Raw genomic sequence first — 117592 nt, 5'->3', positions numbered from 1 at the left:
AGGCTGGGCAGTTCCTGGGGAGGGGCTGCAGGCCTGGGCCATCCCGCTTGGGTCCACTGTCATTAACTCTTTTTCTGCCTCATCGGGAAAGGCAAGGCAGGGCAGGGATACAGCTGGAGATTGGCTAATGTGAATGACTGCCAATTTGATGTATGAAGGCTTACGTAAGATGGCTGGGGGTACAGGTACCTCCTGCTTTTCAAGTTTTTGTTACGCCACTTGGCTTTTACCGAAGGCCTACCTTAGTACCTGTGAAGAGGATTTTCACTTTTATGAAGAAAGGTGAAAAGGGAAAATAGTGCTCAGCGTTTGTTTTGCAGTGAGCCCTCATGCAGGCAGCACTCACCTGAGTAATGAGAGTGGCCCCGCCAAGCTCCTTCCCCCGAACCACTCGGTGTCTCAGCATCAAGCCGCCATAGCCTTGACCGGTGTCTGTGAGCATCTGTGCTTTGTCTCCATTACATTCTGTATCCCTTAGCGAGATGTATCCTAAGGTATCAGAGAAGCCTGAGAGAGCTCCTAAGGGTGTTAGGCTTAGTGTAAAACGACATAATTAAGCATTTCGATAATTGTGAACAAAGTAAAGACACGGTGTGTGCGTTGAATTTTGGGTGTGGGAACACTCAAAAAATTTTCCATATAAATTAATGATAGTTGCTTTTTCCCTTTATGCCATTTCAACCTACAAAAGTTTTCATAGAAATGCTCTACTTTTCAATGGGGGTAGTGGAAGGGGAAGGGACCTGTAATGGGCTCAGGTTTGGTTGGTTTGCATATAAAAATGAGCTTCCAAGTAAGATGTTTTACTATCTTTAGGAATTAGCTAGTCCTGGGAGAGACAGTATCTCCCAGGGTCTATAAGACCACAAATGCCAGAGCTTCAAGAATACAGAAAATAAGAAAATATAATTAATATAATTGGCCCTGTGATGAACGGACGCTAAAAAGTCAAATACAGAATGTAAGACAACACAGAGCTCTCATCTTTCACATGTGGATTTTCAGGTAATCATCTTAGCAAGGCACCTCTCTCCTGAGTTTAGGATCTCATTCAATTTCTCAAGAAGTGATCAGAGGGGAAGTAGTAGCTGCCTAGCTGTGCAAGCCAGGGGAGGGCTTTTGGGAAGGGGGTCTAATCATTCCTCATCCAGATTCTCCGTCAAACCTCCTGTTTTAGCAACCTCTGACACACTCCACCCTTTTCAGAGGAACTAAAGCCCCAAGAAACCCAAGTGTCTTAACTTTCCTGCCTTGGAAGATGATGCCATTTCTTTTTTTAATCCTTATAACACTCCTTGCTTTCATCACTCATTTGATACCTAGTACATGCTACCTTTATCTTTTAGTGACCATGTGGCATTGCCAACCTTTTTGTAATTTCTTTTGTCAGGGGCCAGTTTCTACTTCTGTATATTCTCTTACAACTATTACAGAGCCATACGCATGACAGCTATTAGCTTTCTTTTAATTTAAGAATTTATTATAAATGTGAAATATTTATTATGGAAAACAGAGTAAAGAAAAAAGCATATGAGGAAAAAATGTCACCCACGGTCACTCTTCTTAGAAATAACCATTACCATTTTTATAGAGCCAAGGTATTTTACCTTCATTTCATGAAGTCAGATGTTTCCCCCACTGGTGGGGGTATAAGTGAGCTAGGTCTCAGTCATGAGTCTTTGCTTAGCTTTGTACCCCTTTTATAGCACTCTTCATAGAATAACCTTCTCCATTTATTAAAAAAAAAAAAAGTAGCAAATGATGCCACTATCAGCTGCTTCTAATTAACCTCCCCTGGCTGTTTCAGTAAATGACTCAGCACCTGGACTTCTTAAAGCGGTCAGGTTTTTTTGAATCACAACCACATAAAATCACTCAACACTACTCTGGAAGTTCAACATCAACATTTCTTCCTGTAGCCTCGTTTCTAGAGTCCAAAATGATCATGTTAGAACATTTGCTATTACCCTTTAAAAAAATGACTGGGCCAGAAGGTGTGAGCCAGTCAGTCTAGGAAAGTGGTTCATAATATTTTCCAGTATGAAGCCCTTTTTAATAGAAAAAAAATTTGTGGAACCCCAGATGATTGTGGTTGGATATTTAATATTCGTCGAATGAACGAACACACACACACACACATTGTTGAGGATTTGAAATGGGAATATTAAATGGAAATGGTGAACTATATTGGGATATCCATCTTAAAATCCCAAATTCTTATTCAAAGATAGTATTTCACTCCCCTTTATTTTCCGGGCTAGGTTCTATTAGTTTTCCCATAATATATCCTGCTTCAGAAAGTGTTCCTCTTATACCGGGGGTGCCCAAAAAATGTATACACATGACTTGTATTCATCTTTTGTTATTGGTGTATATTATTACAATTTTAACAGTTTGTTTCCTTTCTTAAAATGTATATACATTTTTTTCGGCACTCTCTGTATATCACATAGGTAGGAATGGTTAAAGTATCCTGGTTTTTATCTAAACTCCAGAGCCAAACCTGGGGTAACATAATAGGTATCAAGATGACAGGCACACCTTGATATACCGTTTCCCCGAAAATAAGACTGTGGGGACAGAGCCAGGAGTGCAGTTTCCAGGCTCTCGCCCTCACATGGAAAGGTGCTGGGTCAGGTAGTAAATGGCCATCAACTGTGATTGGATGGCCGTCAGCTGTGGCTAGTTGGCCGTCATCTGTAACCAGTGAGCCATTGGCCACTACTATAACTGCCGTGGCTATGCTAGCAATAAATGGGGGCTAGCAGGAAGATGGTGGCTGAGCCTGCAAGCGGCGGAGTGAGGGTTGCGGATCGTGTGGCTCCTGTTTCCTGTTTCTCCAACCCAGCCGCCAGCGAGACTATAGTGGTATGACTTCCCTATCTATGGCTCCGTGGATGTTCCTTTTTGGCCTCACCATGTCCTGTGTTCTTATGTGGGGAGCGGGACCAGAGACCCCGCATGACACCCTGCATGACACATGGTGCAGTGAGCAGGGTACAGTGCCAGCCAAAGCTCCCTGAAGGGCAGTGAAGCAGTTTGTGCATATGAATACTCAGTCTCAGGAAGACCAGGAAGAGCAGCTGCTGGAGAGCTGGACCCCCGTGGAGGGGTGGGAAGAGGTGGACGGTTCCCCAACCAGCATAGGCCTGGGAAAGAGAACGTCATTGCGACCCTGTGGGCTGGGAAGTGCTTGATAAGGCAGCCTGGATGCAGGACTTGTACTCCAGGGAGGAAACGCTTGTTGAGTCCTCCGTGGGAGATGAGGGTGAGGTCAAGGTCGTCCCTCACCCCCAGGATAGCCCTGGCGAATGACTATGGACTATGGGGAATTGCCTTCTATCCCTAATTTAATGGACCGCTTGACTGTTTGTTTGGGAACATACCACCATGTAGTGGAACTGGCGGATGTTTGCTTTTGTGTCTTGACCAGCTGCCATCGAGAATATGTAAGTACTTTGACTGTGAGCCGCTGTTGTTCCAGCACAGTACCCTGAGAGGCCTGGAGAGAGTGGCAGTGCTCTGAGAGGCCCTGGCTGTGCCCAGGAAATTGGGCTGTGGCCAGAAAGTGGCGGTGCCCTGAGACACCCTGGCTGTGCCCAGGAGGTCTGTGTCGAGATAGTGGCAGTGCCCTGAGAGGCCCTGGCTGTACCTAGGGAGACTGGTGGTACCCTAAGAAGCCCAGGAAATCTGGCTGTGCCCAGAAGCACTGGTGGTGCCCTGAGAAACCCTGGCTGTGCCGAGAGCCTGGCTGTGTCCAGGATATTGCATTCACCTCCAGGCTCTTCGCACAGCGCCCCTCGTGGAAGACACTTGTCGCGTAGATTGTGAGGCGAGACTCTGTAGGGGTGGAGTGTGGGGACAGAGCAGTTTCCAGGCTCTCGGCCTCACATGGAAAGGTGCTGGCTCAACTGTGATTGGATGGCCATCAGCTGTGGCTAGTGGGCCGTCAGCTGTAACCAGTGAGCCATTGGCCACTAATATAACTACTGTGGCTACGCTAGCAGCAAATGGGGGCTAGCAAGAAGATGGTGGGGGGCTAGCAAGAAGATGGTGGCTGGCAAGCACGGATTGCAGTTAGGACGGCTGGTTGCGGATAGTGTGGCTCCTGCTTCCTGTGTCTCCACCCCAGCTGCCAGCAAGACTATAGTGGTTGACTCCCCTACCTATGGCTCTGTGGGTGTTCCTTTTTGGCTTAGCCACATCCTGTGTTCTTATGTGGGGAGCAGTAGCTGAGACGCCGCCTGACACCCTGCACAACAAAGACCTAGCCAGACAATCAGCTCTAATGCATGTTTTGGAGCAAAAATTAACGTTAAGACCCGGTATTATATTAAGACCCAGTCTCATATTATAGTAAAATAAGACTGGGTCTGATATTAATTTTTGCTCCAAAAGATGCATTAGAGCTGTCTGGTTAGGTCTTATTTTCAGGGAAACAGGGTGTCACGCAGGATGTCATGCGGGGTCTCTGGTCCCGCTCCCCACATAAGAACGCAGGACATGGTGAGGCCAAAAAGGAACATCCACGGAGCCAACAGATAGGGGAGTCACACCACTATACTCTCGCTGGCGGCTGGGTTGGAGAAACAGGAAACAGGAGCCACACGATCCACAACCCTCACTGTGCCGCTTGCAGGCTCAGCCACCATCTTCTTGCTAGCCCCCATTTCCTGCTAGCGTAGCCACGGCAGTTATAGTAGTGGCCAATGGCTCACTGGTTACAGATGACGGCCAACTAGCCACAGCTGATGGCCATCCAATCACAGTTGATGGCCATTTACTACCTGAGCCAGCACCTTTCCATGTGAGACTGAGAGCCTGGAAACTGCCCTCCTGGCTCTGTCCCCACACATGGTATCTGGGATCTTTTAAACCCTCTCAGATTTCTGAATGAAATCTTCAATACCACTTTCTCTGAGTTGGAGGTAAGGGTTCTTTGGCAGACTCATCCCTCCTATTTGTTAATGGTGTTTTGCGTGAGGAAGAGGCAGACGGCAGGACACCTGCAGTCAACGTCTGCTAAGATTATGTGGACAAGTTTGATTTTGGAGTGGTCTATAATCGCAGGGCCCCAGGACGTCACAGCTTCAAAGGAAAAAAAGGATTTTGGTAGTGGTTAATAGGTATACGATATTGAGAAACTTGAAATAATTCCATATTCTCCCAGTTATTATGAAGAGGTTGGAAAGCAATGACCCAGGGTTTTGTAAAGATTATATACACATGTGAAGACATCTTAGTTATTGTGGCAGGTGAATGGAATGATGGGGAAAGGAATAGGTCAAAGACACCAAATGCATTTCAGATTGCTCTGTGGGCTTGGGGTTTAAAATATTTGTGGGGTAAGTCCAGGATGGGGTGAGATCTCTGATGCAGCTGTATACATGACCAGGTCCTATATTTGCTCAAAATCAAGCACCAGGGCAATCTTACTAGAGCCCCATAGATTTCAATGAGGGATACACACACAGATGTTCTCCTTGGTACAGGCAATTTGGAGAGAGATACATCATTAGCTGTTCACAACACAGCTTGAGGCGCTAGTGTACAACTCTCAGGAGAACCAGCCCTACAGAACATTTGGCAAAGTATTTAAAATTCCAGAGCGTCTAAATCTTAATGAAAAAAAAATTTTTGTAGGTTGGAAACCAAAGTGAGCTGTTATACAATAATTACAATAAAATATGAGTTATTTTATCTGTAATAAATAACCACCTAGTTTTCATTACACTCGTGTAAGAAAGAACTAGCAATTAACCAAGGAAACATTAAATTAAGACGGTAGAAAGAAGCTCTTTAAAAAATAACTTATACTGACTGGCCTGGTTTAAACTTAAAGTCAACTAAGAGTCATTTCTTACAGTTATAGTCTAAGTAAAAATGAACCAAAATGAACTAATTTGTTTAGACAGCCTATCTTCTTTATCACTGTGGTATAATCCATCAGTAGTTGCCTCTGGCTTACGTTAGAGGTTAGTTGTCTGGGGCTTATTTCCTTTATATACTGTCTCAAAAATAGAGATTTCTTAAAACAGTATTAGAAAGCTCTTACTTGAGATGGTTGCAGAGATTAATCTTAATTTCGACCAGAGTCTAATCTTCTCTGGATTTGGCTCAATGATAGGACAACAGCTGTGTTTATAAAAAAAGATCAAAGTTTTGTGTTTAACCACCATTAGAAGCAAAGATACCAGCAGCATTTATTGCCTGTTACTACAAAGGAAGGAAACAGGCACAAGACTCAATATAGCACTAAAAATACAGTTGGTAGAAATGCTTATTTCATGTATGTTTAGACCTATTGGGTTACTCAAATTGTTTGCAAAGGCTGAGAAACCTGGTGGCCACCCCTTTAACTTACCATTGTTCATATGGATTTTATAAGTTTTTGTATAAGTGTTACGAGTTGTCCCAAGGTAGAGTATTCTGTTAAGAATTAGTTGAGAAGGCAAATAGCTATATAACAAAGACAAGTTAAACAGAAATAAGCTGATCCGAAGAAATTTCCAGGCAAATGTAACTTGATCTTACATAAGGGCAACAATTGTTTTTACTAAGGTAGTTCAAAGAACAGCTGAAAAGGTCAGAAAGTAGATTCAATGCTTTTGGATTTCTCATGAAGGCTGTGTCCATGCATGCAAAAGAAATTGGTTATGTTGAGTTTGAGTAATGGATAGGGCATCCAGTGTGCATTCATTTTTCCTTTTGTGAAATGCGAGCCTCAAAGCTGATATCCTAATGATTTTGTTGTTACTGTGTTTAGTTAACAAATGGTTGCTATACATTAAAGTCATGTTAATAATAACAAAACTACCTATGTTTTAAAGGGCATATTTCTTTAAATATATAATTAGAAACGAATGTTAGCTGTTTTGAAAGCCTTTTCCAATGCCTGTTAAAATAAATGTTTTTGAATCAGCAAGGTGTTAGATTAAAGAAACAGAGTGTTCTCTCCTGTCCCCGATCCTGAGCATACCGACAGCTTGATAATGATACACTGGAACAGAATGCTGCTTTGGGGACTTGACCAAGCTCTCAGTTGGAGTATGTGGAAATGGACCATCATAATGATAATTTTTACTCTGCAAATATTATTTGGGTTCAGAACTAAGGCTGTTACCGGTATGGCATAAAGTTGGGTTAAATTGAGTATAACTTTTTGAGCTACAGAAAAACATGGGGAATAATCTGGAGCAAATACTTTCCCTCTCCTCAGAAATCAGTCCTGGGCACAATACTGTCTCATAACTTCCCAATCAGCATTTCTGGGATAATGTCAGATTTTGGACAATTACAAAAAACCAGACACAAATGTGCAAACCAGATTTCAATTTCTTCTCCACTGACATGAGATTTAAAACAGCAACAGGAACATTTCTAGGTCAGTGTCAATATGCAGTTGCAAATTACCAAAGTAAGAAACAAATTGGAGTGCATGGGTGTGTGATTTTGTGTTTTGGCATGGGAGAAACATTAAAATATTCACAGTGTACAAGCCAAATCATAAAAATAAAATAAGACTTATGATCCCATCATTTTGAAAGAGTAGGATTTAGCTCTGACATCTTGCAGATTTGTGATATCCTGACTTTTGCTTCAACAGTCCTAAATAATACACATTTTAGAACATAAGTACAACTTTTTTTTTCTTTTCACAATGTTTGTAAGTGAAGCAATCCTGAGGAAAACTTAATTTCAACAAAAGAAAAACCATCTTAGACATATTTATAAACAAACATGGAAAAACTAAAACTAACTGGAACGCGCACACACACACACACACACACACACACCTCATGTTATTTATCAGGAATTAGAAGTGCTGACCAATAATTAATTCCCCATTAAACATTTCCTCCTGCTTTAGTCTAATTTAAACAGTTTACTAAGAACAAAGTTTACTAAGGAAAAAGAATATCATTACACCACTTAAAGTAACTGAATACACTAAAGTTTAATAACAAAGGAGAAATTGGAAAATGGTTGCATAGCCTATATGTAAGATTGAAAGAAAGACAAGGTTACAGCTCTCAATGCTTACTCAGAATAAAATTTATACCACTCTTGAAACTAAGAAGTAAAGACATCCCTCTCACCTCACAGCCACCATATTAATTTACACACAGAACCATTTTCTCTCTGAGGGTAACACTACCTGCCTCTCTTTGGCATCTGTATTGACACGACCACCGTGAGTTATCTTTCTTTTCCCAAGGCAGCTGCCCCAACAGATAGTTCTATTGGGTAATTTCAACAGACAACTTTTATATTTGGATAAGCCCTTATTCTGGAAGATCCATATCCTAGATACCCAAATACGCAAACCTTTCCAATCTCCATCCCTAAACATAAGCCATTCAATTCATAAGTCAATTTTTCTAAGTATAAGACAATTTTCAAAAACATTGGTTCAATCTGTCATTTCAGGTTGTATCCCTTATTTTTGGGATACATCCTGAAATGACAAATTCTTTGGCCTATCCTCATACTTTTAACGTCTGTTCCATCACAGAGACTATTAAAGGCAACCATGTCAAAATTTTCTGTCCTTTGCTTTTTTAAGTTCAAAATCTGCTTATGAAGGGGTAAAGGAAAATATTTCTATTATTTGGTATTAATATTTTACTGTATTAAATAACTGACATGGAAATTGCTGTGCTATGTAATTTTTCATCTGTACTTTAAAGCATATAACAATTTATACCAAACATCTACATGATTACAAAACTTACTAAAAAATTTTTAATTACCTGCAACATTTTCTCTCTCTTAAAGATAATTTTCTTGATTCCATTAGATACTTACAAGACATCTTATAAATAGGAAACTTAGTAAACTAAGTAAAAAATATTTACTGGTATTATTAGAAATAAGAACTATACATCTCTGAAATAAATTAATAATACCTACAAATCCCTGAACTGTATGGCAGGCACTTGTTAGTCACCTTTTTCTTAATAATTTTCAGTCACCTTTTTCAGTTAATTTTCAGTCACCTTAATACTACGTGAGACATTAATTCCTATATCTCTATTTTATAAGAGGAAATGCAGCTTCAGAGATGGCATTAACTCACAGCATTGCAGAGTTTGTAGGCATTTATTTAACTCTATACGTTACTGACAAGCAGAACCCTAAGTTTATGCTCTTTTGATTATATTACGATGTGCCATTAAAAATATGATATGGCTGCCTTACATAATCCTGATTTCAATAAGCTTTGAGATGGTGAATCAAGTTCTATTGCCACTAGGTGTCATCCCCCAAACATTCAAATTTCTTGATAAGAATAGTAAAAATTCATAAAAGGCAGAGGCTGTAAAAAGTATTAAATGATGTCATTTTTCACGGTAAGCTTTATCCTATATACCAGATGTTCTAAGAATGCTGAGATGTCCAGTCAAAAGGAATTTGCATACAGAGGGTTGAACAACATAATCAGCCACATTTTTAAGAAACTGGAAGTCATTTTTATATTAAATTTAATGAGGCTTTATAATACCTGAAGAAGTTGTAAGACCCCCTACACATAACAGATTGCTAAAAAAATACATACATCCACACAAATACATTCAACCACTTCTAGAGTAACGCTGAAAGGAGAGACATGTTTTCTCTTTTGTAAATGTTTGTGTCCCTGAGAATTAGGAAAATAGCATATACATAAAGAATAGAAGATAGTATATACTTTGGAAAAATCCTGTAACAAAAATCAAAAGCATTATGTTTCCCTAGTCATCTCTTTTTCTGGAGCTGCTGTGTCAATTACAGCCTTAAGAGATGATTTAAACACATACACACACACACCACACACACACACACACACGCACACACCAGAGTAGGAAAATAATTTTTCAAACCATCAACATTTTATTAAACAAAAACAACAACTGAGATATTTCTAGAGCTTACAGTATATTTGGTATAAAAATAAGGAATTCTCCAAAATATGTACTAAAAATACAAAGTTTATGGATCTAAGGTATCCAGAAAATTTATTTTACATTTCAGTCACCCAAAATAACAGCTTGTGGTCTCCTCCAATTGCACATAGTGGGAGAGTTCTATGCCAGGAAAGGCCAGATCCAACGGCTACAGAACCTGTGAGGATGGGCTATAAAATATGTGAAGAATTAAAGAAGCTCAATAAATCATCAAAGTTGATAAACAAAAACTACCCTTCAAAAATAAGAAATGCGTTGATACAATGTCTATTTATAGCAGAAACAGAATTAAAAATGTGCTTCCTCATAGGTGAAATATGCATTATTTGTTTGTAGCTGGCTAGAATGAAGGATACAAATAATCTATGAATAAATGGTGTAGTCCAGATTCAAGTATTTTTGCAGTCTAAACCAACCAAGCAAGCAAAATCATTATATTTAAATGAAGGAGGAAATATAATACAAGAAATAAAATGCCTTTTACATGAATATTGACAAAAGTCTATTACAACGGGTGATTTAAACATCAAAAAAAAATGCCTTCTCTTTCTAACTCATGCAAATAACAGACATTTATAAATAGCTTTAGTTATACATTACAAATTTGGGGGCTATGAGTAGAAAAGTAGAAAACGTAAATTTAAAAATATATATGCCACAAAATATTTCCAAATTACCTGAGGGTGTCCTAAATGATGAATTTGAAATTGGCTTGCCATTTTGCCAGGATAACCAGTAGTAGCAAACAAGTATTCATTAACTGTGGACCACCTGAGAAAAGCAAAAGGTAAAAATCAGAACAGTATCTTACTGATAACTACAAGCTTCTCTGAACCAGGTTATTCCTTTTTGCACAAAAACAATTTTAAACCCTAAATTTGATAATCTGGCTTTACAATTAGACTGGGAATTCCAGGGAAGTTAATTATATTTTCTTATTCTTTGAATATTCATTACATGCTTATTGTGTGCCACTTTGTTAAGTTCCAAAGGTACACAAGGTTAGCAGTTCCTTTCTTACAACCAAAGGCTGACAGTGTGGTAGGAGACACAAACAAGGCATCAGATAGATACAAAATATTTCACAGTACAACACATTAAAAAAACACACCTAATGTTGTTACTGACATTTGTTATACGTTAGTGATAAAACTCATGTGTTTAAACTCCTTAGGGTAATGCAAACACCCAGAATATTTAGATAGTTAAATACTGAGGGTGCCGAAAAAATGTACACATTTTAAGAGACATTATCTATGTACATTACGTTTCAAAGTTGGATTGAATGACAGTAGCAATGTGTAGTATGATGTTTGTTCAAAAGATGGCGTTAATCAAATGAAAGCTAGTAGCGTCATTCATTGTATTACAATTTTAATACTGTTTTTTCCTTTCTTAAGATGTGTATACATTTTTTTTGCACCCTCTGTATTTAAGTTTCAAGACAACCTAGACATTGGAATACAATGAGTCAATGAATTAACAAGTGTTAATGGAGCTCCAGTGACAGGCCCAGCACTAGTATAAGTGCAGCAGAGGAGATACAAGAAAAAGAAAGGATTCCTTGCCGCCCCCCCCCAAAAAAAATGTGGCTGATATTATTAGTTGTTTGTCCAACAGTCATCCTGCCCTTGTCCATGCTAACTGAACTCCAACTGCATTCTAGCACAGAGAGTCCAACTCCAAGGGATGACACACAACTGGTTTAAGACAATGGCAGCAATCCCCAGTGAACAGGGAGTGCTGCTTCCTCTCCTCTTCCTTTGGTCAATGTGGTACGAGGCTATGATGCCTGGAACTCTGGTAGTCGTTCTGTGGCTGTAGCAACAAGTCCAAAACCTTGCCATTGAGGATGCCGCAGGGAAAGGTCTCAACTCTTGATAGCGCTGATAAGCTACGAAACCAATCCTGAGACTGCCTCCTCCAGACTTCTTGCTAACTACCACAGCTCACTGATTTTAAAATGTATATTTGTTCACAGCTCTGAAATCAGAATGCATTTTTATAATCCATGGCATTCTTATATTTAGTTGAATACAAGGTGTGATCAACAAATACGGTGAATGTTTTAATAAAAATAGTTATTACAGTAAAAGATACACTGCCATTAACCCTCCTCTCTTCGAACACACTTATCCCATCGTTCTTGCCACTTTCTGAAGCAGTTCTGGAAGTGCTCTTTCTTGAGTGTCTTTAGTTGCACTATTGTGGCTGCCTCGATGTCCTGAATCCTTTCAAAACGTTTACGTTTCATGGTCATTTTGACTTTGGGGAAGAGCCAGAAGTCGCACGGTGCCAGATCTGGTGAATAAGGTGAATGAGGACACACCGTAATGTTTTTAATTGACAGAAATTGCCGTACCAGAAGCGATGTGTGATAGAGACTTTCCATTGTGATCACAAAATACAGTGAATGCTGCTGCCAACTGCCATCCAACGGAAAGGCAGGGATCTTCAATACGGGCAGCACATCGAACCTTAGTAACAGTGTGTGCCAAGTTTCAACTTGTTTGGTGCAGTCAGTCAGGTGTGAGCTATGGTTGAGAGAAGGTGTGTTTTACAGTTTGCTATAAATCATCCTCCATCACGACAATGCTCTGTGTCATACATCACTTCTGGTATGGCAATTTCTGTCAAATAAAAACATTACGGTGTGTCCTTATCCACCTTATTCACCAGATCTGGCACCGTGCAACTTCTGGCTCTTCCCCAAAGTCAACATGATTCAGGACCTTGAGGCAGCCATGACAGTGCAACTAAAGACTCACGAAAGAGGACTTCCAGAACTGCTTCAGAGAGTGGCAAGAACAATGGGATAAGTATGTTTGAAGCAAAGGGGAGTATTTTGAAGGGAATTAATGGCAATGTGTCTTTTACTGTAATAATTTTTTTAAATTTAAATAGTCACAGTATTTTTTTTATCACACCTCACATATTTTTTTCTTAGGAGTACATAAAATAGTGTTTTCTTCAAGTTCTACAATTTTATTGGGGATATTTTAGATTTGATGTAACATAGCCTGTAATAAATGTCCTACTGGTTTTATTCTCTTAGTAAGTTGTCCTGTTACTTGAAGCTGGAAGCACCCTAAAGACTACATTATACAATAGACTATAATGCAAAAATGAATGATAAAGAACAAGGTAGACATGTATGTTAATTTTAGCAAAGAAAGAACAAGGTGGAGAAATATAATAGCTAGCATGTTCTCATTTAAAGTACAAAAATGAAGTTTATATGTATATATTTGGGTCCACCTACATTTCATATTTTTATCAGCACTAAAAATAAGGAGGTATACGCTCCAAATTATTGGGGTGGTATTGGAGTGGCAACATGTTTTGTGTTTTAAAAACTTTTCAAAAAAGAATATTGAAAAACAAATCATTCCCTTGCCTAAACCAAAAGACAAAAGCAAAAACTTATTTAGGAAAGGAAAAATAGCCATTTATAAAACGATCAGAAAAAAACAGCCACAAACAACACCCCCGCCACCTCCCCGCAAAAGAGAGGACTGGGAAAGTACTCCAGAGAGGTATAAACATGAACAAAAGAACCAAACTCAGAAAATCAAATGATAACTGCAACTAAATAGTATATTACCTGAATAAGCAGGCTCGATCTATGTGGACAGGTCTCTTTTCTCGAGGGTAACTAAAAGATAATATTTTCGATTTTATGAATTATGTGCTGGTCTCAAGTAGAGGAACTTAAATTAAGGTTTCAAAGGTATTTTCTTTTTAAAGGACACAAGGTCCAACATATTTCAACTGTGACAAAATTCCAAATGAGCACTGGATTAAAATAGACGAAATATGATATAGACATAACGTGAATTAGAACCATTACAGAATACCATCAGTCAACAGAGTTAGTGTTTTTCTTCTTCTTCTTTTTTTTTAAACATAAGTAAACATTGCTCAGATCAAAGATTTCCTCCCTGTACACTGTTCTTTCTGGGTTACAATCAAAATAAACCTGCAAAGCACGTGCCTGTTTCTGTTATGTAAAACCCATAGTGGCTGGCCCTTCCACAGGAGGGACTTGTTTTTGCTCTCCAATGAGGAACAGGTATTCAAGAATGGCTCAACGGATCATTCATCATTAGTGATTATTTTTTTGGTAAGCAGTAGATAAACATACTGAGGTAGTACCTGGACTGAGTAATATCCCAAATTATCCAATCATTCCCTGCAACAGCTCCGACTTTCAAGGTGTTTTTGAAGCACCAGTGTGCTGACATTAATGGCATCTGTTCCGATTCAAGAGATAAAATAGCCTGATTGGCTGTAAGATCATAAAATCGGATTGTTCCATTCTTTTCTGCAACCATCAGCTGTAAGACAGAAAAATAAAGAAAATTTAACTATCTAATTCACTAGCCAAATCTGCGAAGTAGGCAGATTCAATTTATATAGTAACATGCAAACATTTGTCTGTATTATAAATGGAAGATCAAATAGAAAGGAAGAAACGACTATGTAAAAAACTCTATCAAATATAAACAAAAACCTTACAGAAAACTGGCAAAAAAGTCAAAAAAATTGGGTACAATTTTAAATGTTGTATAGTCACCAGAAATAAATGAGCCTAAGGATTTATTCTGGGAAGTTACCTTTAAGTTATGTTGCCTAGAAAGTATAGCTAAGTGTGTATTTCGCAAAAGAGATATGTTTATATGTTACACATCCTTACACAAGATAAGTGTGTTTCCAGAAGGGAAGGCAACATGGCATAGTTCAAGGGCACAGACAGGCCTGGGGAGCAAGGCTGTCTCCTTCACTTAAAAGCTGAATGACTTGCCAAATTACAAGGCTTTGATTGGCAGTTTCCTCATTTCTAAAATGGATGTGTGAGGAGAAGAACAGCTATAGCACTGCCGTGATGACTGAGTAATGCAGGTACCGCACCTAGTACGATGCTTGACATAGGAGCCCCTCACTAGTAGTTACTATTACTTTAATATCCCCTTTATTTTAAATACTGCTGATTTAAGATGTTCAATAAATTAGTATCTTTCCTCCCTCCCTATCCAAGAAATACTTTATTAAATGCACAAAATAATTATAAGATAAATTCCAATTTTACAAAACATTAAAATGTGAAAAAATTTGTTTTTTAGACTCAAAGAAGTATGGCACTAGCATATGCATTTGTGGGATCTAAGATATAGAGACAGCTCTGAATATTTAAGTGCATGAGTAATTGTTTACTGCACAAAAGGGTTTGAAAAACTGTATTTTCTGTACAGTTCTTACTTTTAAAGAATGTTCTTTTAATTCTGATTAAGTTAAAGTGAAAACATTCCTGAAGGTGTGGGAAGTAGGCGTGGTAGCCTGGGAAGAATGTGAAACTAGAGTCACAATACTGGGTTCTACTACTAAGTCTGTTGAGTGACCTGGTATTTTCTTTTTTCTTTTCTGTAAAATGGGGAATTATTGTATCAGACTCAAAAAGTTCCTGTGTGGCTAAAATGTGAGATTTTATATAAAAGTACTGTCCCAAACACATAAAACATCATAAAAGTATTCCGATATTTCTAATATGCTAGATCAAGTCTTAGGACTTGGGCAGTTATTCTGTCATTCATCTAAGGGAACTTTACTGAGCATCTACTATAAGTGTGCGCGCGCGCGCGCGCGCGCGCACACACACACACACACAATCTCATTATTTACGGTCGTTAGGTTCTATAAAGGTGCTGAATTAGTGAATATTGAACCATTGATCCTAGAGGAAATGAAGGGTTGGGTTTCTGAGTCACATTTTTGTCAACTGACCAATACATAACCATGTTTTATGTGTTTCTGTTTAAAGACACCTTATATTATACAGTTGACCCTTGAACGACCCAAGTGTGAACCGCATGAGTCTATTTACATGTGGCCTTTTTTCAATAAGTATACAGTTGGCCCAGGGTTCACATCCATGATTCCACCAACTACAGATCTAATAACAGTATTTTCAATCCAAGGCTGGTACTCTGGATGCGGAGGGCCGACTGTATGCATTGTTCCATTTTATATAAGGCACTTGAGCATCTGAGGATTTTGGTACCTGCGGAGGGTCCTGGAACCAATCCTCTGTGAATATAGAGGGATGATTGGAGCTAACATTTTGGGGAGTCCTAAGTCATATGATTTTCCAACTGTGCGTATGTGGGGTGGCTGGTGCCTCCAACCCCCCTTATATGTTCAAGGATCAACTATATATTGATGTATTAGCAGCACAGACTCATGGCCAACAGCACTGCGACTTATGTCTGAACAAAGCTTAGGTAACACATGTGTTTTCTCCACTTTAGCACTATGCTTGGGGGCCATTTTACACAGTGAAGTCAACCAAAAAAAAACACCAAAATGTGGCACTAACCAGACCACGCATAGGACACTTGTTTACAGTAAGGGAGCTGAAAGGAGAAGGCAGAGCACCGCCTAGTTCGTCCTTAGGTGGGAATGTGCACTTTCGCTCACTCACATTTTTTGTTGTTTTGCACGTGTCAGTGACTGAAAGTGACACAGTACTGAATTGGGGGTTACAAATAAATTTTATCGAGTAGGCAAATTTGAAAATATGAAATCCATGAATAATAAAGATCAACTGTATACACACACATATATGCAAAATAGTATGCTAATTTCAACAGAAGACAAATGCAAAAGACATAATCCTTGATCTCAAGAAAACTTCCATCTAGAGAGGAGAATTATGAAAAAACACTGGCCATAATTGAAGGCCACATACCCTGGGATGTAAAAGAAGGAGGGATTATTTAGAATATGGGTAGTCTTTGGAATTATGAGATTCTTAAAAGAAAAGGGGGAATTTAAAACTATTCTTTAAGAATAGACAGCAGTTTTAAATACTACCACTACTAACATTAACATGAAGTCAATGATGAATACACAACAAAAACAAGAGCAACACTGAGCTCTACGTGCCCCGCCATATTTAATCCTCATAATCACTGTAGGAGGAACTTATCATTAATCTTGTTTTTCAGAAGAAGACACTGAGGCTCAGAGTGATTAAAGGAACTTGTGGAGGTCTCACTGGTAGCTTGTGGCACAGCCTGGATTTGAACTTAGGTCTTGAACCCAGGTCTGTCTAACTACAGAGCACATGTGTTCCATACTACAAGGCTAGATTGTGAAGACTGCTGAGTGGTCTGATGTGCTATACATGCGTAGTTGAGGGTGGGAAAGGACTGGAAATGGAGGAGACCAAAGACTTACCAGGACCTAGTAAAACTAATTGAGATTGTGAACATGACTGAAAATCCTAAGGATTCCAAGTATAACTTATGGACCATGGAAGGGCCAAGACTATCTGGGCCCAGTTCCTAAAGTAGGAGGGGCGATACAGGATGGCAGGTTAAAGTATGCAACCTGGTTAGCCAGCCAGCCTGGGTGGGTCCCAGCTCTGCCCTCAGTAGCAAATGATCTGGAGCAAGTGACATCTCTGTGCCTCGGGTCCTCATTAATAAGAAAAGGGCTAATAACAGTAGCTACTTCATAGGACTTTTGGGAGGATGGTATGAGTTAATACGTGTAAAGCACTTAGAACTTAACAGCACAGAGTAAGCACTCAAAAAACATCAACTATTATTATAGGTTGAAGTCAGATTGAAAACTAAGCTCTAGGAAAAAAATGTTTTTTTTATTTATTATTTCTAAAAACTGTGCTCAACTGTGACAATAGATTTTTTGTTGTCAAAAGAGCAGAGAGTAAAAAAGTTAAGTTTGGGAACTGCTGGATCTAAAAATGTTACAGGGGAATTTTTCTTTTAGGACTGCTCAGAACCATAATATGCACTATCTTAAGTAGTACAGAACCAGATTGAGGTCAAATCTGTGACTGTGTGACCTTGGGCACACAAACTTCTGGTGCTTCAGTTTTCTTAGCTACCAAATGGATAGAATAATGCTACCAACCTCAGAGTGTTCTGTTAGAATTCCAGGAGAGAATATGTGTACAGTACTGAGCACAGTTCCTGGCACCGAGAAAGCATTTAACAACTGCTGATTATTACACCTCATTTCATTCAGCAGCTCTGTAACCTCTTTTTTCTTTGGGTCAGAGACTGAAATGTCCTCAATCCCAATTCTCTGATCCCATGACATCCTAAACTCTTCATTCAGTTGTTAACCACCTTCTGAAATTGTAGTTCCAACTGTGGTTTATTGGATTTAAGAGCTCAATTTCTGACTTTTGTATCTTTTACTATTAAATGCTAGCATTTGCTTTGTGCTTTCTAGATTACATGACTCTTTTGCATAGTTTATATCTCATATAATCGTCATAAGAAGTCTATGAGATAGGTAATCATGGCCCCATCTCTTGCTGTCTTCTCTGGCTACCTCATTGTCATCAAGACCAAGAACACCAGAACAAAAATTCTGGGCCTGATCTGATACGGCAGACCACTGAGAACCACCAGATTGTGTCAGTAATAGTAATAACTCTACTACGACAAGCAGCTGAAATTGATTCAGTGCTTATTATGTGTCAGGTTCTCGTTTAAGGATTTTATCCGTGTTCAGTCATTTCATCTTCATGAGCTTCCATTTTACAGGATGAGGAAGTGAAAGTAGTGACTGAGAGAGCTTTTGTAACTTGCCAGAAATCAATCACACAGCTCATCAGTGGTGAACTGGGATGTGTCTCCAGGCAGTTAGTTAACTCAAGAATCCATACTCTTAACCACTTCTCTGGGTCGTCGCTCTGTACTTTAGGTTTTTGAGTTTAGCAGTGACATGCTGAAACTGGTATTTTAAGGTTAGTCTATCTAATGTAGGCAAGAAGAATCAGAGTAGAGAGCCAAAGACTTTTGAAACAAGTTAAGGCTTAGAAAGAGCAACATGTGAGAACAGAAATGTGCAGAATGCACTTTATGACACAGAGGAATGTGTTCTAGTGATAGTGAAGGAAAAATTAAAAGATTTTAAAAAGTCTGTGTTGTAGGGAAGTAAGATATCAAAGGTAACTTTATGATTCTGAGTTTATACGATTTAGAGCAGGGACTTCCAAACATTCTGAAGTCATGGAAATAAAAAAATAAAAAATAAAAAAAATAACAGATGGGATGGGGTGGAATTTTAATGATACATAAAAGAAAAACAGAAATTATCTTAAAGCATATAGAAGAAACGGATCTGAAATAACCACCAATTAAGTATTAAGATAAATGTTTTGGGATAGAGTTTGTAATAAACATTCTCATTTCTTCTCTAGGTCACAGTTTTTAAAAAGTAGCCTATTGTATTTATACATGGTGATATGAGTATTTTGGTACTAGTAACATCAAAAATATTTAGTAGGATCCCTGATTATGTTTCAAGAAGACTCACTGCTACAGGGGAGAAATCTAGGTATAAAATAAAATTTAGGACCTGGATTCAGAAATTATACTTATACATGGAAACAACCCCATATATATAAAATGAAAAATTAGAAAATGTCACTCACGCACATATACAGAGTATAACTCTACTAATGAAAGATCCAATAGGCCTGAAACAAGTCTTCAGGGAATTCCAGGGCTCAGAGAACTTATAAAGTCTGGGCCATCTCAGCTCACGATTACCTCCTCTCCTCTGTGAAGGCTGTAAACAGATCTGTCCTTCTTTATGTCATCAATCTACTCACTAGATGTTTTGATTCTAACACTTAAAATGTGTTGCTGTCTTCACATGTTTTTCTTTCTTATGAGTCAGTATATAATAAGGGCAAGGTCTTTATTCGTTCTTTTATCCTCTATTACAACAAAGGGTACAGTGCAGTTGAGAACTACCCCTTGCGACAATTCACAAATACATGGTGAAAGACGAGTTGACAGTGGAGAGCGAGAGGATACATGGAAAGATGCTCAAAAGGACAGAATAATGCAGCTTCAAAGATCAAGCGACCAGGGTTTCAAGACAGAAGTGAACAACAGAGCAAAATGCTGCCTTGAGATTAAGAGTGGATTTGTTAAAAATAGCACTGATGGGGCCGGCCCGGTGGCTCAGGCGGTTGGAGCTCCATGCTCCTAACTCCGAAGGCTGCCAGTTCGATTCCCATATGGGTCAGTGGGCTCTCAACCACAAGGTTGCCAGTTCGATTCCTCAACTCTTGCAAGGGATGGTGGGCAGCGCCCCCTGCAACTAACATTGAACACGGGCATCTTGAGCTGAGCTGCCTCCCGGATGGCTCAGTTGGTTAGAGCGCGTCCTCTCAACCATAAGTTTGCCAGTTCGACTCCTGCAAGGGATGGTGGGCTGCGCCCCCTGCAACTAGCAACGGCAACTGGACCTGTAGCTGAGCTGCGCCCTCCACAACTAAGACTGAAAGGACAACAGCTTGAAGCTGAACGTGATTGAAAGGACAACTTGACTTGGGAAAAAAAAAAAAAAAGGCCTGGAAGTACACACTATTCCCCAATAAAGTACTGTTCCCCTTAAAAAAAAAAAAAAAAGCACTGATGACTTCTGGGAGAGTAGTGGAGACTGAATGAGATCATAGAGTTAGACCAAGGAATGGGGAAAGAGGAAATGAAGAGTTCAAACATTTAGAAATAGAATGTGTGAAGAAGGCAGATTAAAATTAAAAGGGGAGACAGAAGAATGTGATGGATAAGAGCAAGAACTATGGAGTAGGCTGCTTAGGTTCAAATGCCAATCTTCCAGTTAGCAGCTGAGTGACTTGGGCAAGCTATTTAACTTGTCTAAGCTTTGGTTTTCCTCACCTGTAAAATGAGGATCATCACAGCACCTAGCTCATAAAGTCGTCATGAGGATGAAATGAGCTAACATACATGAAATGCTGACAATGGGCCAAGCATATGTAAGTAAGTAGTATGTGTTTGCTGTGATCAAGCAAGCTTACCTTTTTGTGCAAATATGAGGACAGAAAAGAGTCATTGGAGAAGCAGGAAGACATTAGAGGGCTATGAACACAGGATGCCTAAGGAACTGGCACCAGCTCTATACAACTGAAAGATTAACTTTATTTAAGAAGATGAATGTGGTAACTTTTCAGATTCTAGGGAAAGATAAAGTGAGTGATGCCCAAGAGAAGATACTGGCAAGTGAGAGAACTCGTTGAACGGTTCCCATCTTCTCAGTGAAATAAGAGTTAAGGCCAATTGGCATTTTTAGAATTTTAGAAAGCTCTACTTTGAATAGGAGTCAAACACCACTGCAGCAAGGTAAAATGTGCCTTATGCCACTGATGCTTTCTGTTCATACAGGATGGCTCACAAGCATGGATTTAACTTTTTTTTGAAACAACAAATTCTGCTGCTAGGTCGCCTGGGCATCAGTTTTTACATTGTAATTTTAGCAAAGAGCAGAGAAAATGTACTCTGAATAAATGCCATTTATGGGTGATGGTTATTAAATTAAAAATTATATAGAACTTTTAAGGTACAAATTTCTAGACTAATCTAAACACATTTGTGACAATTAGAGTGTTTGAGGTAGGAAAAGTCATTGATTCCCCCCCCGCCTTATGTATACATGCATTACACATGTATGTCTTTTCAGCTTGATAAAAAAAAAGCTAAGTTATAAATAACAACCTTAGAAGTTTCCTCCGGATGCCAGCACACACTCATTCCAGGGGAATTAAGAACAAACTGAGCTGTCTGGATTCCTTCCAAGCTCCAAATCCTAAGAAAAGAATAGGAGTATAATTTTAAATATTTTTGACACGTTACTACTAAAAAAAGAAAATTTCCATGAATCTATTCAAAGATAATAACTACAGATTATACGGTAGACATGTGTACTTAATAAAGTATACATTTTAAAGAAAACTATAACATAATTATAATTATTTTAGAAGACGTGAAAGTAGTATGAAGAATTTAACTTATACCATAATCTTGGAAACACAGTCACATACATTTTCTCTCTAGTTAATTTAACAGAGCAACATAGTAACCAAATTAAATTATTCATATAATCATTTTATGGGCAAAATCTTAACCTAGTCAGGCTGCAATCCCACATTATTTCAATTAATTTCTACCAGGGGTGCCACACATACACACCCACCCCCACCCACCAGTGCTTACATTTTCAAAATAACATTAAAGAAGCTAGTATGGGGTGATACAAATTTAGGGAGATAGTAATTTTCCATAGTTGCTTATTCCTTCTGCCTTTCGGTTTCCATGCCAGGGGCTATTCCTTATCTTACATCTTTTTGATTTAGCTTACTTCCCCAATTCTCTTTCTCAAAGGTGGCCTTGATTGATAGCTATCAGATTAAAGGTGGGTTGAAGGAAAAGACACTTGGTTCCACCCACTCTCCTTCTCCTCAATACCTACAAATCCACAGAACAAGAACCAAGCTAATCACTGACATGGCTTTCTATCTCAGTTTCTTTCCCACCCCCGGTGGACATCAAGACTCGGAAATCTCGGTAATTGCACCTGTTGCGAGAAGTGCTATCCACCAATCAAAATAGTAGTTTTCCAGCTCATTCTTTACACGTAGGCACTGTTACATCTCACCAATACAGTGTGGCACAGCGTTAGCATGGCAGGACACAGAAGTTGGTGGGTGGTTGGCAGAGTGCCTACACAATTCTGGTCCTTAAGCATTGAACTCATTCATTAGAATGCCTTGGACTTTTTCTTCTGGGTTTTATAGTTCATACCTCTTAGGGACCATAACAAATTTCAACAAACTTAAAGAATATATTTTTAAAGTCTAGGCAAAAATTTACTTCAAAGAAAGTAGACGTGTTTATTGAACATACTACTATCCTGTACCAAACCCCATTTTTCCAAATATTTTTTCTTCCTTAGGGAAATTATAGGGTCTCCAATATTGAAATATCATAACATATACACCAACATCAATGTTTTCCAAATGATTATATACTTGATTAATTTAGAACCACACACTTTCTTCTTATCAAATCAACACTTTTCATCCATATTTACTACACAAGGGAGAGAATTACAATTTAATTGAAGAGGGGAATTGCATCTACCAAGGGTTTATGCAGTTGTTTCACTCCACACAATGAATAAGATCATTAACTATGGCAACTGAGTATTTCTTTCCTCTCTATTGCCTTTTGCAGAATAAAGGATTTGGCTAATATTATTATCACAAATGAAATAGTGGGAATTTGTCTTGCAAATTCAGTGAGTTCCATGAGAAAATGGCTTAAAGGCTCCATTCTTTTGATCTTATTCTAATATGTATTTGATTTTTATATGCTATTATATGAATTGAATAAATAGATACCAGACAGAATATTTTTCCCTTTCAAATGAAGGAAACCAAAGAGGCAGAAAATATGAATATTCTATCAAAAAAAAGGCCAATTAAATGTATTTCTGTCCAATGAACCAATTTTTTTCTAATCTTGAAAGTTATTTTATCCTGAACAGAACTTGATACTTTTTAAATAAAAACTGACTTGAAAATGAGGAGGATGATCCAGATTACTTTGTAGGAGTAGGATAAAATGATTTATGGTTTACAATTATATGCTTATTAAATAATTCTTAGTGGTTGCATAATCTAAGTACTAAGTATGCAAAATACAACAAATTGGGCTGAAAAATAGTTATCATAACTAGATTAGCTACAGATGGTATACTTTAAGTTGTTAAATCTTATTTCCCTTTGTGATAAGATTCCATAATCAAGCTCTTCTTGAATCCTTTTTGTGGAGCTCAACGCATTTTCCTGCGTCTTTACTACATGGCTTCTCTAGTTAATATTAATTCAGCAGATAAAGTCACATTTTTTTGATACATCTTTTACATAATAAAAATACACAAATCTTAAGCATACAGCTCAAAGAAAACACGGTCAAGGAGAACAGCACCTAAATTAAGAAATATTTCCAGAACTCCAAAAGCTGTCTTGTGCTTCCTTCCAGTCATATTTCCTTGCCCTGTGACAAAAAGGTGCCCATTGTCTTGACTTTTAAAACCTTAGCTTACTTTTGCATGTTTGAAGATGAGAAAAATGGAATCAGATGGTATATACTCATATTTTCTTGGTCTGGCATTATTTCACTCATCATTAGAGTTTGTGAAACTTCCAAACATTGCTGCATGTTGTGGAACTTTGTTCATTCTCATTGTTGTATACAGTATTCCATTAATTAAGTAAACTGCAATGTATTTATCCATTCTACGGCTGACAGACATTTAAGATGTTTCCAAATTTTGGTCATTATCAATAATGCTGCTATAAACCTTGCATGTATCTTTTAGTGAATACAGACACCCACACACCCACTCACCCCTACACACACACACCCTTGCTGGGTACATATCCAGGCGTGGAACTGCTGGGTCATAGCTTACAAATATGTTCAACTCTAGCAGGTATTGTCAAATAGTTTTCCAACTTTGCTGTACCTCATTTTTCTTTTGTGTCTCATATTTCTTTTTCATTACCAACTGAAAAAGACTAACCTTTGTCTAACACATTTTCTGACAAAAGCAATCTTAAAACAATCATTTGTCTAAAGGGCAAAAGATAGAACTTTTCAGTTGGTCTTACTTGTAAGGTAGATTTCTCAAATCATCCCTTCTTCTTGAGTTTTATGTTATTTTCATGTATGGATGTATGGATAAATGTGCATCGGTTTTAAAACGTAGTGAACGCAATGTAGATAGTAAAAGCTCTCTTAATTGACCTCCTTCTGACAGACTTCCTTTTTCTCTCTGTAGAACTGATAAGAACAAGAAGGCCATTTTCTAATATTCTTACATAAGCATTTGTTGTAGGCTCAACAAGAGGGAATATGGGTTCTTTACTAACAGACCACTGTTTGTGATAGAAACCCATGTTTATTCATGTACATAATTAAATAATTAATGTTATATGAGCTTACAGAATCTGAATGTGAAAGAGTTGTTTTTGTGAAACTAAGTTGATGACAACTAAAGGCAAGTATCTAAATTTAAAAAAAAAACTCTTAAATTAGGCACATGTAACAATTACAAAAGATTAAGTAATAAAAATCATAAAAATCTAGTTATATTTCAATTAAAACTGCTTAGCAAGTGTAGTTTTCTTTGTAGAGATTGTATTATGGGTGTGGCTCATGAAAAAAAGAGGTCCAATGTTAATCAACAGACTCGTAAGGAAAGAAAACCTGGCCTAATGTCAAAAACTTGGCAAATGGCCAGTTGATAGATTTTCATATACATGTTGTATATGAAAACAAGGTTGTAGGCATTCCTTTAAAATGACTTTCTGAGTTTACTGACTTTTTGCTTATCTAAGCAACTACAGGTTTAGACCATGTTAGATAAGAAGAATTTCTATTGTAATGGGAAAAAAATTCATAAATTTGGAAATCCATATTTTAATATTTTTAAATTTATTAATACATTTGTTTATAATAAATAAAATTACCTAAAAGTTAATTATAACCACAGAAACGTACTTTTCAGATAAGTGTACATCAGAGAAAGAAAAGCTGTAAGGGTTCATACACAGCCTTCTTAATACACATAATCGAACATATAGCAAGATAACAGACCATTTATAAAAGTATAAAAATATAACATTATCAAGTTAAACTAACTTGACCAAAAATCAGGAGCTAAATGAAATATATGTGTATACCTATTTAAATGTTTACAAGGGAAATTTCAAAGAAAAAGCTTTTAAAGTAATCTGCTGACATACTATGAAGCCAGTAATACAGACTGAATCAAAAGGCATTGGAGTATAGATAGCATCACTCTTTAAGTAAAATAAATTGACAGTTTTGACCCAATTTGATTACAATTGTAACAAACATTTTCAACTCCTCCCAACTCTGTGGTCCTATTTAGAACACCTAGATGTAGCTGTAAAACATATGGATGAAAAGCTTTCCAGATCTAAGGTTATGAATTACACTTTACTTTTACTAGTTTACAGTTAAAATTATTTGGCAGTTTACTGCTAAATCATTTCAGCCTGAGTGCTTTTCAGCAGAGCATTAAGTATTCCTACCATATATTATTTAAATGTAGTTGTCCCATTTAATTAATAAAAAGATTCCATAAATTGGGTGTTGGCATACTGAAGATATCCTAGATATTCTCAAGGGCCTTTTAAATTGACAGTTAGTAGACAGAGATGGGAGATGTTCTGAGAATTTAAAATAAAATCTCCTAGGTAATACTCTGTTCTTTTTATTTGCTTATACTCCACTTTTAATTGGCGCGCATTGTCTGTTAGGGAGTTCATTGTAGAAGGAAATTTCTGCTACCAAATACTTTTGACAACATGGACAAAGAAGAAATGGATGACATTAAAAGACACATCTGTATTCATTTGGCCTTCTGTAACTGGTAAAGCACAAAACACAAACCACAATCTGAAAGACATGCCTGGATCACATGAATTACTTACTGTATTAGTTAAATATGAAAACAAGAACAAAAGTAATACTGAGATGTAGTTATAAGGATGAGAAGGCACTTTATTTACAATATTACTGGGTGGAGGAAAGGGACCTCCAACATTGTTATTTATTTTTTTTTTTACACATCTGTGATTTGCAAATATCTTCTCTAAGTATGCAGTTTATCTTAATTCTCTGAAGAGACTCTTAAAAAGAGCAGAAATTCTTAATTTTGATGAAGTTGAATTTAGCAGTTTTGTTTTTTAATTTATAGATTGTGCTTTGGGTATTATAGCTAAAATCTTTGATTAAGCCAAGGTAAAAATTATCTCCTTTATTTTCTTCTAATTTATAATTTTAGATTTTTGTCTATGACCTCCAGCATTTTTAGACAAGAAACATTTTTCAATGAATTTGTGATAGCAAAATGAAGATTCCCCCCTCACATTTCCAAATAATCAATCACTAAATTACTCATCATGCTATGGATGATTCAAAACAGGGATAGACATGGTATATTTCCTCAGTAAGTGAACAAACAATTAGGAAGCAAAGGGAAACAAATTACAAAATAATTTAATGCTAAAATATCTGGTTTTAAGTGCAAAAGGAGTTTAGCGGTGTGGAGCCATATAACTGAAAGCACAAATCTAGGGATTAGATGGACAAATCTTGACAGTAGGTATGGTAGATAAGAATGGTGAATAAAGAACTGTTGCCCTGTGGTTTACACTATGGACAACTTTCGTAGCTAGGCAAAAAGCCTCAACAGTGGAGGCCAGCAAAATGCCATAATAGTATAAAATAAGAATTTTGTGAAGAGTACTTTCAGTATGTGTCAGTGTTTCAAATATATTCAGAAAAAAGATTAGACTAATTCTGCTTTCTTTTTTTATTTTTATTTTTAAATTAAATTTATTGGGGGTGACAATGGTTAGTAAAATCACATGGGTTTCAAGTGTACGATTCTAAAATACATCATCTATATATCACATAATTCTGCTTTCTTTTAATACTTGAGACTACAAAGCAAATAATATTAATGTGCTAGTAGTATTAATGATAAAAGAAATGGATTACCAGAAATTTTACTGATTTGAGATTAAGAAGACTTGTAAGTGTGAAAAATGAGAGATAACTGCATGTTTATTATTTTACCCTTCCATAATTAAAAATGAGTCAAAAATACAGTCAATAATCAAAGACTGTGTGTTTTGGAAAGGGGAGGAAGTGGCCTGTTTCAAACATAACACTAATAAACCAACTATGCCATACTAAAAATAATCTACTACTACACACATCCTCACAAAGCCTTGGAGAGGTTAAAAAACTTCCTATGAGCTTACATGTCGTTGCTTCATTTTGTTTTCTTGAAATTATAAATATTTTCAGCAGAAGCTACAAGTGTATCATTACAGAGGTGAGAAAACTACCTGGGGCCACCCCAGAGGAGAATGAAAATACGAATATTATTTAACTTACATAGATAAATAGATTTTTGAAGGACAGGAATTGTGAGAAATTTTGTCAAATTTAAAAATAAACCGCAAAATTAAACTCTCAACTACAAACAACACACCATATGGTAGTTTTCAAACAGATCATATATGATTTTGTCTTCAAGGAATTCAGAGTAAAAAGATTTTTCTTAGATATATATACACGAGTAATACTACCCAGGAAATATCAGCACTTCATTATTTCCAAGAAATATTTTGATATAACTTAAAATTTGACTATACGCTGTAAATGAGGGAAAGTACTCCTATTAGTCACGTAAGTGGACTTTCAAAATAAACCTGAAAATGTTTATGGAGATGATTCTCATTCATACAATTCACTTGCTGCAACCACACGAGGGCCACATAAAGCAGGCTTACGGCACTGCAATCACTGATACGGTAATACACTTTATGAAATACTGGTTTTGTATTTCATCCACAAGGGCACATGAGAGAACAAAGAATTGACTACTACAGAGTGGGGTTACCAGTACAAGATCATATAAAATTTCAGAAAATTCTTTCATCACTATATAACTTTTACTCAGTTATAATCTTTCATTAACATATTATTTCATTGCATTGAATTAAAAAAGTTTGCAAATGTGATCAACAGGTTTTAGTATAATTTTTGGATAGTTCTTATAAAGACACATTCTTGTGTTCCATTTGCTGGAGGTAAACTATTACCAAACTCAATACAAACTGCTTACTTTTAATTATTCTTAAAATAAAGCTCTTGTTACACCTATGCAGTAACTGATCTGGATTCAAAATGTTACTAAAAATTAGAGGGAATTTTAGAAGACAAGTTGAGAACTTTATTTCTGGCGTTATTTAACCATGACATTATAAGGAATCAATCATATAAATTCTCCTGATCTCACTTTGTACCTAGAATTATTTACGCAGTTTATTTGCTCCTCAATGGGGATTAACCTCCCATGGAATGCTTCATTGCCCTACCTTCAGAAGGCCCACCCCTTCTTTCCGTTTCCAACAAGGAGTGTTTTCAAATAGGTCACATATTTTGTGATCCCAATTGGGGTGATGGTGGGGGAGGAACAATCATCTTATCTATGGCTCTTGAAGACTCTCAAATATACACAAACAGAGGCACTCAGCTAGCATGGGGTGCAGAGAAAATATTTGATAAACATTCTTTTTCCTCTCATAAAATTTTTCAAGAAACGGTACTATTGGTTTAGTGAATATCTTAGGTTATTTAGTATTCCCTTATCCAGTGATTTGGTTATATTCCTAAAACAAAATAAAACAAAAAAAACCACCTTACTCTTTTTTTTTTTTAAATACCCCACTCCTTCTCCTAGTCTTTAAGAAAATGATGACAGCCACAACATGACAACTACTAATATGCCATATTTTGCAGTCAAAGTGAACGGCACATTTCATGCCTCTATTATCTTCTTCTTAAACTAAGAATTCTTTGGTCTCTAGAAGCCAATTTTCCTTCACCATAAATTTTATCTAATATTTTAAAAGATATTTGCAGGGGAGGAGGAGGAGGACAGGACTTACTTCGGACATCCTTTGTAGTTACAGTGAGTACTGAGTCTTCTATTTCATTTGTATTTCCCAAAGTACTAAATGTTGGCTATACTAAACGTGTTTAATAAATACTTGTTGATCTGACTTGTTCTTACAGAACGGTACTGTTTTTAATATACAAGAACATCTGTTATTTGGCACTGACTGGGAATGAGATGTTCTGTATTAGTGAGTTTTTAAAATAATAAGCTTAACCCATTAAATACTTAAACACCATTTTTACCTTGTTTTGGAGGTAGGGGATAATAAATCTTTCGAAATGAGTATGCACTTATTTACCTCTCAAATATTACAATAATTTTAACCTTTTACTGATGCTGGGTCATAATTATGAATATTAGTATTTCCATTTTCCTGTGCTTATGTATGTAGATATGTGTACATGTATGTATGTTTATGTGTATATTTGCATATGGTATAATAGATCTGATGACAGGCCATAAAGGACATGGTATAGAACATGAGGCTGAAGGGTTTGCAATCCCATGAATTACTTGGGAATTTCTTTCTTAAACACATCTCCTGTCAGATGCTTTGTTTGGTAATGGCATCTTTTTTCTAAAGACGTGGTGACAGATAGTTTTATTCATTCCTTCACCCATTCACTCACTGAGGACCTGCCACAAGAGCACTCTTCTAGGTGCTGGGATGACGCTAAGGCAGTAAAGCATGGCTGACTCCGCAAAATACCTCTGTAGTGAAAGAGGCAGGGCAGTTTACTCTAGAATAATTCTCCTCGTCCTTGAGAAAAGTGTGTTTCTTTTTCCTCTTCTTCCACATCCGAAAACTGAGTTAAAGAAGTATGAAGAAGGAACATGACATCTGCATTTCAAGAACTGGTACTACTGTTTTAGCAAAGGTACTTTCAAAAATTATAAATTCTTCACAAGCAGAAGGTAACACTTCTGTAAACATGCCTCTAAGTACAATTCTATTGATTTTATTAAGCACTACACAATGCCTGATTTTGATTAAAACACAGGTAATATGAACAGCTGCTTTTTCAATAATGTAAAAAGATTAAAACTTCTTAAAGAACCTTAAGTTAGAAACAGGATAGTGTAGTGCTTCAGAACCAGATCGCCTGGGATCCTCATCTGTAAAAAGGGAATAATAAGAGAATGTACCACAAGGTTTTTGAGGATTGAATTAATTCATACAAATCACTTAGAATAGTGCCTGGTCACATATTATTATCTAAATCAATGATTCTCAAGACGTGGTGGTTCTAACACATTGGGGGCATTTTTGATTGTCCTAATAATTGGGGACCTACAGGCATTTGGTGAATGAGAAACAGGGATGGTAGACATTCTACATGACTTTCGAACGTCAGAGTGAAATTTAGAAATACTTCAAAAAGTGGGCACATTTCAAGATAGGAGATGTTTTTTTTTTTTACAATCTTTGTTAGTTCTCTACCCATGGGGTAACAGTGAATTACTTTAATACCATCCATATAAAAAACTGGCTGATTTGCAAGATCATCCTCCCTTATTTTTTCAACTTGACATCCTATACTTCGTATTACCATTTCTACTTTGATTAACATTGTTTCCCTTTTTCACTTACCACATTTAGTTTTTTTCTGTTACCACACACAGGAGTTTTACCTTAGGATAAAAACTAGTTGTGCTCAGGGCTATGACACTGCAGGACTCCAGATGGCACTATTTACATTGTACGCTATGCAAACCAAATCCCTGGAATTGTGTGGCTTGGCAGCCTTGTCTCTGCTTTACATTTTCCTGTTATCTTATTTTTCTGATATTCAAATTTATTTATTGTATAAAGGGACAAAGACTACCTCACTATGTCTTCTTAGATAGTCACATCTCAGTATATGTACACTGTGCTGTCTTGTTTTCTTTCTATAGCAATGTATAATACAATTAAGTACTATAATAATTTTTGTAATTATGTATTTTGATAGGTGATATTTTCTATGAGTTTCATTTCAGATTGTATAGTAGGCATTATAAAATGTTAAAAAAAAGGGGGTACTGAGATTACGAAAGAACCACTGACTTAAATGAGAATTCAATTTTCTTATAAATTTGCAGATTACAGAATACTAAAATCAGATGGAATCTTATATAAAATTTAATCTATCTTCTTCTCTAAGTACATTTAATATTATGAGTTGCACCTTGGTTCATAGTTTGAATAGCTGTATTACAGAATGTAGAGAAGTAAGAAAGATCTAAAATATTCTTAGAGACAAACACCATCTCAGAATAAAGTTGAAGATTGTCCCTAAAGAGTGAGTGATTTAAGGCTAAAGAGTGAGTGATGCCTGATGAGCCAGATGAGCCAGATGCCTGATACTCTTGGTCCTCTACTTAACAGCTGTGTCCTCACAAGTTACTTAGCCTCTCTATGCCTTGTATCCTCATCTTGTACAATGAGGATAAAAACAGTACTTATTGCAGAGTTGCAAAAATTAAGTAAATTTATATAGTGGTGAGCATACAGTAAAGCACTCAATATTTAGTCATATTTACTTATTAATATTGCAATTCATATGTAGAAAATAAATACCTTTGTCAGTCTTAGAGAAGCCTGAAATGGTTCTGAAACTATTATTTACAGGTTTAAAAATAAATCAGTGATTACCAAGTACCTAGCACAGTGACTGGCATGTGGCAGACACTTGATATTTGCTGACTGAATGACCTAATTTATACATTAATTTACTGCCTATACATTTATTTGTTTTCTATAACAAGAGATAAACAAGTGACAGCTTTTTAATGGATAGACAACATACTAGTGCAAATGAGAACGATCTTCATTCTGTCGGATTCAGAATTTGGCAATTTGCAATAAAATACATAAACATTATGAACCCGTTCAAGGGATAGATTATATTGAAACAGTGTCCCTAAGGCCACAAATGTCCTACCTGATTATAATACTGTGTCTCTCTTAGAAATGCCTAAGTCAAACATCATAAAATATGAATAGATCAAAATACTCAATATATCAAACAATTTTTTTTTTAATTGGCACTGATTCAGAGAAACAACTTTTGGAGTCATTGATTCTCTACATTGTTTTCTATTTTGTTTATCTCTGTTCTAATCTTTATTTTTTCCTTCTTTCTGCTAGCTTTGGGTTTCCTTTGTTCTTTTCTAGCTCATTAAGGTATAAAATCAGGTTACTGATTTGAGTTCTTTCTTCTCTTCTAATACAGGTGTTTGCAGCTATAACTTCCTCAGCCCTGTTTTTACGGCATCCCATATTTTGTATATTGTGCTTTCATTTTCACTTATTGCAAAGTATTTTCTAATTTCCCTTATGATTTCTTCTTTGACCCACTGGCTGCTTAATAGTGTGATGTTTACTTTTTATGTATTTGTAGATTTTCCAGTTTTCCTCAGTTACTGATCTCTAGTTCATTCTATTATGGTCAAAGAAGATGCTTTCTACAATTTCAATCTTTTAAAATTTATTTAGATTTTTTTGAGGCCTAACATGGTTTTTTCTGGAGAATGTCCTGTGTGCACTTGAGAAGAATGTGTATTCTGTTGATGTTGGGAGTGTTTGCAGTGTTTCATACATCTGTTGAGCTAGTTGGTTTATAATGTTGTTCAGATCCTCTACTTCCTTACTCACCTTCAGTCTAGGTATTCTCTTTTTTAAGCATGGAGTCACCTGCATATAAAACTACTCTCAGGATGACACAGGCTTTGACTAGGATTGGACAAGGATTTCACCAATGTACATTCCCCATGCAGACTGAGATTATAGGAAGCACTACTTTAGTACAGTAATAGGAATGATTCCTGGGATGTAAATAGCTATCTCCCGTGCTCAAATTACACAGTTGCCATTTGGCTGATGTCTTTATTTGTAACTTGGCAATTCTAGACTGTGAGTTAATAAATAAAGATAGTTGAAACATTTTTCTATTGCAGTCTGTCTCCTCAGAATTCCTTCTTTCCTTTGTTCCTGTGAGACTGTATGATACTTACTACTCTTCCTTACTTGAAACTTCTAGGTTGACTTGAATCTTCTGTTTCTTTTAAACATCTTATCTATATTGCTTACCTTTTGGCCCGAGAGGTGTGACTTTAATAGCCAATCAGAGCTGTCCTTTACTTCTGGTTGGCAAACTAAGCTGATGAATTCTAAATTTAGCTCCCCAGCTATTGCTACATACATTTTATCAACTCCAAAATCTCACTGGCTTACAAAAATAAGCATAAATGTCTTGCTCACGGGCCTGTGGGAAGCTCTATGTCACACTGCCAGATGGGGCCATATCTCCTCCATGTGTTTCTCATTCTGGGACCAGTAGCTATCTAGCACATGCTCACCTTATAGCAGACAGGACACAGTAGGTCAAGACAAACCAAGTAAAACATTTCAAGCGTCTGCTTGTGTCAGACCTGCTAACATTACACGGGCCTAAAAAACTCACACGGGTCAACCCAAGGGAGTGGGGAAAACTCTCTTCCTTCTGTGGGGGGGGGCAGGGAGAACAAGTATTTGCTGAACAACACTATCAACCACAGTCTAACAAAATAAGACAATTAGGGGCAACATAGTGAGTTTTTCAAAAAGTTAAATTTATTTAACTTAAAGGACTTACTTTGAAGTTAAGCCTTTTGTCCTTTTTAGAGTACTAATGTTCTCTCTTTTATAGTTACTGTAATAACAGAAGGCAGTAGAACTTGAAGAATTCTTATTACTTAACAAAATAAAAAGTTGGCAACTCTCTGTTGGTTCCCCAAATTTCAGGACAATTTTACTAGTCTACAAAAATCCCAAAGTCTACTACAAGTAAGAAAATAATCATAGACCACTGAATGTAATCCCAGGTCTCTCTGGCTCTTGATCAGTATTCAGAGGCCATTCTTTCAGTATTCAGAGGCTTGCAAAGACATTCATTTCCCCCTCCTCAGGTTTCATTTTTCCAAATGCTTGTGATGAGGAAAATCCATGTGTGAGAGAACTACAATGTCATTATTTATTTTTAGTGATCTAATCTTTTATCTTAAAAATGGCCCCTTTCACTCTTCAGGTCTATATATAAACTTGGTTTTGTAATACTTGGGGCCCTAGAATCTTAATGTCGTGTAAATCTTTCATGTCCCTGACATGAAAATTTTAACAGGCAGTACATAAAGAATAATGGCCTATGACTCTATAACTTTAAAAAGATGAGCTCTTATGAAGATTAAAATTTAAAAAGCAGCTAGTGGCTTTACTTCCAATGTGAAAGGACATGTATTTAATAGCTATGTATGTGTACAAGTGTTTATAAATACTAATGATTTCGTCATTGCCTTGTCAAACATTAACACTAAATGCAAAATTGCAGAGCAGTTTTTTTCCCCCCCTCACACTACTGTTAAAGCGAATGAAGCAACTGGCCTTCCTATAATGACTGATTCACTGACTTCACTCCTGACTCCATAGCTTATTTTCACCTCCCACTCTGGCTCTTCATCTTGTTTTTTACTTGTGATATTCTCTAGCCTCAGGCACTATTAAAATGTTATAGTTACCTCATCTGCTCCAATTGTGGGTGAGGTGGAAGAATGTGATACTGAAATATATTATATACACAGAAAACCTTATAGAGACTTTCGAATTTGTCAAAATACTAAGTTTCCCATGAGTCTTGAAGTAAATAAGATTCACAATTCATTATTAAACACTAACTTATCAGACAGGATCTGTTAAATAACTTCACAATATAGCAACTGGCTTTTATTATCCTATTGCTCTTGCCCAATATTGGAGAATTTGACTCGATATACATATTTAGATTTCATAAATGTACAAATCTACAGTAAGAGGCAGAGCGGTACCCATGAATCAGCAAGGGAAGTTTCCAAAACTGGGATGAGAACTTAACTCACTGGTTTTGAAATTCATGCTTGTGTCATACTTACAATTTAAATGAAGTATGCTTCTTTTACAACAGCTTGTGGAGTATATATAGAAAGTACATTTTCCTCTAATTTTTAAAACGTAATTCTTATTAAAGATGAAAATTTAAAAATGTGCTTGTATCATAAGCAATATACCTGCAGGTATGATCATCACTCACGCTTGCAATTGATTGGCCTTCTCTGGGATCAAACACCAAACCATTGATGAAATCTGAATGGCCCTCTAAAACCTGAAATAAGGGGAAAAGTTAATAAGAACGCAGGAAAAAAAATCTACAATATTCCTACCTAGTATTTTTTACTTCACTGCCTTAAAAGCTTTCACTGCATGCTTCTCTTTTCCATAAATATTTCTTAAGCAATCTGCTATTTTTAAAGCATGATTTATACACCCACTTTTCTGGAAGGTTTATCTTGGAAAGAAGCTGATTATTCAACACACTGCTATTAGCTTGATCTTTCTTTTCTAGTATGCATTTCTTACAAAAACACACACACTTTTTTACTGTACCTGTCCTCATATCACCTCCGTTCTTACTTATTACATAAAGCTTAAATAAAAATTAAAGCTAGGAGAACTGTCTAGGGGCACTGAGAGAGAGCCCTCCTCAACTATTTACCTCATACCTGCTGCTCTGCACATTCAATGCTACCTAATAAACACAGTATGAATATCACCTTCTAAGGCCTTTATTCACTTGTTCAACGTGACTGCCAGCCGTGGGGATAGTGAGTATTATAAGCCCACAATCAAGACAACCCAGAAATCCTCTTCTGGCCACAGAAGGAACGAAGGGGAAGATATAAGGTGGAAGGCTACGTGAGCAAGCAAGGTTCAAGTAGTTTAAATCTTTATAATCGAAATCTTTAAACAGATCTGAAAAACATCAGATTTTTAAACATTTTAATGGATATTGTTTTTGCTTCCTTCGTTCCTTCCAAAAATTTGATTTCAGTATTAAGATTAATAGAGTGGTCCTATTTGAAACTGCTGACTATTTAGAAATATATCAAGAGGAAAAAAAAAGAATTTGATTTAAACATTCTTGTGTAACTTTAATAAATCTAAGCCCTCCAAATCATTCTTTAAAACTTATGCCACAGCCTACAAGACAAACTAAATTAATATTAAATGTTTAATGTCTATTGTAACTAGCACATTAACTTTTGATGGAGTAAAAAAAAATTAATTTTATGTGGCATTTGTACACTTGGCTACCACTGGTACTCTTAAATTAGCGAATATATAGTACACTGTACTATTGTACAATTGTATATAGCCCATTATATATAGCTTAGAGCATATTTTTTACTATTTTCTAAATTATTGGACAGGTTTATAGTTTTTTTTTTTAAGTTTATTGGGGTGATAACTGTTAGTAAAGTTACATGTATTTCATAGATTTCAAGTGTACAATTCTGTAATACATCACCTGTATATCACATTATAGTTTATGTTTCATAACATTATTCGTTTTTTATTAAAAAGCCAAGAAGGCAATACTGTTCTTATAAAAAACATGCAATTTCAATTCAAACTGAGAGTTATTTCTTTTTCCAGCTTTAAGATATAATTGACACAAGTAACAATGTTAAGTTTTAGATGTACATTCATGTTTTGATACACATATATATTACAAAATGATTACCACCATAGGGTTAGTTAATACCTCCATCACCATTTTGTTTTGTGTTGAGAACACTTAAGATCTATTCTCCTAACACCTTTCAAGTATATAATCCGCATTATTAACTATATTCATCATGCTGTACATTAGATCTCCAGAACGTGTTCATCTTACGACTTGAAGTTTGTATCCTTTGATCAACATCTCCCCATTGCCCCCACCCCCATCCCCTGGTAACCACTACTCTACTCCGTATTTAACTTTTAAAAATTCCACATAGAAGTGAGATCATACAGTACAGTTGACCCTTGAACAACATGGAGGTTAGGGGTGCTGATTCCCTGCACCGTCAAAAATCCAGGTATAATTTTTGATTCCCCCAAAACTTAACTACCCTCAGTATCTGCTGGGGGTTCGTTCTAGGACCCCCCACACCCCATGCCGCGGATACCAAACTCCATGAATGCTCAAGTCTTCTATATAAAATGGCATAGATCAATGCATTGACCCACATCTGTGGACTCCCAACAGTGGATCAAAAACAGTACAGGTATTTACTGAAAGAAATGTGTGTATAACAGTGGACCCATGCAAACCTGTATTGTTCAAGGGTCAACTCTATTTGTCCTTCTCTGTCTTATTTTACAGGGCTATTTCTTATACCAATAAAAAACACATATCTAAGGCTTACTATATACCAAACATCGTTCTAAGTGTTTTATACAAATTAGCTCAGTCAATGCTCATAATCCTATGAGACAGATGCTATGATTATCCCATTTTACAGATAAGGAAATGAGCATAAAGAGATTGGGAAGGTGACCAAAGTCCCACTGTTACTAAAGTGGTAGAGCCGGGCTTCAAACCCACGTTGTTGGCACCCATGTGTCCTGGCTCCTAACCAGTTTGTAACCCTGCCTTGTGCTGTGCTGTACTGATGGTTTGTTCCTTGAAGTTTGACTCATATTCAAAGTGTGCTCATGTCTATTATAGTCCTACTATACCAACTATGACTTCCTATTTCTCCCTCATTTGCTGTACCTCCCTAATCCTTGAATTTCATCAAGTGCTATCAGATTTATAATCCATAATCCTTACTAAGAAGCTAGATACTACAGCCTAAAATAGAGTCAATGAGACCGTGAATTACATACTTTAAAGATAACCATAAGTTATTCTAAGTTGGGGTAAATCCAATTAAAAAAGCAAAAACTAATAAACATATGTTTTAAAATAAACTATAAATTTATAAATTATACTGTTCAACATACCTTGTATTCATTTTTATCTTGAAGATCTGAAGTAAACACTCTAATTTTCATATCAGCAGCCGAAGTACAAAATCTGGAAGCAAAAGAAACAAAAACAAACCCACTTTCAGCCTCTGTAAGTCAAAGCTCTCCAGCTCCTCTCCTGTCTATCCCCACTCCAGTCACTAAAGCTATTTTCATAACTCATAATCATGCTTTCTTTTGGGCAGAAGGGGTATGTGTGGCTGTTGTAAAATATGTTATATAGCCATTACTGAAAGTAAAAGGTACTTAAATTATTTTTTGTGAAAACACACAAAAATTAGTATATTCTGGATATGTCTCTTCAATAACAAAAGTGTACAATTTTATTACAAATTATGAATTCAATTTTTAACTTTTTCTTAAAAGTATAAAAAAACATTAAAAAAGTACCTTCATTTTAGCTAGGTCAATATTAGATATTAAAAATACATCTGCCTGAGTCTTTGGCTTCTTCAGTTATCCATTAGCCTTTTTCTATTCCTCTAAATAAATTAGATGAAAGAAGATAACGTTTTTATACCTATAAAAGGTGATATTTTTATATCTACCAAAAGCTGGAGTATTATTTGTACTGACCCTAAACTTTGAGATATTTGCTAGTACTTCATCAATTAAAAAATAAAATGTAAGCAATAAACAACTATTTTTTTAACTTCTTTAACTTAAATCCTAAAATTTTTAGATTCTCAGCATATCGGATTATGGATGGGGAAGAAATAAACATTGTATTTACAAGTTGAAAAGTAACGTTTATTTCCAGTTGTTTTAGGTAAATGAGTATCATATAGATCTAAATTTCTTTAGTTTTGACTACATTAAAGTTAGCCATTTTTTCCTCAACTAATTAATCTAATAAAATTTAAATAACAAGTCTCCTAATCTATAGACCTGGATGTGTTGGTAGAGCTCTGCTACCACAGCTCTTTCCAGTGACGGGAAGGGTATGCGGAGAACCTCAGTGATATATATATATCTCTTTTGGGCATGTATGCTATATTTCACACATACAAATAAAGGTAAGAAAAACTGAAAAACAAAACTTATTCTACCTAATTGCTTTCCTTTGAATTTGTTCCATTATTGTTTTGGGTATTCATTACTTCCCCACTCAGCGGAGACTCCAGAACAAATGTGCTATATAACATTACTAATGAGAGGGTCTACTAAAGCAGGTTTCCTCACAGTTATGTTCTAAAGAAATCACTTCAAAATCTCCGTTTAAAATCTCATCTCTAAAATAGACAAAGGCTATTTTAACAGGTGTTAAGAGAAATATCTCAAGCAAAAGGGTTTGTAAAGAAGGTATTAGTAGAAAATGAGGCTAACTTCAGTAAAAACACCAGAGAACAAAGAAATTAGAGGGGTCAAAGTATCCTTACTTAAAAAGAAAACTAATGAAAGAATTTTATTAGGATAAAAAAAACAAACCACAAAACTTTATGGGCAATGCTCTGTTGTTCCACTTTTCTCTAAATGTTTGCTGCTTTAGTTTATACATGTTAAGGGTAATTAAGTTATCCGTAAATTAAACCAGAGAATTTCAGAGAGCTGAAGTAAGGTGAACAGTTTATTCTCCAATAAGTGGGTATGAAAAAAGAGTAGCAAGTTTTGGGGGGTGGGGAAAGAGGGAGGAAGGTAGGGAGAGAGAAAGAACAGAGTTTAAGGCAACTAAATGCTAGAGATAAAACATTAGAAAGGATTTCTTTCTAATTGTAAGATAAAAGTTAATGATGGTAAGAGAGATACAAAGTTACACCTCAGTCATCTTGATTGACCACTATTCCGTATTGAAAAAAGTAACATTTACTGTGAAATACTACGAAAAAAAGTAAAGCAAAATAAGAAGTATAAATATTTACATATAATTTAATCAAAATTGTATAAAATTATTTATGAAAAAAATGGAAAGGGTATTTGATATAGTAAGCACATATTAGTTTTATAATAAAAATACATAAATTATTTGAAAAGAAAACTGTGCTGTCAGCTTGTTCTCAAACTATTGTTTTTAAAATTAATAGCTGGTTAATGTTTTGAATTTGTTATTTATATTGGTATAATCCCAAAAAGGATTTGAGGCAGCTTATCAAAAGCAACAAAAAAGATGAAACACTACAGCAAATCCATTAAGAGGACAGGAAAACAGGCGCCAAGCAAAATGTGGGAAGAACACGGTTTCTATAGCTTTCAAAATCTGCTAGAGAATGCATACTGCTGACTGACTCTTCTTTAGCTCCAGAGTCTGTGAACACTTCCTTTTAATTTAAAAGGAAATGAACAGCACACTGGCTATTAACAATGACATATATATTTTGACTGCTGTGTAGATATTCAAAATTCAGTTAGCTAAAACCTGTTAAAGCTTCTAGAACAAAACATAGCACATCTTCACAATCTCACTGTAGGCAAAAATTCCTTACATAGGAAATAGAATGCACATGAAAAAATGCTCATTTCACATCATTTCACATCGGGGAGATGTCACTGTGGTACCAAACAGGATGGTTAAAATTAAACACTGACAACAATAAATGCTGGAGAGTAGGTAAAGTGGGTATCCTTACATTATTGGTGGGAATATAAAATGGTAGAACCACTATGGAAATTGGTACTTTTTAAAAATTTTAAACATACATCTACCCTCTGATTCAGTAATTCTACTAAGAGAAATGAAACCATATATTATCCACTAAAAGCCGTATACAGAGATGTTCATAGCAGTGTTAATCATAATAGCTGAAAACTGCAAATTGCCCAGCGTCCATTTATAGGAGAATAGATAAACAAAACGGGGTGTATTTATACAATGTAAAGGAATATTCAAAAATAAAAAGAAATGAACCACTGGTATACACAACATGGATGAATCTCAAAAACATTAAGCGGACACAAAAAATATATTCTGTGTCATTCCATTTACATGAAGTGGTAGAATAGGCAAAACTCATTGCTGGTAATATAATAGAAACTGAATCAATGGTGGCTTTAGGGAAGGCAGTGCAGGGATTGACTAGGAAGGAGCACAAAGAAATCTTTCGGGGTGCAAGAAATGCTGTGTATTACCAGTGAGTGGGTTACCCCACAAGTGTATGCATTTGTCAACACTGATCAAACTGTATTCTTAAGAGCTGAGAATTTCACTCTATGTAAATTATCCATTAATTAAAAAAAAAATTAGGTTAGCTCAATAAGAGCTAACAATGGTTGGCTAACGACTATTTATTAAAAGAAGATACCTTTTAAATGTAACATTTGTGGAAACAAGGCTAGTGTTCTGTAACAGACTTTAAATAATCTGACATATTATTGCCCCCGTGAAGACGGCTTTAGCAGGTAGAGTTTTTTCTCAAAAAAGCAATCATTCTTTTCAAATGTTTTCACAAAAACTGAAGCCCAAGGTTTACCAGAACTACAGTTTTATGTACTGTTAAACATAAAAATGTAAGACTGATTGATAACTCAACCAAATTTATTTTAAGAGTTGTACTTTCAATAAGTGGTAAACTCAGTGAAAAATCTGTGAAGACTTAAAATGATTCAGATGAATCTCAGGTAAAGAGCTTTGTAGTTAGGCCGAAACATGTGCTCAAGGCATCACTGCCATGGCTACATATTTAAAATACAAATTTAGAATTTAATTAGGAATAATAGCAAATATTAAAGTATCTTCCACTATCTAGAGTTGGGGAAAAGGCAAACAGAGGAAAAAAGTCTCTAACGATAAAAGGCTTTAGATCACTTAAAACTGAGGACATTAACAAATACTGCATTTAATAATTTTAAACTTTACTTGATTACTGGGGGCAACGAATCAAGTCTCGTCTCTGGGCTCCAAGCTATGACGTCGACTCTGACTCCATGGTGAAAGGTTCGTAGTGTTCTATACTGAATTCCTTCAATGTCTGCTTCTTCTTCCTAAGCACACATAGTAAATGTTATAATAAGTTAGGAGAACAAACACTACTGTGTATTTCATTATAATGAAGACTTTATCAGGAGGCCATGTAAGTCCTCACTGAATGTCATTGATAGGTTCTTGAAAACTGTGACTTTAAGGAGAACAATGTGTAATGAGCCCAATTTCACCAGAGGCCAATTGATATAAATAAGAGTTAAGTTCCTATGGCATATTTCTGGTACAAAAACATCACCAATCTCCTAAAGAAGACCCTAAACACTTCTAATATTAAACAATGAAATAAATGTAAGCTATACATACATGTAAGAAAGATTAATAACAAGTAAGACAATGATTTTTGAACCCTGCTTATTCCAGTTAAGGGTCCTGGGTGGCCAGAGCCTCTCCCCGCAGCTCAGGGTACAAGATGGGAGCCCACCCTGGACAGGACGCCCTCCCCTCACAGGCAGCCACTCACACCATACTCACTCAGACTGGGACAGTGTATAATATAGGACATGGAGGAATCTAACAAATATAATGTCAATAGCAACAAACTATAGAAGAACACAATACAGAATAATTTCATTGACAAAGTTTTAAAACATGGAAAACATTGATTTGCAACACCTACAGATATGGTTAAATCTATAAAGAAAAGCAAGGAATCACCAACACAGAATTTCAGACGGTTACCTCTTGGGGATGAGAAGGAAAGGCAGTAAGGGAAGAATATCCAAGGTATTCTTCAAAAAAAATTGCTAATGTTCCATTTCTTAAGCTAAGTAGTAGGTACACAGGGATCTATTTAATTATTCTAATAATACACATTTTAAAATACATTTTATAAATTTAAAATATTGTGATTTTTAAAAACAAATAAATCATGGTTTTGTTATTTAAATCAATACTGTAACTGGGTCTAGAGACTAAAGCAAAGATTATGTGACAAATTTCCCCAAGTAACCTTTTGTATTAAGTGACTATAGTTATCCTTTACAAAAATTTATAGGAATACAAAATATCAGGGGGAAAAAAATCTAGAGCAGCTGAAACTTGATATTTAATGGAATAGAATACCTACATGGAATGGAATTATCTGATGGACGGTTCTAAGAATTCCATTCATCTTGAATCTAAATGCAAAGTTTTATACCATATACTTTAATCGAATCTAGTGGATGTGTTGATTTTTCCAGGATAGCCTTTGAGATCTTAGCGAAGTCTCTTCACAAACGTATTACATGTCTTTCTCTACATAATTCAGATAACCCTTGAAAATAAATTTACATTTCAGGTGAACTTAAGAGTTAACAGCAAAAAATTTTTCCATAAGTGAAAACAGGATAAAAATGCATTTATCAAGAAAAGAAAAACACTGTCAAATTTTATTACTTCATAATTTGTGTGTATAATAACCGTATGGCTAACAGCCAGATGTGCCAAGGCAACAACCACTAAGCAATTTTAAAATAATGTTAGAAGCCTAATCACAGTTGACTTCATAGTTTGGGTTACATCTATTTTTCCACACTTGACAAATCAATCTTCTAAATATGAAGTTTTTAACCATCAAAACACACATTATTTTGCTACTGTAACAATGGTGTTGACAATTAGGTCCTGTGATTTGTTATCCAAAGTATATATGGAGTTATTGGGTGGTCGTGGGATGAAGAAAACCAGGGACGGTATAGCCTGAGCTTTATGTATTACCAGTGAAACCTTTTTTCCTGGCAGCAATGTCTTGCATTGAGCCAACTAAAAGGCCAGGGTGTGTGTGTGGTATCGGCAGACAAATGCTATTTTGGGTTTAGTTTGGGTGTAGGCAGTATTGTATAGGCAGGAAATTAAGATACTTTGGAAAACTTGCTATAATACAAATCATTATACGAGGCTCCAGCATATTTGAGGTTGGGGTAAAGCCAGGTTGATGAAAGGGCTATTCTAAGGATTTGAAATTGGCAGTCCTTCCCACCCCACCCATTTAAAGCCAAATACAGAATTTTAGTTAGACAAGACTGTAAAGTTTACCCAGTCCACTTCTTTCATCGAATGCCTGAATCTCTAATACAACATGTGAAAAAGGACATTGCACTACCCTCCTCTGAGCACTTTCTGTGAGAGGGAACTGGCTGCTTCTTGGGGGAGCTTATTCCATCTGAGGGTAGTTCTCTTTAACATTAAACCAAGATCTTTTTCAATGTAAATTCTACTCATGGCTCTAAATTTTGCTCTCTGGAACCATACAGAGTAAGTCTATTTCAGTGATGTCAAATACTCGGCCATGGCTGATTCCCCCTAGGTGAATACACTCAAAGGAGGAGGTTCAGCACCAGTCTTAAAGCACTGTAAGCAGCAATTCCACTCCAACAGAATTGATAAATACTACAAAACATATTTACCACTGAGTCTAATCCCTTTTTTACGTGACAGTTTTAAACATTTTAATACCGCTGTGAAATCTGTCTTTAAATAATTATAACCTCCTTTGAATTATTAATACACTACTGAGACCTGATACCCATTAAACATTACTGTCAATTTACAGAAGATACAGAGCTGTGATGTCCAGTACAGTAGCCACCAGCCAAAGGAGGCTTTTAAGCACTTGCTATGTGGCTAGTAGTTCAAGCTGAGATGTGTACACTTTATACAGTGCAAACTCCACACCAGACTTCAAAGATTTAGTATAAAAGAATGTATCTCATTAGTATTTTTCTATGTTGGTTGTACATAAAATGTTTTGGATATGCTAAATAAAACATTAATTTCAGCTGCTTTTCACGTTTCATAATGTGGTTACTGTAATATTTAGATTTATATTTGTGGCTCGTATTGTATTTCTGTTGGATAGCACTGAATTAGCTCTTCTGGCAGTTGAATCACTGCACTGATTCATGGTGGACATCCAGGTGACTAAAAACCAGAAGTCACAATTCTCCCTTTTAGCGCTAGCAGTCTATGATTTTAAGACTTTATATTCATCTTTATTAAATTCTAGCTTGTTCAAGTGGGCCGTTAATTCACTCTATTCCACAATATTTGCATTCTGAGCAGAGACTGGCACACGACATTCAGTAAGAATTGTTAAATGAATCTGCTATTCAAAGCATTAGGTATCTGTCTCAGTTTCATGTTCTATGTAAATTGAATGTACTTGCCTAAATCAAGTGTTTTCATCCAAGTCCCAGCAGAGGACTTGATTCATTATTGACGACCTTTTGAAAGGAAACTTTCATGTTCCCTCTCCCCTTTGCACACAGGACTTTTATAAAATTTTCTTACATTTAAACATATCCTTGAGGGCAGCGTCCTTGTTTTTTCTGGCATACTTATCACCAGTTCCCCAAACCTGAGCTGCACTTCAAATGCCTGGTACCAATCAATGCTACTATCATTCGGCTCAAATTTCCATCAGATTCAACGTCTACCATGAGATTCTGAAAAATGCTTTGCTGAAATTCAAATTCACGTTATCGGCAGTGTTTTCCTAACAGTCTTAGAATGAGGATTGCCTTTTTGAGAGGAATGTGGAAATCTTTCAATTCACCTTTAGTGTTCTCTGAAGACAAGTGGGAGGCATGAAATTGGGTGCAATGGAACTTGAAGGTTCTAACGTGAAAGAATAAGAACAATGTTTAGTAATGTTAAATTAGGTAAAAAATAACGTCATAGGGAAGCAGCAATTTATTCTGAACCCCCAAGGGCAAATTATTAGAAATCAATTCTCCTCCGAAAATGTCTGAACCATGGCTTTAATTTCTCTGAGTAGCAGCACAGAAGGAAAGTGGATTTAAAAATGGGGTCTAGATCTTGTTTTTTCATTTACTAGTTACACAAATTTCTGAACTTCTCTGAAGTAGAACAGAAACTCCAAGAGGACAGGAACAGATGTTTAATCATATCTCCAGTCCATGGCACAGAATATTTGCCAAATTAATAAACTTGCCAAATTAATAAAAATCCAATTCTTTCCTTAGGTAGTTTGGGGATAAGACCTACACTGCCAATCTCACAGGTGTGAGGATCAACAGGGAGAATGCATATGACTACAAACCATAATGGAGCATTACAAATGTTTTTGCTAGTTCTTTTTTCTCATTTTGTCATTTTCCCTCTTTTGCTCCAACTTCTCTCGTTCTGCTACCCATCACCTCTGCCATACCTTTTTCCTAATTTTTTTCTTCCTTCTTGACTTTCTCAATATTTCTTAGCTGAACATAAAACTAGAGACACACCTAGTATTTTTTCAGTATTTTTGAATACAATTCTATGTTCACAGCCATTAATTTAAAAAGTAATGAAGTAAACAGTTTCAACTACAGGGGGCTGCTTTATTCTTTTGTAGGTTCTTTTGTGGAAAAACACACATTTTCAAGAGTGTTTTATCATTTTCTCTTAATCATGTGACTTTTTATGATCCTAACCTGGTAGCCCAGCTGAAGTCAGTCTAAGGGTCATATTTAGCCTAAAAGCTAGAAATTCCTAACCCAACCCTAAAAGACAATGTGGAATAATTTCTACTCAGAAACCAACAAACTGAAGCCTTTTATTCACACTTTCCCCTTAGGATAAATATGCATGCAGTCTAATTTTGTATAACTTTAGACATTTATTATAAAGTGCTAAATTACATTTATGATGTCAAAACATTGAAAGATACTGAACTGCCTCCTGAATGAAGAGGAAATATTATTTACAATGTTTATATCACTCTAGTGAGATAAAGTTATTTTAAATCTTTGACAATTGGTCACTCTCAAATTACCTTACTAGTTAATCTTAATTTGAGAAATACTGTGCTATGAATAACATTCTGGTAAAAGATTAACCAGTGATTCCTGATAGTTGAGCCCTTATTGTTCAAAGTCTCTCTTACATGTAGAACTAGCTTTCCTGTCAGAAAACATGGATGTGCTCACCACAAAGCAATCTTAAGTTTGGTGATTAAATATGGGACTGAGCCTGTGTGTCACTGTTCACCAAATCAATGACAGCTAAAACATGTATTAAGAGTGCCAGATGTCTTCCAGGAACTTCATATGTACTAATTCATTACATTCTTACAAAACCCAATTAAGAATTATTTTCCTCATTTTTATAGAAGAGAGGTTAAGTACCTGCTGACAATCATATATCTATTAAGAGGTAAAGCCAGACAGGAATAAAAACATAGGCATTTTGACAGCAGAGTTCACTGTCTTAATGACTATGCGAAACTCCCTGTTCAATTAATATGATTCCATACTTTGTATACTCTAGATGTATGCTTTAGGTGGATGAAAAGTATGAGAGCATATTAATAGGAAAAAAAGAAATAATGAGTTATAAAATCTCCTGGAGGATCTTTTTTTAGACTCTCAACATTAGTTTGTTTCCTTCTCAAACAGGGATGTAGAAAAATTGGATTAAATAATTAATTAGATCTACTTTAATTGGTGTTTTCCATATATACTAGTAGTCAGTTAATCACAACCTTCAATTATGAAAATATTCCATTTCTAATCATGAGGCAAACGAGAAATGTTATATTCTTCTTTTTCACTATTTAATGTTTACACAAATCTCAGGCATATATTACTAAGAATGTCTTTCTCTGTAGTTCTTCATGTCTGTCTTTTTTTTTTTTTTTTAACATTCAAACTCAACATATTTTCAAAGTTTTGGAAAATTTTACTAAAGTTTGTATAACCTTTCTTATCAGTGAAATAGTGTCACTGTGATTCCCCGTAGTTTTGTACACTAACCTGAAAGTTACACATGCCAATGACCACGTAATTATTGCCACCATATGCAATTAGATTTCCTGAATCCCCACTCTCAAAGGGATTAAATTCTACCACATGTACGTAATCTTCACAATCCACAGTGTAGGCAGCATTTCTTGTGGCATCTTGCTTCATCTTGTATGTCAAATCTTGAGCAGTTGTAAAAACAGCCTTCTACTGCACAAGGTCACGAAACTGTGGATTACAGCAGATACAGTTGGATAGAAACCAGCAACGTTACTCACTTTCAGCAAACGAATCAAAATAAGAACATGGTATTGCAAATTCCAAAGACAGCTCAAAAAAATTAATGTATTTATTTACTTTGTGAATGTTACCTGCAGCATAAGTCGCCATAATTTTGTTTAGACTGTCTAAAAGAGTACATGAAGATGAAATCACTTTAATAGTAAATATATTTATAAAAAATTACTGATAGTTAACATTGACAGAGCACTAACTGCAGGTGCCATGTTAAGCATTTTACTGACACTGTCACACCAAATATTTGCATAAACCTAAGAGGGAGGTACTACCAATGGTTCCCATTTTATAGATGAAGAAATCAAGACGTTAGTACATTAACTAGTTTGCCAAGCTCATAAGACAAGCCAGAATTTGAAAACTTTACTATGTGTTGGACACCAGTGCTAGAGCTCTTGGCCTCGAAGGAGCTCACAATCCAGGGATAGTTAAGGTTCAGTGTGAAAGTGCTACAACATTGGCAGATACAAAATACAGGATCTGGAAGGAGTGCCAAAATGTGTAATATAAAAATAATACTCAAAAAACCAGGCATGAAAGTCAACTAACCTGTAGTGGCCTGGTGTGCACTCTGGAAGTACCACTTCCAGATGAGATTTACCGATTCTAAAGAGTTGTGTTGTTGTTTTTAATTGGATGCAGTTGTCCTGAAAAGTTGGGTTCGGCAACAAACATTATCAAGTGCCTGATGAGTATTTACTGAGATTCAGATGAGCCCCACCTCTGGGTGCCTATAAACTAGTACTCTTGCAAGTGGGCATCCTGGACTGATCATTTGTTAAGGGTGACCAGCAGGTGAGATGCCCTCAGAGGCACAGTGGTGTGGGAAGTGCAAAAGATTCGATGTTAGGATATTCGGTCCCCTACTGCTCATTAAAGTAGTGCCCAATCTCACTACATTGTCAGGGTCTCGCAGTACGGGGCGGGCTGCACTTGCCCCTCTAAAACGGGAAGGGTAGAGGAGGGAGGGAATAAAAGAAGTTACTGCAAAGAGCCCCGACGCCTCTCCAATGGTCGGCAGGCCCCGTGAGACCCCGCTACCACCTCCCCGAGCCTGAGGTCGGAGGGAAGAGGGGTGGACAACCGCCCGGGGAGCTTGAGGCATTTGGTAGCGAAGCGGCCCGACCCCTTGGGCGCCTTGATACGCACCGGAGGAAACCGGGAAGCGGCCAGATGGTAGCTGGTCTCCACCCGGGGTTCCCGCCGCTCACGTCGATTCGGCTTCCGGGTCAGAGGGCGGGAGCGGCGATTGGCTCCCAGACGCTCCCGCGAGATTTAAAATGTAACCCGGGAGTATTCGAATCGTAGAGAGACTGCAGCTGGGCGGCGCCTTACTTCTGTTGCATTTGCACCCCCAGCTTCTCCCCCGAGCCAGGTGAGTCTCGCCTTTCCTTACTCTCCTGTCACACGTTAAGTGGTGATTCAGGCCGCTAGTTTTCTGGTGACAGCCAAGCGTCATGTGACCGTTTAGGGTATTATTTGTGCTGTGGCTGCGCTCTTTAGCCTGACTGGGTCTGGGTGTGTTGAACAGTTTGCCGTATCTAGTAACGAGTGGAGCTGAAGACTGAGGCCCTTAGTGCCCTACTTAGATTCATTAGGCAGGAAGCCAGGGTCCGACTCCCAAAACATAGGCAGACTCCAAGTCCGCTCCATTCGTCCTTTCCCTTTTATATTCTCTCAGGGGCCATTTAGGACACACATTCTGACAATGATAACGGTAGCAGCAACGACTGCTATTTTTTTATTGAGTACTTACTGAGTGCAGGCACTAGGTGGATTATTTACTTGTCTCACTGACGTCTCATGATTTTATGAGGTAGGAGATATCCTCCCCTTTTTGCACATGAAAAAATAAATACTCCTCAGAGATTTTAAATACCGAAAGGCATACAGCTAATAAATGGGAGACCCTGGATGTGGACCCTCGTCTGTCTGACTCAAAAGTGTACTTCTTTTAATCATCTCACTGCTTCCCCAGTGGTAGTTTCCTGCTTTTCAATTTTTGGCCTAGTACAGCTTCTAATCCAATTTTTTAGAACAAGAGTAATGACGGCTGCCGCCTCCTATTGCTTTTGTGTAGTGCAGCCTGACACTGAGAGTGCATATTCATTCTCATTGACTCCTTGAAACTGGCCGGAAGGTATTATTCCTGTTTTCTCTTTGATGATACCTCTACCTAGGCAGTCAGGTGTGAAGCTTATTTATTGCCTAGACTCACACAGCTAGCTAGCTACTGGAAGAGCTGAGACTAGAGCAGGGTTGGCAAATCCTCCGCACTGCCTGTTTTTGCGTCGCCATTTCCCTTGCTAAGAATAGGTTTTACATGTTTAAATGGTTGGGGGGAAAAAGATCTAAAGAAGAAGAATATTTTGTGCTGTGTGAAAAAGTGTAGAAATTATATGAAATTCAAATTTCAGTTGTTATTAAGTTTTGTTGAAGCTCATTTGTTTATGTATTGTCCGTGGCTATTTTCACACGGCAAGGTCAAGTTGATAGTTGTGCCAGAAGACTATGGCCTGGACTCCTCAAATATTTGCTATTTGGCACTTTCCAAAAAGTGTGCTGACTCCTGGATGAGATTTTTGGCTTTTATATGTGCCAGGCACTGTTCTAAAAGCTTATCTTATATTTGTGTCATTTGCTTTTCACAAAACCCTGTGAGATAGGAACTGTTAATATTTTTATTTTCAGTGCAAGGAAGCTGAGGCAGGGAGAAGTGACATAACTTGGTAAAGATCTTACAACTAGAAAGTGGAGCCAGGATTTAGAACAGTCTAATTCCAGATTAGTCTTCATTCTTAGCAATCTGAACTCATAGTACCTTTAAATAATACCAGTGAATAGTTTACTACCAAAGGTTTATTTTAGACAAATTGATCACATCACCGAAGTTTTTTTTTTTCCTTAGGAGACATAGGGGGATATTTTGAAGAGAAATATAATTCTTAGCTATTTACTAGGATTTGTATTTATATAGATACTTTAATATACATTCTTATAACTGTATTTTTATGTGACATCGGTAATTACGTCTATGAATTACTATTTTGTAGATGGCATATGCCCTTTTTTTTTTTAAATGCCCCCACTCCTTTTTATCACATAAACCCAAGATACACAGTAAATATATGGGATTTTGTTTATGCCACATAAAAAAGGAAGAAAAAATCACAGAAAGAGTAAGTAAATGGGATGTGTATGGTAAAATGCCCAAAATAAGATAATGGCCTGTGCATATATTGGAGACTTGGGTACTTAAAGTAGGAGGAAAACCCCAAACTTTTAGGCATCTCTGTAAACTCAGAGAAAGGAATTGAATGCCTTACATAGGCTTAGGTACGTAAAACCTTGGAACTATATCCAGTTATTTAAAAAGGCTTTTATCGATCAGGAGAAGTTAGGTAGCATAGTGATTAAAGAGCACAGCTTATGGAGTTAGGCAGGTATCTTGGGTTTAGGTCTGTTTGACCATTTGCTAGCTGAGTGACATGGGGCATCACTTTCTTTAGATATAAAATGAGGAGAATAATAGACCTTCCTCACAGGACTCGTGCGAAGATTGAATGAGGTAATAAGTCTTAAGTTCTTAAAAAGGATTTGGCGCCAAGAAAGCTCCTAAATGACCTATTCTGTTGGTTATTTATTGCTGTATAACCACCCCAAAACTTAGTGGCATTAAAACAACATATTTGCTTCTGATTCTGTGGATCAGCAATTTGCGCTGGACTCACCTAGGTCGTTCTGCTGGCCTTTTCTGGGATCGCTCATGTGGCTGCAGTTCATTAGGCAGGTTGATTGGAGCTACGTAGTCTTAAGATAACCTCACTGACGTTTCTGTGATATTGGTTGTCAGTTGGAGCGCCTTGGATCTCCTTCATATGACCTCTCCAGTAGACTAGCTTGGACTTCTCCACATCTGAGAATAGCAGGAGAGGAAGAGCTAAAGCTTCAAGGTTTTAGGTCAGGTGGCCCCCAAGACCACCTGGTCTTGCTAAGTCCGCCTTGGTTTGCTAAGAGGACTCAGAGAATTCAGCATATAGTCATACTCATGGCTATAATTTATAACAGCAAAAAGATATGAGGCAATATAAGCAAAGGGAGAAAGTGCATGGGGCGAAGTCCAGTGGAGACCAGGCAGAAGCTTCCGAAAGTCCTCTTAGTGGTGTCAGGCAGGACTTGCTTAATTCCTCTAGCAACAAGTTGTGACAACACATTTGTTGTCTGTCAGGGAAGCTCTTTAGAGATTCAGTGCCCAGGGTTTTTGCTGGGGCTGAACACGTAGGCACCCTCTGTCTCTGTTCCAAAATTCCAGACTGAGAGGGAAGCATGTGTTCAGCATAAACTGTATTGTTTGTACAAACAGTGTAGGCACAGTGAGCCACTGTTCCCGGAAACCCTCCTGAAATCTAAGTTCCCCGACGCTAGCCAAGGGCCAACCTTGTAAGCAGGCCTTTGAAAGGATAGCACTCAGGCCTGCTGCATTAACTCCTTTCTACATGGGCCTTTTGAGGTCTAGGCTTGGAACTCCCACAGTGTCATTCTTGCCACATGCTATTGGCCAAATCAAGTCACGAGACCGACCCAGATTCAAAGGGGTGGAAAAATACACCATCTCTTTGGGGATAATATAAGGATGGGAGGAAATTGGCTTTCCACCCCCCCAATCTACCACAGATATTACCATCTATTTCAAAACAAATATTTTTAATTAGCTATGTTTGTGTCTATAATTATAAGTTTGTAGAATTGGTGTATCTGTTTTGTAAGAATTTTCAGATTGAAGGATGTATTTTGTTGTTTCAAAAGATTTGGCTTAAGAAATGAAAGGAGAGGAAAATATGATTGGGCAGAAATTGTTTTATTCTGTTCTCCTAAATTTAATTAAAAGCAATCTTAGTAAATATGAAATGACCTCTCATTTATTACTTATTTTTCTCTAACTCTGCTTGCTACACATGTTAAATATTAATTTCCAATTAGAATAAAGCTTTTTAACATTGCATTCTGTCCTAATTTAAGAGGATGTCTGTGCTTAATCAGAAGTCTGTCTTGGATATGATTAAAGACTTCAGAAGGAATTGGCACACACTTTGTGATTCGGAGAGAACTACTGTATGTGGTGCAGACTCCATGCTCTTGACATTGCAGCTTTCCATGGCAGAGAACAACAAACAGGTTAGTAGACTGTATTTAGGTTAACTTTTTTTTTTGAGTGAATTTTGGTTGCTGCCCATTTGAATAAACTTCATTACATTCATTTTTTTTTTTTTTGCAACAGATGCCCTCCTATGGTAATATCAATGGACATTCACAAATGCTTCTGCATATATGTATCAAAAGTTACTCTTGGATTTGAAATGATTTGTTTCAAAATTAAGGTCTTCCTATGTATAATTTAACATAGGGGTATGCACATTTGATGTTTAGTTTGAAGTCCTAAGTTAAACATGCAACTAATATGATTAGGGTTAAAAATTATTTTTATTTTATGACTTCCTTTCGTCTCTAGAGACGAAAGTTTCTGGAAAGCACACATAAGTAATGTTTACTTAATATAAGCGAAGTATTTTACGACTAATTTAAGACTCTATGTTATAGATTAATTATTCCTAAGCCAGGCTATGAATCAGAATAATTTGGGAGGGCTTTTGAAATATATTGGCCCCTGTATCCCAATCTTGGAAATTCTGATTCTCTTAATCTGCATTGACCATGGAAATCGTCTTTGTTTAATCTCCCTGAAGTGATTTTTACGTAGTTGGTGTGGCCCAAACTAGTGTTTGGAATGAGCTCTACCTAAAGGGGTAGAAGTGTACCCATGAAAGAAGGATAAATGTAGGCTGAGTGGTAAGGAAAGACTTGTGGATAGTATAAAGGAAGGGTAGTCTTTGGATGGGAAGGGTTTAAAGAAGGAATGAAGGAAGGGGAAAGCTCAGAAGAAGCAGCCAGGGGCATCAAAATCATGATGGTTTGAAGATGGTAAGGAGAACCGTCTTGACTAGGGAAGAAGATTTTGGATGGGTGGAATTGGTATTCATGGGTCTGTTGTGAAATAGATAGTGAAATGACATTCTGATGAATTATTTCAATCCTGTATGTCAGTACAGGCTTTTTGATTTCACATATTAGTAAAATTTCCAAAAAAAATTAGACGTTGACTGGTTCGAACATTTCTCATGTTTGCAAATAAGGCCATTGAGAAAAAATAATTACTAGAACCATCATTTTGAAAAAGGAAGAATATTTTAACACCTAAAAATTAGGAATTATGTGACCTTAAAACAAGAGATAATTTTTCCTACGCATGGATAGTTGGCAGTTTTGCATATTTAAAACAATGTACATGAAGATAAATTTTGAACATAGAAAAATTTTGACAAAATTCTATCTTATTTAGTCAGTCAGTTAGTCAGTCAGTCATTCTTTCAACAAATAGTTACTGAGTTTTTACTATTGGCTGGACAATTTTCTAAGTATTAGGAATATAGCACTGAAGGAAATCCCTGCTCCTATGGAATTAATCCTCTAGTCAGGAGAAATAGATAATACTCTACTAAGTAAGATATTTAGTATTTTATGTCGTAATAAGTGCGACACAGAAAAGCAAAACAGAGATCCAACTAAAGAGTAGAAGGAGTTTGGGGTGGAGGAGCTCTTGCAATTTGAAATAGGGTGGTCAAAGACCTCATCTAGAAGTTGCCATTTGAGCACGGATTTGAAAGATGGGAAGAAGGAGCTAGTCATGGGGATTTAGGTGGAAAGGGACGACCAGGCAAAGGGAACAGCAGATACAAGGGCATGTTCAAGGAACAGCAAGGAGGCCAATTATGGCTCTTCATAGAAATATTAATTTCTTTCCTCTCTTCCTCCCTTCCACAGATTTCTTTCTTCCTCCCTTCTTCCCTCCCTCCTTTTCCTCTCTCCTTTCTTTTTTTTCTTTTGTCTTTTTTCTTTGAGCTTCTACTATGTGCCACCAGGCAGTGTGATAAGTGTTGGAGTTATTAAAAAAATGGTAAGCAAACCAGACATGGCTCCTGCCTTCATGAAGCTTATTGCCTAGTAGGTGAGGCAGACGTTAAGAAGAAAAGAATCCAAAGAAATGCAAAATTATAGCTGTGAGAAGAAGATGTAGACGATACTATGAGACCAGGGAGTTGACCCGGTCAGATCAAGCGGAGCCCTAATGGAAAGAGAGGGGTGAACTAGGCAGATGAGTCGGGGGGTCATGATGAGGATGGAGGAGCAGCATATGCAGAGGTCCTGTGGCAGGAGACCCAAGAGAAGAGTTTGGGAACATGCGCAAGGACCGGTGTAGCTGACAGGGTGATAGTGATCGTAGTTATATGTCCAATTTGTTTGTTCCTCATTTTTAATTACAGTCATTGTTAGAACTCAATTTTACTTAGGTTTGTTGGAAAAAAATGGAAGTAGTACTTTTCTGACATTTTATTTTGAAAAAAATATTAAACTTCCAGAACAGTTACACTAATACTACACTGAACTCCTATATGCCCTTCATTTAGATTCACCAATTATTAACATTTTGTCACATTTGCAATACCATTCTTTTTATATTTTTTGATGTATATATAAATAAAAATATACACATGTATATACATATTGTAATTATTACTCTGTGTGAACCATATGATAGTAAGCAACAGACTTAAGTCTTTATTCCTCTTGGTGTACATTCTATGGGTCTTGACAAATGTATAATGATATGTAACCACTATTATAGTATTGCTCAAAATAGTTTCACTGCCTTAAAAATCCTTTGTGTTCTACCTATTCATCCTTCCTTCTCCCCAATCCCTGGTGACCATTTTTTATTGCCTCCATAGTTTTGCCTTCTTTAGAATGTCATGTAGTTGGAATCATGCAGTACGTAGCCTTTCAGGTTTTAAGGCTTCTTCACTTAGTAATATGCATTTAAGTTCCTCCATAATTTTTTATGGTTTCATAGCTCATTTCCTTTTAGCAGTGAATAATTTTCCATTGTGTGGCTTTATCAGTTTATTTATTCATTCACCCTGTTTTGCTTTTCTTCCAACCAATGTTCAGTAAGATATTCAATATTTAATAGTTTTTGGTTTGATAATTGTTGGATTTTCTGCTGTTATCCTTTTTATATCCAAAAGCTCTTTTTTTTGTTATCTCTCTTTTTAAAATATACTGTTCTTGCTTCAAGGATGTATTTTCTCCTTTGAGATCATTAATAATATTTTGTTGAGTATTTTTTCTTCTTACATAATCTGTTTCCTCTAAGTTTTTTTGTTTTTCTTAGTTTTATTTGGGAAGGATTTCCTTTCTTCCTATTAGAGACTTTCTTCATGATGATCCTGGGCCACTAGAGTCACTGAAATGCTTATTGGACACTCTGTGTCCAGGGTTAGGGCTTGTCATCCTGATCTGACCCGGCCATTTGGTTGGCGGAGGGGTTGCTTTAATGTGATGTATTTAGGAAATCCCTTTGGGAACAGATTCCTCAGAAAAGAGTCTTCTTTCCTCCTGCATGAATGGTATGAAGTTGAGCTAGCAATGTGTTGGGAGCCTGAAAGGCGTGTCAAAATTTAGAATATAAACGGTCATGTGATTCCTATGGTTTTCATTCAGGTATTCCTCTCCTCAGCTGCACACTCTTCAGTCCATAGGCTGTATTTTATCCTCTCCAGGGAATAAACCTCCAATTTTCTGCCAAGGTAGATGAGTGCTGTCCCCATCGCAGCAGAAATTAGCTAGTAGGCACATACTGAGGATACTTCAAAAATGCCTTTACAGGAAGGTGTCTTAACCACCACCTTCCGCCATGCAGATTTTTTTTTCTAGTGGACATATTATAAGAGAGTTGGCCTTTAGAGGCTTTGGCTTGTATGGGCAGGGAAAGTCTCTGGTCCAGCTTCCTGCCTTTCTTGTACTCAGCTCTGTCTCCTAAATTTTGTGCTCAGGTTTCATAAAAACCAGGTTTTCTTGAGTGCCAGGGACTGGTAAATAACAGGGAAATGCAGGCCCCACCATTTCCCTCTATATTGGCACTTATATTCCCACTTATATTGGCTTATCCCTCTATATTGGCACTTCTTATTATTTTTGACCTTTTGTAATTTCTCTTATGGACAATTCAGTCATGCTTTTCCTATTTTCTCCTGTAGTTTTAGGTATTTCTTACTAGGAGGGGTTTCTCTGCATATCCAGACACATACGTGTATGTTAATGTGTCTCTTATACAATTATAACAGATGGTATGCATTCTTTATACATTCTTTCTGCATCTTGTTTTTATCATCCCGCATTGTTTTCAAGACCTCTTCAGGTACTGATAGAAAAGTTGATCTAATTCATTCATTTTAACAGTCATCCTTCGTTGATACATTTTATTCATTTTCAGTCCTCTGGGTTGTTTGAAATTTTTAATATTACAAACATTTCTGCACTGAAATGAGATGTCTGTTCACTGAACAAGAGGTTCTGTAGGCCGCATATAGTCATATGATAGATGCATCTGTAATTTGACTTGATACTACCCTACTGCTCTTCAACTTGTCTGTTAGAATTACGTTTATGTGAATGGTGTAGGAGAATACCATTTTCTTACCTCTCCAATTTAGATGCTGTCAAAATTCATTAGAAAAGAGAAAAAGGACTTCATTTTGTTTTTTCTGATAACTGGAGCATTTAAACATCTTTTTAAATGCTTAGTTGATCATATGGATGTCCTCTTCTTAAACTGTTTATATCCTTTGCTATTTTGCTTTCTAGTCGCTTTTATCTCATTCTTGTTGAAAGTGTTCTACTTGTATTTTAGGAACTCTCTTTGTTATACACTTTATCGATAGCTTCCAGTGTGCGCCATTTTACCCACTTTCCCTGGATATACTTCCCTTATGTTGTTTCCCCAGTAGTTATGTGCCAGACCTCTCTACTGAGTCTGGCTTTGGTATAATCAGGGACTCACTGGACATTTTACCTTAACGTCCCATTATTGTCTCCACGTCAGTTTTTGGACCACATTGTTTGCTCCTTCAGTTTACCTTCCTATTCGTATTCTTCGTCTCAGTGACCTGTCATCGTTCACTCAGTCACTAAATATAAGGGTCATTGTACAGTCTCTTTCCTTTGCTCCCCATTACAATCTGTATCTAAATTTTGCCAATGTTACTGCTTGAGCATTTTGTGAAATCTGTCCTTCTTTAATAATCTAAAGAAATGTATTAAGGTAAGCAATAGATTCTGAGGATGTTGTTTAAGTGGAACGGGCTAGCTGAAGGTTAAATCTTGATGACTGTACACTGGGAAATAAGGAGAGAGACAAATTGAGGCAATTATTAAGAAGCACTATTGTTTAGGGATCGAGGGCTGTTCTGGAATCAAACAGCATATTCAAATCACTACCTCTTGTTTGTTTGCTTGTTTATGAATAATTAAAAAAATAAGTATATCAGCAAGCTAAGTAGAATATAGCCTGAAAAAATTTTAGTTCTCATTGTAAAAATTTTGACATATTGAAATAATCCAAGTCAGTTTTCCTTCAGGGCTTGTCTATGTGGCATTCATGCAGGGTTTTTTTTCCTACTTGTTAATTTTCTACTTGTTAATTCACTTTATTCACTGTGAAAGTTCAGACTCTGGGTGGGAAAGGAGGAGGGGTGGATTGCAAGTGAGCTTTTCACAGCCTGTGTAGGTGTGTGCACGTGTGCAGTGGAGATGGCGGCTTGCAGTTCAGTTTTGCTTTAACTCTCCATGTACAGTTAGCTCACGCCTCACCAGCTGTGCTCAGACTACCAAGTCACTCAGCAATATGAAACAACATACATATACGGCTGCAGGTGCATTCATAAGCGGCATATAGTAATAAAAGGGTGGACTTGTTTGTATGTATCCTTAACCTACCTTTTTCATCCTGTGTGTGCAGTCTATTTAGGTTTTTAATTCTCTGAAGTTTCAGAACATGAGTCCTTAAAGTATAGTCCTTATAACTGATTTTGACTATGCTAAAACTTTTGAATACCTGGTAGAATTGTTAGTCTATTAGCATGTTTGTTTTTTTAATAGCTTTAGTGGGGAAAAAGAAAATAATCTTTGAGTTTTAGGTTTTGGGCAGAGGAGGAAGATATTTTAGCTTAAATCATATGACATCTCTGGCAGTTTTATGCTGCTAAAGATTTAACCTGTTATAGATTCATTCACTATTTACTTCATTATATGGAACGTATGTATGACTTCATTAGGTTGCAAATAATATTTAGGCCTTTCCTTTTTTTGGAATTGGCTTCATAGTTTGACTGTCTGGCAATTATGTTATAAACGCTATTTTTCAGCTAAAAAGACTTAAAAACTTTAACAACACCCTATTGGATAAAACAAAAATGTTAATTTTATAACTCCATGGAAAACCATCATAGCACCTGTGGTTAACTGTCAGATATGAAAATGACTTAACAGCAACATAATAAGAAATAGTGTTAAAACTTGTATTATATTTATCTACCACCCCTCCCCCAGTAAACTAACAATTATTTTACTTTGAATAGGAAAAGAAAGGAAACTGACATTTTTGATTACCTACGATTTATCAGGTGTTATTTAACCTGTATAGTCTCATTTTATAACCAAGGAAACTGACTTGGGGGATTTCAGTATCTTACCCAAGTTCACACAGCCAATTAATGTTCTTATGTAGACTGCTATATTTTCTCTTGATAACAAAAATCCCAGTGAGGTAAAAACGTCAAGTTTACTTCAAATTTTGAATAATTATAAATAACTTTGGTAAAATATACAAAGTGCAAGTGTTCTGAAAAAAGTCTGACTCTTGCTTTTTCTCATTTTATTCTTGTGAAATACAATCCTTACGTCCATCAAAAAATTAAAGCATTGAACATTTTGAACTTCCTTCAGATACTAGCCAGCTGGCATGTTTTCCTAGCAAAACATTTTCTGATTTGACCACAGACTCTCTCTCAATCAGTTGTTACTGGTTTGAATAATAGAATATGCTGTCATGGTGGGCACCTGATCATGAAAACCGATATCTAGAGTGCATTTTTATTTGGATTTAAAATGTTTTTACAATCCCAGTATAAACACTGTTAATCTAGTCAAAACCTTTTCTCACAAGATCAAGAGCGTGCATAGTTTCACTTTAACTAGTTCTAGTCAACAGAATGAGAATAAATTGTACATTTACATTCAGCAAAATCTTAATTTGTTTTTAACATGAAGGATGTTATTCCAAAATAGTTATAGGAATTTTTGAGATAAAACAATTAATGTTGAAACTCTAAGTAACTGGATTTATTTAATTTAAATACCACTTGGAGATTTTGTAGTATGTAACCTTTGTGGGATTGGGAAGTAAAGTATAAAATTTTTGATTCAATGCTGAGAAATTAGAAAATTTCTAATGGATTTTGGATTATGGATCCAAGGTTTCAGAGTTGCTGATTTTTTTGTTTATTGAACTAGTTCCATGAAATATAATTAATTTTCATAACTATGACTCAACAGGTCCCCACTCTCAGGACAGTAAGGATAATTTTCTTAGTTGCTGTCATGTGGATGAGCAAAGAGTTAATTATTTTAAGGCGGTTTGTACACTTTGTCTTAAATTTGGATAGTAACTAGAAAATGTGGCTGGTTTTTATAAAAGATACAAAAATATAGATTTGAAAGAGTCAGATATGTAGAAATAGTACTATATTATTTGGTTCTGTTTGATTTCTTCCTGTTATTCTTCATTGGCTAAATCTGATGTTACAATTTAGTTCCAGTGAATTATAGTTCTATTTAAATACCCACCCATCTTTAAATAGGACTATTAGAAAGTTTTAGGTGTTAGCAGAAACTGCTAACATATTAACTGAGATTAACTGTGGAAGAGAGCAACATTGGTACATTTCACAAAACCACATGCTCATGCAGCATTGGAAAGGAGTAGTTTGGGTTTTTTTACTGAATTAGGGTTGACATTTTTTAGAGGGCACCATTATTAATATTTGGGATATAGAGTGGGAGCAGAATGCAATCAATTAAAAAATGCTTTCAAAATGTCCACTGAACTAATTTATCATGCAGATATTAAAGAAGAGAAAAAAAGAAAATTTTGCTTGATTAGTAACATCTGACAACATATAGTAAGAAACCTGACTATGGCTTTTTAGCAATTCTTTGCAAAAGTTTAGTGTGTCCCTGAGCTGGGAAGAATCAGAATTCTTCTCTGACCCAAGGTTTTAGCAATGATATTTTCTTTCCCTGGAAGAGTAACCAACCAAATGGGAGAAGATATTTGCAAACAATGCCTCCGATAAGGGGCTAATATCCAAAATATATAAGGAACTCATACAACTCAACAACAAAAAAACAAACAATCCAATTAAAAAATGGGCAGAGGACCTGAATAGACATTTCTCCAAAGAGGACATACAAATGGCCAACAGACATATGAAAAGATGCTCAACATCACTAATTATCAGAGAAATGCAAATAAAACCCACAATGTGATATCACCTCACACTGCTTAGAATGGCTATCATCAACAAGACAAATAATAACAAATGTTAGAGAGGCTATGGAGAAAAAGGAACCCTCATATACTATTGGTGGGAATGTAGATTGGTGCAGCCGCTATGCAAGGCAGTGTGGAGATTCTTCAAAAAATTAAGAATAGAATTGCATTATGACCCAGCAATCCCTCTCTTGGGTATATACTCAAAAAATCTGAAAACATCTGTAAAGATATATGTACTCCGATGTTCATTGCAGCTTTGTTTATGGTGGCCAAGACATGGAAACAACCAAAGTGCCCTTCCATGGATGATTGGATAAAGAAGATGTGGTATATATACACTATGGAATACTACTCTGCCATAAGAAAAGATGAAATAATGCCATTTGCGACAACATGGTTGGATCTTGAGATTATTATGTTAAGCGAAATAAGTCACACAGAAAAAGCCGAGAACCATATGACTTCATTAATATGTGGCATATAAAACTGAAAGGAATAAGACAAACAAAGAACAAAAACTCATAGACAACAGTTTAGTGGTTACTAGAGGGTAAGAGGGGAGGGTAGATTATAGAAGAGGGTAAAGGGGGTCAAATATATGGTGATGGGTGGTGAACACACAATGTGATATATAGATGTATTACAGAATTGTACACTTGAAACCTATGTAATTTTATTAACCATTGTCATCCCAATAAATTTTAATTAAAAAAAAAAAAAAAAAAAAAAGAAATGAAACATAATTTTTAAAAATTTAATTTTATGATCACGTTTTAAGACTAACCCTTATGTGGAATTCCAGTATGGCATTGACAGTTTTAAGTAAGAGATTAAAAATACGAGATTAGCTAGAAGAACTAAAATGAACCAAATATTAAGAGAATCAAATGTTTCCCTCTTCACTAGTACAAAGTACAGCTCAGTGCCTACCCATTCTCCCACTTTGTGTAGAAGAAATTTAGTAAAGTTCAGGTAATAGACAATGACTATATGTCAGTTTTGTCATGTGCAACCTTACCATAGTTAGTTGTTCATATTTTATAAAATCATGAAAATTTTTCTTTTATAGCTGGTTTTAAAATTATTCCATAGCTCAATTTGGATGTCCTTTTCCAATCCACAAGAATTCAATGTATACTTTGCTATAACAAAATTCAGTTTGTACTTTCCATCCCAATTATAAGCTGGTTAATATTCTGGCACCCAACTTTATCTTTTCATTTTTGGCATTGTCTCTTTCAGCACAGTGGAGAATTTACAGTCTCTCTCAGCGATGTCTTATTGACCTGGAAATACTTACTACATGAGAAATTGAACTTACCAGTTGAAAATATGGAAATGATTGATCATTATGAGGACATTAGGAGGACTTATGATGATTTCTTAAAGAATAGCAACATGTTAGACCTGATCGATGTTTATAAAAAATGTAGTGTCGTTGCCTCTAATTGTGAAACTAATGCCAACATATCGCCCGTAAGTATTTTTTTAAAACAATTCTATCATAATCAAATTAAAATTTGGCTAGATTTGTTTTTATTTTAAACTATGGTATCAGCATTTATTAGTAACTTGCAAATGCTTTTGCTTTTCGGATTTTAAGAATGGAAAATTTAGCTACCCGAAAGCTAGTCATTACTTGAAAGAAATAGTTTGGTGGTAAATTCTGTGTTATTGTTTAGGTGAAATATAAGAATAGCTTCTTATTAAATAAAGTTTTTAACAAAGAAATCAGCCCCAAATGCATGATTTCTTTTTGAATTATGTCAATGATTGCTTTTATATTTTACTTTCTTGCTTTAATGTACATTTCTTTATTTGGCATATGTGGTTTAAATGATTGTTATGGCTCTTTCTATGGATTAATAATACTATTTTACTGATATGGGGTTATCATTTTGTGAGGATAGCACGATAAAATATACATGAGATAATATACACTATTCCTTTTTTGCACATACATACATTGTCTTATTTTTGTTTTTATGGAGTACAAATTTTAAAATTAATGGAGTAAGTAGCAACCCTTGCTGTTTCTTTTTGTTTCCATTAGAAATAATAAACTGTTTTAGATTACATTTGGATATATCTAATATGTTTTTAAGTGTTGAAAATATTTTTTTTATCTTACCATTTACTGTTGTCAATAAAGTGGGTATTAAATAGTGGTAATAACTACATAATTGTAACTATAATTAGAAGGAAATGTTTACTGTATTTTCTAAGACATTAAATATTTTATAAATATTTCTATCTGATGCTTGGGAATAGTATTTTGGCTGGTTGTAATAGAAATCTCTACAATAACAGTGGTTTAAGAAAATGGAAGTTTATTTCACTTTTTAATAAAAAGATGTCTAAAGATAAGCATCCAGAACTGATATGATAGCTCCATGGTTGTCAGATACCTAGGATTTTTCTGCCATTCTACTCTCTCAGGTCTTGACCTCTACCGTCAAAATCATTGGTAGTCTAGGATAGCAGTTACAGCTCCAAATATCAGATAAGCATTCCTTGCAGCAGGAAGTAGTAACAGAACACAACACTCTTCTTTTAAAGAGACACAGCTCTTTTTCTTCCATCTCATTGCCCAAAGCTTAGTAATATGGCCACATGATATGCTGGAGAGGGTGGAGAGTACAGTCTTTATCCTGGGTAGTAACATGCCAGAATAAAAACAAAAGCTTTGTTACTAAAAAAAAGGGGGAGAATGGATATTGGTGGGCCCTTTGCTGTCTCTGCCTTATTGGGCTATGATGGAAACCTTTGCCCTATTGTTACTTGCTCAAAACACACATGCATCCATTTACATATATACCCACACATGCACACCCACAATATGGTAAGGAATGTGTGCGTGAAGATAGTTTTGTTTTTTTTTAATCCTCCCTAACTATACCCTGTTTCCCCGAAAATAAGACCTAGCCGGACAATCAGCTCTAATGCATCTTTTGGAGCAAAAATTAATATAAGATCCGGTCTTATTTTAATATAATATAGAACTGGGTCTCACATAATATAAGACCGGGTCTTATATTAATTTTTGCTCCAAAAGACGCCGTTAGAGCTGATTGTCTGGGTATGTCTTATTTTTGGGGAAACACGGTATTTTATTTGCTTGCTTGTAGAGATAAGTTTTGACTGCTTTTCACATAGTCGATTTAGAGAGGCTAATCTAACATACAGTCCAATACGGATTGGATTGTAGGACCACCAAAGATCTCCTGATAGCCAATGAGAGCATAATCTGCCAGCAGCCTTTGGACACATTGTTTTCAGATGTTTCCTTTGCCCCAGTCTGAGTCGTCTAATAAGTCTCTTCATTTTGGTGAACCAACTTATAGTACGATATATAAGGGTCCACATTTGAGTGAGTTCTGTGTCTCCACATAACATGTCTCTGCAGAACATCAGGAATGAAGTGGGAGCTGCTGAAATGGCAGTATATGAAGTAGAAAATATTCTGTGTTTAAATTAGAGAAGACTAATAACTTCATCTCCGATGCTTTTGCTCTAGGGAAATTTCCAATGAGGGAAAAGTGAACAGGAAAACATATCCCTAAATTAAGTTCTCAAAAATGCATTAAATATCATTTAATTTATGCTAAAAGTGTCTTTAAACATATATTATAAATTCCAAACAGTTCCGAATTTCAGGATCCTGAAATTTCATAATCCCGATAAGATTTCTTTGGTTCTTATTTATTGTCACCTAAATAAAGCAGGAATTATGAGGAATTAAGATAAAGGTAAGACAGGCAAGCTCTGGGAAAATGATAATTTGAACAAGGCCCCTTTCTTCTTTATTTTCTACTTTATAATTCCTCTCCCGAGGAACATGGATGCAGGGCTATGGCATCCATGGCATATAAGGCTTGGATTATAACGAGTCTTATCAAGAGCATTGGTACCGAGTATGCTTTCTCATGAACTGAGCAGTTATCTGTAGCATCAGAGATCTGGGCTGAGGAGCAGAAGTCGTAGGTCCTATGAAGAACTTAGCAGCCGTCAAAGATCTGGGGACTTTCTGGGGGACTCTCAAGAAGCCAACAAGTAGCTGAATGGATGGACTTACTGTTAGTGAGGCTTGAGAGACCACAGAAGACTTTCCCTTGGTCTAAGCAGGTGACTAGCAGCTTGTTTATTTCTCCACTGCTGCTCCATAAGGAGTAGAGACCATTTCAACTTTCATAACTTACAGAACTGTCATCACTTAAGGTACCTCCACAGTCCGAACTGAGCTCCAAAGAGCCAATGACAAAAAGCAGCAGCTGCTAAAGGAGTTCCAGCAGCCAGGGAAAGATGAGTCAGCTGAAAACACACAAGCCCAACCAAACAGAGCTGCTAGAGGGGAATGACAATGACAAATAAATACTCAAGGGAATTTAAGGATACACCTAAACGTAAGACTTTCTAGATGTTAAAAAAAAAAGAGGAAGAAAGCGAAAAGTTTTCCTAATGCAACAGATATGTTCAGACTCAAATTAGTATCCTGAAAGTCAAGTACAATAAATATTTAAAGCACAAAGAAAAATATATAAAGAAATCATGAGGGAAAAGTTAAACTGGGAGTTTAGATCCAGAAGATTTAACATGCAAATGATTGGAGTCCCAGAAGGAGAAAAAGGAACAGATACCAAGTATCATTCACCAGCCAAATTAAAGGAGGGATTGTGAGGATGTGCAAAAATTTAAATTATGTCATCTTCATACCTCAGGTGAAGAATTTACCATTCCAAAGACCATGATAACTAAACAGGTGAAATGGAACAGATACCTCGCTAGGGGAAGATGGTAGTAAGCAGTAAAACTTGGAGTGTGTCTATAGTTAAAATAACATGAATAGACTGGAAATATGTGTGCTAAAATGGAAGGCTTGCACTGAGGGAGATTCTAATATTAGTTTAGAATGAAAACTAAGCACTGTAGTTTGTTGGAGGTAAGTAGCAGGTATATTACTTGAAAATAGTAGAGAAATATGGGTCTGATTTGAGTACAGAGAAAGTGAAGGTAGCCACTAATGGAATGGAAAAATATAGTACATTTTCCAAGTTAATAAGAGGATAAAAATAGAATGAGTAGCAACTTACGAAATCAGTAAAATTAATGGTGCATCAATATATTGTGATTTTTATGCTTCCCTCAGAAAGCTTTATGATATATTATCTAGAGTCCTTGTCCAATTTTTAGGTTTGGGAACATCTTTACACTCTTAAAAATTATTTAGAACTACAAGGAAATTTTGTTTATGTGGGTTAGATCTATCTATATGTACCATATTAAACATTAAATTGAGACATGTTTAAAACATTAGTTATTAAAAATATTCATAATACACCTATTAAATGTTAATATAAATAACAAAGAATAACTTTTCAAAAATAAAAAAATTGTGAGAATAGTGACATTGTTTTACATTTTTATAAATATCTTTAATGTCACATGTGATAGAAATAGCTGGATTCTTATGTCTGTTTTTGTTTGATATGTTGTTTTCTGAAGTATATCAAGAAAAGTCAGATTAACATTGCTACATAGTTGGAAAAGAGAGGACTTCTTGGATCCCCTAAATGGGTCCTCAATTTAGAGAATACTTTAAGATTCGCTGAACTGATCTAGAATAATGCACTTTACATGTAATTAAATATGAAAACAGTTTTTAACCAGAGGTAATATTCTCCCATTAACAATATTATGTTTATAGAAAAATAAATTTTTGCTTTCAACATCTTTTCTGAAAACATCAGAACCAGAAGTGTGAGGACTACTTCTATTTAAAATTTGTTACATAGCAAATTCTTTTAGTGATCTTGAATTTTGAGATTGAAAAATTGTATATGACAAAATCCTAGGCTTTCTAGTTGTTTTTTTTTTCCTTTATGATGAATTCTTTATGAGTACCAGCTCATCCTATCAGTAGAATTGTGGCAAATGCTATTACTTTTTAAGAAGTATATACTGGTATTATTTTAGTTATAACTTTTCAATATCTAAGCGGAAAAATGGGTTACAATCTCATTGGGCTTTGTTAATTCAGTTTGTACCTTTGCTCCCAGTTTACTCATTAGGAATGGTGTGTGTGTGTGTATGTGTGTGTAATCTTAGATTCCTTAGAATAAATGAAATAATATGGAGATGTTGAATTGCATGGCAAGGTGAAAGCAAATATCTCTTTATAAATTATTTTTTCATGGAAACTATTTTGTGTGAAATATTGTGCTCCTTATGATACTAGATTTACTTATGTAGATTCCAAAATGAAGCATTTATTCTGGGCATTAGATAAGACTTTTCTTTGTCTTTTTCTTCTTTTATAAAAATAAAAGGCTCAGATTCAATTTCTGAGGTCACCTTGTAACTCTAAACTTGTAAAACTCTGAGTACAGATGCCATTGGAAACAGATCGAAGCACTTGTTAGGAAGTTTAATTTCACGTCTGTATATTGTTGACTGCCAACAAAGGTCAGGTGATACTCTGTATACTGGAACATCAGGGACACTGAGTAGAGCTAGGTGTGAAATATTTTTTAGAGTTGGCATAGCATTTTATTAATAATCTGTATTTCCTACAGAGTCAACTACAGGATTTTCTGTCTGGCAAACAGTATGCAATAGATGATGAAACTGATCTTTATGTACCAACATCATCAATGAGTAAGCACAACCAGGATAATGAAAAGGTAATGATAAATTGTGAGTCAATGAAAGCAGGGTATGATCCCCTTCAAATCACTATGCATTTGATTGTACATTATAGTTATTTTTTTAATTAAAATTTTTTTAAAAATTTGTTTAACTATTTGTGAAGAATAATACAATGGAGACTGTCAAGAGCATGACAATAATCAGTTACTTCATGTTTTTAGGTCAAAGTAACAGCCACTATGCAAAAGTAAGTATCACTCTAAGTATCAGAAAAGTGGTTGAAGGTCCAGATTGTCAGAGTTCTTTGAATCTTTGTATAGTATTCCTTGGTAACTGGGGAATTGGTTCCAGGACCCTCCTGGGATACCAAAAATCCATGGATGCTTAAGTCTCTTACATAAAATGCTGTAATATTTGCAAATAATCTACACACATCCTCCCGTATACTTTAAATCATCTCTAGATTGCTTATAATCCCTAATGTAAACACTATGTAAATAGTTGTTATACTGTATTGTTTGGGAATAGTGACAAGAAAAAAATATGTACACATTCACTACAGATGCAATCATCATTGGCCCCACTACACAGTGCAGGTCAGCAACAACGGAATGTTTTTTTGTTTTCAAATACCGATCCTCGGTTGATTGAATCCGCAGGTGCAGAACCTGCGGATTCGGATATGGAGAACTGACTGTATTTGGTAAACTTCAGTTACTTCTTTGCTTCTTGGGAAGATATGTACAATTGGAAAATCTGTTCTGTACTCTTTGCAGTAGAATAATGGAGGCATTATGAATTTAGGTAACAAGGTTTGTTGTACAAACGAACCAGAGAAAAGTAGTGCCAAGTACAGGTTTGGTCTAATATAATTTACCTTTAGCTGCTAATGCTAGGTACGTAATTAAATACAGTAACCTCTAACTAACCATAGGAGTTATGTTTATGAAAGTTTCTATGGTTAATGAAATCACCATTGACAAAATGGAAGTTTAAGAGTATTGGAAAAAGCAGTAGAATTACATTCAACATATCTAAAAATATAGTATATAAAAGGTCTAGAATATGCCTACTTCCAAATCCACTGCCCCAGGAAATTAACACATTTGATGAATCACCTTCATTTTTCAGGAAAAATTGCAAAGGCAGGTTCTCTCATAAGTCCCATGCTATGCAGATAGCACTTTAAAAATATATGTATTTTATCACCTCGCTCAAATAAATATCTGTATACCTACTTCCTAGACTTAATAATGTGCTTTATATCTACATCTGATATTTTTTCTGTCGTATTTGAAAGTTAAGTTATGACGCTTAACATCATGACACTTAATCACTAAAATTCTTAAGCATATCATTTCCTGAAAATAAGGGCATAAGCACAATATCATTATCATATATAAGAAAACTTAAGTATTCCATAATATCATTTGCTATCTTCCCTATTCAAATTTCTTGATTCGTCCCCAAAATGGGTTTTATGTTTCTTTAGATTCTTAATGTAACAGAATTTCCCTTAGTCATTTTTTTCCCTATTTATCGGATTAATGCCTACTGGTATTATTTAACTTATTTCTCTATTTCCAATAAATTGGAAGTTGCATCTAAAAGCTTGCTTAGATTGAGGTTTAACATTTCTGAACAAATACTTCATAACTGTTGCCGAATATTTAATTTTGTATCACATCAGGAGACAAACTCAAGTTGCCTTGAATTGTCAGTTCTCTCCAGTATAAAGGTGTGGCTTTACCTTTGCTGTCAGCAAGGATCTGTGGGGTGATACTTTGACACTAAATTTACTGTTTCCCAACAACCTTTCACCCAGTGGTTTTAAGCATGTATGGATCATGCTTGTGTGAATCAATGATTTCTTTAGAGTTTTCAGAATGGTGAGTTTTTAACTCTGTCACGTCTTTCATTAATTAGCTACCATTTCTCAGTAACTAAGAGCTTTATCTCATCATCAACTGGGATGAAGTACATTTCCTTAAAATGGCAGAATTACTACTTAGCTCTTTCTCTTTAATTTCCAGTTTATGAGTTGGCATAATAGTTATTTATAATACAGGAGGCTAATTAGGTATTTTTTAAATTGATCTTTCTCCTTTTTTATGTTTGTATATTGCTATGGACTCGTGGAGTTTTATGTATTTAGAGGTTTTTTTCTTTTTCTTTAATAGGGTGACAATGGTTAGTTAAATTATCTAGGTTTCAAGTGTACAATTCTATAATACATCATCTACATATCACATTGTGTGCTCACCACCCAGAGTCAGTTCTCCTTCCATCATCATATATTCGATCCTGTTTACCCTGTTCTACAATCCTCTATCCCCTTACACTCTGGTAACCACTAAACTGTTTTCTGTGTCTATGAGTTTATTTAGAGTTTTAAAATCAATTATAGTCATTATTCTTTTTTGCTAACATAGAGGGATCCCCTTCAAGCTGACTTCTGTGTCTTTTTTACATGTCCTGTTAAACTTTTGAGCACTCCTCCTTTTCTGGTACAAGAAAATATCCCAAGCCCACCTTTGAATGTTTCCTGCTCAGATTTGTGATTCCTTTTAGTGATTTGTAACTATTTTCTCATGCTCAAAATTAATTTTGCATTCTCTTCGTTTTTTTCTCCTGCCCCAAATCTTGGCAGAACGCTTACCAAATTACCTGGTCTTTTCCCAGTGATACTTACGGAGTACATTCATACATCAAGATGTAGATCATTTACAGATCTCTTCTTTTAGATTTGTCTTGCAAACTCTACAGAGAGAAAACAATACTTGTTATTGTGCATTTTAATTAAGAGCAATGAGCTAATTTTGCAGGTAAAGTGACCTAAGCTTTTAGAATTTTTGGCTTACAGGTATAAAACTTCTTAAAGGTATACCCATGAAAAAGGATTACAGTATATAGAAATCTATGTGTCTTTATTTTAAGTACATAGTTTTCTCATTTAAAAAACAGTGATAGTTTCATTGTGTTAATCCTCTACTTTTTATCTTTTGTCTTCTTGAATTCTATTTTCTAGGAGAATTTTATCTAATAGTTAGCTGATGGATTAGATTTTACGAGGACTATTTAAGTAGCAGCCATACCCTCAGCCATTTTTCTGTTACTTGCAGACTTCTAATTTTTCTTTTTACAAAGTATTTTTGGAAGGCCACATATTTTAAAATTCCAAATTAACTTTTTGGTCTGCAGTCTTGCAAAGATTTATTTTTATCACCAAATGTACTTACTAATGCCACACCAGAGTCCTTAAGTAGATGAATGGAATGAATTTGAGAAACAATATTTTTGTTTCCTTATTTTATTTTACTTTTTATTTTCTTTTTCCTAAGATATGAAACTATTGCTTTAGAAATTCTGAAGTAATGAAGGGAAAAATAGAATAAAGGCCCCAAAAGAAAATCATCAGTTAAATAAAAAATTCTACCAGTTCTCATCCAACTTTTTTGGGGTCATTATTGTAGTAATTTATGTGTTGGCAAAGAAAGTAAACAATACCTGTATGAATTGTTAATCTTCTTAATTTAGAAAAATTGACTTCAAATTGAGATTGAATATCTGTGCTTTAGTAATAAGGAATAGGAGAAGAAATTTGGAATTGTCAGAAAGCTTAAATAAAATTGTTCAAATTCTAAAACATTGCAAATATTTTGTGGTATGGATAGAATCAGTTTATTAAACAAATGAACAGAACAGTATCTTTATTTTTGGTATCTTGGTGAAAGCTTCAATCTTGTGGATTTTTTCAATTTAGGCCCTTACTTCTGGACATCATAACTGTATTTATGTGGAATGCTTTTCCAGAGAGCTTCTTTATAACCCACTTGCAAATACAAGAGCAAGGAAACCATAACTGCCATGTTATCTGACCATAATGATAGGGATAGATTTCCAATTGCAGCCATGAGTTAAAAGAAACACTCTTAACTGAGGACGGCAAGATGTTTTTCCCTGATGTTTGCCTAGCATCAGAAGGACACATTTGCTAGCCTTAAAGATCAAGTTGTAGACGTGGGAGTTTAAGACCTGGTTTTGTACTCAGTCATCAGGGTCAAGTATACACATACTGCTAAATACTCATTAATTTGGGACAGCAGAAGCACAGTGAAACTAAATGTAGTTTTATGAAATTAAATGTAGAAAAAGTAAAAACATTTCTGATTACAGTGTGAATATCACTTGTTCTCTGCCTTGATTTTTGGCACATTGTATTATTCTCCCCAAATGTCAAAGAGATAAAGAAGAGAGATGTTTTAGAGTATTGCACTGGGAGGTTAAAATGGAAATCTTTGTATTATAGATTCCCATGAAGTATTGTGATTTACTGTGAAAGTAAAGAGAAAAGGACATTTGAAATCTATGCAGAAAACTATGTTCTATCTTAGTTTATAAAACTTTAGGACAGATCTTAAAGATGATTTTAATTTAGTTGTTCCTCAGAGTACTTGTCTTTTTAAGGCAATGTAATAAACACATATGAGCATTTATTTGATCCTACATTAAGTTTTCATCAATAGTTTCAATTTTGAAATATCTAAAAGAGCCTACTATATGTATTCATTTTTTTTCATTCATCATTGAACAAAAACTGATTGAGAACCTATCAACAAAAATGGATTGATTTCCTAATATAATGCCAGTCATTCTTTTCATCCCTAAGGATACATCATTTGCTCTCATGGAACTCATAAAGTAGTAGAAAGCTTAAGAAAATAAAGTATTTGAAAGTATTAAGATCTATGTAGAGAATTATAATTGGCTGATATGCAGAATTGTAATAGTGATAAGAAAGAGAGTATGTGAATGGCTGGCTGCTTTATGTTGGGAAAATAGGGAGCCTCTCGGCAAAGGTAATAAATGCTAGTATCTTTAATATTTAAGAAAAAAAGTTTCATAGACTTAATATTTTAACATCTTGTAATTAATTAAATTATATTTCAAGTCCATATTTAAGGTAACCTTTTCCGGTCTAATGAGGTTTTTTTAAATTGACCCTGTTTCAAGAATTGTTTTTCACATGGAATTTAAATAATTCAAAGTACGTTATCTTTAAAAGTGCTTTTCAGATGTATATGAACTTGAGACTTCCTTAATAATTATTTGGAGGCTTCCTAATGATTTGTAACTTTTTATTGTTACATCTTTAACTCTCTTTATGCCCTTTATCTGACTGTGAAGGACAAGCACAGTATATGTGAAAGAACTGAGGCCCATGTTAAGTTTTCTCCAATATTATCTTGTGCTTGAATGGTCTTTAGCTCTGTTTTAGGCCTATTAATGTCAACATCAACTGTTTGCGTAGCATTTGATTGAATCTCTTCATTTTAATATTTAGTTGGTTATTTGATTTTGTCAAAGTCAGTATCTTAGTAATTCTCCCAATACTTAACCATTTAATGTCAGCCTTTATGTATATTCCTGTCAGGGACGTAGGCAGAGGACAAATAGTGTCAGTTGGCCCATGCCCTACACTTCAGGGGCCTTCATTATTGGCTGTTACTTTGTGGTAAATGTATGCAGGGGATTGAGATCAGGCCTCATCAGAAATGTAGGTTTTGGACTGTATCTTTTATATCATATTCTTTTTTTTCGTTTTTTTTCTTTTAAGTATTCAACATTATTTAATTTTGCAGCTTCTCACAATGCATTTTTTTTATTTTGCATAGCATTCTTTTATTTATTTTATTTTGCAGTTACAATTGATGTTCAATATTGCATTAGTTTCTAGCATTCTTTTATTCCTGTTAGTTTCCTAGTTCCCTTTTTGTAGTATTTCCCAGCCAGTTATCCTCTGCCTGGAACAATACTGGGGACAAACTTCTTACTCCAACTCTTTTTCTACATTCTGTGCTGGCTGAGGCATCTAATTTAAATATCTTCACGTCACATTAGCACACTTTTTTCTTAGCACAGTTTAATTTCCTTGTTTCCCCCAGTATTCGATGCAATATTGTTCTTGAGTAATGTGTCATTTTTCTGTTCCAAAATTAGTTTTTTTGTTTGACCCCTTTTTTCTTTTTTTGTTATTAGTTTCATATGTACAAAACACTGTAATAGTTAGACATTTATCATTTATACCCCACACGAAGTGATAACTCCCCTCCCCCAAAATATTTTTTAAAAATTCGTTTATATATATATATATTAAATTCAAGGTTATTATGGTTGACAATTGTTAGCAAAAATACATAGATTTCAGGTGTGCAATTCTGTAATACATCATCTATATATCATATTGTGTGTCCACCACCCAGAGTCAGTTCTCTCTCCATCACCATATAGTTTGGTCCCCTTTACCCTCATTTTCTAAAAGCCATTTTTCAATAATTATGATAGTTGGTATTTAGTCATAGCTTTTCATTGCAGCAAGTTGGTTTCATGAGCAAGGATGTATAAATTGTCCAATCCAAACTTTGGGTTTATTTGGCAATTCTTTTTTCCAAAGATCTGAGTGAGATATTGTCATTGAATGATCACAAGTATTTTTCACTGCATATAAAAAGTGTGGATTTAGAACAACTTCAATAAAGAAAATAAAATAACAATATTTTATTGTATAGGTGAAGTTACTGGCAAAGAAAATTATCTACTCATATTTGAACTTGCTAGTGAATTCAAAGAATGACCTGGCACTGGCTCATATTCTCAATATTCCTGATAGAGGACTTGGAAGAGAAGCCTTCACCGATTTGAAACATGCTGCTCGAGAGAAACAGATGTCTCTCTTTTTGGTATGGATATGTTGCATTTTCAAGATTTTTAAAATAAAGCCTCTTTGAATAGTGGGTCCATGTTCCGTAATATAGAATTATTGTAACTACTATAACATAACTTTTAAATTGTTATTTTATGTCCTACTGCTGTATTTGAAAATCCATAGCATTTTTATTTTTTACTATGTCCTTCAAATTTGGCAAGGGAGAATTTCTCTAAAGCAGTGTTTTTCTACATGTATTCTATAGAGTGCTAGCCAAAGGCAAAAAGCTCCTGTTAAATGCTTCTTGAATAAATGTGTCTAAGGGCAAAATGTTTAGAAATAGTATATACCCTTATTGGATATACATAAATTCATGTTTGTATATCAAAAGCTTCAAGAAGTCCTGCCATGAAGAAATCTTAGGTTAACCTTATTATTTAATCTGTTGTTTCCTAAGTTATTTGACCACGGAACTTTCCGTCAACTTATTCAAATTTCATAGAATTTGTCTTTCTTAGGATACTCTTTGGAAAATACTGCTTTAGAATATTTCATCTTTGATGGAGATGCTTTTATATATAGCCATCATATATGTATTTTTATCATTGTAAAGTCAAGGCCTTTTGAACTATACATGATCAAACAATCTAGGATACGAAACTAGATGGGACTTAGTAATTATTTCGTCTAAATCTTTATTTTACAAATAAAGCACAGTTTGGAAGAGTTGAATTAATTGCCCAACCATGAATAAATCAACACAGTTGACATTAAACACCCCTTTGCTCAATTTAACAATTCCAGTAGCCAATAGTCAATCTCTATAAGAATACATATATATACTAAATCTTTATAGTTAATGATATACTTCTGTGAACACATTGTGCCCTTAATTTGTCCCCTAACTCAGCTTCTTGGTTTCCACCTGCATTGCTATCAACCTTGCTGGCATGAATTCCACATAGCACCTGTTTCTTTGATTATTTGCTTCTGAATTAAAGCATGGTATGAGTCATAAAAGTGCTTCACTTTACTTGTATGCCCAGAATTATATAAATATACCGAGCTTCATAAAGTAAATTGTAGTTTTAAATCATTAAATATAACTGAATCATTTGTTTTAATTCCTAGGTGGCCACATCATTTATTAGAACACTGGAGCTTGGAGGGAAAGGCTATGCACCATCACCATCTGATCCTTTAAGGACACATGTAAAAGGATTGTATAATTTTATTAATTTCACTGACAAATTACATGAGATTCTTGGAGAAATATCAAATCCAAGGTAATGACTTTTCACAATTTGCAAATGTATTTTACTAATCTATCTTTAAAACTTCACAGAATCAGAAGCAGGGATGTAAGAGCTATTGAAATGACCAATCATCAGACCAAACAGTAGGGAGAAGAAACAAAATATCTAAGTGAATGGAATATGATCATGTGACCTTCCCCCTAAATTTTTGCCTCTCTGTGATTCCAACATTTTTGCCAGAGTCAAAAGACAAGTTCAAATTGAATTTGATTACAGAAGAGGGTTTACCATTTATCTTTATCTGGAAGAAACAGATTTTTTAGGATTGGAAATGACCTAATAGATAATTTCTTGAAACTTTTTATTTAGCAGTAAAGGAAACGCATGTCAAGAATGAGTAAGGAAAATGATAAAGATATTATGAATTCTCAGGGGTTTTCTTTTTCATTTTCTTATGCATAAATCTTTGGTTCATCAGGAACTTGTGTTTATATGACATTGGAAGTAAGAGATTGTGGATTTTTTTTCCTTTTTAATCTAATAGATTCGTTTACAATGTAAGTGTATTGGATGGTGAATAATTTTTAGATTAATTTTGGAGGCGACAGAAATAGGTTGTATATGTTAGCAATTGTGATAGATCTGTCAATTTGGTTGGTATGCCATTACACAGCACTAATAAAAATAGCTGGAATTTGTTGAACACTTATATGTCAGACATTGTACTAAACTCTTTATGGGGATTATCATTTGAGTATTACCACAGCCTTACATGATAGATACTATGTAGGTACCCAGTTTAGAGAGGAAGAAACTGAAGCACTGGATTAAGTAATTTATCCTAGTCACATTGTGTTTAAGCAGCAGAGCTGGGATCTGAATTCAACCAGTTCTGACCCTGGAACCCATTCTCTTAACCACTACATTTTATTTTATGAAATTTTTTTCCATTTCAAGTTCCAAGAAGAATTTTTTTCAGGCTTTTATTCTGGATTTCATCCTTCTACATATCTTTTTATATGGATATTCATTATAAGGAAGTAAATTTGGAAGAGGGTTTTGACTAGACTTATGGTCAACATCAGTGACATCTTCTGAACTCCCAGATAGTATATATTGACTGGCCATTTCTCCTGAGATAGTAGGTAATTAATTTTTAAAACTATTTTATTTTTAGCAAAGTGATGCACATATATTTTGTTGAAGTCAAATGGTACTACAGACTTGTAGTAAAAATGCCCAATTGTTTTTTGTGTATGTTTGTTTTATGTTTACCTCATTTAAACGAAATTGTAACGCAGCTACTTTGGATTTTTCAGTTTTAGATATTATCTGTTAACTTCCTACCATGGAAGATGAGGATTCGCAACCCATTCATGAACCACTCACCCCTCATCACTCCCCCTCCCCCAGACAGAGATACATACGCATACTTCTCTTCCTTCATCCTTCTAATATAGTTATATAACAATTTCAGGTTAAATCTTTGATTTATATTGTTATGATTCTATAAATATTTCCTATAGCTAAACTATGTGATGTACTGTGGTTATACTTCCTTTTTTGTACAAATTTTTGTGTTTTTTTCTAAAGTTAATACCTACTTTTTTCTTTACTTTCTATATATTTATCATCAATTCTTTATTGAGCTTGTAAACAAAACTATGTAATTTCTTCTTAATATTAGTCATCTGTCCATTCTGATTTTTGCCCTTGAAGACGTTCTTTCTGGAGAGTCCATCTTCTTCATTCAATCTGTATTTTTGCTTGCTAGGCCTGTTTCAGAGTGGCAAGTGTGAAGCTTTATCATCACCTTGTGAATTTTCTTTGTACCTTGTTTTGTGGATCTCATGACTTTATTTTAAATTGGTAAACCCCTTATTTTGCACAAAGAGCTTTCTGAGAAAAAATAAATGGGAGGCAAATATCTTTATTCTACTCTCACATTTGATTATAGGTGGTCTTACCATGTTTCCTTTATCGCTCTAAGATTATTATCTTTAATTTTTAAGATTATCTACTTCCCGGATGATCTTTGTTTTATCAAAGTTGAGTGCCTTTGTTTGTTTTGGTCTCTTTCATGTTAGAGGTGTTCCAAAAATGGATGTTGATTCTGAACTGTCCTTTTCTATTTAAGAATGAGGCCCTTCTAAAGCTGATTAACAGCTCTGTACAGTGGTCTTCATTATAGCTTGCTAGTCCGTGTCTCTTGTGTTGGGGATTCTCCAAACGTCAGTAACTGTAGGTCTTTTCTTGGGGCTTTCCCAAAATGTCTACAGAGGAAGCATCCTTTAGTCTCTTTCCCAAAGCTTTACCTCTGGCTAGCAATATTCCGGGATTTGAGGCCGAGTGGGTCAATGCTGAGTCGCCCAGTTCAGCCCGCAGACTTTTACTTAATCCCTCTGTTTTCAGTACTGGTGCCTCTAGGTCCGGAGCCTCTCTGGCTTAGTTTCTTCAGAGTCATCCTGCTTTCCATGCTGAGGTGAGAGAAATGCACTAGCCTAACTGGTCAGAAAAGGAAAGGAGATTTAGGGGTCTAAGTGTTCATTATGTAGACTTTCAGCCAACTTTCTTATCTGCAACCTCATCTTGATCATAGTTTCACTGTGGCCTCCCATTTCTGAGATTATCAGGCTGTTACTGTGTTTCCCCGAAAATAAGACCTAGCCGGACAATTAGCTCTAATGCGTCTTTTGGAGCAAAAAAGAATATAAGACTGGGTATTATATTATATTATATTATATTATATTATATTATATTATATTATTAGACCTGGTCTTATATTACAGTAAAATAAGGCCGGGTCTTATAGTAAAATTAGACCGGGTCTTATATTAATTTTTTGCTCCAAAAGATGCATTAGAGCTGATTGACTAGGTTTTATTTTCGGGGAAACATGGTACTTACTTATTGGGGTCTGTTTTAGCAGTTACTTAGTTTTTAGTTTTCTCTGTTCTGGGTAGTCAGTTGCCACTTGTCCATCTGCTTTTCATCATTCCATACTTTCAGGATATGTCTCTGCTATCACTGCCTATTGTCTCCTCTCCCATTCTCTTTTCCTTTATGGATTTAAAAAACTTTCTTGCCTTTTTGGCATTTTAATGGGGTTGGTTTTGGGAGGGAGCAGATATAAATGCATATATTCAATCCAGGGTAATTTATTATAATTACATTCCCTTTGAAGAAATTTCTGGGGGGGTAAGTTACCAAGAAGGTAGAAGTGTATTTGTACATGTACATGTGTGCGACAGGATAGGCGTGCATTTTAGAGGCATCTAAGAGGAGACAATAGACTTAAATTCTTCATATGAATTCTTCAGTAACTTAGCAGCCAGTTATTTTGGATATTCTATCTGGTTATAATGAGTAATTTCTCTGTTTCAGTGAAGACACTGAAAAAGGGGGTGTCTAAGTCATAGGTATATTCAAGTGGGTGTCTAAATAGTCCACCTGAGACATCTTTATTTTCTTTTTTAGGATTTTTTTTTTGTATATATTAAGCATATATTCATTTCATGACTTTAAAAAGTAAAGTTATTAAAACCTAACAACGTATATCGTACCCATGCAACAATAGAAGGATATACTGAGGAAAGGACAATTGACCTAGGTTTTGGGAGCCAGGACTAAGGGTGTCAGGAATGCTTACCTGGATGTTTGTTACAGTTGAGCTTAATCTTGAAGGATGAACTTGAAGGAGTTATCCAGATAGGGAGAATGGGGGTGAAATGAAACCCAGATGGGGAGAAGAGAGCACATTTCCTACAGTGGGCACAATATGGGTAACCTGTTGGGACATTGTTTCCTTGGTTTTCATTTTGTCTTACAGTTTCAGCTTCCTCTTCTACACGCACTTTAGCCATAGTCTACAAAGCTTTTAAGAAAAAAACACAAACAAACCGTCTTTTCAAACCATCATCTTTTTCAGTTCCTTCTTCTTTTATAGCTCAAATTCTTGAAAAACAATACTGTTCTTGACTCCACTTCCCGATTTCTAATCATTTGTTATATATTTCTCACTAGGCTGTAAACTCTATGAGGGCTTTATTGGTTTTCTTCACTGCTCTTCCCTGGCCCTAGCACAGTTTCTGGCAGAGTAGACACTCAGTATTTAGTAACTTGTCTGTACTTAGATGATTCACAGTCATTCACTTTTCCACTCCATTGACGCTATTCTGCCAAAGATCACTCCCAATCTTTGAGTTGTAGCCTTTGTTCTCTTCTGAGTCCTCAGATTTGATCATTTTCTCTCTTAGAACTTTCCCCCGTAACTTCTGAGATTTCATTCTCTTGTTTTTCCACCTACCTTTCTGACTGCATATATGCAAATTATAAACCTACATTGCAGTGAAATTCAAACCTGAATTTCAAAAATGTATCTTTTTTTAAACATTTTTTTTATTAGTTTCAGGTGCACAAAACAATGTAATAGTTAGACATTTATCATGTATATCCCTCACACAGTGACATCCCCATTTCCCCCCATCCACTATCCCTCTGACATCGCACACAGCCATTACATTTCCACTGTCTCTATTCCTAATGCTGTACTCCGCTTCTTGTAACTAACTAACTAAATATATATATATATATATATATATATATATATATATATATATATATATATATATATAAAATTGTAGTTGACATTCATTATCAAAAATGTATCTTTAACTTCCTATAGGTTGTTACTTCAAAGGCAACTCAAATTTGTCCTAAATTGAATCTTCATCTTTTTCTGAAAACCTACTTCTCTTTAAGTGCCCACAGCTTAATGAAGCCTCTCTCCCTGCAGTCACCCAAGCAGAAACCTGGGACATTTCTGAAACTCTTCTTCTCCTTTCTCTGTCCCTTCAGTCACCAACCTCCATCAATTCTTCCTACTTAACATTCTTAGTATTCTTTCTCATCTCTATTAATTCCATTCTTCATACTGTCTCTTTTCAGATTTTCATCTTTTCTTGCCTGGATTTTTTTCACTTATTTCTGAGTCGTTCATTCTGCCTCCAATCTTAAATTGCCCCATCCTGTTGTCCTCACAGCTGCCAGTGATCTGTCTAATACAGCAAATGTCACTTCGTGATTAAAACCCTTCGAAGATTTCATCGTAGGTACAGGATAAAACTCAGTATGATATATGATATACGAATTCTGTATGCTCTAACTCCTGCCTGTCTCTCAACTCTGGCTTCTGTCTCTCCACCTTAAAACTTAGAGATAAAAATCTATTTAACTTTTGTAACTGAGGATAAGTTTGTACTACTAGTCTTATAATAGGGTGGTGATGGTAGGGAATCACAATAATCTTTGAGTCCGAAAAAGGATGGGGACTAAATAGACAGGGAAGAAATCAAAGAATCTATTCTCACCTTTATGTCCCGCTTGCCAGATTTTCATTGGACCATCTCAGCTATAGCTTGGCTGCATTTCTACCCTTTGCCAGTAGGTGCCACCATAAAATGCATACTATACTTTTACCTGAAAAATGTCTTAAGTGAGAGGTTTCAGGTTACATAAATTAGTTAGTTCCCTATTGTTCAAATGTTTAAAATTCTATATTTCAAGTTTATTGCACAACTTTTAAAAAAGATTTGTATTAAAAAAATGTAGCTAACTTACAACGTTATGTCACTTTCAGGGGTACACCATAGTTATTCAACATTTATAGACCTAAAGAAGCGATCACCATGATAAGTCCAGCGACCGTCTGACATTGTACCATGCTATCACAATATTGTTGACTATATTCCTCATGCTGTATATTATGTACCCATGACTTACTTGTTTTATACCTGGAAATTTGGACCTCTTATTGCCCTTCACCTTTTCCCTCCTTTTTAAATTTTTCAATTACAGTTGACATTCAGTATTATTTTATATTAATTTCAGGTGTATAGCATAGTGATTAGACATTTGTATAACTTAAGAAGTGATCCCCCTGACTAGTCTAGTACCCACCTGGCACTATACAGAGTTATTAACATATTATTGACCATGCGCACAACTTTTTAATGGCACATCTGCATTATACATATTGGACTAAATATCATGTATTTATAGAATATTAAATTAATTTATAGAATATTAAATATTAAATTTCTATAGAAATTATCCATTCCAAAATCCTAATGTTACATTTTTGTCATTTAAAAATATTTCAGAAACATTTTTGTTACTTTGTATGTAGCACCTTTAACCACATTTATCTATTAGAGATAGAATTTCTTTTAGCAAATAATTATGAAATTCATGAAGATGGTAGGGAAAAACCAGTCACTATGTAGACAGTAAAGGTAGTATAGTTATATAAGTATTACCAATCATTTGTCTGTATTATTGCTCATTGTTCTCTTTCAGTCACTATGTTTTGATACAAGCTTAGGGATTTAATTGTGTTTTGTTCTCACTCGTCTCATTTTTCTCTTTCTGTTATAGGGCTCTAATGTGATGCATTTCGTAGTCAAGAGCTGCAGTTTACCTTTTCACCTAAATTCTTCTCTTAATGTTTATCCAGAATAGTCATAGTGTGTCTTCTAGGAATCCTTCCTGAGTACCTCCCTACTCAAATTCCTCTGTACCTTCAGTATCTCATTATCATATGGTCAATGGTGACCTCTTCAAGAGAAAGTTTTCCATTTTGTATTACCAGTGCCTAGCACAAATGTCCTGGTGTAATTTGAGTTACAACTTCAGCAGTTTCTAAGATTTAGAAGCAAGTGTTTGAAGTAGCCACTCTGTTGCTGAGCAGGTATTTAAGAGTTAATGGTTGGTTAGTACATAGTGAATGTATAGAAACAGACTAGTCATAACAGTGGTGCTTGGGGTCAATCAACATCTTGACCTTGACAAGTCTGAAACATAAGTCTTACCAATTTGTTTGTAAATAAAATACAATGACTGCATTATATCATCTTTAAAATTTAGCATATTTGCTCTTGTGGAAGGAATGAGAAAAGGGAAGCAAAGGTGACTGTTACCTAATATCATTTAAAGTTTTTTTTTGGGGGGGGGGACGGCGTTCTTGTAATTGCCTAAGACACTCTCATATTTTATTATCCTTTTGAATCTTTCCCAGAACTCTTCCATTAGAGATTAATTCCCAGGTAAAGCACATAATGTCAGTTGTGTTTTCACTTTGGCTACATTTCATCCAATTACTTTCTGTGCTTTTAATTGAAAATTAAGAAAAAACTAACTGATAAAGAAAGTGTCTGTATACATAAAAGAATTCTTAGAGTCTAGTATGAGGGTTCTGATTGTGGATGTATGGCAAACTAGGTCCGCTGTACCTAGTCTGCCCTTCCATTGACAATAATTAATAATGCTGGGTAACATATTTTTAAAATGCTTCTTAAATGCATTGATAAACAGGAAAATGTAATGAAAATACAGGCCAAAAACTAGGGGAAGGAAGAAAGCCAGAAAGGGAAGTCAAGAAGGGAAGCCAGCTTTTATTTTGAGAGTATTTGCTGAATGTGATGAGTTGGAGAGTCTGTTCTTACAGCCACCAAAGTCTGAGGGGACAGAGGACAAGCCCAAGGACTTCCCAAAGTCACGAGTCTATCAGTACATACCTACCCTACACAGCTATCCCCTCAGTGTAAAATGAACTAAGAAGAAGGGTTTTAACCTGATAAAGGGTTTCTATGAAAACCTACTTAATGAGAAAATGTTCTGGCATTCTATTTAAGATTTTGAACAAGACAAGAGTTCCTGCTCTAATCACTTTTCAATGTAGTATTAGATGTCCAATTCACTGTAGTAGGTAAGAAAAAGAAATAGGAGGTATAACAATTGAAGAGGAAGAAGTACAGCTCTAACTGATGATGGTATGTTTCTATATGTAGAAAACTCCAGGAATCTGAAGACAAGTTATTAAAATTAGTAGTAGATTTCATCAGCATTGCTGGAAACAACATCGATAAACAAAAAGCAATTGTATTTCTACACCATCACCAATAGAAAATGTTAAGAAAAATAGCTTTATAAATATAAAGGACATAGAATAAATCTAATAAAAGCCATACTAGCTCCTTTCCCCTTGGAAGGTTCAGATGCAATTTGAAAGTCTCTGGGGTCCCACTCCCACCCTGGGCTTTGTGCCCTGGTTACGGTGCTACTAGAGATTTTTGTCCTCAGGAAAACCCCATTCATCCTGCTTGCCCACCACTCACGGCTTCTAATTTCCCACTCCAGCTCTTGTTTGTTCCTTTCTTGGGGAGAGATTGGGTGGTACTTGGAGATTTCCCCAAATTCCTGCCCAGCTCAATAAGATGTTCCCCCAGAGTATCTAGTCTGCTGAATTGTAAGTAGAAACCCCATAAGTGCTTTTGTATTGTAAATAATAATAATCATAATAATAATAATACAGATAATAGTAAAATATATGTCTTTTGTCTTAACTATTAAAAACTTCAGATTGTTGTGTGTGATAGTGGTCATTTATTCAACAAGCATATTAAGCATTCCTTATGTGTGATATGAAGATTATCACACAGAAGAACTGGTAATATGAAGATTAGTAAAATAGAGTTCCTTTCTCAAAGAGTTAATTTGTTCCTGAAATGTTTCCAAAGCTTGTCTAATCATAAGAATCAATTGTGGTACTTTTAAAACAATGCAACCATTCAATGTCCTTCTCTGAAAATTGTGATTCAAATAGGGTGGGATCTGGAGTTGATCTTTAAACAAATGCTGAATATGTTCCTGATGAACAGGCAAACGTGGGAGACACTGGCCTAATATACTACCATACATTAAGTCTCTCCGCAATCTTTTTTCTAACTTTCCTTCTCTGTTTGGACCAGCTACTGAAATGTGAGCAGTTGTATTTCCAATGATTGTTAGGGAACCTGGCTTGTTCCCTAAAACATAAAACCTGGCAATGAGACAGTGAGGATGACTTCAGTTCATCTTTTCCTTTATGCCACTAGAACATTCACAGAGAGGTGAAATCACATACCCAAGGTAGAAAGTAGAGGAGCTGCCACCTGTGCTCAGGCACTCTGCCTCCACACTCAGACCACACCATCCTCTCCTGGGGCACTGTGCAGCCTTCCCAGGCGTACCTCGAGGTCTGCAGATCGCACAAGTTCCAAAAACACCCCACTTCTATTGTTCGACACCTCTAATTTCTTGGTGTCATGGACCCGAATCCTGCCTTCTCTGTTTCTCACATTGGTTTTCTGTCTGCCTTCCAGAGCAGGAACTGCAACCGAAATCATTCGGATTCAGGCTAGCATAAAGAAACAATGGAGTTCAGGGTTTTTAAGACACTTGTCTGCTGGCCATAGTCGGTTCAGTCTTTGGTTGGCTTTCCATCAGTATTAACCCACGTCTGTATTAACTAGCTAAATTTCTTCTTCCATATAATAACCCTTATCATATTGTAATGCGATGTTATGCATTTCAGGTCATTCTCCTTTCTAGCCCAGAACAGTGTGTGTTCTTAGACACGCTAGTTAACCATTTTGAGACTCACTTTTCTCATCTGTGATTTAAGGGTAATAATACTTTTCGAATTGGTTTCAAGATTAAAGTGATGTAGGATTCTAGATATTTAAATGAAAGTAGTTGTTTTCTTACCTTAGTTGTAGCTAAAGGTACATGTGTGTATATAACTCCATCTGATCTATATCATATATCATATATCACTAAGGTTTTAAATTAAGGAAGAAGTAAGTTACCTTGTTGAAATGACTCGCTTTTAGAAAAACTTTACTTTTGCTTCTAAATGTTCTCATCCATTTCTTAAATGTGTTAATATTTGATTTATAAGATCAAAGCCATGTTTTTTGAAAAGGGTTGATTAATTCTGAGAATTATATTTTCAAGCTTATGAGCATACTGTCATTTCTAATACCGTTGTGACAAAAGCAATCTTATGTCTATTTTCAGCATTGCAGGGAGTCGGATACTCTCAGTGATAAAGATGCAGTTGATTAAAGGTCATAACAGCAGGGACCCTTTTTATAAAGCAGTAGAGGAAGTTGCTCAGGATTTGGATTTGAGGATTAAAAATATTATCAGTTCTCAACAAGGAGACGTAGCTGTTTGCACCACTGACATCAGTCCTGCACGGGTAATGAGCTTTTTGTTGTTATTCTCCTGCTAAACAAAACATTTTCTCTTCTACTTGTTGTAGAAATGGTTTGCGATTGCCACTTCAGTCACAAGAATGTGTTTCCTGTGTTATGTTGTTGAAAATTGAAGTTCCTCAATAGGATTATGTAGGATTATGTTTGACTTGGGTAAATCATAGCTTCTTTGGCCCAAATTGTATGTATTAAAGTAGGGCATTGGATAATCTTCAGTATCCCTTTGAGCACTAGAAATTTTTAATTCTTGAGGGATATTTTGTCATATATTTTTTCATTTTTTTGGTCATATTTTTGTCATATTTTTCAATAATTATTCCGATAAAACTATTATGTTCCCATTTACTCAGATATAAAATAAAGTGTCCGGTTTTTCTCTGGTTCTGACCCCTGTACTAGGCAGTGTATAGAACTTCAATAGTAATTGTTTCTATTCAGAAGTTTATTTTTCTTTTACAGAATTTTTTCATCCCCATGATTTCTTATTTTCTACCTCCATTGCCAGCCCACTGCGAACATTTGGAGTTTCTCTATACTTAGATATCTTTTAACTATATATTTCCACAACATTCCCTTCTTTCTTATTTGTTTTACATAGACAATCAAACATCATACAGTATTATAACTATAGTATTAGTTAAAAAATTGACTACCATGTTTTTATCACTACAACACAATTTTGGAGTATTCATCCATTTGTTGCAGTTTAATTATTCAAGTAACAAAAGCCCCTTTTCATTAGGTGTTATTGTGATAACCAGTGTAAAGACTTTTGCTTATTTTTTATTACTTATTTATTCACAGCTCTTGGGGACAATGTTTAACTATTTTTCTATTAGAATGCATGTTTTTTTAGATTAATTTGATCGGGCAGATTCTGGGTTATTGCCCCAGGTATCCCATGTGTGTTAACACTTCCTGTGACTAGCTTGGCTCAAATGATAACTAGGTTGTTACTAGAAGTATAAATCAGGAATTGTCACAACTCAAATAATTAAGAGCATCAATCTTTTCCATTTCTTGTCACGAGAAATAAAAGCACAAATGATGTGGATCTTAATTGCATGTTTTCAACCAAATCAGAAATCTTTGAAAAATCCATTCCAATGATTCGCAATGAAATTAATATTAAACAATATGGACTTCTCTGGTTCTGATGAAAAATATATATGTTAAGCACCAGATTGTGATAGGTAATTGGTTAAAATTCCAGTGTAGTTATACATTATAGTTCACCAGTAGCCTGAGTCAGCCAAGTGGTCAAAGTTGGCCAAGACCATGTTGATGAAAGCTGAGGAAAGTGCCCCAACTATAGTGGATGTCCCAGCAAGCCAGCAAGGCCAACTTTGATATCTAGGCACAGTGTCTAACACCCCTACTGGTTAGGCAATGTAATCACCCCTATTTTACCAGTGACTTAACTGAACACATTGAGGTCAAGCAACTTTCCCAGAGTTCCATAGCACACACTAGTAAGTTAGTATCAAACCCAGCCAGAGTTAGTGCTTACACATAGCTTTATATAATATTATATTATGATATATTTTCCCTTATTCTATCTAGTTACTAAAGTTTTCCAGCTCTTCCCTTTTAATCTGCTTTTTCTTTATCTCCTCTGTTACTATCTTCTTCAGTTCTGAGCTGGACTACTACAGTCTAATTTGTCATCCTGTCTCCAGATGTAATAACATTCTTACCCTGGAATATATTTTACACGTGGCCATCATTCTGCTAAAATCTCAATAGGATCATTTTATTTCCTTGCTTAATAAACCAAGAAATTTTGATTCTGTAACAGACTGCCATAACTTCTTTGCCCGATACACAAAGCTTTCCCAGGCTCATCTCATATAATTTCCTCTCTGTTATCCTGTTATGTAGTCATATCATGCTACCTCGTCCCTGAAAGTACCATGCTCTCTCCTCCTCCATGAAGCCATCCTTGATTCTAGGGTAAATTGATCACTACCCTTTGTGTGCTCCCACTGCACTGTGTATACATTCTGTTAGAAATAGCACTTAACACTCTGTAATGCAATTATTGGTTACTTATTAATTTTATCCAGGAGACCGTGGGTTCCTTCAGACAGTGGTTTTAACCTTTGCAGCCCTAGCTTCAAACACACTGCTTGGGATTTAGTATGTACCCTGTTTCCCCAAAAATAAGACCTAGCTGGACAATCAGCTCTAATGATTTTGGAGCAAAATTTAATATAAGACCTGGTATTATATTATATTATATTGTATTATATTATATTATATTATATTATGCCTGGTCTTATAATAAAATAAGACTGGGTCTTATATTAATTTTTGCTCCAAAAGCATTAGAGCTGATTGTCCCGCTAGGTCTTATGTTCGGGGAAACACGGTGCTTATCAGTGATTCCTGAATGAATGAATGAATGTCAACTAGTTTTTCAATTTTGCATATGAGTAGATATTTACAGCTATCTGTGAGGTTGGTATTCAGATCACTAGAACCCCATCTCTTTGGTAATAAAGAAAAAATACACAGAGAGGTTAAGTCATAAGGCTGAGGTCACATAGCTAGACAGTAACTAAATTTTCTGTCTTAGAACCTAATGTTATTTTGACCAGAACTTAATGTCATCCTTTGATGATAACTATTGTTCATATTCTTTTGTGCTTCTGGTAGTTGATAAGATTGATTTTTGTATGGCTTGAGGGAGAAATACTCACATACCTTAAAGCCACTTCTCATGGCTGATTTTTTATTACTTAAACAACAGAGGAGGAAGGAGAACAGTGGCACATGAAATGGAAAAGAGTGACTGATTGACCCAGCTGGGGTGATTATAACGTTTTCTTAAAATTATTTTTTGTTCTAGCCAAAATCTTATGCCATAAACCATGGCACAGCATACTGTGGCAGAGATACTGTGAAAACTTTACTAGTTCTTTTGGATGAAGAAGCAGCCAGGGCTCCTACCAAAAACAAAGCAGAGCTTTTATATGACGATGAAAACACAAGTCATCACAATGGAACTTCTATTCTTACACTTTTCAGGTAAGTAATGTGGAAGTTATATGTATGTGAATGTTAATTCTAGCCTAAAAAAGGAACTTTTGAATAAGCACCTCCTTGATGCTCTGGTAGGAAGCTTGGAGACTACAGAAAAGTATGAAGAGAGAAAACAAAAGTTACTTAAAAAGAGTTTGCACATTTGAATGTGAGGAAGTTCTATACAAAAAGGTAGTATTGTGTGTGAGTACGACAGGTGTTTTTTGTTTTTGTTTTTTTGTTCTTGTTCTTGTTTTTCGCTTTGGAAATATTTAGTTGCTTTGCTATGTGTGTCAAGAGCTTTGCTAAATGTTTTCACTTATGTTATCTCAACCCTCATAACAACTGTTTTAATAGTATCCTCACTTTATAAGTAAAGCATTAGAGACTTGAGAGAGATATTAAGTAATTTGCCCAAGAGAGTTAAGTTAGCAACTTAACTTAGCAAGTAGCAAAGATGTCTTTCTCTAAAGCCCGAGGTCTCTGTTCCAAGGATTGTGGTCTTCTTCCTGAGAAATGGAGAGAGCAAAACACCCAGCTTATATTGGAATTGACATGTACTGGTTCCTTCTCACATTATGAAGAAAAATACTCACTAAATTAGTGTTGGTATTCTGTGCAAGACATTAATACTCTCCAGTTTTAACAACAGTTAGGTCAGAATTGAGGAGGTCGATGATATTTTTAATTAACGAGCATTCATTTATACTAACAGTAAAGATTTTAGAGCAACCACTTTATATTTAGTACATTGTGGAGAATTTTTACATAGTCAGCCTACCATTTGATCTTTCCTATTTTCTGCTTGAGCTACTTTTTAGAAATCTAATTTTAGTCTAAAAGTGTTCATGTACATCCATGATTACTCCATGTACTCTCTCTCCTGTGCCTCACTATCTTTTCTCTTTAAAGGGAAACTTCAGTGGTTTATCATTCGGTGTCGTCCTCTGATTCCTTTAAATCTCATCTTCTTCACCGGCTTTCCATAATTCTTTTATATCTGCGAGTAATATAATTCTTCCATATTCTACATTAAAAATACCCAAATATTTTCCTAACAGTGGAAATTTATTTTATCAATGATTAACTTGTACCCTGTGTTGGAATCTCAGAAAAGAGTATAAAGAAAATGAATCTTTGTTTTTTCTCCTTTTATCTTCTGTTTAATGGAGTCTACTTTTAGGTAGAAATATAAATGATATAAGTTTTCTCTAAGATTTAACTCTACCATTTTCTTAGAGAAAGTCATTTTGTGTTTATAGAATTTTTTCAAAATTAATCCCCACATCTATTTTAGAGAGGTATTTTTCTGTATTCGATCACGTGGCCAAATATATTTCAATTGTTTACAGTTACCTTGGCACTTCCATTTTTCATTGTGCAACAACTAACCAGTCCATGGTAAAGTAAATTTTTAATGGTCTGCATTGACATGATAAAATTAAGGAAAATGTGGTGTATGAATATATGCCAATGTAAGATTATAAACTAGTCTTTCTTAGAATAGACTATCCTTTATTCTTATATAATGGTCTTTTGAGTTGAAGGGGTTCTGGCTCTGTTGAGCTGAAAAGGAATTTATTGAGGAATCCATGTTTGTCTGGCCCCTGAGCTCCCGTGTCTTCTCCATTGTGCCCTCACTGATCCTCCTATTTATAAACTATGTTTTTCTCCTTTGAATTCCTCTGTTAGGGTACTTGTTCCTTTTTATTTTGAATTTTAGTTAGGTAGGTATCTTATTTTCCTTTTTTAGACTTCAGAATGCTTTAATTAGGACTGATGAGTGAAGGAACTTTATATCTTTCACAAAAAGTGTTTTACATATAGTAGAAGCTCAATTATTTAGTGACTGAATTAATTAAGTAAATTATTAACATTTAGAACTGTTAGAATAAGAATACTGATGTTTTTAAAATAGTATTATAAACAACGAGATTCAGTTGTTTTTTATTCTCTAACTGCTTTTGGATAGGGGAAGGGTAGAAACTAGTTTAAAAACTACTTTGGTTTATTAAACTTTTGCTGTTTTTGGTCATAGGTCTCCCACACAAGTAAATAATTCATTGGTGCAACCCCTAAGAGAACGCATCCATAAGTCAATGGAAGAGAAAAAACTTAAGGTACAATTTAATGTAGTGTTATGAAAATGATAAAAATTGTTTTATTTTTAGAAGAGATAAATATATAAAGCTGAACTGGATGTTATAAATATTCGTTGTACTTGGAACAACAGGAATTAAATGGAAAATGAGTTATGTCGGTTGACATACAGAAACTTTTCTTTTATACAATCTTGGCTAATCTGTCTCTGACTTATTCAATCCACTGGGTCTAAAAGGGAAAGGAATGAACACCTGCTATGATAAGTGTTCAATAAATATCTGTTCAATGAATGAAGGGGGAAATAAACGTGTTTTCTCATTTACATTTCTAATATCTTAAACTGAATCTTGAGAGACTATATAATTTCAGTTTTGTTCCTGTCTGAAGATGGCAAAATATAATTAATTGTAGATTGAGACAAGGAGAACATTTGACATTGTTCACTGACAACAGCTGTTCGTTATATTTTTGTTTGGTTTAAATTAAGTTTTTCTGTCCTCATTTGAATCTTTTGTGCCTAGAAGTAATCAATAATGTGTTTTTCAAGCATTTAAAAATTTTTTGGTCTTATTTTTCAAAATGAAACTCGGTCTTAATTCATTCATTTATTCAACATATGTTTATTGAGTATCTGCTATGTACCAGGCACTCTTTTATGGTTGGGGAAGGAATTCATTCATTTGTTGAACAAAATTTTCAGGTAATATTTATAGCTGTTTTTAAATTATCAAATAACTATTCATCTTGATACAACTTCGAGAACTCTAATTTGTATGCTTTTTTTATTCCCCTTTGGAGAGTTAGTTCCAATTAGCAAAGCTTTCTGTTATCATCTGTTTCATCTACATACCCCAAACCCATTTAGTTTATTTGTATATATTAACAACTCTTGTCTTTCTATTGGTTATTAATAGTTGCTAGTAATTAATACCTGTGGAATATATCATTGAGTTTTATACACTTTTTCTAATAAAATTTGTCAACTTTTTGTTATATTAACCATAAGTATTTATAATCAAGGCATGAGATTTTTAAAAAAACATCTATTCTTTGGACTTGATTAGAAACAAAAATGTAACATAAATTCTTTAATTTTTTTCCCTGCTATGGATACTGAGAGACTTTAATATTTTCATTTAAAGGTCATTGGGATATTTTGTTAGAACTAAGTAAATCCAAATGAAAATATCTATCTGAAGAATGAGGTGGGTTTTTTTTAGAAATTGGTAAGAGTCAACTACTGTAAAATATATGTTGCAGACAAATGTAATGTATAGAGAAATTTAGAAAGTTTTGGGAAGTAGAAGAGAGGTTGTCTAATCTAGTCTCATTTACAGATGAGACAAGAATCCTGATAAAGCGTTTTCTCCAAGTCTCATAACTACCATTAAATATTTTATGCCAATGTGCAAAGCTATGGTTAAATACTAAAGAGATTATAATTACGTTGCTTTTGTTGTTTAATAGTGGAGTTGGCCTAGTCTACATTGCTCTGAAACTAAATGGCAATAGAAAAACAAAGAAATTGGTGTTTATGATTATATTTTATAGTACAGTACTCTTTATAAAGACGAAGTGTGAAAATAATTGGTTTAGCCAGGTATACAGCTGAACCATAGCCAGGTAGAGTACTTGTTGCAATAACAAAAAAATGTTGGTAATACTTGTTACTAAGTAACTATGGAAAAGTAGTTTAACAGCTTATTACCTTATTATCCTGTTACTTTTGCTCGTTTGGCATACAATTTTTTTTTTTTGTCATGGAAAGAACATATGATCTACACTTGAAATATTGTCTTGGAAAGAGCACTTGAAAGGTAGAAAATATTAGGGAACTTAGAATTTCATGTAGATGATACTTGATTGTGAAATATCCATGTCATTATTATGTGGGGCAAATTAACTTTACTTAGATTTTTGTTTCCTCATTTATAAGTAGAAATAGATATTCCTCTGAATATAAAATCTTATGAAACTATTATGGAAAGTATTTATTAACATATTCATTTTGAGTCCTCAAGTTTAATGTCCTACTGTAGCTTACTTGTCTATTATCGTCAAATAAATTTTCCAGTGTGGGAAATCAGAAATTTCTTCCAGACCTTCATGGTTTTGATAGGAACCTTTAGAGAATGTTTTCTCCCCATTTTACCCCCAATTTCCAAGCAATTTATACAAGTACCCTTATACCTTTTTATCAAGATTTTTCCAAGAAATATCTCTGTAAATTAATTTGTTTTATTCCTTTCCACCTTAGTTTAAAGCAGCTGAAAGGTCATATGTATATAGGTCTTTTCTTTATTTGGAATCTAATATTTCCCCCTATATTATATGTATGTCAGAATAATCATCAGCATTAATTGACTTAATGACTTAAGTGAGCTGATCAGGAAAATATTAGATCTTTAAAACATGGAGTAGTTGGGATGGTGAAAATTAGGATTTAGATAGTGTAAAAAAAATAGACTGCTATAACTGTGATGCTTTTTTTAGAAATTATTTTTCAGTAACAGTTGACATACAATATTGTATTAGTTTCAGGTGTACAACATGTTACTTTTGTAAGCAGCCGGGCAGTCCTGTGCTCATGGTGTTAGAAAATTCTTCATTCGATATCCAAGTTTAACCTTTAGGATATTAGAAAACTCGGAGTATATCTAAATTAAAATGGTGGACTGAGTTCAACTCATAGAATTTCCCTCCCCTCGAAATGATACTTAAATGAGTACAAAATAGTAAAAGCTAGCAAAAATATTCAACAGCAAACAACAGAGAAAATGTAATTAGATACAATAAACTTCAAAAACTGTGGCGTGGGAAAGAAACTGAAGATTTCAGAGTGAAGAGGCATAGCCTGACTTAGTGACTTAATCTAGCTCCATTCCCCAGATACTGTACTAGTGAGTTGACAAAATCCTGAGAATTATCACCAATATTTCCAAAACTGAGAAGCCAACTAAGTGTATGTGTTCTTGTTTTTTTTTTTTTTTTAATTTCCTTCCAGAGAAATAGAAGTAGCAACTGGATAATAATGTGGATAAAATGTGGAAAATTAACCCTGGGGCTTACACACTTTCAAGGGTATACAAGTGAAGGCTCTAGTGCTACCTACTGAATTGGGGAAATTATGCAAATGATCTCCTTCCATTTGAATGAAATACAGTCCCTGAGTAGGGAAGTGAACCGTCATATAATATACATAATGCATAATAAATTATTAGAAGAGAGCGCAGAACCCAGAAAATTTTCAAACTACTTACCTCCTCAGCTAAACAGTACTTCAGCCTCTACTATTCCTCAGGTTATAGAAAAATGAGGGATAACAATGTATGTAGCCTTGAAAGTGTAACTGAGGAAAAAATAAAATGCTCTCAGATAAGGAGAGAACAGGATCAAGAAATCGCTCACAGATTTGGAGGCTTCTGTTTCTAATTGGAATATAGTAGGTCATAGTAGAATACCATTTCCGCTATAGAAACAAAATAAAAGGCAGATAAATTGGGGAAAATATATTTTAAAGACATAGGAAAACTACCGTGTTTCCTCCGAAAATAAGACCTAGCAGGACCATCAGCTCTAATGCATCTTTTGGAACAAAAATTAATATAAGACCCGGTCTTATTTTAATATACTATATGATATAATTGACGATAATAGACAAGTAAGCTACAGTAGGACATTTAAACTTGAGCACTTAAAATGAATATGTTAACAAATACTTTCTATAAGGGTTTCATAGGATTTTATATTCAGAGGAATATCTATTTCTACTTATAAATGAGGAAACAAAAATCTATAAGACCGGGTTTTATATAATGTAATATAATTAATATAATATAATATAGTATAATATAATATGATACCGGGTCTTATATTAATTTTTGCCCCAAAAGATGCATTAGAGCTGATGGTCTGGCTAGGTCTTATTTTCAGGAAAACAAGGTATGTAAGCAAAGCAGTGTAAATTAACTAAAAATCTTAGGGGGCGGTGGTAAAGTTCTTCTGAGGTGAGCAGTCTATAATCAGCTATTTTCTTCCTAAGGATTGTTTGCCAGTTTTGGGTGTGAGCTGAGGATTGGTGTTGGTCCATGTAAAGGAAATCTCCTAAGGAAGAGAGGAACCAACAGAGACTTTAGCTGTCTCAAGGGGTTGGCAACAATTTGGAAGCTTCAGGAGCCCTGAACGCACACTTATTTTTACCTAGCACACATATGCTGAACTTTGGAGCTGAGTGGAAGGCTACAGAGCTTCAATCCAGTATATTAACAGCACCTGTGGTCTTGAGGTACCATGTTTCCCAAAAATAATACCTAGCCGGCCCATCAGCTCTAATGCGTCTTTGGAGCAAAAATTAAAATAAGACTAGGTCTTATTATACTATAATATAAGACCAGGTATAGTATAATATAATATAATATAATATAATATAATATAATATAATATAATATAATATAATATAAAATAAAATAAAATAACCGGGTATTATTTTACTATAAGACCAAGTCTTACATAATATAAGATAGTATAACATAATATAAGACCAGGTCTTATATTAATTATTGCTCCAAAAGACGCATTTAGAGCTGATGGTCCAGCTAGGTCTTATTTTCGGGGAAACATGGTACGTATTTAGAAGACAGGCTTTGCTTGAGGAGTGGGACCTGCCTGAAACACGTGGCTGGCTGCTTCTCAAGATATTTGCTACGTTTGGAAATGAAGTGAGATGGGATGCTAAAGAGCACAATGGAAAAACTTCCGAAGGGCAGACTGAATCCCCCACACTTTCAGGTCAGAAGTGACAGAGATACACAAGGCTCTCAGTTGAAAGCCTGGGAAGGACATTCCTGAGGAAGAAATAGGAGCCAGAAGTCAAATATGAGTTATGACAACAGCAACCCAGGTCTAACCCAGCTCAGTCCCTGACTGCATTGAGGTTATCAGCCTTTCACTGTGTCTGCCTAACAGAGACAAGGGGAAACTCTTCTTGATAGAAGACTCTTCATCTACAGTTTCTTTATACACAATATCCAGCATGAAATAAAATATACTGAACATGAAAAGAATAAGGAAGGTTTGCCCTTTAATCAAGAGAAAAAACTGACAATAGAGGCAGACTCACAAATGATCCAGATATTAGAATTAGGTGACAAAGAGTTAAAATTTTTTCAATATGTAGAAGTAATTAGAGGAAAAAAATAGGGAAAATAGATTAAAAATTGGGGAATTCCAACAGAGAATTAAAATCTATAAAACAGAACCAAATAGACATTCCAGGACTGTAAAAACATCATCTAAAATTACAAACTCATTAGATGAGTTTAATAGTAGACTGGGCATAGCATTAGGTAGCATAAGTGGACTTGAAGATAAGTCGTTAGAAAAATCTCCAAATTAAAGCAAAGAGAATAAAGAATAAACAAAAGAGAAGAGCATGACACAGAGAAAAAGTCTAACATTTGCCTAATTGGAGTCCCAGAACAAGAGGAGAAAATAGGATGGAAACAATATTTGAAGATATAATGATTGTAATTGTTTTCCAAAGCTTAATTGGTCCTTTCACATCAGGTAGTAGTTAGAAGACATGGGGAACAGATGCAGGGTTTCCTTTACTAATACAAAGTTGCATGTGGGTTGCAATATTCTATACCCAGAAAACAAAAAAATGCCCCAGAGTCCTTTGAGAGTTCATTTGCAGCACATGAAAGTGCCATAGGACATAGATTGTAAAGCTTTGTTCTAAACCAGTGCTCTCCCAATAGAATTTTCTATGGAAATGTTCTGTATTTGTGCTGTCTAATACTGTAAGTGTTAGTTACATTTGCCTGTTGAATATGGCTACTGCAATTGAGGAACTGGATTTTTAATTTTAATTAATTAACTACATGTGGCTAGCATATTAAATAGTTGCAGTTCTAGTGGATTAGAGATACCCACAATTTCAATAACTAGAGACCCATAATGAATAGAGGAAATGGCGCTCTGACCATGAGAAATTAGAATAAATAGGATTTAAATAGGGAGAGAGAATGGAAGAGAGCATTTCAGCCTGAACAAATAACCTGATGAAAATATTAGATTACCTTACTAGTATAAAGTGACTGTGTATTGGGTAGTTGTACAAAATAAGTGAATAAATAATGTAGGGCAAGGTTAAGGAAAGTGGCTTTTGTGGTTTTAAGGAACAGTTATTTTTTTGTAAGGCTTATTGTAAGGATAGGTACATGGAAACCAGAGAAAGGCAGAATATTTAAGAACTTGAAAGGAACGGTGGATATAATGGAGCTTAAGGACTTCAGCTGTATGGTTCTCTATGCTTATATGTGATTTAGCTTTTCTCTGCATGTATGCTTCTCTCGTTTCTATACCAAATTGGTCTCAAGACTTTACTGAACTGAGTAGTTTACTCTGTACGTGTTTTTCTGTCTCAAAGCTTTTGTTCTTACAGTGGCTTAGCTATTCTTTGCCAGTCTGCTTCTCTCTGTCTCATGTGGTTTCCTTTCTCTCTATTAAAGAGTAGAATCTATTATGTACATCTTTTTCTACCTCCAAACTTTTGCTTACTCATGTTTCTGTTTCCTCATACCATCCACTTGAATACACTGGTTATAGTCTGTTATAGTTTTACTTAATTCATTCAACAAACATGTATTAAATGCCTCCTGGACACCAGGCTATCTCTAGGCACTTGATAGCCTAGTGGATCATTTGATATATTGATAAATTCATATGCCACGAGGATAGCAAATCTCTGTTCTTTTGGAAATATGATAATGTATTAATAAGAATGAAAAGATAAATTTAGAATATTTATTTTTAATTATGTATTTAATAGGTACGTTGAGAATAATTTCTGTTTTCAAACTTGTTGATCTATTTTTCAGTATAATGGGGGCTTAGAACTTTGATTTTCTTACGAATACAGCTAACTCTGAGACTGTCTATGACTTTTCAATATTTTTGACTCATTCGTCTTAATTTAACTGGAGTCAAGCTTTCCTATGTGAAGTACTATTTTCCTCAAACTGGGAACCTACTAATAATTTCAATTTAAAAAGAGCTTGTGGCAAAGGACTTTTCCAATTCTTGGCAAGTTTGAAGTTCATTGCAATTTTACTGTGGATAGAAATCTTTCCAAAGGGGGGGGAAATCACTCTACAAAGGAAAACTTTCAGTCCTTTTCTCTCATGTGACTTGAACATAAAATGATTTTAACAGCCATGTATGAATCTGGACATTATTCTTAGTTGTTTAGTACTTCAAAAGCACTTTCAAGAGGGAATTGTTTTGCTTATTTGTGATTCCAAATCAAATACACAGAGAGATTTGGAAGATTTGCAACAGGAAGTAATCTCAATTCTATGTAGCCACTAATCTTGTGCAGAAAAATTCAGCTTTTATGAACAAAGGAAAAGCATTCTTTTTTAAGTTATAAATACAAGCCAATGTAGCTTGTATTGTTTTAATAACTAAAATGAAGACGCTGATTATAAGTTCATTTTTTGAGCTGCATTCTTAGAATCATTTTAGAGTTGGCCTGGTCCTGAGAAACTAATTCAACAGATTTCTTTATAGAAATACTGTCATCCTATATGTTATTACATTAATAACTGCATAATATCTACATAGATCTCTACAGTTTATATAGTCCTTTCATATTTTTAACTTCATTTAACCCTGACAATTTTGTGAGATAAATTTATTCCCATTAATGTGTGGATAAGTGAGAAGTTTAGAGGTTTACCCAAGGTCACCTAATTAATAAGTGATAGGGCCACTATTAGAAGCCAGCTGTTTTGACTGCAAATCTGGTACCTGTCCTATCACGTTGCTTTCTGTGCTGATTTCTTAGCTGGACATTATGTTGGTGGCTCTAGTCAAGTTCACAATCAATTAAAACCTCTAACTCTCTTTCATATGTTGTTTTTAAGTGAGGTTCTCTTCATCCAGTACATCTGTAATTGATATTTTGAACTTAAATTCAGAACTTTGTTTATCCTTATTCATTTTCATCTTATTATTTTCTACTTACGGTTCTAGCCTTCTGAGATCTTTTCAATCTTGATTTTGTTATCCAATTTATTTATTATTCCTTCCAGCTGTTTGTCAACAGCAAATTTCATAAGTAGAATGTCTTTGTGATTATAGGAGCCATCCTAGTATTCTCTTTAGTATACTGTATGTCTGTCACATAGTTGGAACTTAATAAGCGCAAATTAATAGAAAATAAATTTTTGTGTAGGGTAGGGAAAAGAAAACCCATATATAATCTTTTATAAAAAAAAGAAAATACCCTTAAGATCACCACCCTCATTTCTTTTGGACATAAGTATTCCAAGATTACCATTGATATGTTTATAAATAATATTTTTTCATGTTAAGTAAATTGGTTAACTCCTTTCCTTTCATATCTGAACCTATCCTCAGTATTTTAAGTATCTATTGCCTTGTAACTCTAGTTTTTCTAAAATTGCCCTGCTGTCATTAAGGGCGGGAGAATTTCTCAATGGGGGGCCTGAAGAGAGGAAATCTAGTTATAAGAAGAGCTATGGCATTTATTTTGTGACTATATTTACATAGCAAAGAAAGGTTTTTACTTGGATATGTCAAAAATTAATAAAAGTCACACAGCTTTCTAAAGAAATTTTTGTTCATGCTAACCATGAGATTGAGAAAACATCGATTATCTCTACTAAATAGTATAATTATTGTATTTTTATTTAAAGTGTTTTATGGAAGGTGCTGATGAAATTTTGTGGTGGGAGGCTAAAATCCCCCAAGCCACCCATCAGTGTCTGGTTACTATGGGAGAGATCCTCGCCAGTCACTCAGTAGCATTCATTTGCTTTCATGGGCATGCCATACTCTTTATAACTCTTTAAAAGCAATAAATTTATAATTCTCTATAAGCAATAATAATTTTGGTGAAACAAAAGAAAAGTTGTGTAAAAAGATACTGTCAACAGTTCTGGTTTCCCATATGGAAATAAAAGTTTTTAGATGACATTCCTACAGTAATGGTGTGATGTAATATAATATAAAGTTCATTTGATTAGCAAAATTCATTGACTAGCTTTGTCAATTGCTTTAATTCTGTATTTGTGGAATTAATAAAGCCCAGAAAATAGTTAAAACTCAGTTATATTTTAGGGCATCTCATGATGGAAACTATATAATAGTAGTTGCATTTGTGTGCATTCATGAAGATGTGAGGTTGTCGTTCCATCCATTATCGTGCCTACTCTGTTTGACTTTTTTAAAAAATAGTTTTGATCTTTTACATTTTCGCATTTTTTTTCAATTTTGTGTATTTTTGTGTCTGAATGGAAGGTAAACTCCAGTGGTCTAATCTTCAAACAAATTAAACATAATTTTTAGTGATTTGGGAACTAGAGGCTCTCATAGATGGCATTAGTGAGAAAGATATAACGTTTGTCACCCTGAGAAAAATCTGCTTTTTGAAGCAGTTGGACCAGAGAAAATTCTAATTGTTTTTCTAAACCATGATCAGTGGATTTACTGCCATTATCTTTGCAAATATCTGAGTAGGTTAATACATTATATAATATATGTATTAACATTAATACATTATACATGTATTAATATATGTATACATTATGTAATTATGTAATATGATATATTAATATCATATATATTATATCTTATATATATGATATACATTTATATATATATTTCTATATCATATATATTGTGTCATATATATGATATATATAAATATATATGTATATCATATATAAGATAATATATAACTACTGAATATATAATATAAAGTCATGCTGTTTTAGATTTCATGAACTATATCAATAAATGTTCTGTAAGTAATCTTCAGCATAATATAGTTATACTTTGAAGTGTTAGTCCTCTTTATTTAATCATTTATTTGAAATTTAAACTTTGTCTACTTCTGAAAAGGATTTATAGCTAGCATTACTACACATCAGCTGTAATTGTTGAAATATGCATTATCTGCATAGATTACTTTGTTCTGAAATTAATTTCTATCCCCCGAACAGCCACTGGTTTTATGTTTGCAGAATACATTTCCAAAACTACTTTCTAATTTTTCTCCTTTTCATGTTTGAAGATAAATGCAAGAGTATATTTTAAATAGTCACCCATTAAATTATATGGTCAAGTTTTCCTAGAATTATATATTTGAATCATCTTTCTTATTTTCCTAAATATTCCAAGTTTTTAATCAGTAATGTCTTTCAGTCACCATTTTGTTGAATCTTTCAGTTTATTTCTTTGATAGTTTTCTATTTTTGTTTCTTTTGCCCTCTCTTAGTTCTCTTTTTTATCTGAGCATTTCTCTCTTCCTCAATTTCTCTAATTTCTTGAATATCATATGTGGTTTTTTTCCTAAAAGAGTTATACTTTGTAATTTTTAGGAAGAACTGTATTTTTCTAGGATTATGTATATCATGTATATTATCATTAAACTTATAAAACTCATTTTCTAAAACAGCTCAGACACAGGAGTGTGTAAAAAAGTCCTCTGAAGAGTCTAAAATTGATCTTCCTAAGTTGTTACAAAAATATGAAAAATATGCATAAAATAGATATTACTAAAGTGAATAAAAATGCTAGTTGTAGCAATGAATATGAATTTGCAAACTTTGAAACCTCAATGGTTAAATGTTCCCAATGAATAATTGACTTTTTAAGGGAAATTTTTCTGATACTGTCCTTACTATACAGTATATTTCTATCTAGATGAAAAAATAAATTCAAATAAAGAATAAATTGCATATTTTCTGTTTTCTTCCTATTACCAGATGAAGCAAACCTTAATTAGATCCCAGTTTTCTTGTACTTATAAAGATGACTGCCTGATAAGCAGGAATACATGGAATAATGTTAATTCCGCATCAAAGCCATTGTGTGTTCCTCACATGGAAAATGACTGTTCTGGTAACTGACCTTATTTGAACAATTAAATAACATTAATTCTAGTGTACTAATTGATTTTACAAAACTTAAGTGAAACTAGATTGTTTTTTGCAGAGTGTAAAATGTGAAATGTAAAGGTTTATATCTTCAAAGACGGGTTTATATTAAAAATTAAGTACAACTTTATAGATAGGAATAGGACACAGTTTGATTTAACTAAATGTATTTAAGAAATAACTTGTAGCATTTAAGGATTAAATGTCATACATTCAAACAAAGCAAGTATTTGTTGTTTGTGGGGATGAAAAATGATATGGTAAAATGAAAAGTAATGTGGTAGTAATGTAGTGTATTTGTTAATCATGTAATTTATTGTATTATTTGTACATTTTATGCAATGTACAAATGACTATGCAAATCATACATTTTTAAAATTCTTTAGCCATTTTTAAAGTTTATTGTAAAATTCTCATGTGTAATAATACTAAATATTATATAATTCCTTCCTCTTTTCATCTTGCATAACAGAAGGTGTAAATTCATCTGTTGGAAGACCAACAATTGGAACAAGTTCTGGAAATGTTCATCTGGACAGAAGTAAAAATGAAAAAGTAGAAAGAAAATCAACTAGTCAGGCAGGAAAGAAAAGCTCAAAAAGGAAACAGGTGGATTTAGATGATGAAAATATTCTCTGTGATAATGGAAATGAGCCACCTCGACATAAAAATGTTAAGATACCTAAGACATCAAACGATTTGCAGAATAAATTGGATGGCAAACTAACTAGAGTGGCAAAAAGCAACAAGTGTTCCGCCAAGGACAAACTGATTACTGGCCAGACAAAGTTAACTCAGTTTTTTAGACTATGAATTTGTCTTTTATGTGCTTCAGATTTATGGACATGCATAAACCGTTCACCAAAGACATTACTTAATTTTTAAGAGACCAAGGTGTAAATTATGATGCTTTATTATTTTGGTCTGGAGTGTATGTAAGGTTAGTATGTTAAGCATTGTTTAAAAAATACTACTAAGTCATAATTATGCAGAATATTCACAAAGTTTAATGCACAGATAAAGCATATCATTTAGGTTACTGATATCTCTTAATAGTATTTTCATTTAAAACAGACATTTAAAATAATGCAAGTCATAGTAACATTAAGGGCTTTGGCCCCCACAGGCAATTAAATGATTTTGTTTTCTTCTGAAAAGATGACTTAGACCACCAGGTATCAGACTTGCCAACACGGTCGATAGACTCTTCCCAGCATACACCTGAGCACTGATGGAAAAACAAAAAAGTTTTAATTGTTTAAAGGACTATTGTCATCACACAAAATTTATCAGAAATAAAAGAATGGATCTAGTATAGCTAATTCTGAGTAAGTCAAAATTATAATACTAATAAATGCTTTTTAATCCCACATATTTGGCAGGGATCACATATCAAGTGTCACTGAACCATGGTCTTATTTAATTTTGTTATGATTGGATCCAAACTCAGTTAAACTCTGTGTTAAGATACAAGAATTGAATTTGAAAAGACTACTCACTGTCAAAATCTCTCCTTCCTATAGGAAATTTAGCTGAGTTTTCTTCATCCCCCATTTCTCTCTTTTCTTGTGTTGATTGAGTATTCTGAACTCCATTCTCAGCTGGAAAAGCTACAGATCCTTTTAGAGCAAGATAAGGTTTTATAGCCAGATTCAGTGGCAGACCATTATTTAGGAAATTATGTTTGGATCCTGCATTCTGTAAAGAAAAGGTTGATTTGTGTTTTAGCTGTCTTATTGGGAATGGTAATATAATACAATAGCATGATATTCTTATTGATCAATACAGAGATGCTCCATACTGTTTTGCCTTTAAAAAAGTACTTTCGATACACATTTGTTTTTTTTTTTTGGGGGGGGAACTTTTGGATAAGAGTTGTTGTCCAGGATGAAAGAACAACCTGGTATGTATGAAATTTCATCAATTGTCCTAATGCATATTGTGACTATTTGCACATATTTCTGTTTATAAAAGTATTGACTTTTATATGATTCATAAAAATCATTCAAATATACATTGAAATAAAGGATAAGTTATATTGCCACTTACCTTTGAATTTTTGTTTTCCTCATCGTTCATGAAACTGCCCTCATCATTTTTATATTGTTCCAGGGAAGGAGCAACGACTGATTTTTCTGCAGTATCTTCCTTCTGAAAGGCTTTCCCCAGCCTAAATGTATTAAATACCATGTCATCTTCTAAATTTCTTATGGACTTCGATGCTGAAAGGAAAATGCCTTGAGAAAGCAAAGAAAAAGTTATTATTAATAGGTAGGAAGAGAGACTCATTTTTGCTGTTCTTAGTTCGATGTTTGCATAGAGGCAAACAAGGATGTGTAAAATGAAGGAAATTCCTCAACATGCTTCATCAATGATTCCTACCTTTATATATTTTCTAGCTTGTATAGAAAGCACTTCAAAGACAGACTCATCATGTCAGAAATGAGTCATCAAATAGGGGCTAATCTTTTGTATAACTGCTAATACCTTCATTGTTTAGGTTTTAGTGGCATATTGTTTATTTTCAGTGTGCATTTTCTCAGAATCTGATTAAGATCTTTGCTAGAATGCTTCCTGTTGAGTAGATTATAGTCTCTTGAAAATGTTACTAAGGAAGATCACAGGATACCAGGCTCTCCACATTCTTATTGTTTCTTTCCGTATGTTTTCTGATTAAGTAAGATATTAAAACCAAAGTTATTTTACTAAATGATGATAAGGATAAAAGTTTTATTTACTGTTAATCCTGGTTAAATTGAAATAAGCTTCAAAAAGGATTTTCTTTCATAAATACTTGATCTAGTCTTCGGTGATTAATGGGGGTATGGGTGTCAGTGTCAACAAAAAGTCATTGATGCTGTATCTCAAATTGACCTGTCAGACGTGTTTTATCTCTGCATTTACAAAAGGATATTACTGATATTTAGCAATTAATGAATAAGAAATTCATGAAGAGACTATTTATGTGCTCCATACATATTAATTTTGGAAGATGAGTATGTTGTATGATTTTTAATTAAACGTTTCAGAGTTAATTCCGAATCCTGAGCCCACCAAGTAAGAGAATACATTCTTGTACATGTATTCTGGTACCTATGTGTGAGAGTTTTTCTAGGATATATTTCTAGTAGGTAGTGAATTGCTGGGTCATGGAGTATGTGCATGTTCAGCTTTACTGATAACAAAATGTTTACAGAGTAGTAGCAAACAATTTATGCTCCCACCAGCAGGGTGTGAAAGTTCCCAATGCTTCCTGTCCTAGCCAACCGTGGGGTATCATGTTCTCCTTTTAATCTGTATTTGTCTAATTACCAAAGAGGTTGAGTGTCTTTGCATATGTTTATGAGCCATTTATCTTTTCTCTTACGTAAAATGCCTTTCAAACAATATTAGTCCGTTTTCTTTTGGGTCATTTGTCTTTTTCTTATTGATTCATGGGAGTTCTTTATACATCCTGGATATTCTTTGTTAGTTATGTACCTTGAATTCATTAACGTATGTCTATATATTCTAAAAGTTTAAATGTTTTGACTTCTTTCACATTTAAATTCTCACTTTTTCTGGAATTTTGTGTATGATATAAGATGGAGATACAATTTTACTTTTTCCAAAAGTCCTTACACATTTCTTGAATAATTCATCCTATAGCCCCAACCCCAATAATCTGCAATGCCATCTCTGTAATATATCAGGTTTCTATATATGTGTGAGTCTCTTTCCGAACTCTTTATTCCACTGCCAAATCTTCAGTCTTAATTATAACTTTAAAATAAATTTTGACATCTGGTAGGACGAGGTTCTCAGCCCCCTAGTCACCTATCAGTTTTTTCTTCTATGCAGTTCCTTGGCTATTCCTGTCCATTTCTTTTCCATATAAATCTGAATATCAGCTTTTCAAGTTCTATGAGAAACCTTGATGGGAATTGCATTGGTTCTATAGATAGATTTTGGGAGGGAATTGACAGCCTTAAGATAATTTATTTTGTTATCCATGAACATGGTACTTTTCCATATTTATTTAGAAATTTAATCTTTTAATAGCATTTTACTGTTTTCTTCATAAAGGTCTTCTATGTCTTTTGCTGAAAGAATTATAATTATAATTTAATTATACTTAAACTCCTTATTTTTAATTATTCTCAATGGTATCTTTTAACAAATTTTTCCTTTTCTAGCATTATTGCTGGTCTGTATACATGTAATTTGCTCTTACATGGAAAGTTTACATCTAAACTTTTTAATTACAATTAATTTATAGATGTATTAATTCTTTGGGGTTTACCATGAAGACAATTTACATAAATAATAAAATAATGGCATTTTATTTTCTCCGTGCAAGTCCTTCTGTATTTGTGTGTGTGTGTGTGTGTATGTGTGTGTGTCTATCTTTGTGTGCATATACTTGTACACTGACCAAAACTTCCAGTAAATGTTGGAAATGGAGATAACAGACAGTTTTGCAGAATTACTGATTTACGGAGAGTGCTTCTAATGTTTCACCATGCTATGGAGCATGCTATTGGCTCTAGGTTTTTTATAGACATTCTTTATAACTTGCAGGATGTTCTCTTCTATTTCTGCCTTATTAATAGTTTTTTTCTTGAATTATTGAATGTTATTGAATACTTTTTGTGTATCTATTAAGATGATCATTATCATTTTTCTCTTTAATGTAGTAAATGAAATGAACAGATTTTTCTCATGTTAAACCAATCATGTGTTCATGACACAAACCTTTTAAAAGGTTATTGGGTTCAATTTGTTAATATGTGATTTAGTACATTTTGTATTTATTATCATGAGTGAGGTTGATTGGTAATTTCCCTTTCTTATATTGCCTTTGTCTGGTTTGGCAATAAGGTTGGACTAGCTTCATAAAATGAACTGGGGGGCAAGGTTTATTCCTTTTCTGTCTTGTAAAAAACTATTTGGATTTGATGTTTTTGTGGTGAAATTTTTTAATGTTTAGCTTCTCTCTCTTTTTCAGTTTGTGTTAAGAATTTAAGTTGTTGTAGAATATGTCCATTTCACTTGTTTTCAAATTTGCCAGTATAAAGTTATTAATAATATTGTCTTCCAAATATTTTAAGCCTCAGTACATCTGTACTTGTGTTTAATTTTAATTATGTTTATTTGTGATGTCTTCCTCTCTGCTGCTGTCTTTTGATCAGGCTTGCTAGAGGTTGATGAATTTTGTTAGCCATTTCAAAAATCTAATATTTGGCTTTGTTGATCTTCACTATATATTTTTTCTATTTCACTAATTTCTTCTTTTTATTATTTCTTTACTTTTTCTGAGGTTTATTTTGCTATTTTTCTAACTTTTTAAATTGGAAACGTTAGTCATAATATTTAGACTTTTTAAAACAAATCAGCATTTAAGACTATAGGTTTCCTTTTATGTATCATTTTTGCTAACTCCTACAATTTTGATAGGAAGAATATTCAGTGTTTAGTTCTAAGTTTTTATAAGTTTCACTATTATTTCTTCTTTGACCCATCAATTACTTAGATATTTGTAACATTCCAAATATATGGGAATTGAAATTTTGGGGGAGAGTACCAAGTTCCAACTAACTTGGGTTTTTGTCAGAAATCTTAACATGTACAGTATTTGAAATCTGCATTAGATACAGTCTTGTGTAATTAATTATTTTCAACTGTTTTTGATGTACAAATAACAATTTCATGTGGCTCATCATATACAAACTTGCCTTGTGTCCTATAAAATTTTCACTTTGCATAAAAAGTTCTATTCGTTTTTAAAAAGAATATGTATACAGTATTGTTTAGAGCATGGTTCTGTATGTATTCACAAGATGAAACATGCTAATATGTTGTTTAAATCTTCTGTGTCTTATTGATTTCTTGTCTCATGAGCTATCAATTACTAAGAGAAATGTCTGTAACTCTTTTGCTATGATAATAGCTTAGAATCTAATTTGTTGTAGTTCACAATTTTTGCTTTATTTAGTTTTGACTTATGTTATCGGACATTCTAATTGGAAATTGTTTCATTTTCCTCATAAACCAAATCATGTAAAATGACCCGCTCTAGCTTTAATAATGTGTCTATTACTATCACTTTTTCTGTATCTTTTTGTTTTATATGTGTCTATTACAAATATATAGCTGAATTTGGAATTTTTAGTCTGACAATCTTTATCTTTTACGTGGCGAGTTTAGTCCGTTTATATTTATTCTGTTTACTGAATTACTGAGATTCAGTGCTACTATTATAGTTTGTGAATTTTATTTTAATATGTTCCCTTCTCTTGCCCTTTATTGCCTTCTAGTTTATGTTTAAGTTTTCATTGTTTTGAATGTACCCTAGACATTTTAATATCATCCTCAGTTCTTTACATTTAAAGTTAACTAGTTTTTTTGTCCTCCTCCCAAATAATGTAAAGACCTTAGAATCCTTAACTCTAGTCACCACTATTTCTAATTTATGTTATTATTTTCTAAGATTTAAGTTCTATCTTGAGTTTTTATTGAACAAATTAAAGATTATTTTGTTTTATACAGTTACCATTATTTTCAGATTTACCTACAAGCTTACCATTTTTTTCTCACCATTGTGTTTTACATCTGAGATCTTTAACAACCATTTATCTTCTTTCTGAAGTACGAGGTGTGATCAAACAATATGGTGAATGTTTAAATAAAAAAAATTAGTACAGTAAAAGACATATTGCCATTAATCTCCCTCAAAATGCTCCCCCTCATTTCAAACACATTCATCCCATTGTTCTCACCACTTTCTGAAGCACTTCTGGAAGTCCTCTTTTGTGAGTGTCTTTAGTTGCACTTATTGTGGCTGCTTCGATGTCCTGAATCATTTTGACTTTGGGGAAGAGCCAGAAGTCACACGGTGCCAGATCCAATTAATAAGGTGGATGAGGACACACCGTGATGTTTTTATTTGATAGAACTTGCCGTACCAGGAGCGATGTGTGACATGGAGCGTTGTCATGATGGAGGATGATTTACGGCACATTTTTAAACACATTGTTAGGTCAGCTACGGGCATGGTCAAAGCGTCCAGGAGCCAAGTCATACCCCTCTGCCAAGTCAGACCCCTGCTCGCATGATGGAAACTGGTGCCCCTGGCATTTCCCGGAAAAGGCAGCAGACCTTTGGTGCGATAAACAACTCCGGATGCAGCCGCTTGCGCCCGATCTGCGCTGGGGGGCCTGCCCAACTGCCACCTCACTCAGCCAAACCCCACCCCAAAAATCACATATATGCCTCCCTCGCTCTGCCCTGGGCGCGACTTCACCGGCCCCATCTGCGGGACCGGTGAACCTCGCCCTGGGAAGCAGAATAAAGCACTCACCTTTCTCAACCCTCCTGACTCTCTTAGCTTCATTATCTTGTCGCAAGCCTCACACACATCTTCTCTGAACTGTAGTTCACATACTGTTACTAAGTTTCATCGCGCTGTTTCCCGTATTGAAGATCCTTGCCTTTCCGTTGGATGGCACTCGGCAGCAGTATTCACTGTATTTTGTGATCACAACAGAAACGCTCAGTGTCACACATCACTTCTAGTGTGGTAATTTCTGTCAAATAAAAACATTACGGTATATTCTCGTGCACCTTATTCACCAAATTTGGCATCGTATGACTTCTGGCTCTTCTCCAAAGTCAAAATGACCATGAAAGGTAAACGTTTTGAATTGATTCAGGACATTGAGTCAGCTATGACAGCGCAACTAAAGACATGAAAGACGGCTTCTAGAACTGCTTCAGAAAGTGGCAAGAACGATGGTATAAGTATGTTTGAAGCGAGGGGGAGTATTTTGAGGGGGATTAATGGCAATGTGTCTTTTACTGTAATAAATTTTGTTATAAACATTCACTGTATTTTCTGATCACAGTTCATACATCTTTCTGAAGTATTCTAAGTTAGATGCTAACTTAGAGTCTGTTAGTAATGAACTAAGGTTTGTTTTGTTTTAATTAAATGTATTTTGCTATTCTTGAAAAACAGTTTCAGTGACTATAGTTATTCTGTTGACAATTGTTTTTTCTTAGTACTTTATTATTTCAGTTTCTTCTGGTTTTCATTGTTACTGCTGAGAATTCAGCTGTCAGTTTTAATAATGATTCCTTTATAGATAATCTGTATTCTATCTGGCTGCTTTTAAAATCTTCTCTTTGGCTTTGATGGTCTGCTTTGATGTTTCACATGATGTGTCTGGATTTCTTTTAATTTATGCTGGCGTGCATTCTTGAATCTGAAGGTTTGTGTTTCTCATGAATTCTGGAAAATTATTAGTTATTATTTCTTTGAATATTGCCTCTCCCCTGTTCTCTATTTCTCATTCTGGAATTTCATATATAGATACATCTATATATAGATATATATGTATGTATATCTATATATACATATAGATATATATATATAGATATGTATATCTTGTCTGCTCACTTTCTTCTCTGTATCTTATACCCTCTCTTTCCTACATTCTCTTTTTCTCTGTGTGCTGCATTTTGAACAACTTTTTCAGAGTTATATTCCAGTTCACCAATGCACTTTCACTTTTAACTGATCTGGGGTTTAATCTGTGTATTGAACTTTTAAATTAACTTATTTTCAAAAGTTCTTGGTTCCTTTTCAGATCTGCCTGGTCAATTACAGTTTTATATTTTTTATTCAGCACATTTTAAGTCTCTTTTATTATTTTAAATCTATAAAACATTTTTATTTTTAAACATTAATTTTATATTTGTATCTAATTATTCCAGTGTCTGCTGTATTTGTCTATCTGATTCTGCAGTTTGTTATTTCTGTTGATACTGACTCATGGTGTCTTCCTCATGTGTTTAGTGAATTTTCATTTTCTGCATATATTTATTGAACTGTATCCAAAGGGATTCTTGAAATTCCTGTGTTTGCTTCTGCCAGGCACCTGGAGCAGTACCACTACAGTACTACTTTAAACTAAAATTTGTGCTTGAAGCTTTTCAGGTCACAATCAGTGCAAATACCAAACTAAGTAAGTATGACTTTGTCATTAGAAATTCTTAGGACTATATATATATGAAGTCAGACAGTTACGTTTGTGAATTCTTCCTAGAAAAACTGCTACATACCTCATAGCTGAATATCACTAAGGTCACCTTCGAAGTACTGCCCTTGGCGCCAGCGCCTAGTCCACCCTTCAAAGCAATTTTGGAACTCTTTTTCTGGAATGGCCTTTACAGCTATTGTCGTATTAACCTTGATGTCCTAAATGTCATCAAGATGTCTTTCGTTTCAATATTTCTTTTATCTTCGGGTAAAGAAAGAAGTCATTGGGGGCCAGATCAGGTGAGTAGGGAGGCTGTCCCAATACAGTTATTTGTTTATTGACTAAAAACTCCCTCACAGACAGTGCTGTGTGAGCTGGTGCATTGTCGTGATGAAGGAGCCATGAATTGTTGGCGAAAAGTTCAGGTCATCTAACTTTTTCACTCAGCCTTTTCAGCACTTCCAAATAGAAAAAATTGGTTGACTGTTTGTCCAGTTGGTACAAATTCATAATGAATAATCCCTCTGATATCATAAAAGGTTAGTTGGGCCGGCCCGGTGGCTCAGGAGTTTGGGGTGCCGTGCTCCTAACGCAGAGATACGGGTTCGATTTCCACATGAGCCAGTGAGCTGCGCCCTCTACAGCTAAGATTGTGAACAATGGCTCTTCCTGGAGCTGGGCTGCTGTGAGCTGCAGTGGGGCTGCTGCCACGGGGCTGCTGTGCTGCCGTAGCTGGCAGCCAGCATGAGTGGCTGTGGGCTGGTGTGTGCTGCCGTGGGCTACCGTGAGCTGCCATGAGTGGCCGACCAACGATTGGCAACCAACTGCCTCAGCTAGGGGGAGCGCAAGGCTTATAATACCAGCATGGGCCAGGGAGCTGTGTCCAACTAGACTGGGAAACAACGGCTTGAACCGGAGTGGGTGGGGAGGCAGAAGAAGGGGGGAGAAAAAAAGAAATAAAAGGTTAGCAACATCATTGCAACAAAGTTCGGGAACTTAGTTGTCAGACCTGTACACGTTTCTCCCCAGTCTCCCTTCTCAAAGCCATTGTTGACACCAGCATCTTTTCTTTCTAGCTGATTTTTCTACTTTACATCATTATGGGGGTTCCCAGAATTATGTTTAAGTTTCTGATCTGATCTCTCATTTTACATAGGTCCTAAACTTTCTTTGCCTTTTGTCCCAGCACATGTGGGTCATTAAAACCAAGCGCTAGGTCACCAGCAATTCACAGAATCTCTCAGAGCCCATGCTGGCTCTAATCCTTGTTAAATCCTGTGAAATATCCTCCTTTCTCTTTTCTGGCCTGTTATGGTTTCCTTTATTTTACCACCAATTCAGCCATACTTTATAAAAGATGTTCTTAAGTAGGGTTGTAATGTGCTTTTTACTGAGAGGTAGTCTCTATATAAGTAGTCTGCCACATTGCTATAAATGAACATCTCAATTCATTCTTTAGTGGAAAACTCTGTAAGCAAATTTGAATCCATTGTACAAAATGTATTTGTATTGTGTATTAAATGATTTCCTTTTTAACTCTGATGTTATAGGGCTATATTTTAAGTTCTGAATGGTACTGTTTAATATTCTGATTTCTGTAAGTATATTTCATCAGAGAATGGTGTAGTTAGCTGTTGATTCTCATGGGGATTCTTTAAATCTTATTAGGCATATGTTTTCTAAGAGTGTACTTATAAGACTCTGAAGTCCTCTGACTTCTTTGTTTGTAGGGTTTTTTTAAAAATCTTTTTTATGTTGTTAGTTGTGTCCTGGTTTGTTTCCCAGGGTTTGGACATGCTTTAGAGGTGGCTATTTTAATCTACAAAAGTCCCTGTCAATGGTAACCTTTTTTGGTAACCTTTTCTCTTAGCTGCTATTCTGGAAGTGTAATAAATATCAATAATTATGTATTTTGTTTTGAATTTCCACTGGATGATCATCACCCAAAATTCGGACTGAATCCAAACCATTTTGACAGTTGAGAAAAGTTAGTTAATGTTTTATTTTGCCTAAATTGTCACAGCCCCTGAACATTGTGAGGTTTTCCCATAATCATTTAATTATGGAGATAGTTTCCAATTTTTCTTCATGATAACTTTTTTTTTAATGTTGGTTACTCAGATGTGCAATGGAGCATAGTAGATTTCTTTTCCATTGATGCTGAAAATTAAGTGTCCCCAAGTGGTAGAAAGGAACTTTGAAGAAGAAAAACTATTGCCAGATGGGCTTGGGTGGTTCAGAAAACCATGGAAAGGCAAAATGTTTATATGAAATGCAATCTTCATTTTCTGAAGACCGACTACTACCACCATATATTTGTAAATAACTTAATTGAAATTCTCTTTCCTCCAATTAACATATCTTTGCCGTGTGATACCAGCAAGTTCAATGAAAATCAAAGAGGGATTGGTCATTATTTTATTAAGAACCCAGAATTTTTATTTATTTATTTACTTATTTATTTATATTAGTTTCAGGTGTACAAAACAGCATAATGATTAGACATCTACACACCTCATACAGATGATAGATAACATCTGACACCATACGTAGCTATTACAGAACCATTGGAGAACCTACATTTCTTTATGGCTAATTTTAGGAGTCTAAAAGCCAAGATTGCTTGCTTATACTTACAAAAGATACAAGAAAATTTAGAATACCTTCCCAAATTTCTGTAATGAATAATTCATATATCTCCGTCTAGATTCTGCTTTTAATATTTTACTACACTTATTTTATTATTTATCCACCTTTCTGTCCCTCCATTAATCATCATATTCACTTAATGCATTTTGAAATGTATTACATACATCAGTGCACTTTCCAGTAAATACTTCAACACGCATATCATTCACCAGAATTTAATATTTGTTTATAATTTTTTCCTTTTAAGGTATAATTTACAAAAAATGGAATGTTCAAATTATAAGTGTATGTTTGCTGAATTTTGACAAGTACATATACCTATGTAACCCAGACTCTTCAAGATAAGACACTGCCATCACCCCAGAAAGTTATCTTTTGCCTCTTCATAGTTAATTGCCATCACTCCCCCACCTCCATTCCTTACCCCAGTGAGGCAATCACTGTTCTGATTTTTTCCACGGTGAATTAGTTGTGCCTGTTCTAGAATCATGTAATCTTGTATAAAACTTCTTTCACTTAGCTTGTTTGATCTTCATCTGTGATGTTGTGTGAGTCAGTAGTTTCTATCATTTTATTATTTTATTACGAATATATCACAATTGGTTTATCCATTCTCCTATTGATGGACTCTTGAATTATACCTAGTTTTTTTTTTTTTTTTTGGTTTGGTGTTGTGAATAAGGGCTGCTATAAACTTTTTTGTACAAGTCTTTTTGTGGACCTGTGTTTTTATTTCTTGTGGGTTAATACCTAGGAATAGAATTGCTGGGTCCTAGGGTAGATGTACGTTTAACTTTATAAGAAATTTCCAGATTGTTTTTCAAAGTGGCTATACCATTTTGTACTTCAACTAAGAATGTATTAGAGTTTTGGTTGCTCTACATCCTCTTCACCAACATTTGATGTCAGTCTCCTTAATTCTAGCCATTTTGATAGATGAGTGGAGATATCTCATTGTGGTTTAGTTTGTATTTCCATGATAACTAATGAAGTTGAGCACTTTTTCATGTGCTTACTAACCATTCACACACTTCTTTTGTGAAGTGTCTATTTAAATCTTCTGCTGTTTTTTGGGGGAGGGATGTTTCTTCTTATTATTGAGTTGTGAGAGTTCCATATACATTATGAATACTACTAATTCTTTGCCATATGTGTATGAGTGTGTGTGTGTGTGTGTGTGTGTGTGTGTGTGTGTGTGTTATTGCTCAGTCTGAGTCCTGACTATTCATTTTTCTTACTTGGTGTTTTGATGAACAGAAGTTTTTAATTTTGGTAAAGTCTAATTTATCAGTTTTTTTCCTTTGTCATTATTACTTTCTGTGTCCTAAGAAACCTTTTCATGTACCTTCAAGACATGAAAATATTCCCCTATGCTTTCTCGGAAAAACTTTATGGTTTTAAGCTTTTACATTTAGATCTATGATCCACTTCAAATGAGCTTTTGGGTGTGGTGTGAGTGTGAGCTAAGTGCTAAGGTCCTTTTTTTCATATGGACATCCAGCTATTTAGACACCACTTGTTGAAAAGATCCCCCCTCCCCCCCCCCCCCCCCCCCCCCCCCGTGTGTTGCTTGGGTGCTTTTGTCGAAAATTAAATAGCAAAAGTACAGACCGACTTTTGGCCCCTCTGATTTTTTTTGATTGGTCTAATTGTTGATTCCTATCTCAGTACCACATTATCTTCATTACTGTAGTTTTAATAATATTGAAGTCAGGAGTGTAAATGGCTCAACTTAGTTCATTTTCGAGACTGCTTTAGATAGTCTATATCTCAACAAATTTCATGTTTGAAATCATAGAGTATATTTTTGTATCACACTGAAATTAAACTAGAAATTAACAACAAAAATAGTCAAAACTATCTATACATGTTTAATTATTAAGCAACACTTTTGAATAATGTGTGGTGTCACAAAGCAATCGCAGTAGAAATTAGAAGATACTTTGTACTGGAGATAATGAAAATATGACATAACTGGTGGGATTTAATTAATGTGCTTATAAAGGATTATATGGCTCAAAAATGCATATTTTTAGAAAAATAACAAAGGTTGAAAAATCAATAATCTAAGCTTACATCTTAAGGAATTAGTAAAAGAACAGCAAAGTAAACCCAAAGAAAATGGAAAGAATTACTAAATATAAGAGCAGAAATAAATAAAATAGAAAACAATAATACAATATAAAATTTGTATAAATCCAAAAGATTAATAAATTAATAATTTGTAGTAAGACTAATCAAAAAAGAAAGTGAAAAAAACAGAAGTAACTAATACTAGGAATGTGAAAAGGGGACATTGTTACAGAGATAGACATTAAAAAGATATGTGAGTATTATGAATAAATTTTGTCAATAAATTTGACAATTTACACGAGATAGATTGGGGATTGCCAAACTTTTTCTGTAAACACTGCCAGATAGTAAATACTTCAGGCTTTCTGGACCATGCAATCACATCTACTCAGCTCTGCCATTGCAGCACAAAAGCAGCCATGCACAATATATGTTGACGGGCTGTGTCCCGATAAAACTTTATTTACAAATACAGACGTCTTAGGACTATAGTTTGCTGACCCCTGAGATAGACAAATGCTGTACGAAAAAATACAGACAGAAGACTAGCACAGGAAGAAATAGGAAATCAAAGCATTGCTATATCTACTAAAGAAATTGAATCCATAAATTAAAACCCTTTGTCACAAAGTAAACTCCATGCCCAAATGGCTTCACTGGTAAAGTCTTCCAAGCAATAACACCAATCTTACATAAACATCAGAAATAGCCAAAGAGGAAACAGTTTCTGTGGTAGTTTTATAATGCATCATCTTGCCTGGGCTGAATTACATTTTCCACAATGTTCTCTTTATATATTTGTTTCTACTTGGAGTGGGCCATAAGAGACGTTCTTGTATGAGATTTGGAGGACAGACGTGTAAGCAGCAGCTATTTTGTAGCTCACACATGCTACTGCTTATCTGCTGGCTCATCTGGTTGGCTTCAGGTAGCAGTCAGGCTTTCAACTGCTCTACCCTCCCCTGGATCCACTTTCAGTTTCTCTCACTCCTGGGACGTGTTTGTGTGTGTGTGTGTGGGGCGGGGGCACTAGCTCTCCCGCAAGATATCCACATCATCAATGTCATGCAGCAAGATGGGATATGAGTTCCAGTCTATTCTCTTTGGTTTCGACTCATGCTTCTAGATTCTAGCTTGTCCTTGCTCTTCCCTACTTTACATCCATCTTTCCTTCCCAGCTGCCTGCCCTGTGAACTCCAGGATCAGATGGAACAATTATATGGAGACTGCTTAATTGGCTTCCACAACTGCCCGAGATCAAATCCCTGTAACAAATCATGTATGTTTACGTGTATATATGTGAGTGGTTCTGCTTCTCTGATTGAATTTTGATACATTTCCCAACTCTTTTTATGACTCTAGCATAAACTTGGTATCAAAACCTGACAAAAACATTAAAAG

At 35.0% G+C, this 117592-nt stretch overlaps 3 protein-coding genes across 6 annotated transcripts; 1 reads left to right on the top strand and 2 right to left on the bottom strand.

The window, feature by feature from the left end:
* Positions 1–9850: 9850 nt before the first annotated feature.
* NUP37 (nucleoporin 37) lies at positions 9851–52192 on the bottom strand. Of its 3 annotated transcripts, none has more exons than XM_033118615.1 (10): positions 51876–52192; positions 47860–48075; positions 42002–42126; positions 38188–38260; positions 35424–35518; positions 21509–21599; positions 14103–14284; positions 13552–13602; positions 10625–10718; positions 9851–10117 (listed from the first exon to the last, which is right to left on the bottom strand). In XM_033118615.1, the coding sequence occupies exons 2-10, from the start codon at positions 48013–48015 to the stop codon at positions 10004–10006; spliced, it is 981 nt and encodes a 326-aa protein (XP_032974506.1). In that variant the 5' UTR covers positions 48016–48075; positions 51876–52192; the 3' UTR covers positions 9851–10003. The 3 variants fall into 3 exon arrangements, with proteins under 3 accessions (XP_032974506.1, XP_032974504.1, XP_032974505.1); XM_033118613.1 differs by lacking the exon at positions 51876–52192 and adding an exon at positions 49294–49374; XM_033118614.1 differs by lacking the exon at positions 51876–52192 and adding an exon at positions 49294–49367 and having other exon boundaries at positions 47860–48094.
* Positions 49439–104497, top strand: PARPBP (PARP1 binding protein). 2 transcript variants are annotated; one of them, XM_033118611.1, is made up of 11 exons: positions 49439–49519; positions 53164–53319; positions 62894–63127; positions 68224–68331; positions 74866–75036; positions 76134–76288; positions 86156–86339; positions 89207–89385; positions 91418–91499; positions 102279–102414; positions 102922–104474. In XM_033118611.1, exons 2-11 carry the CDS (start codon positions 53167–53169, stop codon positions 103260–103262), a joined length of 1743 nt encoding a protein of 580 aa, XP_032974502.1. In that variant the 5' UTR covers positions 49439–49519; positions 53164–53166; the 3' UTR covers positions 103263–104474. The 2 variants fall into 2 exon arrangements, with proteins under 2 accessions (XP_032974502.1, XP_032974503.1); XM_033118612.1 differs by lacking the exon at positions 49439–49519 and having other exon boundaries at positions 53167–53319; positions 62899–63127; positions 102922–104497.
* Positions 103918–104808, bottom strand: PMCH (pro-melanin concentrating hormone). Its single transcript, XM_033118616.1, has 2 exons — positions 104499–104808; positions 103918–104147 (listed from the first exon to the last, which is right to left on the bottom strand). Exons 1-2 carry the CDS (start codon positions 104736–104738, stop codon positions 103941–103943), a joined length of 447 nt encoding a protein of 148 aa, XP_032974507.1. The 5' UTR covers positions 104739–104808; the 3' UTR covers positions 103918–103940.
* Between the last annotated feature and the right edge of the window lie 12784 nt (positions 104809–117592).

Source organism: Rhinolophus ferrumequinum, chromosome 10 (genome assembly GCF_004115265.2).
Source record: "Rhinolophus ferrumequinum isolate MPI-CBG mRhiFer1 chromosome 10, mRhiFer1_v1.p, whole genome shotgun sequence".
In the NCBI taxonomy this organism is placed as follows: Eukaryota; Metazoa; Chordata; class Mammalia; order Chiroptera; family Rhinolophidae; genus Rhinolophus; species Rhinolophus ferrumequinum.
This window is presented reverse-complemented; position numbering and strand designations above follow the sequence as displayed.

Bases quoted from the DNA above. Each gene is read 5' to 3' on its own strand.
- NUP37 (XM_033118615.1), bottom strand. From the start codon at position 48,015: ATGAAGCAAGATGCCACAAGAAATGCTGCCTACACTGTGGATTGTGAA. The intron at 21,600-35,423 runs GTATATTGCTTA...TTCTTTTCTTAG, and splicing joins AGTGATGATCATACCTGCAG to GATTTGGAGCTTGGAAGGAA. The intron at 13,603-14,102 runs GTACTACCTCAG...ATTATCTTTTAG, and splicing joins TGGGATATTACTCAGTCCAG to TTACCCTCGAGAAAAGAGAC.
- PARPBP (XM_033118611.1), top strand. From the start codon at position 53,167: ATGTCTGTGCTTAATCAGAAGTCTGTCTTGGATATGATTAAAGACTTC. The intron at 76,289-86,155 runs GTAATGACTTTT...GTCTATTTTCAG, and splicing joins GGAGAAATATCAAATCCAAG to CATTGCAGGGAGTCGGATAC. The intron at 86,340-89,206 runs GTAATGAGCTTT...TTTTTGTTCTAG, and splicing joins CTGACATCAGTCCTGCACGG to CCAAAATCTTATGCCATAAA.
- PMCH (XM_033118616.1), bottom strand. From the start codon at position 104,738: ATGAGTCTCTCTTCCTACCTATTAATAATAACTTTTTCTTTGCTTTCT. The intron at 104,148-104,498 runs GTAAGTGGCAAT...TTTTCTTTACAG, and splicing joins AGGAAAACAAAAATTCAAAG to AATGCAGGATCCAAACATAA.